This window comes from Prionailurus bengalensis, chromosome A1 (assembly GCF_016509475.1).
Source record: "Prionailurus bengalensis isolate Pbe53 chromosome A1, Fcat_Pben_1.1_paternal_pri, whole genome shotgun sequence".
NCBI lineage: Eukaryota > Metazoa > Chordata > Mammalia > Carnivora > Felidae > Prionailurus > Prionailurus bengalensis.
In genome coordinates, this window is record NC_057343.1 from 197,739,789 (window position 1) to 197,861,684 (window position 121,896).

At 45.8% G+C, this 121,896-nt stretch overlaps 4 protein-coding genes across 13 annotated transcripts; 2 read left to right on the top strand and 2 right to left on the bottom strand.

Moving 5' to 3' along the window:
• Positions 1-10,286: 10,286 nt before the first annotated feature.
• On the top strand, positions 10,287-39,938 carry CSF1R (colony stimulating factor 1 receptor). The gene is made up of 21 exons (XM_043598161.1): positions 10,287-10,504; positions 14,377-14,634; positions 15,073-15,357; positions 17,007-17,143; positions 17,793-17,952; positions 21,932-22,118; positions 24,448-24,563; positions 24,717-24,837; positions 24,931-25,118; positions 26,854-26,969; positions 31,943-32,069; positions 32,187-32,291; positions 32,780-32,890; positions 33,487-33,649; positions 35,729-35,820; positions 35,919-36,016; positions 36,937-37,059; positions 37,140-37,251; positions 37,794-37,893; positions 38,757-38,865; positions 38,964-39,938. Exons 1-21 carry the CDS (start codon positions 10,357-10,359, stop codon positions 39,153-39,155), a joined length of 3,048 nt encoding a protein of 1,015 aa, XP_043454096.1. The 5' UTR covers positions 10,287-10,356; the 3' UTR covers positions 39,156-39,938.
• Positions 39,939-40,099: 161 nt separating this feature from the next.
• HMGXB3 (HMG-box containing 3) lies at positions 40,100-87,662 on the bottom strand. 9 transcript variants are annotated; one of them, XM_043598142.1, is made up of 21 exons: positions 87,147-87,662; positions 84,968-85,095; positions 84,371-84,509; positions 83,321-83,495; positions 79,260-79,757; positions 78,117-78,215; positions 67,524-67,670; positions 67,252-67,427; positions 65,460-65,635; positions 65,222-65,319; positions 62,928-63,026; positions 60,379-60,528; positions 56,194-56,495; positions 55,550-55,677; positions 51,051-51,182; positions 49,980-50,164; positions 46,259-46,478; positions 45,286-45,419; positions 44,349-44,465; positions 42,525-42,734; positions 40,100-41,512 (listed from the first exon to the last, which is right to left on the bottom strand). In XM_043598142.1, exons 3-21 carry the CDS (start codon positions 84,505-84,507, stop codon positions 41,045-41,047), a joined length of 3,651 nt encoding a protein of 1,216 aa, XP_043454077.1. In that variant the 5' UTR covers positions 84,508-84,509; positions 84,968-85,095; positions 87,147-87,662; the 3' UTR covers positions 40,100-41,044. The 9 variants fall into 9 exon arrangements, with proteins under 9 accessions (XP_043454077.1, XP_043454029.1, XP_043454039.1 ...); XM_043598094.1 differs by adding an exon at positions 72,049-72,180 and having other exon boundaries at positions 67,252-67,670; XM_043598104.1 differs by lacking the exon at positions 84,968-85,095 and adding an exon at positions 72,049-72,180 and having other exon boundaries at positions 87,147-87,635.
• An 82-nt stretch (positions 87,663-87,744) lies between these two features.
• TIGD6 (tigger transposable element derived 6) lies at positions 87,745-92,577 on the top strand. The gene is made up of 2 exons (XM_043598163.1): positions 87,745-87,870; positions 90,734-92,577. Exon 2 carries the CDS (start codon positions 90,817-90,819, stop codon positions 92,389-92,391), a length of 1,575 nt encoding a protein of 524 aa, XP_043454098.1. The 5' UTR covers positions 87,745-87,870; positions 90,734-90,816; the 3' UTR covers positions 92,392-92,577.
• A 6,455-nt stretch (positions 92,578-99,032) lies between these two features.
• SLC26A2 (solute carrier family 26 member 2) lies at positions 99,033-119,077 on the bottom strand. Of its 2 annotated transcripts, XM_043598168.1 has the most exons (5): positions 118,798-119,077; positions 115,302-115,450; positions 109,362-109,539; positions 107,556-108,285; positions 99,033-106,065 (listed from the first exon to the last, which is right to left on the bottom strand). In XM_043598168.1, exons 4-5 carry the CDS (start codon positions 108,258-108,260, stop codon positions 104,545-104,547), a joined length of 2,226 nt encoding a protein of 741 aa, XP_043454103.1. In that variant the 5' UTR covers positions 108,261-108,285; positions 109,362-109,539; positions 115,302-115,450; positions 118,798-119,077; the 3' UTR covers positions 99,033-104,544. The 2 variants fall into 2 exon arrangements, with proteins under 2 accessions (XP_043454103.1, XP_043454102.1); XM_043598167.1 differs by lacking the exon at positions 115,302-115,450 and having other exon boundaries at positions 118,798-119,065.
• Positions 119,078-121,896: the final 2,819 nt, after the last annotated feature.

Genomic DNA, 121,896 nt, shown 5'->3' on the forward strand with positions numbered 1-121,896 from the left:
GGGAGCATATTTCCTGGGCAGGTTTGTACCTCTCGTCCCTAATTCAGCAGGCCTGGGATGGCCTCAGATTCTGCATTTCAACAGGCACCTCTACGATTCTGAGGCTGGAGTCCCCAGACTATACATACTTGGTGGTGCCCATCTAGAGGCTCCCATGAAGAGCCCATGGCCTACAGGATGAAGTCTGGGCTGGGTTGTCAGGGGCTCTTTTCACCTGGACCTCACCCCTTCCTACTTCCACCTCTGTTCCATCCCTTTGGCTCACCCTGAGTTTTTGTCCTCTCCGCCCCCACACCAGTCCTTCTCGTGGATTCTCTTTCTGTCTGGAGGACTCCTCCAAGGCCCATTCCCCCCATGATATCTGTAGCCCTTTGTACCCCTGTCACTACATGAAGGGACTCCCTCCAAACGTGTTGGACTTGAGAAAGTTAATGTCATATTGATAACCCCGCATATGTTGAAGATCTGACGAGGGTGAGGATCACTGGATGTGTTTGGAGACGAGGTCCAAGGAGGAGTGTGAAGGGACCGGAGTGCTCAGCCTGGAGGAGTGGTGCCTCCAGGGAGCACGGGGCTGCCTCCACATCATGGGAGGCCGATCGAGAGACAAGGAACAAAGTTGTCTGGGGGTCCAGAAAGCAGCACCAAAAGTGACAGGAGATGCCCCCAGGAGGCAGTCTGTTCCCTGATAGGGAAGCACGGGCTATACTTTCCAACAACAGGAGGCGTGCAGGTGACCTACCAGTGGGGGTGAGGGGAATGCTATTGAGCCAGTGGCCCCAGTAGCAGAAAATGGTGACCCTGGCTTCAGACCCTGAGAATCCCAAATCTGTCTCTGAGTCTTCCCAAAAGTAACTGTGTGATCAGAGATAAGTCACTTACCCTCTCTGACCTTCCCGCTTCTCATCTCTACAGTGGAGAACGTATGTCCTTTGCTGCATCCCCATGGCCCAGGCCTGTATGAGAAAATGGAAATGAAAGTGCCCTGTAAACAATAAATGGCCCACCCTGCCCAACCAAGACATGAAACCCAGAAGCCAGAAATGAAAAGACCAACAGATTTTACTACATATCAAGTAAACAGAGTGTACAGAGACACCAAAAAAGAAAGTTGAAACAGAAGTGGTAGACTAGTGGGAAATACTTTCAACATACACGAGAACAGGGTTAATAGACATCATACAGAATGAAAATAGTCCCAACAAGTCAATAAAAGACAAGGGCAAATAGAAACACGGACAAAGGATCTCTGTAGAACAAATACACTTCAAAAAATGTGAACGTAGCCAATTACCTCATCCGTGTCTTGGAAAGACTGTGTGTTTCCCCCGCCCCCAATCTTGCAGGGTCACCTCTATCATTTATCAAGTGCCTGTAGATAGAGATCTATTTCTAGGATCTTTACTTTGTACCATTTGTCCATCTGTGAGTCAATATCAACCTCAACATAGTGTCTTCATAGCATGTGTTGATACATAGTAGAACAAGACTTTCCATTTTTCTTTTTCATCTTCTTCGAGATTGTCTTGGCTATTCTCAGTCCTATACTTTTATTCCCCATTTGTTTTGTTAAGGTTTAAGTAACACAGAGTGGAATCCGTCCTTTCAAATCTACAGTTCCTTATAGTAGTCCATTTTATTTTGTTTTGTTTGTGTTATCTCTGCACCCATCGTAGGGCTCAAACTCGATTCCTGGAGATCAAGAGTTGCATTGCTCTTTGAACTGGGCCAGCGAGGCAGCCCTGTAGTGCTCCATTTGACAATGTATATAGTCATGTTACCACTACCACAATTAAGATATAGTTCCATCAGGGGTGTCTGGGTGGCTCAGATGGTTAAGTGATTGACTCTTGGTTTCCGCTTAGGTCATGATCCCAGGGTGGTGAATTCGAGCCCCAAGTCGGGTTCCTTAGCTGGCAGTTGTGGAGCCTACTTGGGATTCTCTCTCTCTCCCTTTCTCTCTGCGTGCCCACCCCTCCCCCCCCCCACTTATGCTGTCTCTCTCAAAATAAATAAACTTAAAAAAAAAGATATAGTTCCATCACCCCTTATCAGATATGTCATGTGCCAGTATCTTCTCCCATTCAGTAGGTTGTTTTTTCGTTTTGTTGATGGTTTCCTTCTCTGGCAAAAGCCTTTTATCTTGGTGTAGTCCCAATAGTTTACTTTTGCTTCCCTTGCCCGAGGAGATGTATCTAGAAAAATGTTTCTATGGCTGATGTCAAAGAAGTTACTGCTTGTGTTTTCTTCTAGGACTTCTATGGCTTCAGATCTCACATTTGAGGTCTTTAATCCATTTCAAGTTTATTTTTGTGTATGATGTAGGAAAGTGGTCCAGTTTCATTCTTTTGCATGTTGCTGTCCAGTTTTCCCAACACCATTTGTTGAAGGGACTGTCATTTCCCCATTGGATATTCTTGCCTACTTTGTCATAGATTAATTGACGATATAAGCATGGGTTTATTTTTGTGGCTCTCTATTCTGTTCCATTGTTCTGTGTGTCTGTTTAGTGCCAGTGCCATACTGTTTTGATAACTACAGCTTTCTCGTCTGTCTTGAATTCCGGGATTGTGATACCTCCAGCTTCATTCTTCTTTCTCACGATTGCTTTGCCTATTCAGGGTCTTTGTTGGTTCCATACAAGTTTCAATATTGTTTGCTTTAGTTCTGTTTTAAAAAAATGTTGTTGGTATTCTGATAAGGGTTGCATTAAATCTGTAGAATGCTTTGGGTAGTGTGGACATTTTAACAATATTGGTTCTTCGAGTCTATGAGCACGGAATGTCTTTCCATTTGTGTCATTTTCTATTTCTTTCATCAGTGCTTTATAGTTTTCAGAGTTCATGTCTTTTACCTTCTTGCTGAGGTTTATTCCTAGGTATTTTATTATTTTTGGTGCAATTATAAGTGGGAGCGTTTTCTTGACTTCCCCTTCTGCCACTTCATTGTTAGTGTACAGAAATGCTACAGATTTCTGTCCATTAATTTTGTATCCTGTGACTTCCTGGACTTCGTTTATCAGTTCTAATAATTTTTTGGTAGAGTCTTTAGGGTTTTCTATATATAATATCATGTCATCTGCAAATAGTGAAAGTTTACTTCTTGCTTACCAATCTGGATGTGTATTATTTCTCTTTCTACTCTGACTGCTGGGGCCAGGACTTGCACTACTGTGTTGAATAAAAGTAATGAGAGTGACATCCTTGTCTTGTTCCTGATCTTAGAGGAAAAGCTCTCACCATTGAATATGACGCTAGCTATGGGTTTTTCATATATGGCCTTTATTATGTTGAGGTATGTTCCCACTAAACCTACTGTGTTTTTTTTTTTTATCATGAACGGACATTGTACATTGTCAAATGCTTTTTCTGTATCTATTGAGAGGATCATACAGTTTTTGTCTTTTCTCTTGTTAATGTGACAGACATAGCACGTTTATTGATTTGCAAATACTGAACAGCTTGTATCCTGGGAATACATTCCACTTGATCATGGTGAATAATTTTTTTAATGTATTGTCGGATTTGGTTTGCTAATATTTTGTTGAGGATTTTTTGCATCTGTGTTCATTAAGGACATTGGCCTGTAGTTTTATTTTCTTGTAATGTCTTTGTATAGTTATGATATTAGGGTAGTGCTGGCATAATACAATGTGTTGGAAAGTGTTCTCTCCTTTGCTACATTGTGGAAAAGTTTGTATAGAATTGGTATTATCTCTTCCTTGTTTTGTAGAACTTGCCAGCAAAAACATCTGGTCCTAGAATTTGGTTTTTGTTTTCTAGGGGTTTGTTTTTTTCATTGGAAAGATTTAAATCAATACGGGGCCATTCATGTGAGATTTGGCACTTTGTGTCTCTCAAGGGATTAGTCTATTTTACCTATTTATCTATTTTATCTAACCTGATGAATCTATGGGCCTAGGGTTGTTTATGCGATTTTCTTGTAACCCTGTCCATAGGGTTAGTAGTAACGTCCCGCTTTCATTCTTGATATTAATAATTTGTGTCTTTCTTGTTTTGTTTTTTTCCCCTTGTATATTTTATTGATTTTTTTCAATGGTTTTACTGCTTTTTCTCCAACACTTTTGTTCTGGATATCACTGATTTCTGATGGTATCTTTAGTTTCTTCCTCACAGTTGCTTTGGGTTTAATTTGTTCTTCTCTCTCTAGTTTCTTAAGGTAGAAGTTCAGATCACTGATTATTTTTTCACTCAATTCAAAATATTTTCTAATTATCCTGGTGATTTCCTCTTTGATTCAAGGGTTGTTAATAAGTGTGTTACTCAATTTCCAATATTTGGGATTTCCCAGATATCTTTCTGTTAATAAATTCAAGTTAATTAATTATTTTATTTTAGAGAGAGCAAAAGAGAGTTGGAGAGAGAGAGAGAGAATTCAAGATGTGGGACTTGATCCCAGGACCCTGGGATCACGACCTGAAATGAAATCAAGAGTTGGACGCTCAACTGGCTGAGCCACCCATACGTCCCAAAGAATTCAAGTTTAATTCTGTTATAATGCAAGAAATAATTTGTAAAGTTTAGGTATTTGTGCTTTTTTATTATTTTCTTTTTATGGCCCAGAATATAGTAATCTTGGTGAATGTTTCATGTGCCTTGAATAAGAATGTGTATTCTGCACCTGTTTAAGTGGATTGTGCTATAAATATCAATTAGGTCAAATTGGTTTATAGTTTTGTTCAGGTCTATATTCTTACTATTTTATCTCTATTTGTACTATTTATTATTGAGAGAGAAGTGTTTACCAGAGATTTGTCTATCTGTTCTTTCAGCTCTATTGGTTTTGTTTCCTCTATTTTGAAGCTCTGTTCTAAGGTGCATATACATTTAGAATTGTTATGTCATTTTGGATAACTGACTCCTTTGTCATTATGTAATGCCCTTCATTATCCTTAGAAGTATTCCTTGGGGCGCCTGGGTGGCACAGTCGGTTAAGCGTCCGACTTCAGCTCAGGTCACGATCTCGCGGTCCGTGAGTTTGAGCCCCGCGTCGGGCTCTGGGCTGATGGCTCAGAGCCTGGAGCCTGCTTCTGATTCTGTGTCTCCCTCTCTCTCTGCCCCTCCCCCGTTCATGCTCTGTCTCTCTCTATCTCAAAAATAAATAAACGTTAAAAAAATTTTTTTTAAAAAAGAAGTATTCCTTGTTCTGAAGTCTACTTCATCTGATATCAATACAGCACCCCAGCACTTTTGATTATTGTTTGTATGGATATCTTTTTCCATTTACTTTTATCCTACCTGTGTCTTTATATTTAAAGTGGGTTTCTTATAGAAAGCAAATAGCTGCAGTTTGCTTTTTTATCCAATCAGACAACCTAAGTCTTTAGTTAAGTCTTTAGGCTGCTTACATATATGATAATAGCTTACACGTAAGATAATAAGACAAGTCTACCATCTTGTTAGATGTTTCTATTTGTTTCACCTGGTCTCTCCCTTGTACTCTTTTTCTTTCTTTGGATTAACTGAGTATGTTTTATGACTCTATTATGACCCTATTTTATCTCCATATTGGCTTATAACTCACACCTTTTAAAAAATGTTAGTGGTTATCCTAGGTTTTAAAATATATACCTTTAGGGGTGCGTGGGTGGCTTAGTCGGTTTAGCCTCTGACTCTTGATGTCGGCCCAGATCATGATCTCACGGTTTGTGAGTTTGAGCCCCGCCTCAGGTTCTGTGCTGACAGCGCAGAGCCTGCTTGGGATTCTCTCTCCCTCTCTCTGCCCTTCCCCTGCTCATGCTGTCTCTTTCCCTCTCAAAAATAAAATAAATAAACTTAAAAATATATATATATATCTTTAATTAATCACAATCTACTCTAAAATAATATTATACTGCTCCAAATATAGTATAAGCATCTTACAAGAGTACACAGCATATCCTTCCCATCCAGCTTTTTGTAATATTGTTGTCATACATTGCACTTTTACATATGCTATGAACATATAATACATGGCTGCTATTTTAGCCGTAAGTCAGGGGTTGGCAAACTACAGCCCAAACCTAGCCTGCCACTTGTTTTTGTAAATAAGGTATCATTGGAACACAGCTACACTCAACAGCGTAGTAGGTGTTGGCTGTGGCTGCTTCTGCGTGACAATGGCAGCCTTAAGCAGTTGTCACACAACCTTTATGGCCCACAGAACCTAAAATATAGGCCATCTGGTTCTTTACAAAAAATTTTGCCCACGTCTGCTTTAGACAGTCTGTTATCTTTCAAGCAATTAAAAGTAAGATTAAAGTATTCTTTATATTTACCTTCATTTTTTTCATCTCCAGCACTCTTTATTTTTGTGTGCATAGCTAAGCTCTGTTTGGTATCGTATTCTTGTGGCCTGAAGAGCTTCCCTCAACATTTTCTTCTTTTGCAGCGCGGTCTCCCGGCAATGAATTCCGTTTTTGCTTTTCTAAGAAAGTCTGCATTCTTTCTTCTTCTTCCTCTTTTGTTTTAAATTGAGGTAAAATTCACATAACTTAAACATCGACTATTTCAGGGTACAATCCAGTGACGTCTCATACCCTCATAATGTTGGGCAGGCATCTCCTCTATCTAGTTCTAAGACATTCTCATCACCCTGAAAGGAAATGCTGTGCCCATCGAGCAGTCACTCCCTGTTCCCCCTGCCTCCAGCTCCTGGCAACCACCAGTCAGCGTTCTGCCTCTGTGGATTTAGGTATTCTGGATGTTCCATCTGAATGTACTCATGCGATATGCGATTTTGCGTCTGGCTTTCTTCGCTGAGCATAGCGTTTGGAGATGCATTCGTGTTGTGACACGTATCAGCGCTTCATTGTCTTTTTATGGCTGAATAACCCTCCGTTGTATGGCTGTGCCTCATTTTTGTCTACCTATGAATCAACTGTTTCCACCTTTTAGTTATTACGAATAGTGCTGCATTAAACATTCGTGTGCAAGTATTTGTTCCAGTACCTGTTTTTCATTCTTCTGGATCCATCTAGGACTGGGGTTGCTGGCTCATATGGTAGGTAATTCTGTGGAACTCCTTGAGGAATCATCAAACCGTTGCCACAAGCAGCTGCACCATTTTGCATTCTCACTGGCAACGTGCAAGGGCTCACGTTTTTCCCCGTTGTCCATTTGTTATTTTCTGATTTTTAAATTATGGACAACCTGGTTGGTGTGAGGTGCTATCTCACTGCAGTTTTGATTTGCATTTCCCTCATGACTAATGACGTTGAGCATCTTTTCATGTGCTTGTTGGTCCTTTGTAGGTCTTTTTTGATGAAATATCTACTCAACGTTTTTGCTCACTTTTAATGGAGTTGTTTGCCTTTTTGTTGATGAGTTAGAAGACATACATATATATATTCTGGAAACCTAATTGTCATCATATATATAATTTGCAAATATTTTCTCCCAATCTGTGTGTTGCCTTTTTATTCTCTTAAATTTTTATTAGTTTTCTTTATTTTTTTGAGAGGCAGAGAGAGACAGAGTGTGAGTGGGGGAGGGGCAGAGAGAGAGGGAGACACAGAATCCGAAGCAGGCCCCAGGCTCTGAGCTGTCAGCCCAGAGCCCGATGCGGAGCCTGAACTCACCAGCCGTGAGATCATGACCTGAGCCGAAGTCGGACGCTCAACTGACTGAGCCGCCCAGGCGCCTCATTTGTTCTCTTGATAATGTCCTTTGATGACCAGAATGTTTCATTTCGCTGAAGCCCAACTTACTGAATTTTTCTTTGGTTGCTTGCACATGTGACATATCTAAGAAACCATTTCCATGCTCAGGTCATGCATATTTACCCCTAGGTTTTCTTCTAAGAGTTTCATAGCTTTAGCTTTTGTATTTAAATCTTTGATCCTTTATGATTTTTCTATATGGTGCGAAGGGTCTAACTCCATTCCTTTGTATGTGGATATCCAGTTCTCTTGACACAATCTGTTGAAAAGATTATCTTTTCCACATTAATGGCCTGGGCACCCTTGTTGAAAATCAATTAGCCATAGATGTAAAGGTTTGTTTCTGGACTTTCAACGTTATTCTGTTGACCTATATGCCTCCCCTTGTGTCGATACTTCACTGTTTTGACACCTGTAGCTTTGTAGTAAGTTTTGAAACTGGGAAGTGTGACTCCTCCAGCTTTGATCTTTTTTAATATTGTTTTATCTACTTGGAGTCCCTTGAAATTCCACATGAATTTGAGAATCAGCTTTTCCATTTCTGAAAAAATAGCCACTGGGCTTTCAATAGGGACTGCATTGAATTTACAGATCACCCAGGGGAGTGTTGCCACTGGAATATTAAATATTCCAATTCATGAACACGGGATGTCTTTCCATTTGTTTAGTCTTGTTTATTTCTTTCAGCAGTGTTTTGTGGTTTTCAGGGTATATGTCTTGCATCTTTTTGGTTAAAGTTATTCTCAAGTATTTTTATTCATTTTGGTGTTATTCCAGATACAATTGTTTTTTAAACTTCTTTTTTAGATTGCTCATGGTCAGTGTATAGAAATACGACTGAGTTTTGGGTGTTGATCTTGTACCCTGCAACTTTGCTGAATGTATTAGCTCTAAGAGGGTTTTTTTTCTTGTAGATTCTTTAGGATTTTTCTATGCATAGGATTATGTATTTTCTATACATAGGGTTTTTCTTATAGACTCATTAGGCTTTTTCAATACATAGGATTATGTCAAATACTTCTTCCTTTTTAATTTGGATATTTATTTTTCCTTGTGATTGCTCTGCCTTGAACGTCCAGTACAGTGTTAAATGGAAGCAGTGAAAGTGGTATCCTTGTCTTGTTCCTGATTTAAAGGGAGAAGTTTTCAATCTTTCACCTTTGAGTTAGCTGCGAGTTTTTCATCCTTGGTTTTAATTAATCATGTTAAAGATGTTGCCTCATGTTCCTAGTTTTGTGTGTGTGTGTGTGTGTGTGTGTGTGTTTAACATAAATTTTGTCAAAGGTTTTCTTCTGCATCAATTGGGATGATAATGTGGGTTGTGTTTACTCTATCAAGGTAGTGTATTAGATCGATTTTCACGTGTTGAACCATCTTTGTATTTCTGGGATCCCACTTTAACGTGCTATTATATTTGGTTTCCTAGTATTTTGCTGAAGATGTTTGCATCTGTATTCATCAGAGATATGGGTCTGTAGTTTTGTTTTTTTTTTCTTCTTGTGATGTCTTTGTCTGGCTTTAGTATAAAGGTCCTCAATGAATGAGTTGAGAAGTGTTCCTTCCTCTTCTATTTTGTGAATGAATTTGAGAAGAATTGGGGTTAATTCTTTACATATTTTGTAGAATTCACCAGTGAATCCATCTAATCGAGGGTTTTTCTTTGTTGGGGGGTTTTTGTTTACAGATTTACTCTCTTTGCTAGTTATAAGTCTATTCAGATTTTCTATTTCTTCTTGAGTCAGTTTTGTTTAGTATTCATGACTACTTGAGGTTCAGAACACTTTCCTGGAAAAAAAAAGTATATATGAAATATATTACATATACCGAGTACATGGAAAGAATGATCACTTTCCTGGATCAATGTTGTATTGGAATTTTTTTACTTTCAAGAATTAACTCTAGAACCTTGTTACTTAGAAATAAGAAGGAAAATACTACAGGAATCAATTAAAAGGAGTAAAAGCAATTGACTCCAGGAAAGAAAGGGGCAGAGGAATGCTATTTTTCTGAAGAAATATAGCAACACAATTTGACTCTTTGTAAAAATAAACAAATAAACAAATAAACAAACAAATAATTAAGCAACATAAAGGGAGTTCTACAACCAGGCTGCCTAGATCAAAATCCCACCTCTGCCATTCGGTAGCCATGTAACTATGGAGAAGTTTAAGATGCTTGATCTCTCCGAGCCTCAGTCTTTCCATTTGCAAAATGGGAATGGCAATAGTACCCATCACATAAAGGTTCTACAGGAACCAGAGGAATCAGTGAATGTAAAGGGCACAGCTGGGGAGTGTCCTGTAAATAGAAGTTTCTTGCTTCTATCATGAAGCTCTCCCAGACCAACCTAACTTTCCTTCTGGCTAAGCCAGAGCTGCCTGGCCACTCTGGAGACCCCTCCCTTTGTGCTACTGACTGTCTGCTTGACCTCGGGCATGTCTCTTCTGCCAGGATCCTTGGGAGGTGGTTTCAGAAGGGCCTTAAACTTAGCCAGCTCCCCCAGGCTCAGACTGGCCCTGTCCTAGACTCCAACCCCTCCCCCTGGGGGTCATGGCTTTGTTTTCTTCTAAAGACCCAAGATTTCCAAACTCTGTGGTTGCCTTGCCTAGCTAAAAGGGGAAGAAGGGGATCAGCCCAAGGAGGAGGAGGAGGAAGAGGAAAACAAGAGAAACAGCCAGTACAGCAGAGAGGAACGTATGCCCAGTGGTCCTGGTCACTACGGAGCTAGCGCTGAGACTCCAGGGCCTTGCCCACCCCTCTGCCCTGCATCATCCTGCTGCCTCCCCACTGAGGCCATGGGCCCAAGGGCTCTGCTGGTCCTGCTGGTGGCCACAGCTTGGCATGGTAAGACCAGGGACTCTGGGGGTTGGGGGGGGGCAGAAATGAGTGACACAGGCGGCCCCTGTGCAAGGACTCTGTAAACCCCTGCTCCTCACGGGTGTCCCCACTCTGTGCCTGCATCTCTCCCAGCCTGGACTACAGGTTTGCAGGTATCTGCTTTGGAAAGGCAGCGGAGGAAAAGAGGGTATGGGGGGGGGGGGGGTGGAACCAGCCCAGCTAGGGCTGTGGATCCATTCCAGCTAAGATGTTGGCTCACCATGTGTCCTGAACAAGCCCCTGATGCTCTCAGGGCTGCTGTGTCCTCATCTATCCAATGGCAGGTGTTCGGGGCAGTGGTGAACTAGACTAAAACAATGCTTTTCAAACTTTGCTATGCATACAGATTACCTGGGGATCTTGTCACAATGCACATCCTGACTCAGTGGGTCCCAGGTACAATGTGAGATTCTGCACTTCTAACAAGCTCCTAGGAGAGGCCAAAGCTGCTGGTCCAGACCAATGCCTAGTAGGGAGGCCCTAGAGAGCTCCTGAGGCTCTGCCAATTCTGCCAGCCCATGAGCCGTGGAGAGTAGGCAGGACCCAACTTGGAAAGACCAGAGAGGGGAGGGTCATTCCTCCAGAGGCTTGGGGAAGGGGCTGGAAGGAGAGATAAGAGGTTACCCTCTCTGGCCCAGGGCTCATGTGAGGTGAATTTAGGAGGAGATGAGAGGAGGGCCTGGGGGGGGGGGGAGGGCAGTGAGGGACTCCCTGGCCAGAACCCTCCCAGACATAGGCTGCTACCTTGCCTCCAACTCGCTGGTAGAGCCGCACTGGTAAGAATCTCCTTCCCAGGAGGGTGCCTAACTGGAGGTGAGGGACTGGCGGCCTGGCTTGTAGCTACAGTTCTATTTGATCACATGCTTATTTGGAGGTATCTTGGGCCAGGATAGGGCTGGAGTAGGGTGGGAAGGCAGCATCAGCTCTGGCCTCCTCACAGTTCTGGGGCTGCAGGATCCTGGGGAGGAGGTATGTCTAGTCCCTGATGAGGAGATGGCCCACCCCACTGAAGGTCTTTTTCTGGCCCAACGTCTCTGGGCTTGAGTGTGTCTGGTTGTTTTTGTTTTTTTAATTGAGATGTAATTTACTTGCAGTAGAATGTACAGATTCTTAAATATACAGCCTGATGAGGTTTGACAAACATATACGTTTCTGTACCCACCATCCCAATTAAGATAAAACTATTCCCCTCTCTCTAGAAAGTTCTATGGGTTTTATTTCACTGCCTGTCCTGTCTTCATGCCCAGAATTTTCCCGTGGAACCCTGTTGGGGGTGGGGAGGTTGTCCAGCCTCCAGACCCAGAAGAAGGAAAAGATGGGAGGCAGCAAGCTGGAAGCCTCAGCTTTTAGCCCAACAGACCAGTCATGAGTGAGTGGCGGGTGAGGGCTGCTGTGAGGGAGTCAAGGGCCAGGCTCTGAACACCCTAGAGATGGTTAGAGGCTCCTTAAGATCCCGGTCTGATGAGGGGGTTACGTCCCAGGTCTTGGAGTGCCATGTGTGTGTGGGTTGAGGGAGAGGAGTGGAGGTTGGGGGACACCCTAGGAGCTGAGATGAGAGACAGGCACAGAAGGGGACCTTGGTCAGTGTCTGCCAAGCCCCAGCCCCCAGCCCAAGGAGGACTGGCCTGAGCAGGCTCTCCCCACTGGCCAAGCCAGCAGGGGGAAGTTAGGGGCAGAAGTTGAGGGTGTCAGCCTTGCTCTGCATGAATATCCGGGACAACAGGACAAGACAAAACAGGACACATTTCTCTGACCACATTTCCAGGAAGCCGAGACAGCCACTAGAGAGACAGGGCAGGGGAGGGGAAGGGAGAAGGTGCTTGTGAGACCAAATGGGTGCAGAAGGGGACCACAGCAAGAATCACAGAATCCGAGATCACCGATGGTACGGTCACAGACTGTGACCTTTAAAGGTTCAAAACTTTAGATATTAGAGTGTCAGGACCAGAAGGGGGGTTAGAAATGTCTCCACTGAAGCAGTAGTCCAGGCCACCAGCAGTTGACTGAGACAAGGACTGCGTATTACCTCATCAAATCCTCCCAAGACCTCAGAGGTGGAAACGGACTAATCCCATTGGATGGAACAGTAGCTGAGGGTCAGAGAGGATAAGTAACCTACCCAGCATCAGGGAGAACCAAGTTTCAGACCAAGGGGGTGTGACCCCATAGTCCAAGCTCTCACCTGCAGTAAAACCCCGGGGTGGGGGTCGCCGCACTGCTGTGGCTGTAATGGGGCAGCACCAGCTCTGTTGGGATTTGGGGACAGCCTGCCAGAAATGGCACCTGCCCCTCTCTCTGGTGGTCACACGGCCCAGGAGGGATAAAAACCCCCAGGTGTCGAGCGGGCTTGGCAGAATTCACCAGTTCGCTCAATTCTTCATGCTGATCAGAGCCTCAGGCAGAGAGGCAACCTGCGCCTCTGATGGGTATAAAATCAAAACAGAACTTGAGTCATCCTGAAATAATTTGACAGGGAAGATCTTTCCAATTCTGAAGTCTGTGGTGGGGATGGGGTGGAAATAACCATTTGAGGGACTTTCGTGCAGGACAGTGAGACACCCTGAATTCAGCCAATTCCCTGGGGGGAGGAGTGTCCCTGTCCCTGTCCCTGTCACTAGAGTAGAGGGGTCAGATTCATCGGGAGCACCCAGCTGGTCAGTGGGAGAGCCAGGCCCTGCAACCCAGAATGTTCCAGTGTGCGGCAGGCGGCACTCCCTCTCTTGGGGGTCTCGCCCCTGGAGAGGGGACAGTAGCCAGGAGGGCCAGGAAACAGAAGTGAGAGCGTCCGTGGGGGGAAGGGCTGCAGGCTGAGCGGAAACCGGGGGCCGGGCTGGACGCCAGCAATGTGCTTCCGCCCACACAGGCTCAGGGGCGCCTGGCAGCCCCCCCAAGGCCTTGAATCAGCTCTCACTTCCCTCCTTTGCCCCTATTTTCAGCCCTGGAAAAATGCTGACACTGCAGAGGCAGCGGGCCTTCTTCCCGGAGGGCCTGATATGGGCTGCAAGTTCTCTTTTCTCCTTCAAGCAAATTTTCCTTAAAAGAGATTGGCTTCCTAGTAAACAGAGCAGTGCTGGGGTGCTGGGCTGGACTGCTGACCAATCCTTACTATTTATTTGGTGACAGGTGAGGTCCCAAAGGCTTTCCATGCATTTAAACCTCCCGGCATCCCAATAAATGGGTACAAATTATTGCCTCCATTTTATAGGTGAGGCAATTGAGGCACAGAGCCTCTGAACCATCCCCCTGTGCTGCAGACCAGATGTCCAATGGTGGGAGCGGGCATGACAGAAGACTCTCAGAACCCTTCTAACAACTGCTGGGCTGAGATCCTATGACCCTTTTCTTCTTTCCCATATAGATTAAGTCGGAGGACTTTGCCATGAACATTCCATCCATTTGTCTTTTCCTTTGCTTGTTTGAGTCCCCTGCTTGGGGCCAGGTCCTGGGCTTGGCACAAGGGACACGGCTCGCTTTGTCCATGGGGCTGAAGGGGTCAACCCCTGGGGAGGCTGGGAAGACTGAGGCAGGAGTCTGGGGGAGACCCCGTGGGACAGCAGGTGACTAGAAGCTGAGAAAGCTCCCAGTCTCCGTTTCTCAGAGGAGGGGGCTGCTGGACATCAAGCCATCCCCAAGCAGGTTTGAGGTGGGGGTGGGGGGGGGGTGCTGAGCACATGACAGAGGAGACAGGGACTTGTGTAAGGTGATTCCAAATCACAGCTGAATGCCAGCACTCGCACCACCCCTGCCAGGGCACTCCCCATCTCAGAGGCCAGGATCATCAGACCAGGAAGTGTCTCCTCAGGCCTCACTTCTGTCTATTTGCCACCCCCCAACCCCAGCTCAAGGGGTCCCAGTGATACAGCCCAGCGGCCCTGAGCTGGTCGTGGAGCCAGGCACAACAGTGACCCTGCGATGTGTGGGCAACGGCAGCGTGGAATGGGACGGCCCCATCTCCCCGCACTGGAACCTGGACCTCGATCCCCCCAGCAGCATCCTGACCACGAATAATGCCACCTTCCAAAACACGGGGACTTATCACTGCACTGAGCCTGGAAACCCCCAGGGGGGCAATGCCACCATCCACCTCTATGTCAAAGGTGAGGGCTCTGAGCCCACCCCCAAGAGGCCTGGCCCAACAGGTCCCACTGGGAATGGGTGGGAGGGCTGGGCCCTAATATTCACAGCTGTAAAAAGCCAGTTCCACATGTACTGAGTGCCTGCCATTAACAAAAACCTGTGCAGTCCTTCCAGTTTGATGTAGTCCTCATAATAACTCTGTGAGGTAGGCTCCATGATTACAGCCATTTTCCAGAGGCTGGTGGGGTTGAGTCATTTGCCCACAGTCGCACAGCATCAAGTAATAGGGCTGAACCTGGCTCCAGTGTCCCCACTCTAAAGCACCGGCTGAGCTTCTCTGGTATTGTATGACCTCAGGCAAACGATCAGCTTCTCTGAGCCTCCCTGTCCCCAGGGTTCAGGGACCACTGGGCCTGTGGAGGGAGGACAGTTGTAACCCTGTATCCCCTCTGCCCCAGACCCTGCTCGGCCTTGGAAGGTGCTGGCCCAGGAAGTGACGGTGTTGGAAGGTCAGGATGCGTTGCTGCCCTGCCTGCTTACTGACCCAGCGTTGGAGGCAGGCGTCTCGCTGGTGCGGGTGCGTGGCCGGCCCGTCTTGCGCCAAACCAACTATTCCTTCTCGCCCTGGCATGGCTTCACCATCCACAAGGCCAAGTTCATTGAGAATCACGTCTACCAATGCAGTGCGCGAGTAGACGGCAGGGCGGTGACATCGATGGGCATCTGGCTTAAAGTGCAGAAAGGTGCGTGGGGCCGGGAGGGCCAGAGAGCCGGCAGATGTACGAGCTGCGGCAGGGCCTGGGCCTGATGGAGAGTAACGGGGTGCCCCCTTCTTGGGCTTCTTCCTTCCAATTGTACCATGGTCGCCCATAGGGCACCTGCTGGGAAGTGACCTCAGCTCATGAGACATGCTATGCAGATGGTCTCACAAGGTGATGGAGGAGAGGGCGTGTGTGGGAGGGGAGGCTCTCTGAGAGGGTGCCATTTTATTCGAGCTGAACTATGAATGATGGGGAGCAGGTGGCTGTGCGAAGCTGTGCCTCGGCAGAGGAAACAGCAGGTACAAAGCCATGAAGTGGGAACAGGCCCTGAATGTTCCAGGAACAGAAGGAGGGCCCAAAGCGGCCCCACACCCTCAGACATGGATTTCCCACTCGGTGCCGGCCTGGTGCCAGGTGCTGGGCACACGCAGGAAGGGTGGGGAGCTGAGTGCTGGGGAGGTGGGCGTGGGCACACAGGAAGGCTCTGACTGTGGGGGTGACAGTGGTGTGGTGAAATTTCACTCCTTTCTCCCTTGCCCTGGCTAGGCTGATGGACTGGATTCTGGTTTCTGGAACGATTGGTGTGAGTAACAGGCTCGACACCTGGGCTTGAGACAGGAATCAGGTCCCTGCAATGAGGGCCAGGGTAAGAGTGGCATGGTTGGCCCAATGCCCTGGGGTTTTAAGGCCATGAAACCTGTTCAGTAAGTAGCAGGACCCCACTATGTGGACAGAGGAAGTCCTTAGGTCTCTTTCCCCGCACTCCATCTGGCAGGGCCCTGGAGCCCTGGTGACCTTGGATGAGTCCCTTAGTGTCTCTGGACCTTGCGAAACTGGATTAGATCTTCTTCCAATGACAGCAATGGCCATGAACTTTAATTCAACACCTGCTCTATATCAGGCACTGTCCTGGCCGCTGGGGATGTCGCCTTTGGGGATTTGACATCTTTCCAGGAGAAACAGACTAGAGAGCAAATAACGTTTCAACTGGGATGAACAAGAAACCAAGCTGGAGAAAGCTGGATGTGTGTGGGGTGGGGTGAAGCAAATTCAGCTGACTGGTCTCAGACGGCTTCTCTGAGCAAAAGATCTGAAGGAAGAGAGCAGCCACCCACTCGCAGCGTTGAAGGGAAAGCTCCGGGAGGGCGGGCGAGTGTACAGTGTGTGAGGTGGGAAGGCCGGTGCGGCTGCAGGGTGGTGAGCACCAGGTGGCAGGCGCTCAGCGGTCAGTAATGGGCCTGGGTTTGTATCCCGAGAGTAGTGGGAAGCCGCCCGATACTGGCCCAGGACACAGACGTGATGCAATCTACATTCTTAAGAGCTCACTTGGGCTGCCGTGAGGCATCTGGGTTGTACAGGGGTCAGAGGGGGAGTGGGGGCCTTCCAAGTGGCTGTTGCAGGAATTCAAAGCAGAAAATGGGGTGACACTGGGGAGAGGTGAGGTGATGAAGGGAAGTGGGCTTCAGAGAGTCTGTACAAAAGACAGGATTTGCTGTCTGGGTCCTCAAGTCTGACCCTCCACGCCCAGGATTTGGGATGGGAGCATGGTGGGGGCCCCAGCCGGTAGCCTGGCCCTGAGCAGAGCAACGGCTCAGGCCTGGGTGTTCATGGGTTGCTTCCCTTGGCCTCAGACATCTCCGGGCCTGCAACCTTGACGCTGGAGCCTACAGAGCTGGTGCGGATTCAAGGAGAGGCTGCCCAGATCGTGTGCTCAGCCAGCAACATTGATGTTAACTTTGACGTCTCCCTCCGTCATGGAGACACCAAGGTCAGTCCCTGGGGAGACAGCAGGTTGAAGTGTGCCCACCCTGCCAGCACACCAGGCCTAGCAGGACCCAGCCCAGCCTCGCTGGGAGCTGGCTCTCTAGCCTGAGGGCATGGGCCAGGCCCAGAGAGGGGAGTGCACCCGTTGCTCGTCAACAGCTGATTCAGGACCAGGATTCAGGCTCATGTCATTGAATCTTGTAGGTGAAGGGAGGTGGTACTCTACCCCCTTGACCCATGACCTTTGCCCCAGCCTGTTGACAAGAGTCAGAGGTCAGTTCATTTCTGACTTAGCAAGGGGTTCCTAGGCCACCTTGAAGCCCAGGAATATAAAGGTGAGAGGGAAGCAGAGGGAGTAAAAGGGAATGGTTTGGGGCTGCATCTAAGAGCCCCTTCCTGTCCCACTGTGCCTATGTTGTGCCAAGCACAACTCTACCCCCATTTACGTGTAATCGTTCATTGTTCTTCACTACAACCCTAGGAGCAGGGGCCAGTGTTAGTGCCATTTTACAGATGAAGAAACTGAGGCTCAGAGTTCAGTCCCTTGCCCAAGAAAAGGCAGATAGTAATCTTTAAAGGCTGAGGATTTGAACCTAGAGTTTTCTAATCCCTCAACAACCCTGGTATAGCATTTCCATTCCTTCTGGCTACAGCTCACAATCTCTCAACAATCCGACTTCCATGACAACCGTTACCAAAAAGTCCTGACCCTCAACCTCGATCACGTGAGCTTCCAAGATGCTGGCAACTACTCCTGCACGGCCACCAACGCCTGGGGCAACCACTCCGCCTCCATGGTCTTCCGGGTGGTAGGTGAGCATTAGGGTGATGGGGGAGGGTTGACGGGCATCCTGAGGTGAGGGGGTGTATAAGGGGATTGGGAAGGAGGGGACTGATGGTGGAGAATAAGGAGACGCTGTTAAGAACACCTGCGCTAGGGGCGCCTGGGTGGCGCAGTCGGTTAAGCGTCCGACTTCAGCCAGGTCACGATCTCGCGGTCCGTGAGTTCGAGCCCCGCAGTCGGGCTCTGGGCTGATGGCTCAGAGCCTGGAGCCTGTTTCCGATTCTGTGTCTCCCTCTCTCTCTGCCCCTCCCCCATTCATGCTCTGTCTCTCTCTGTCCCAAAAATAAATAAACGTTGAAAAAAAAAAAAAAGAACACCTGCGCTAGATTTCCCTTATCTTGGGCCTGGCTAAGAAGCCACACCTCTGGAATCCTTCCGAGATCCTCCCCCAGAATCCCTTGCTTCCTCCCTGGAGCTCCTACAGTGCATTACTGCATTTTGTTTTGTGATCAGTGTCCAGGAGGGACCTACTTCGCGGCTCACTCCCTCATTCATTCCTTCATGCCTGCAACACTCACGTCAGATGGACACAGGAGCAGACAATGCTCACCCAGTGTGATCAGGCAGGAAGTACGGGGTGTCCTGGGAACACCAAGGGGGTCCCCCAATCCTGGCTTGGACAGTGTGGCCTAAGCTAGGCCCAAAAGAATGGAGGTAGGTTAGCTAGGTAGAAGGGTGGGAAAGGAAGAGGAACCACACCGCGTATGTCAGGCCCAAAGGTAAAGGGAGCGGAGGGCATTTCAGGCATCAAAAGAAGTTGACAATGGCAGGGATGTGGAGGCGTGTGACAAGTGGCCAAGGAGGCGCAGAGATGGAGGCGGTATCCAGCCAGTAAAATGGGCGGGAAGTCATTGAGAGCTTTAGAGGAGAATGGCGGGATCAGGCTGCGTGATGGGGTGCTTCGTGGCGGCCGGGAGCCCACACTCCCAGGCAGCACTCCAAGCTGACCCTGCTAACGACCAGCAGCTTGCTCCACTGCAAAATGGGATACTAACGGTATGAGCAGGAACTGTCTCAGAGGTTTGTTGTGAGAATTAAGTGAATCTGTAGATATACCCTGGCACAGAGTAAATGCTGCCTAAGTGTGCACAGGAGATGTTATCTGAGAAGGCCAGTCTGACGCCTTTGCACTGGATGGGAGATCAGAGGCTGGAGAAGCAAAGGTCAAGACAGGCTGAGTCATTTGGGTCTGGCCATGACTCGTGTATTAAACGAGGGGTGGAAGGGAGAAAAGCATGACAGTCACCACCATGATGGCACCTGCACTAGGCTAGATGCACAGTAGACGCGACCTCTGCTGTGGGCCCCACTCTGTGCTGGGAGCTGTGGGGGGTAAAGGAGGAGAGGAGCACAAAGAATTGTTCCCCAGTTAAGAGTTCTAATCCTATGTGTTTTCTAGTGCATGTCTATAGTAGTCACTCAATAAACGTTTGTGTCCATGAACACTTCTGGTCAGACAGTGTTCTGGATGCTGAGGATATAGCTGCAAAGACACAGAGACCCCTGCCCACATGAAGTTTGTGCTTTAGTTGGGAAAAGACAGCAATGAGCAAAATAAATCCTGAAAACCAAATCAATTCTATAGGGTTGCTATTTAAAATCGGGTGGTCACCCCCTCTCTCTCTGCCCCCCCCCCCACTCGTGCTCTCTCAAAAATGAATAAACGTGAAAAATAATAATAAAAAAAGGGGCACCTGGGCAGCTCAGTCGGTTAAGTGTCTGGCTTCGGCTCAGGTCATGATCTCACAGTTTGTGGGTTTGAGCCCCGTGTCGGGCTCTGTGCTGACAGCTCGGAGCCTGGAGACTGCTTTGGATTCTGTGTCTCCCTCTGTCTCTTCCTCTCCCCCACTCATGCTCTATCTCTGTCTCTCAAAAATGAATAAACGTTAAAAAAGAATTTTAAATCGGGTAGTCATCAAGGAAGGTCTCACTGGGAAGCTGACACTTGAGCAATGACTTGAAGTTGGGGAAGGGGTAAGCCAGGCAGATATCCTGCAGAACAGAGCTCCGGGCAGATGGCAAGCACTGTCCTTAAGACAGGACTGTGCTCACCACGCGCAAGGCACAGTTCAGCCGGTGTGGCTGGCACAGAGTTCGGGAGGAAGAGTGGCACAAGGTGAAGTCAAAGAGGGAGGGGGCAAGGTGGCAGATTCCACAGGGCTCGGCTCGGTAAGCCAATGTAAGGACTTGGGCTTTTCCCCTTGAGAAAGATGGGGTGCCCATTGGTGGGTTTGAGTAAAGGAATGTGACACGTACTCTCACCCACTTTGTTGAGGGTGGAAATGGAGGGGGGTGGGCAGTTAGGAGGCTACTGCAGTCGCCGAAGCTAGAGGTTACGGTGGCTTGTTAAGGGTGGTGCTGAAGGAGGTGAGAGATTGGATGCTAGATGGATAGATAGACGTTCTCTGTCGGAGAGAGAAGACGAAAGCCTCACCCAGGAAGCTCACAGATTAGTTGGATAGAAAAGATGACCAGCCGAAGGGAGAAGCAGATGCGCAAAGTAGTGTTGATGTGGTACGTCATGAATGTGTCGTCTAGAAGGGTGGCAGGAGTCCAGAGGAGGGAGAGCTCCCTGTGGCCTGGAGTGGTGGGTGGAGACCCCCTGATGGGGAGGAGTCTTGAAGGATGAGAAGGATCTAAATAGAAAAAAGGAAGAGGACAGTGTTCCTGGTGGAGAAAGTGGCTTGAACAAAACCTCCAAGCTTGGCTGAAATGGCTGCGGTGTGGTGTGTTCATGGGATGTTAGGAGACCCAGATGGGTGGGGTGGAGCATTGTGTGTGTGTGTGTGTGTGTGTGTGTGTGTGTGTGTGTAGGAAGAGGGGAGACAGCTAGATGGGCCTGAGGAGGAGAATTGATTGAAGAGAGCCTTAAACGCATATCTGTATAGTGGAGGTGATGGGGACCCACAGGGGCTTTGGAACAGGTACATCACAGGGTAGAAGAGTGAATATTAGATTTCACGGAGCTGAGTAAGGAGAGGAGCCCCTGTATATCATCTAGTCCAGAGCTTTTTGCAAAGTCTTAAGAAAGCATTTCAGGGGCTTCCATTAGAGGCATGGAGAAGCTGAGTACATGGGGATTCTTGCCATAGCTCCTCTGCCTGAGATTCAACCACGGCAACTTGATTTTAATTCACACAAGATTTAATTAGAAGAAACTAGGCAGGACTCTTTCAGGCACAGGTAACAGAAACCAACTTAAGCTGGCCTAATCACAGGGGGATTTTCATCAGCCTTATAGCTAAAAAGCCCATGGATATGAGCTTCGGGTAAATTGGATCTAGTTGCTTCTAGTTGTTTCTCAACTCTCAGTTGTACATTTTTCTTGTGGGACCCCTAGCAGCATCAGGCTTGACAACCCGAGTGGAATTAGGGCTTCTCCTTTCTCAGAGCTCTAACAAAAATCATGGAAATAAGTGTCATGGACCCATGGGCACAAGTGCCTACCCCAAACCACTCACAGGTGTAAAGGGGGCATCACCTTGACTGGCTGGCCTGAGTCACATACTCGCTTAGAGCTGGATGTGGAAGCCTCGCTGCCTGAACTATTACCAGGAGAAGGGGAAATAGGTGAGGGCATCTGAAAAAAACAGCAGATTTTTATGTTTTTGCTACTGAAAAAGTTTCAAAAAGTTACAACAACACAAATATACTCAATTTCTTTGTTATACAGATAAGGAGGCAGAGGTAGCAAGGAGAATCAAAATTTGTCCAGGTTCTCCCAGGGACTCAGTGAAGAGAAGAGTTTGGGCTTCTATGGGGCAGTGGTAAGAAGGAAGATGTCAGAGGGAAAGTTTTGGTTAGAGGTGAGGGCTGTGTGCCTGGCACATAGTAGGCACTCAGGAAGGGTCCAGCTGAATGGCTGAATGAATGGGTAGATCACCAGTGAACAAACCAACTGAGACATCTTCCCACTAATGCCAGATCTTTATGTGTTACGCTTTCCAGAGAGTGCCTACTTGAACTTGACCTCTGAGCAGAGTCTCCTCCAGGAGGTGACTGTGGGTGAGAAGGTTGATCTCCAAGTCAAGGTGGAGGCCTACCCAGGCCTAGAAAGTTTTAACTGGACCTATCTGGGACCCTTCTCTGACTACCAGGACAAGCTCGATTTTGTCACCGTCAAGGACACATACAGGTACCACCTATCAGCTCCCATCTGGAGAGCCCCACATCCAGAAGGGGAGTGCTTCCACCAGGAGGCAGGACACTGACTGGGTCACGTCTCAACCTTGCTGGTGACCTTGAGTAAACCCCTTCCCCTTTCTCTGTCTCACTTTCCCTGATCTTAGAACCTCGATATCAATCATCTGTGTTTGAGATTGAAATCAAATTGGCTTGCCCCTCTGTCCCACATCCTTAGGAGATCCAATGCCCTCCTCAAGAGCTCTACCATTTCTTGGGGGTGTGCACTCTCCTGCTCACTCAAGAACTCTTAATCTCATTCTCTTCTTTTGCGGCCGATCCAAATACAGAAGACCACTGCTCCATGATTTCTACTAAACACACTCGTAATAAGGACTGCACAGGGACTCTGCCACATACATGGGTTTGGGGGGTAGAGAGAATTCACATCACATGATCACGTATACATCAAAAGTTCTTGAAAGGCCTGTGGTGGCCCGCTTCTGAGAATTTCTCACTAGCTATTCTTGTCCACAGGCTCAAAACTCTTCTCACAAAGTGCCATCTCACTGTATCTCCTCTTTTCTCCCATCTCTCCACTTCCAGACTCTTGCTTCTCCTGCAAACACAACATGTTAGAAGTCCCTTTTTCCTGTCTCCTTACGTCCTCAGGGTGTTACTTTCCCATCCAAAGTGGCCTCACCAGCGTAGACTTCTACACAAGAGAGTCTCCTCCACGGGAGAAACACCATGGCACGTGTTAAAACGATAGTTGCTTCACCCGCTTCTATTTGAACGAGAGTCCAGCATCCAAGGACAGCAAGCGTGCGCTGTGCATGCAATGCATGCAACCGCTTCCCCTCCCACACTCTTGATAGATATCTCTAATTCTAATCCATTTTTGAACTCTTTCCCTCAGGGTCCAAATGCAGCCTCGGAGTCCTTCTTGACACAGTCCCAAACAGTGTTTTCATTATAACTGACTCAGGCAAGGCAATGTTTTTACCATCCCCTGGGGCAGATAATCCTTCAGCCGTCTTCCAACTCCAGAACTCTCTGGGGTTCTCTTTCTAGCTGCTAAAGCCCAGACCTCATTAAATCCTGGACTCCTGCTTTCCAGTGGTCAGAATCAGCACAGAACGAAATGTTCAACAGAACAAAAATGTTTCCTTGTCCTCATTTTTCTCTTCTCAGTTTCCTTCTCACCCATTCTGGTCAGGATTTCGAGCCTCCCCTTGTCTGAAGCAGAAGTTCTGAATCTGGAACCTACAGACCCCTGGGAGGGGGACAGTCCAGGGACAGGTGAAACATTGGTCCATAAGCAGCAGGGACATTGTGGAAAGAAACCATGGAGCTCCCCCAAAATGCAGTAGCGTGGGGCCATCCAGCACAGGGCAGATAACCCGGGGCACCAAACAGCCACCAAACTTAGCTCATGTGATGGATGTGTTCATAACGGTGACTTTGAGTCCGGCAAAAAGAAGGTAAATTCTTTCAGCTTACCAAGCAGATGAGTGCAGGGGTTCTGGACACCAAAGTTCTGGCTGGAAGAGATTGCCCTTTGCATACCATGGGTTTTAGTCTAGTAGGATTTATAATTAGATGCTATAATGTATTTTTAAACAACTTATTTATTACCTAAATTATGCACGTCCGTTACGGACAAATGCCAAAATAGGGCTTAAGAAAAGAAAAAAACAAAAAATTACCTGGAATCAGCTGAGGATAACTGACATTTTTCCCATTTGCTTCCAGGTCTTTTCTGCAGCAAAAGGCACCATTAAACTGCGTACCTACAATGAGTCGGGCTCTGTGTCAAGCACCCTGAATATATGTCCCTTTAATCCTCAGGCCAAATCTGTGCATTAATTACCATCAGTGTTGCCCTCACAGAAAAGGAGACAGAAGGTCAGAGAGGGCGAGTACTTGTCTAAGATCACACAGCTAAGAAATGATAGCCCCAGGACTTGAGCCCTGGTTGCTGTAGCCCCATGGCTACATCCTGCCTCTCGTCCCTCTCACGGTCCCTCCTGGCAGGGCTGGTGCTTTAGAGATAGCAGCTAATGTGCCTTCCAGGGTCGGCACCTCACAGACATCATTTCTACTAAACCTCAGAACAAAACCACTTCATAAACGAGAGAAGAAATTAAGGGAATTGGATTGGTTTTCCCATGTCTCAATGGCACTCAGCCTGGGGACCTGGCTTAGCCAAGGCCTTTGTGCCCTGGACGCTTTACCAAAAATAAAACAAAGCCCTTTAGGGAAGTTGTCTGAGCCCACTGTCCTGCAGGGGCCATACCAGGACTGGGGTTCACGCCAGACGGCCTGCCCCTTTCGTGCAGGTACACCTCGACCCTCTCCCTGCCTCGCCTGAAGCGCTCAGAGGCCGGTCGCTACTCCTTCTTGGCCCGAAACGCTGGAGGCCAGAATGCCCTGACCTTTGAGCTCACCCTGCGATGTGAGTGATGGAGCGAGGGCTGGGCACTAAGGTCCCTGGGGCTTGCAGGTGGGGGTGATGGAGGGATAGCAGCTCAGTGCAGGGTGGTCACACAGGGGAGTTAGGGCCTCTGGGGCTGATCCCTCCCTCTACCGCTCCTCTCTTTCTCCTCAGACCCCCCGGAGGTAAGGGTCACGATGACCCTCATCAATGGCTCTGACACACTACTCTGTGAAGCCTCCGGGTACCCCCAGCCCAGTGTGACGTGGGTGCAGTGCAGGAGCCACACCGATAGGTAAGTGGCTCTGCTTACCTTCTTCACCCCGGGCTGCGGAGCCAAGGGGGGCTGGGCATCCCAAAGCTCTAAGCCACACTCTGCTCTTCCCAGGTGTGATGAGTCTGCAGGGCTGGTCCTAGAGGACTCACACTCTGAGGTCCTGAGCCAAGTGCCCTTCCACGAGGTGATCGTCCATAGCCTGCTGGCCATCGGGACCTTGGAACACAACAGGACATATGAGTGTAGAGCCTTCAACAGCGTGGGGAACAGCTCCCAGACCTTCTGGCCCATCTCTATAGGTGAGCCTTTGCCCCTCCCAGCCCATGGTGGGAGGCGGGCTCGGGAAACTGCCCCAGCCCCCTGGAGGCCACGGCCAGAGTGCCAGAGTGGAGCAGATCCCAGCCCCATCGTGTTCCACCTCTTGGGGTCTGATTCCAGGCGCCTCCTGACCAAAGGTCTCCTGAAGAGGCCAGGTGGAGGAGTCTGGACCACATGGGACTAGACACAGGGAGGAGAAGGGCAAAGGGCAGCAAGCCGTGAGGCCCAGAAAGAAAGCAGCCTGGAGCGTGGCCTCGTCTGGCCCCTCCGCTCATCTTCCTGCGCTTTAACTCACTCACTAATTCACAAGTGTGGATATTTGGCATCTGCTATGTGCCCAGCACTCACTCGGGTGAGCAGTGCCTCCATGGGGCTTAGAGCCTGGTGACAGAGACAGGCAACAAGTGAACACAGTCCATCCCCACCCCAGGGCCAGCCTTGACAGCCTTCTCCATCCCTCTTGGACTCTTCCCTCCAGAGACACAAGCCCAGTCCATTCAGGGCCACTGTCGGAGGGTGGGGCTGATGGCCAGCACTGGGCACTGACGCAGGCTGTGTCCATTTAGAGGAAGGGGTGCCTTTCTCTGTGTCGCACAAAGGCTCCAGGTCTGGGTCTGAGAGGCCCAGAGCTGTAGAGACCCACAGCACCTTCCGACTTCCAACAGCCAGGTTTCAGCACCACTGTGTGGCAAGCCCTGGCGAGACCCTCTGGGCAGACGGACAGATTGGGAGCCTCGGACTGGCTCAGAGGTGGCCCCTCAGGTGCCTTGGGGCAGCTGCAACCAGGGCCAGATTCCGCGTGCAGCTGCCCATGGCTGCTCTGTCTCACTGCTGGTGGTCATATATTAAAAAGACCATACTGACATTTCACTGCATGCTTACCCTGTGCCAGGCATTGTGCTAAGCACCTTACAGTCATTATCTCAGCGAGCTCACATGACTCCAGGAGGTTGGCACTATTTTCCTTCCCGTTTGGGAGATGATGAACCTGAGGCTTAGGGAGAAGTCGCACATGTTCAATGTCACACACCTCCTAAGTGGCAGAGGTGAGATCTGGCCTCAGAACCATGCTGGTGTTGATGTGGAAAATGGAAGTTACGTCCTTCAAATGCATTGAAAGAACTAAGGTTATTGGTCTGGGAAGAAGAGAGCCAGTGGCCATGAGCCAGGCTTTCAGACCCTTAGAAGGGCTGTGTGGTTCCAAAGGGCCCTTGAGGAAGCAGCAGGGAAATGCTGGGAAGGCAGAGTTCAGTCTAACCTCCAGGTCTGTCTGTCTGAGCTGCCCAAAGGCGTAGGAGCTGAACACCCATCACTAGTGTGTGTGTGTGTGTGTGTGTGTGTGTGCGCGCGCGCACGCGTGTGCGTGGAAGCCACAGCCGGTACTAAGCCAGCTTGTTGCAGAGGCTCCTTGCACTGGCAGGAGTGGGTACTGCACGACCTGAGGGGTTCCCCAGCCACAGATGCTGTGACTTCGGGCAGGGTTTGGGGCGAGGCATGAGCAGAACTGGAGAGGCCGTCCTCCCCGCCCCTGGCTGGGGCGGGTCTACAGGAAGGCTTTGCGAGGGTCTGGGGCTTCTGGGGGAGAAGACTGCTCAGTCAACAGGCATTTACTGAGCACCTACTGTGCTCCAGGCAGTGCAGTGGCCTGGTCTCAGTGGTGGCGGAGGGTCCTGAAGTCCCCCTCTGCCGGCTCCCTCCTCTGCTCTCCCTTTCCAGGAGCCCACACGCAGCTCCCCGACGAGCTGCTCTTCACGCCCGTGCTGCTCACTTGCATGTCCATCATGGCCTTGTTGCTGCTGCTGCTCTTGCTGCTTTTGTACAAGTATAAGCAGGTGAGCCTGGGCAGGGTGGCGGGGTGGGGAGCCAGGCGCCTGGTGACCTGGGGGAGTGTCACCGGGTTGCAAGGATCTAGCCTTTAGCCCCCGCACACCCAGTCGTTCTGTCACCCATTCAGCCAGCCGCTCTTCAGCGGGCGCCAACTGTATGCAAATGTGAGTGTCTGGGTGCCAAGTGAGCCCAAACTCAGAGCCTCTGAGGCTCTTGCCTCGTAGGGTTGACTGTCTAGAGCAGGAGATGGCTGCAAGTCAAATAACCGGAAAAGACAGGGTATGGATTACAGAGCTTAATGCCCTCAACAATGGCAGCATGTAGATAGCATCACTAACCCCATCTTACAGAGTTGGAAGCTGAAGTTCTGAGAGGTTTAGACAGTGCTCTAGTCTACAGCCAGTCAGTGACAGAGGCTGGGTTTTAAAAAAAAAACATGTTTTTTAACCATCACGTGAAACACTGAATCATCTTATCTTTCCCTCGCAACAACCTGGAAGCAGGGAGTGTAGCAGCCAGCATTTTACAGTAAGGAAACTGGGGGGTGGCAAGGTTGAAGAATCTGCCCGAGGGTCCCAGGTGCCTCCCACATGCCAGCCCGAGGCCTCTGCCACCTTGCCTAGCTGCCTTCCTACACAAAAGATGGTGGCCGCTGCAATAGATACTGAGGCCTGTGGGAGGTCAGAGGTAGAAGGATCTCTTCTGTTGGTGAGGAAGGGAGCCTGTTTGGAGGAGGTGGTTGGCATGGGTGGGACAGACCTTGGAGAATGGGGGTGGGGGGTGTGCAGCAGGGGGAGACAAGGCTCGGGGAAAGGGTATCTCCGGGGAAGGGTAATGTGTGCAAAGGGGAGGGAGGGGGAAAGACAGAGGCGAGTTCTGAAAATACTGGTCCCTGGAAGAGGGAGGAGGCAGGTGGGGCAGGTTGAGGGGTCCAAGAAGTTGGACCCCATCCTGCAGGCTCAGAGCCATCCGTGGGTTTGAACAAGGGAGCAATGTGATTTAGGGGTGAATAACCACCTGGTGGGCCTCCTCTGCTGCCTTCTCTTCCCCACCTCGGGGGTTTTAGTATGAGAAGAGGGCTTGGAGTAGGCAGTGTGGACAGGATATTTGGGCACCCTGGGGGCCATGGGGTCAGCTCTCATGCTCATGCCAGCACCCAGCAAACGAAGGCCTCAGACCGAGACTTCAGGGACCTGCGTCCAGCTCCAAAACTGTTTTGCCATGAGACCTTGGCTGACTCACTGCCCACTCTTGTCCTCAGTTTCCCCACCTGTACCATGGTAACGTCTTCTTCCTTTGACATTCCAAGAGCCTCCTGAGAGTCTGGGGTTGGGAGTTGGATAGATGTGGGTCCTGTCTCTGCCAGTCTCCAGCTATTAGAACTCTGGGGAAGTTGGGAGTGTCTCTGTCTCTGTTTCTCCAACTGTGAAATGGGGTTAATAATGGCAGCCAGCCTACCAGGCTGTCGTGAGGATTCAACAACGGAATGTAGGTAGGGGACTTAGCAGGGTGCTGGGCACAGACAGAGCTCAGGACGGAAGCGGACAGAAGCTGCCCGCCCTTGTCCCAGGAGGAAGCTGACTGGGGAACCTGAGTTAGCTCACGCATCTTGGGACTGGAGGGGTGTCTGAGGTTGGGCATCTCCTTGACTACACACACACAGCGGGCCCTGCTCGTCCACCTCTATGGACAGGACTTAACTCACTCTTGTGGCTGCCTGTTCCTTCTCTGAGCAGCTCTGATTATTGCCAACTTCTTCTTTATATGGAGCTGAAAACTGCTCCCAGTGCCCCACAGAGCTGCCTCCTCAGCCCATGACACCCCTGCTGAGATTCCAGAGAAGGGTCCAGTTCCCTCTTCAGCCCTTTCTACCTTGAGCTGTCCAGCCTTTGGCCAGTGTTGGTTTGAGGGCACCTTATCTTCTCTCCATGGGACCATTTTTGGAATGTGGAAACACCTCATTTCCCATCCAGGAAACTCAGCTGCCCCCTGAGCCCATCCAAGGCCAAGAAAAGGAGGGCATCCCATGAGACAAGACCTTGAGGGGTCAAGATGGCCTTGGCCTTGCCTCAGGGCCTTCCACCCAATTCCCCTCTGCTTTGCCCCCTGGGGTTCTGAGATTTGCCTCTGCACTGAGAATTCAGCCTGGACTAAGGGGTGGCTCTAGCTGGGGGTGGGGGGAAGGGCTGTTTCTGCCTCAGGGCTGAGTCATCGCCTTTCTGGCCCCAGCCAGACCACAGGGGGGCCAAAGGGGGAGGAGAAAAGGTCAGGAGTCAGCAGGCTGGTAGGAGGGACTCAAAGAGGAAAGGATGAGATAGGGAGGAGTGCAAGCTGGGATTCTGGAGTCAGAACCGACCTCTGGGGACTGGAGGCCTATTGGGGCCGGGCAGGAGGGTCTCCAAGGTTTCCAGTGGGACATGTTGAGGTCACTACCTTCCTAAGATAGAGACCATCCACCAGCCCAGAAACAGCAGGCCTAGACAGGGAGGGCCACAGGACTTTGATGTCTCCCTGCCCATCTCAGTCGCCGAGGGGCAGTGGGGGTGAGCCTGGGCCTGGGCCCGCCGCGAGGAATAAGAAACATGGAGCACACTGAGTGTTCAGCTTGGCTGAACGCAGCTCACAGGGGTGCTCAAGGAGCACTCCCTACTCTCTTTGGAACTACTCCTGTTAGCAAACCTGGTTGAGGTGGCCCATCCCACCTTCCCTGTAAGGGCTCTCCCTCCGAGGAGACCCTCTACATAGAAGCCCTGGGGAGCCAAGGTGGCACAGAAGAAGAGGAAGGGATAGGGATGCCTGAGTTGTGGCGGGGAGAGAGCTGTGTCTTCCTCCTGGTAGAGTCTGGGATTCAGAGATCTGTGAGATCCAGCCAGACAATCTCTTCCTCCTGTGATCCCCCTCCCTTTCCCCAATATCCCCTGCCTGGCTGGGGGTGGGGAAAGGAGAGCAGCTCTGGGGAGGGGGCTGACTCAGGCCCAGCTGCATGGGCCAGAAGAAGGAGAAGTGGTGAGGAGGAAAAACAGCTTTGGCCACAGAAGCCCCCTGGGGACGGAAGTGGCCAGGGGAGGTCAAAGAATCCCTTCCCAGCTTTCTCTCCATGTTTTGGTTTAGGGAGGCACCCACACGCAGGTCCTGAATCCTCTGTGCCTCAGGAGGTTCCTCCTTTTGTCCCGTTTCAGACTCTCCTCCCAAGTCACAGCATGGATGTTAAGTTTAGCTATAGTCTCTCTCCTGAATCAGAACCTGGAAGTTCTTCCTTATGTCTAACTGCAGTCTCGTCTCCCAAACTACCATCTGGAAGCTCTCCCCTACAGCTATCTGGAGTCTTTTCTCTTAACCTGACACAACTTACAGCCACAGGCTGCCTTCCTCCCCAACACCCACTCACATACCCTTTAGCTCCCCTGGGCTGGGTGACCCGAGAAGGAGCCCAGCGGCTAAGCACAGCCCAGCTGGTCCTTGTCCCCTAGGGCTGACCGGAAAGAGGTGGACTGCTGACCCAAGGCCTCAGTGTCCTCCACCGCCCAAGCCCAGCTTCCACTTTCCACCTAAAGCCCATCTTCCATCAGCACTTCTCCTGGGCACCACCCCCTGGCATGATGCCCCCAAGCAGCTGCCACCCTGGGCAGGAAAGAGAGAGGCAGTCCCTCCTCCTCCTAGATCTGGCTCTGCCCTCTCCCTCTCCCTCTAGCTTAAAACAAACGCAGTGCAAAGTCCGTGTAAAGACCGGCGTCAAGCCCTCGAGGGCTTCTCATTGCAGCTAGGAGGGAATCCGCTCATCCTAGCGCTCAAGACCTTCCTGTCTCTGGAACAGCCCTCACCTCCCTCCAGCCACACGGGCACCGGCCAGTCCCTCGGACTTGCCAGGACTTTGCCCACCTGCAGGCCAATGCATCTGCTATTGGCTTTACCTGCAAAGTGCTTCGTCTGCCAGTCACCTGGCTGGTTCCTCCTCAGGCCTTCCCTGCCCTACACCTTCAGTTGCACCTGGCTCTCTCTGTTCCATCACTTTGCTTTATTTTTTTCACGGCACTAGTTGAAAATGTCCTCTCTTTATTTATTTATGTATTTATGTATTTATTTATTTATTTATCTATTTATCTATTTAATTTGAGTTGAATGCCTGTCTTAGCCCCCTGAATGCAAACGCCACGGGGGCAGGGCTTTCTCTTCTTTAATTCTGAATCCGTGGCGTCTGGCACAAATAGGAGTTTGGTGAAATATTTGTCTGGAAATGTTATTCAGCCTTAGAAAGGCAGGAAATTCTGACACACGGAGGAGCCTTGAAGACATTATACTAAGTGAAATAAGCCAGTCACAAAAGGACACATACTGTGTGATTCCAACTAAATGAGGTACCTAGAGTAGGCAGATTCAAGGGATACGTGGCCCGGGGCTCAGGGGAGGTAGGAAAGGGGAGCTGCTTAATGAGTAAGGAGTTTTAGTCGTGCAAGGTGAAAAGAATTCTGGAGACTGGTTGCATAACAATGGGAATGAACATAATTGTACACTCAAATAATGAGACTGAGAAATTTGAGATGATAAATTTTCTGTTGTATGCATCTTGCCACAATTAAAAATAAACCCAGACACTATTTGGATGGGAGGATGGGGGGATGGATGCATGGACAGACGGACATACTTCAAGGTCCCCCCACCCTCCTGGCTCGAGAATTACCAAGTTATCAGAGCTGTCAAGGCTCTCAGAGGTGACCCTGCTCACATCTTTCAGTGCACAGGTGGGGAAAACCAAGGCTTAGAGAAGGGCAGGTCACATGGTGAGGCCAAACCAGTCAAGGACGGGGCTCTCAGTGCCTTGGACGTGGGATGACCCGGGCCCTCTCACCACATCTCAGGCCATCCCTGCCTCCTCCCACCATGCCTTGGGACTGCCCACACCCCCTGCTCTTGGGGGTTGGGGATGAGATCCCACATCTGCCTGCAGGCCTGGTTGACTTTCCCCCCACTTCCTCTGCAGAAGCCCAAGTACCAGGTGCGCTGGAAGATCATCGAGAGCTACGAGGGCAACAGCTACACCTTCATCGACCCCACCCAGCTGCCCTACAATGAGAAGTGGGAGTTCCCCCGAAACAACCTGCAGTTTGGTGAGATGAGGTCTTGCCACCCACCATGCATACATTGCAGGAGCCTATGGGCCCTTTGTCGGCGGGGACCTAAGGAGACTCTGTGTGTGTGTGTGTACATGTGTGTGTGTGTGGCAGGTAAGACTCTTGGAGCCGGTGCCTTCGGGAAGGTGGTAGAGGCCACAGCCTTTGGTCTGGGCAAGGAAGATGCCGTCCTGAAGGTGGCTGTGAAGATGCTGAAGTGTGAGTGAGGGGCAGGGGCTTCGGGAATCTGGGGGAGTGGGTAGGAGCCCAGGTACCTAGGGGAGGGGCTGCCCTGCCATGAGAGACACATTTTTGGCCCATCACAGCCTGGGGGACAGGGCCTGGGATTGGGGGCAAGGACTCTTGGCTTCTTGAGTGAGCCCCAGCCTCCCCTTAGCTCCTGGGTGTGGAGGGGCTCTTTGGAGCCCCAAAGAGGCTGGGGTGCACAGAGGCCACCCTGGGCCATGGCCTGCCCACAGCTTGACTGCCTGCCACTCGAGAGCAGCTCAGTGACAGGCCATCTCTCCTCTCTCCCTCCCTAACTCCTATCTGTGTGCCCGCATTTCTCCTCTTCCCTCTTTTGGTCCCTGGTCACTCTGGGGCCCTGGGTACGCCCTGCTTGCTCTCCTGGGTGTCTCCCATCTGTCCGTGTGGCTCTGTATGTCCTGCCCTTCCCCATTGATGGGACCTGTGGCTCCATCTCCCAGCCACTGCTCATGCAGATGAGAAGGAGGCCCTCATGTCAGAACTGAAGATCATGAGTCACCTGGGCCAACACGAGAACATAGTCAACCTTCTGGGAGCCTGTACCCACGGAGGTGAGGGGTCCTGGCAGGCATCGGGGCCCATGGCCACCCCACCCCATCTTCCCATCTCCCCCAAGTTCTGGAAGGATCCCTATCTATCTCAGCATTCCTCAAATTCCCACACCAGGTGCCTGGATGGGTCAGAAGCTGTTTATGAATGATAGATAGTTCTGGGAGCTCTGATCAGTGGCTCTCAGACTTTGGTGGGTATCAGAGTCAGCCAGAGAGGGGAATAAGAGTGCAGGTCCCCAGGCTCTGCTGCAGGGAGTCTGATTCCGGGGGTCCGGAGGGAAGATCCCACCCAAAGACACTTGGACATTCACCACAGGGTCCACAGAGGTACCCCAGGGCCTTGACCTCTACGGAACTGTCACAGATATCCTTTGAAGAAGGAATGCTACTACAGTTTTTTGAGGTTCCTCTGCTTTAGACAGATGGGGTTACTGAGGCACAGAAAGCAGAAAAAGCTGCTCACAGTCAGTCAGGATTAGAACTCAGGGCTCTTGAATCCCCATTCCAGGGTGTCCTGTTGCCCTACCCCATGTCTGTTCACACGGGGGTGGGGGGGGATAAGGAGTGCACTTACCCCACTCTCTTGGCTGCTCTAGGCCCTGTTCTGGTCATCACTGAGTACTGTTGCTACGGCGACCTGCTCAACTTCCTGCGAAGGCAGGCTGAGGCCATGCTGGGCCCCAGCCTGAGTGTGGGCCAGGACCCCGAGGCGGGCGCTGGCTACAAGAACATCCACCTGGAGAAGAAATATGTTCGCAGGTAGTACCCTGGCAAAGGACAGGAAAGAGGCTGGGACTGGGAGGAAGCCCCAGGGTCTGTCCCTAAAGTGAACTCAGGCTTCGGTGGCTGTGTGGCCCTCACGTTCCACGGGGAGTAGTCACCCCAGCTTCTGTGGGCTAACTCAGTTTTTCTACTACTTATTTCTGTCATCCAACAAATAATTGAGGACCTACTATGTTCTAGGAGCATGTTGGGCAAAGATGGGGGGCTCATGGTCTGGTGGAGACAGGCGTTAATGGTATCGCCACTTGAATGTACGTAAAAGGTCAGCCAAGATCCGTTCAGGGCTCTAGCAAGAGATGGGCAGATCTTGGGGGTAATGGCCCTGTTTTTCCCATGCCGTCAGGGGCTGCAGAGCACCTGGACAAAGTCTGTTGGTTGTTGGGTGAGAAGGGGCAAAACAGTCTGTGGCCAGGTCCCTGATCTACTTGGGCCTCGGTTTCCCCAGGCAAGCCATTGGGGGGTTGAGCCTCTCAGAGACTTTCCGTCTCTGTTATTCTGTACTGCTGTGATTCCTGGAAGCCACTCGGAGACAAATGGACAAAGCCACATGGGGAACCAGAGAGAGGAAGTGGCCAGTTTCATGTCACACATGAGTCAGGGGCAGGGGTGGAGCCTGGGCTCGGATTCTGCTCCCTTGACTCCTGGTCCAGTGCTCACCTGAGCCACAGTGGTGTCCTGGAAGTCTCAGTCTTGGGGGTTGTGGGGCCTCAGGGCCAGGCTGCTGAGACAGGATCAGAACAAGAAGGGTGTACAATGAACCCCTATTTTAGCCACTGTCAGCTGCCAAGCCCGGGGAGGCAAAAGGGGAAGGAGGCCATTTAACTCCATCCAGTATCCTCGAATAGGAGGGCTGGCAGGATCTGCTTCCTCTTCTGGTTCTCTGACACCCCTCTGAAAGGGCGGCTCACACTGGGCCTCTGCAGGCTGGAACCTCAGGCCAGGTCAAATCAAAATGAGAACTAAAGTGAAGTATTAACTTCTTATCTTCAAATGTGCAGATGGGGAAAGGTTTCATACAGTGGGGTCACTTCAAGGGCAAATGGCATGGGAACCAATCCTGCCAACGGGTTCCCAGGCTAGAAGTATAGTTTCTAGACCAGGGGAGGGGATGGTTTTGCCACGGTCAGAGCATAGATAAGACACTCCCTTCTCTTTCTGGGAACACTAGAGTATGGGCATGGTCAAGGTGTGCATCTCCATCGCAGAGGGGACAGGAAGGGGAGACGGCCAGAAATCACACCTGTTAGAATACTAGAAACAGTAGTGGCTATTCAATCTAGAGAAGTGTTTCTCCAACCTACCTACAACTGAAAGCCTATGCTCACAGCCATCACCTAAGAGCTGTTAGAGACACAGCTCGGGCCCGCCAGACCTGCTGAATCAGAATCAGCATTTAGATGAGACTGCCCAGGTGACTCCTACACTCATGAATTACAGTTTAGGAAGCCCTCCTCTAGACCAGAGGCCTCCACTCAGGCTGCACACAGGAACTGCCTGGAGAGGTTTCAAAGTGTGAATGACTGGGTTTCACCCCTAATTTCTGAGGTGTTCTGGGCATGGGGAGAGTTGACAACTCCCCAGGTGATTGAATGTGAAGCTGGCCAGTGGTGAGAGCCACTGTCCAGGTGGGGAAAGCTCAAAGAAGGGGCCCTAGAATATCCTCAAATCCCTGCAGGGCTGTTATGGGAAAAGGGAGCCTACTTCTGTGTGGCCCTTGAGGGCAGAGCAAGGACCAGCAGGAGGAAAACCCCAGGGGCAGACTGGCATTAGGAAAAGTGCAGAACTTTGTAATAGGCAGAGAGCTGCCCAACGACAGAACAAATTGTAAGCTTCCTCCCTGGGATGGCCAAGCAGGGATCAATGATCGCTTACACAGAATGTGGTGGCAGTTAGGGTTGGGGGGGTTCCTTGTCAGAAAGGGATGTTCAAGTTGACCTTGAGGTCCCTGCCCTTCCCTGCTGATTGGAGAGGACACGGGGAGCTGGAGGCCAAGGCCCGCGCTGGTTAGTATAGCAATGGGGACCTACCCGCCCCCACATCCTTTTTCCTATATAGAGACAGCGGTTTCTCCAGTCAGGGTGTAGACACCTATGTGGAGATGAGGCCTGTCTCCACTTCTTCTTCAAATGACTCCTTCTCTGAAGAAGGTGAGGAGGCGCTGGGTGGCAGGTGCGGAGGGCGGAGGACAGGGGCCGCTGGGGGCTGGGGTGTGGTGGGGCTGCCCTGACACCTCTCCCCACACCAGACCTGGGCAAGGAGGACGGGAGGCCACTGGAGCTACGGGACCTGCTCCACTTCTCGAGCCAGGTGGCCCAGGGGATGGCCTTCCTTGCCTCTAAGAACGTGAGTTGGAAACTGGGTCCAAATGTGGTCATCCAGGGAGGTGGGAGGTGGCTGAACCCCCACATCTCCCGTGAGGCTGGGTGATTAAGGATGAAGGGGAGGAAAGGGGAGCACGTGGTGAAGGCAAGGAGGAGCCAGGGTGCCAGAGAGCAAGTGGGCAGCAGCCACACAGCCTCTAGGGGTGAGTGGGAGAAACCCATGCCTGAAGAGTTCCTCAAACTCAGGACGGTGAGGGCCCCAGCCTGAGCAGACCTGTTTCCCTGGGGTGCAGCAGGCCACGGAGGACCCCGTTTCCAAGAACAGGCCTTGTTCCTTCAGTTTTGGTCAACAGCGTGAACAAGACGACTATGTCCTCTTGTGAAGCACACGGTCTCGTGGGGCCCATAAAGGAAGCTCCCTGAGTTGTCATGAGGGTAGGAGATGATGTGTACAATAGGCCCAACTCAGGAGGTTCCCAGCAGGTGGGGGCTGTGACCGCCCCCCTCACAGCAGATTTGGGAGGGCAAAACAGGGTTACGGTGTGTGCAGATGCTTAGGGAAAAGCCTGGCACGGTTGGGCCCTGAAGTGGCAGCTGCTATTATCAGCAGCCGGTGGGCTCAGAGGCTGTTTCCAGCACCAGGGCTCATAGCTGCTGAGCACAAGCGGGTCGCCTGGCTCTGAGTCAGCTCCCACTGCTCAGGCCCAGTGGGCCACAGTGATGGTGGTTTCTAAACACCCAACTTTCCAGCCATATGAAACTTCCTCAGACCTGGATCTTGGTAGCAGGTAGGGACGGGAGCCAGGGTACAGGACCAAAACTGATGCTCACTCCCTCGACGAGGAGCCCAAGGCATTCTGGGGGGACCCTGGCTGTTCCCCCTGCACCTCAGGCTCAAGTGGGGGACGGGCCGAGACTAACTCTGTAAGTACTTTCTGTCAGTGCATCCACCGGGACGTGGCAGCCCGAAACGTCCTGCTGACCAGTGGGCGTGTGGCCAAGATTGGGGACTTCGGGCTGGCTAGGGACATCATGAATGACTCCAACTACATCGTCAAGGGCAATGTGAGTGCTGGGGAGGGTGGGCTGGGCTGGGGAGGGGGCAGTGAGCCAGGGTCCGAGGTGACCGGGGTCTTCCGTGCCAGGCCCGCCTGCCTGTGAAGTGGATGGCTCCGGAGAGCATCTTCGACTGTGTCTACACGGTTCAGAGCGACGTCTGGTCCTATGGCATCTTGCTCTGGGAAATCTTCTCACTCGGTAAGCCACTGGGCCAGTGCAGGCTCAGGCTGGGGCTGACCCGTGTTTGGTTACCATGGTGTCCTATACCTCACGAAGGATGCCAGCCAAGGGTGTTTGCTGCCCAGGGCAGAGGAAAGGCTGGTGGGAGTGAAGTGACGGGCAAAGCGTCTGAAAACCAAGCAGTGCAGCTCCCGTGTGGGCCGGGCAGATGCTCCATGCTGCCAGGCATTCCCTCTGGGCTGTTCCTTCATCTGCCTGCCAGTGCAGTTGCTGCTTCCTCAGATGAAGTTTTCCCTCCTTGTCTGAAGTGTGCACATCTCACTTCTGGAGTGCTAGGCACAGAGACTTGGGCTAAGCCCTTCAGCGAGCTCCTGTAACCTCTTATTCCAAGCCTGTGCTGGAATTCTTTGTGTGGTGTGATGAGGCCGGGGTGAATTTCACTGAAATTCCCAAATTTCACTGAAGCCTATGCCTACTGTAACTCTTATGTAGGTGTGGGTGTGGGGGCAGGTGAACATGAGCCCCGAGCATGGGCTCCTACGTGCTCTTGGCCTTTGCAGGGCTGAACCCCTACCCTGGCATCCTGGTGAACAGCAAGTTCTACAAACTGGTGAAGGATGGATACCAAATGGCCCAGCCTGCATTCGCCCCAAAGAACATGTAAGTGAGGGACCCCAGGGAGGAGAGAGGACTCCCCAGGCTTTGGCTGAAGGGGATGGAAAGGTGTGTGGTCCTAGTCTCTCCCTGTCCACAGTGTTCCAGGGCCAGGCTTCATCTCCCCCACAGTGGGCCAAAACAAGCCCATTTTAGAGAGTGCGGGATTTCCGCTGGTTTCCAAGTAGCTGTTCTCAGAGGTCTCTGAAATGGGACTGGTGCTAACTCAAATGATAGACTTTGAAGTCAGACTCTATTATTATGTCGAGGCAGACTCTTCTCATTTCTTATCTTGGCTCTCTGTGGTGTCAGCCACTCCTTCACTGTGTAACCAGCCAGCCTGCAATGCAGCCTCCTAACCATCTCACTACAGCTGGCCCACCGAGAATTGCCGCCTCCCTACCCTCGCCATGGCCTTCCCGTGGGCTGGCAGGCCATGAACTCGCCCAGCACACCTTTCCCCAGCCACTCGACAGAGCCGCTCCCGTGTCTGGCCAGGCACTTGTGGCCGGCTCACTGCCATGTTCGTCTTTTGTAACAGTCATCTCAGCCCGCCTCTCAGACCTACCTGCAGGCAGTGGGAGTGCCCCTTCTCAGTTCTAGGAGCCTGGGCAAGATAGCATCTCTGAGCTTTTTCTCCCCTCAGCTGTCAAATGGGCGTGATGAAAATAGCTTCCAAGGGTTACTGGGGAGATTAAATGAGATAATGCATATCAAGAACTTAGCACAGGCCTTGTGTCAGGCACACTTTTCACTAGGTTTCAGGACCTCTGCTGGGCAAGACTTTAAGGGTGTGTGTGCATGTGCCCACGTGTGCATGTGTGCATATTGGATCCCCAGACCCACGGGCAGCTTCTGTCCTACCTTAGATATAGCATCATGCAGGCCTGCTGGGCCCTGGAGCCCACCCGCAGACCCACGTTCCAGCAGATCTGCTCCCTCCTCCAGAAGCAGGCTCAAGAGGACAGGAGAGTGCCGGTGAGTGGGGCTGGCCTCAGGGTGGGTGGCTGGCTCCAGCAGGGCCGGGCTGGGCCTGAGAGGTCAGGACTGACCACCCCCGACTCTCCCACCCTCAGAACTACACCAACTTGCCAAGCAGCAGCAGCAGCAGCAGCAGCAGCAGCAGCAGCAGCAGCTGCCGCACTGGCAGTGGCGGTGGCAGCAGTAGTGAGCCCGAGGAGGAGAGCTCTAGCGAGCACCTGGCCTGCTGTGAGCAGGGGGATATCGCCCAGCCCCTGCTGCAGCCCAACAACTACCAGTTCTGCTGAGGGGACAACAGGGAAGCGCCGCTTTCCCCTTCCTCCAAGCTTCAACTCCTCCGTGGATGGGGCACCACGGGGAGAACCTACAGACTCTGCCCTTGGTCATTTCACTCAACAGCCCAGCCCAGCTCTGAAACTCAGGAACGTGAGATCCACGGGGGTCTCGGGAGGACCCCGCTTCCAGGGCCTGGGCCATCACTGCCAATCAGGGGCTACGGCTGAGCCCCCCACCCCGCCCACTGTTCTCAATGCTATGGCCTCATGTTTGCTATGCCGACTGGGAGAACCCCCAGCTCACTCTTAACCTTGTTCTCACTTCCAGGAACCCCTTTCCCTAACTCCCTTGCCTCACTGGAAATGGACTGATTTTACGGCCATGAAGTGCCCTAACATTGAGAAGACAAGGCTCCTTAGGCCTTGGCAGAGGACCCCCCCTGTAGCCAAGTGAAACGGCAAGAGCAGACAGGTGCTCAGAGACTGTGCCTGGCCCAGTGCCTGAGAGCAGGGGGGGGCTCTTTTTTAAGAATGAACTGTACCTCCTAGTCCCTGCCCTTTGGCCTTCTCTCTACAGCCCCACCCTCCCTGGATCTGGTCCCTAGAACGAGCCAGGTGGCAGCTAAAAGTTCGGGGTTCTGCCCCCCCCCCACCCTGTCGTTCTGAGCTGGAAGGCAGGGGACCCGTGTGGCTGGCCACACCAAGCAAGCAGCACACACTCCGACAAGCTGACTCCTCTTAACTAACAGTCACACTGCAGGACGTCTCTGTCATTAAACTAACAGCATTAACACAGCTGGCCTCTGGTTCTTTGTGCCACACGAGGGCCTGCGGATTCCCTGGGACCTCCTTCCATCCTTCTTCATGTCCAGTGACCAGCTCAGCACCTTGGCCGTTCAACCACACTGTGCCCCACACAAGGAGCGTGGAATTGATTCTTGCTTCACCAAAACAGATAATTTAATAAATTTTATTCTTGGCAGGGGAAGGAGGGGAAAAAAGCCACCTACTCCACTCCTCTCAATAAATTAAATAACACACGGCCAATTCCCGTGCCCTAAGCAAACCTTAGGCACTTGAGCCAGTCCCGCTGTTTCCTCATGGCCCAGTCTGCTTCCCCTTCACAGAAGGGAGTTTTTCCTACTGCCGCCAGGTTATGTCATGCCAGTGGGCCACATCCCTTCTGTGGTGAGGATCCAGGGCCCAGAAAAGATGTGGGGTGCAGCAGCAGTGGCCAGGGAAAGGAGGAAGGGGGTCCTCTTCCTTAAAGCTCAGGGCAGAGAAGACAGTCCTGGAAGAGAGCGGTGGCTGTTTCTCCTTCCTCAGCTTCCCCCAAATCTGGGTGCAGGAAGAGTAGGAAGGAAATGCATCCCCCCTCTGGGAAAATCAAGAGCCCAAAGGGACCCCTAGAGCTAATGAGGCCCCAAAGGCCCCCAAGTCAAAGGCAACAGGCTAAAAGGAAGTTGTGTGGCCACAGGGGCTGGAAAGAGTGTTCCCTGGGGTGGGAAGAGCTACCTCAGTGGCCTTCCCCCCGGAAGGCCGGACTCCGCTTCAGCCCACCCCAGGACCTCGACCCGGACCCGCAGCAGGCCCCAGGGAAGCCATCCGCTACCAGCATTCCCTCAGCCTCCGTTCCCCTCTGTTGAACATCCTATATCCCCTAAGTGCTCTCTGGGGCTAGTAAGGAGTGTCCTGGTGCTTCTCCTGACCCCCAGGAGATTGAGAACCATGGCTCCCGTGCCCCACCATGCTCAGAAAGGGAAGCTCTTTGGTCAGTCCCAGCATCAGAGGCCTCCCCAAAGGTGAACATTCCCGCTGGTTCCCTGGATGGATCTGCCTCGGGCAAAGGCCTCACTATGGCTTGAGATGGTGCAGTCCCAGTCCCGGTGCAAGAGCCTGGCTTATACTGTCACTGCAGCCACCTCCTCTTCCTCACCCTCTTCCTCAGCCTCTGTCTTGATCTGAGCAACCCCAAGGCGGTAGAGGGTGTCGCGGATGACCACCTCGCCAGGCTGGCAGCTCTGCACGATGTCATGGATCTGCCGGTTGACGATTTCGCGGCTGGTGAGGAAGTCCATGAGGCGGTTGTAGAGGTAATAGTGGGTGGCATTGTCAAAGGCAATGGGCCGCTGGCGGACACTGTTTGGTTTGCTGTCTGCAATGGAGGCCAGGATGGCTGCGTAGGGTGCTAACTCAGGGCATAGGGCTGAAGAGTGGTGCCCGGTACTGGGGTCACCAAGACTGGACTGTGTGTCTATATGGACAATGTGCCGTGCGGCAGTCTTGGTGGCCGGGTGCTGGACGGAGTGCTCAGCCTCCATCACGTCCACAGTATAATGCTGGTCCAAGAGCTCTGGGCAGGATACGCTCTAGAGGAGAGAGAAGAAACCACTCTGACATGAGGGAATGACTGAGGCAGAAGCTGTGTGGTGGGGGAGAATGAAGGCTGTGGGGTCAGTCGGCCCAGTAAACCCTCACGTCTCCACATATGCCTACATCTCCTGGGGCAAGTCCCCTCTCTTCTTCCTCGGTGCCTCTGTCTCCTCGTGAGGACGGGGACAGCAACAGAGGCCACCTCCCAGAACAGATGTTGGATTACCTGAGCTGTTATCACTTACTACTGTGCCTAGTCAATTCAGGCTGGGGCTGCGGGGAGTGGGGAGAAGGGGGCCCTCGCTGAGGCTCACTCGCCTTTCGGCAGTGCCCAGCACAAGCTCGCAGAGCCAGTGAGTCCAGGGAATAAGGAAAAGATGAATGATGACAATGATGTCCCCCTTTTTCCTGTTGCCGGTCCTAACATGTCTTCCAGCAAAGGGCAAATGTGTCTGGTAAGAATCACTGCCTGGTTCAAAGCACCAAAAAGCAGAGACAAGGGCTCTGCCTCTAATCTCCTTTTGTGACACTGGATAAGTCCACCTCCCTTCTCTGGACCTTACTCTACCCTTTTAGTAAGAAGAGTAGATTGGATACGACCGGTGTTTTCTAAGCCTCTGTACCTCTAGATCATAACAGGTATGCCATGCGGTATATTCATGGTCAAATCCAACACCTGGCTGGTCTGGGTCTTTAGTACACCAACACGCATGATGTCTCCAAAAAGCGGCAATTTTCTAGGCTTATCTGGAGGGCAACTCCTTTGACTCCAAAATATCTGTGTTTGGGACATCCTGGGCACTCTTCAGTGACATGCTGTGGCCTCACACGTACAGGGATTGGTCAGTAAAAATTTGTGGAGTACATGCTGGTTCAGAGCATCAAGACAAAATAGTAGCGGAGACAAAGGATGCTGGAGATGGTTCCCGTAAGGCCTTCCCAAAGAACCAGGAGGTGAAACATGGTGAGTCTGTGGGATTTATTCCAGCTCCTCAGAAGGGAACTCACCACAGGTGGCTCCGCAGGACTAGAGAAGCAGCCCTGGTTCCTCCCCCACATCTGGTTGGTCAGCTCTGGGTAGCAGAGGTCAGCACACAGGGCCACTGGTGTGGCCATGTCTACCACGTAGACAGGTGGCCAATGGCGGGAAGAGACCAGCAGATCCACATGGTCGCGGGCACTTTCGCCCCGCACGAGATACTTGGAGCCACAGATCACCTGGGCAGGGAGATGGGAGGACACAGCACAGCCAATCAGCAGACAGACTGAGTTGAGTCTTCACTGCCTTCTTCCCAGGAATAATCAGGTTTTGTGACTAAAGCCATGGCCGTCCTGCCAGAGCCCGTCACATCCTGCTTCCTACTTCTGTCCCTAATTGAAGTTGTTAGTTCGTCCCCGACTTTCTGAGAGAATAGCTGGGACCGTTTGGTCTTCAACTGAGGCTGAGAGGCCCCAAGGGCATCTGCTCCAAACCCCACCCTCCACACTAACAAGCACTGTCGAGTCCAGTGGCTCCGATTCCCAGCCACACAGCACCGCCAGCTAACAGCTGGTTCAAGATGGAGGTTCCAGGGCCCCACTCTAAACCTAAGGAATTAACCTCTGGGGGTGGGGCCTGAGCATCTGTATTTTGAGCAGCTCTCCGGCAGACCCGGATATGTTGCCCAATGTTAACCAGGAAACACCTCCACCAACAGGGCCCCCCGCCCCCAGATGCCACTTCATTGCTGAGGAACTCTGTGTACAGTGGGGAATCCTGCATCTGCCTCCACCTCCCTACCTTCACCCCTACCAGTCCTGGCTATCACCTCCTAGTAACCCTGCTCGCCTATCACAGCCCTGAGCTCTGCAGCTCTCACAGCCCTGTGTGGTCAAATGCTTCCCACGAGACAGTCCCCAGTCACATGAGCACAGTCCTCTGAGCAGGCTCTGTTCTGCCAGGGAGAGACATCAAGTCTGTCCTTCAGACGCAGCTTTTGTCAAAGAAGCTGATAATCAGATTCTCTTTGGCTAGCCAGTCGCCATGTCCGCTCACACACCTGAATTAACGGAAGGCTGTGCTGGCAATCTCTGCCCTGTTTAAATACTCGTTCAAGGGGTTTTCAACCCCAGCGTCTTCCTTGGCCTGCTTTGTCATACGGCGCGCAACCTTCCCAGAGTCATCCCAGTGTCTACCCTGTTCAGGCTCTACTGACATAAGGCGTGCTCTTCTTAAACCAAAATCTGTACTACGGCCTCCCCAGTTCCCACTCAGAACTGTCCAGTGGGCCCTTCATCACTCTCAGAAGGAAACCCAGACTGCTACTGTGGCCTACAAAGCTCTACATGATCTGGCCTCTGGTGACCCTTCCAACCTTCCTCCTCTGGGCTCACTAGGCTTCTCCACTCAGGACTTAGTGGTCAACCCCTCCCTCTGCTGGAACATTACTTCCACAGCTTATCACTGGCTGCTCCAGACAGCAGGTCCCTCTCTGTTATCTTTTATCTCAGGTCTCATCTAGTTCCTTCAGAGTTAGCGCCATAAGCCATGGTGGCTTTATTTCCACTCTAGAATGAGATCATCTAGTGGAGGAATGACATCTTCAGCACTCACCTCTGAATCCTCAACGGCTATGCAGGGCCACCAGCATGTGGAAAGGGGATTAATCCTCATTGGTGACAATGCAGGCTCCCTTCCTAGTGCAAACGCTGGCAACTGACCCCTAAGGAGCTACTCCGCAGGCTGCCCAGTGACCTAAGTGCCAGCTCCCACAGGATGAGCTGGATCAACCAGATTCCCTGTGTGGACAATCTGGTGTGGACAAATTCACAGTATTTTTCTTATCCTCTTACCTGATGGGGGCACACCTTGTAGATTTTACCCCCCGTGAGATGAGGTGGGGGCTGTCTAACTCTGGTTCCATTCTGTACAGATTCATAGAGGGCCAACAAGGAGAAGCAGAGCTGTTCCTGGAGCAAGACAAGATTAAAAACAGAGCAGTAAATGCTAAGGGACCAGGCCTGGTGTGCAGCACCAAATGCTCACTTCAATATCCAAAGCAAAAGAATAAACTGTCAAGGCCAGAGTGGGCCTTGGAGCCTCACTAGCCCAAAGTCCTCTGAGGGCCGTGAAAGGACCAGGTCACAGAGCCAGCCAGAATGACCAAAGTGCCAGACTCTTGAAGCCTGGGGTCTTCCTACTTTTTACAGGGCAGGGAATGCTTCAAAAAAAGCTAACATGTGAGTCTGAACTTGAAGAAAGCGTAACATTTTCAACAGCATTATTAGTATAAAAAAAAGGAAATAATATATGCGTAAAACACACACATTCACATACACGTGTGCACGCACGCACAACATGCATACACACACTGTCTCTCTTCATGCATGTAACAGCATTCACTTTCTAAGAGCCAGGAGAGGTGATAACCACATACTGCAAAGTGCCTCCCTTACAACAATTTCATGGGTTGGTAGTTTGGTTATTGCCACTTTGTAAACCAGGAAAATGAGGCTGAGAAACGTAGGGGAGCTTATCCAAGATCATGCCCAGTAAGTGGGAGAGCCAGGATTCCTGACCCCAGAGTCTGGGCCCACAGAGGAACTGACTGGAGGCAAAGGCCTCCCATTCCTGTTATGCTCTGGCTGCGAACCACATCCCAGGCCTCCCTGACTGCCCGCACCTTCTGTCCGGTGAAGGCACTTGTCACGGGTGCTCGTATCCTTGCCCAGAAAAGGCAGCCAGCCTGCTCGCAAAGTCCCTATCTGCACTGCCACCCCCGACACTCACCTTGGAGTCTTCTGTCCCAAAGGGGATGCCACACTGCCTCAGCAAGTGCCGTAGCTCCTCCTCACTGTAGGAGCCAATCTCCTCAAGCTTGCAGGTGCCCTCGTGGAGTAGCCTCACCAAGGCACTGCCATGGCCTGCAAGAGACAGCCCTGTTGAAGTGGGGGTGGGGGGGCTGCTGCCAGCCAACAGACGTCACAGGTAGCCCCTCATGTGTGAGGATGAGAAGCGGGGGGGGACGAGGCCTAAGTACAGCAGGCGGTGGAAGCAGGCTCTGCCCCAAGCACTGCCCCGGGTGCTGGAGGAGGTAGACTCAAAGAAGGTCTTCTAACTTCTGCAGATATCTGAAGTCTCTCAGAACCGGCTTTCTACCCTTGAACATCTAGGGAAGAGATCCAGTAGAGTGTCCTCAAAGAACCCCAAAATGGGTATTTAAGAACCAAGATCTCAGATGCTTACCACAAGGGCAGCAGCAGCAGAGCAGTAGCGCTCATTTCAAGAACACTCTCTGTACATTGTGTTCCTGAACCTGCCTGGCCAACAGAGAACTATGTGGAGGTCTTAGAAAAGAAAACCAGTTTCTGGGTCTTGAAACAGTAAACATGAGGTGAGACCTCAGCAACTAATGTTAGGAAGCACTGTTTGAGAACCAGCCAATCACAACGTATTAAAATACTTTTAAGATCATCTGAGGTCACATCCAGAATTTAAAAAATGAAATAAAATAGGAAATGTATTCCACTTGGTAAGGAAAAGTACCGTTTTGTGAAAGTTGGCTGGCAGCTCTCCAAAATTCTGCACCATGACTTTAATCTCTAGGGAATTTTGTCACAGATTGTCACTATCTTTCTCCAAAGAGCCCTCTAGGCGAGCCTGCCCATCGCACCGCCCCCGCCCCCCACTTATGCGGTCTGGCCATGAAAATGTCCCAGACTCTGGACTGGGCCCTCCCCTGACCTGAGTCAGGTGATCTCACCAGGTACTGGCTGCACATCCAGGTTTTTGTCTTTCTCAGTGTTGACGACCACAGCTCCTCTCATGAGCGGTGGAAAGAAGGGGGCAATAACAGACGCATCAAACTTGGTGATAGGGATGCTGGCAGGGAAGGCCACCTGCTCAATCACCTCTGTCTCCATTGTGGCCCAAAAGTCCTCCACGTTTACCTCACTAGGGCCCAAGAACTCGGGCCAGGTGAACTAAAAGATAAGGATAAAAACGATCAAACTGTAGGAGCCACAGAGTATTAGCAACAGAACAGCCCCCCTTCTTGATACACTCCGGACAACAAAGGTGGGGGGCGGGGGGGGCATCTGACGGCCATGCACGGCCAGGGCACCCCCAGACCTGACATCTTAGTACCCAACTGCCTTTTGGCTGCATTCCTCTCTCCCATACTACAGCACTCCCCAACACCCGAACAATCCTATGTCCTTTCTGCATCCATCTATAGTCTAGTCCTCTCCGTGACTCGCAAGGAAAGGGGGACTACCACTGACTACCCGCTATGTGCTGGACACTGATTACTGCTCTGTAAGTCTGGGAGTCTGTCTGAGGTGACACTAGTGCAGTAAGGGAGAGAGTAAGAATGCGAACAAAGGTCCAGTTCCAAAGCCTAAGCCTTGTGTTCCTGCCACCCAGGGCGCTAGTGCACGCTGTGAGCAAAGAGCACAGATGTCCCACCACACTTTACAGCTACTGAGCACACCCTCTCCACAAAACAAGGGGGTGAGAAATGCCAGCTGACTGTGCTGCTGTGTGTGCAAACTGATGTGGTGACTGTCATCAGTCCAAACGGTCTTCCTCTATACAGTCCCTGAGGGGAGAGGCCACCAGACAGTCTCCTCAGGGACAAATGCAAATTTAAGTTCTGTTCAGAAACTTCTTGTTCCATTTCCCTGACATCAGAAGAGCCTCCACCTGCTTCCCTCACACATCCGTCACACCACCCTGCACACACAAAAGGGAGAGAATAAAGTAAGTCCTGGTCTCTAGAAAGTACCACAGAAGAGATGCCTATACTGAGAGTGAAGGGAATTCTACGCCATTCTCTGAGAAAAAGCCTTGATCTGACCAAGCAGGTACCAGGCAGGTCTACGAGACTGAAGCTCTGCAGGGAGGTGGACATCTGTTTACTTCTGGAAACCAAATGGTCTCCGAAGCCAGATGTGTTTAAAAACAAAAAACAAGAACAACAACAACAACAACAACAAAAATTGGAGCTCAGGGTCCCAGGAGTGAGCACAGCAGTACTTACAAACTCAGACTCTGGAGTCAGACAGCCAACACCAAGGTCCAGTTCTACCCCTCCTGGCAGGGTGAGCTTGGACAAAACCCCTGGGCTTCAGTCCCTTCATCTATAAAAATCTCACAGGCTTGGAGAAGTAAGTCCTATAATAAAGCACTGAGCAGAGCCAAAGAACTTGGCAAATGCAGTAACATGCTCAATAAACCCTAGCTGCATTACTATTAACACTACACTATAAAACCATGAGATGAACAGATCTGAAGAAGTTTGGCAATAGCCTCTTGATGACATAACACACAACAGCAAAAATTTTTTTATAGTTTACTTTATCTACAAACAACACTTACAAGACTCCAAAAAGCACTATGCTTACGTTCACATGTCTTGTTATGTACCACCATCCTTCAAAGGAATACGTTATCAAAATATATGTTGTTTTTGTTTTTTTTTTTTTAATTGGGAAGAAACAGAGGCATGTGCATTAAATCCCTAATAGGCTCAGCTGGCCATGCCAAAATGCACCCAAGCTTTTCTCTAGAGGGCCTGCACCCACCCCTGGTAGAGAACAGATGAGCGGAAGGTCCAGCGCCTCAAGAGACACTTCATGTTGCAAGTTCAGGGATGGGGAGCTCACACCCCACCACTACACTACTGCTAGCCTACTCACAGGCATGCAGACCAGACCTCTCAGCATGATCGTGGGAGAGAGTTCAGGAACCTATGGGATTTTTTGAAACACCATGTAACCAGGTTAAGAAAAATTCCTATTCTTCTGAGTTTACTTAGAGTTTTATCAGAAATTGGGGTTGGGGCGCCTGGGTGGCTCAGTTAAGCATCTGACTTTGGTTCAGGTCATGATCTCGCGGTGTGTGGGTTTGAGCCCCACATCAGGCTCTGTGCTGACAGCTCAGAGCCTGGAGCCTGCTTCAGATTCTGTATCACCCTCTCTCCCTGCCCCTCCCCCACTCATGCTCTGTCTCTATCTCAAAAATAAACAAACATTAAAAAATATAAAAATATAAAAAAAAAACTGGTGTTAAATAATAATGAAAGCCTTTTTTACATCTAATGAAATGATCATATGGGTTTCTACCTTTTACCTGTATGGCAGCAAATTACATTAGTATATTTTCTAACGTTGAAACAATCTTGGTTTCCCGGGATACGCTTAGTCATGATGTGTTACTCTACTCACTGTTATTATCCTATAGAGCCCTGTGTCATCTATATTCATGAATACAATCAGCTCCGATTTGTTCTTATAGTAAATGGCTGGTTTTATTTTCAAGGTTATTTGGTCTTATACAATGAGGTGGAGAAATACATCTGCTTTTACCATTCTTTGATCAGAATCATAGATTTCTTGGAGATGTTAGAATTGTATAAAACCCATCTGAGTTTGGTATTACCTCTGCGAACGCTTTTTATTTAAGGACCTAAGTCCCCGATCAGGTCACTCTTTTCCACACTTTCTTTCCATGGCTCTCATCTCACTTGGTGTAAGTCCTCACAGGGGCCCATGTGCCCCCATGGAGTCTGGCCTCCCAAAGCCTCTTGAACTCACACATCCCACCACTCTCTCCACCGCTCTCCACCAGCCTCCTTGCCATTCCTCAACCAGGCAGAGGAAGCCCACCTCAGACCATGTTTTGCTGCTCTCTCTGCCTGGAATATTCCTCCCCTGAGAGCTACGTGGGCTTCAGATCTCTCCTCAAATGCCACCATATCAGAGACGCCTCCCCCTACTACCCTCTAGAAAACAGGAATCCCGGGGGCGCCTGGGTGGCGCAGTCGGTTAAGCGTCCGACTTCAGCCAGGTCACGATCTCGCGGTCTGTGAGTTCGAGCCCCGCGTCAGGCTCTGGGCTGATGGCTCGGAGCCTGGAGCCTGTTTCCCATTCTGTGTCTCCCTCTCTCTCTGCCCCTCCCCTGTTCATGCTCTGTCTCTCTCTGTCCCCAAAATAAATAAACGTTGAGAAAAAAAAAAAAAAAATTTAAAAAAGAAAAAAGAAAACAGGAATCCCGCTCTCCACCAAACTGCTCTCTTCTCCTCACCTGCTTTACTGTCACTATGCTACTTTTAATTACTACTTACTACATATAATATAGACACTGACTGATATAACATACAATTATTAACAATGTTTGTTTCCTGTTAAATTCTCAAATTTGGGGATTTCCCACATTCCCAAAGCAGGATTTGAGCCCCATGAGCACAGGAACTTTATAGGTTTTTTACTGCCATGTCCCAAGTGTCTAAAAAGTGTACCTGGTTCATGTTTAATAAATTTGTTGGCAAGTAACAAATGCCGTAATTTCCATCCAGCCTTCCTTAGATAAAAATGCCACTCCCCTCTCTCAGGCAGGACTGGAGCCATCTGTGCCTGGGACAGCATGAAGAAGGTGGCTGCCGAAGTGTGAGGACAGTTCTAAAGGCGGCAGGAGATACTTACTTCCACACTCTTCAGTGCCAACACATTTTCTTCATTCCTCTGGGCCATTTCCACTTTGGGAGCCACACCACAGATGCCACAGATCATGTCATTGTAGTCTCGGACAGTGAGGCACTCGAAAGCCCAATAGCCATTGCACAGCAGCTCCTGCAGCTGGCTCAGCTCCTCCAAGGTCAGGGTCTTTTCTGCAAGGAGAGCAAGAGTTCTGAGAAGTCACAGCAAAAGACCGTGAGGCCACTGGGCACGAGCCAATGGCCAGCAAGAACAGCAACTCTGCAAGACTGCTTCTCCCCTAAGAACACCCCAGGGTCAAGCACCCTGGCCCTAAGGGCTCGGGTGGCAACCCCAAAGGGCAATTCCAATCAGAGTTGTAACCACCTCGCACTAAGTACCTACTAGGCACTAAACACAGTGCAAACAACTTCAAATACGTTACTCATTTAACTCTCACATCTTTATGAAATAGAAGCTATTCTCATCCTCATTTTACAACTGGAGAAACTGAGGCACAGAGAATAACTTGCTCAAAAATACACTGCCACTAAGTAGCAGTGCCAAGACTCAAACACAAGCCTGTTTGACCCCAGAACCTCTGCAGTACTCTATATGACCTCCTAGCAAGCAAGGTGCAAGGGAACGGAAACTACAGGGATAGGAAGGGAAAAGCACCAACAGAGAGAAGGAAAGCAAGGGAGAAAATAATTGCTAATAATAAGGAGGGTGGTCACCACCCTCAGGTCTCAACATGAGCCCTGGGACCGGTAGCAGACCTCCAGAAGCTATGTACTCAGAGTGAGTCTGATCAACATGCAGTGAGGCCTTGTCTACCCATATGATCAGAGGATGAACTTCTAAAGAGTCAGCTTAACCTCGTGCTGGGGGTCCCTGGCTGGATGGAAAGACTCATTCTTCCCAAAGTTAATTTGGCATTCGTAAAATTCAAAAGGAGGAGAGTACCAGGGAAGTCAAGAATGTCTCCTTTCCGAACTATCAGATTCTTCTGCAAGATGATTCTTTCAACCGAAGCCCAGCGCTGAAAATTCGCAGGGAACTCAGAACGACAACCTGTACCTGTCTGCTCCTGCACTGACTTCAGAACAGTGCTGATGGACACTCTGGGGTCCTCCCCCAACTTGATCTGGTTTCGGATTGCAAAGAGCAAGTCCAGGCTCACTAGTAGCTTGTTCCCCACATTAAAGAGACCTGCAGAGTTAAAAAGAAGCAACACAGAAACTCATGGTAAAACATCTACAATGGCAAAAAATTAGAAACAAACTAAATGTCCAGCAATAGCGTAAGAGCTAAATTAATTATGGTACATTTCTCAAATAGAAAATTATGCATTAGAAGGGAGTAAGGTAAACCTAAATGCTCTGACATGGGAGCCGTCCGTAATACACAGTTAAATGAAAAAAGCACGCAATTAAATGTGTAGAGAATGTTTTCATAAAAACAGAAACCCATCCCTGTGGCCCAGCTCAGTCTTCATTACCAGCGGGGCTGCCCTTCCTCTACTTCTCAACAGCCACACTGTGGGGGAAGGCCAGGAGTACCCTCTAGCCCAGGGATGTAACAAAAACTATAAAATCACCCCTAACAAAATCCGAAGATGAAAGAGTCAGAAAAATTTAAATACAATCAATTGAAGACAAGTAAAAGAGGGTGATTTTATATTTGCACAAAACATAAAGCATAAATTTGCACAAAAGCAAGTTCTAGAATATGTGTTCTCATTACAGAAGGGTATAAAGGAGTGGGGAAGGCTTTTCTGAGCATGATACCAAAGGCTGAATCCATAAAGGAGAATACCAAATCTGGTTACATAAAAATTAAAAAAAGAAAAAAAACCCACAAAAAACAAAAAAACACCTTTGTGTCCCAAAATAAAACAAAACCCAAAAAACCACAAATTTAACCACAATTAAAAGACAACTGATAAACTGGGGAACAACTCTGTCAACAACAAAATATTCAAATGAAGGATGGAAACAAAAGAAATTCACAAAAGAGATTTAAGAAAAAACCACATACAATCCTCTTAAGAATCAAAGAAGTGCAACAAATTAGGAAATGATACACCAGTTTTTACCTATCAAATTGGCAAAACTTTAAAAAATTATAATACCAATCTGCAAAAAGTTCCTAAAGCTGGTAAGGAAATTTAGCAAGGTCACTGGGTAAAAACTCAATAGACAAAACCCAACAGTATTTCTACACTAACACTGAACAGTCAGAAATTAAAACCATGTCATTTAGAATTGAACAAAATGAAATACTTAACAAAATATGTGCAGGATCTACACGCTGAAAACTACGAAACACTGATGAAAGAAATAAAAAAAACCCTAATAAGACAGATTGACATGTTTACGGATTGGAAGACTCAATATTTTTAACCGTGTTAAACTTTCAAATTGATCTATAGATTCAATGTAATGCCAATTAAAATTCCAGTAGGACTCTGCAGATACTGAGAAGCTGATTCTAAAATTTACATGGAAATGCAAAGGAGGGGCACCTGGGTGGCTCAGTCTGTTGAGTGTCCAACTCTTCATTTCGGCTCAGGTCATGATCTCATGGTAAGTGGGTTTGAGCCCAGAGCTCTGTGCTGACAGTGCGGAGCCTGCTTGGAATTCTCCCTCCCTCTGCCCCTCTCCAACTGGCACGCGCTCTCTCTCAAAATAAAAATTAAAAAAATAATTTAAAAAAAAAGAAAAAAAAGGAAATGCAAAGGAACTAAAATAGCCAAAACAACTAGGAAGAACAAGGTTGGAGGACTCACACTAACTGATTTTAAGACCTACTATCCAGCTGTAGTAATCAAGACCAGTGTGGTATTGGCAAAAGGACAGACAACATAAAACAACGTAAGAGAACAGAGAACAGAAATAAACCCGTACATATGATCAACTGTTTTTCAACAAAGAAGCAAAGGCAATTCAATGGAGAAAAGACTATCTTTCAACAAATGGTGGTACAACTGGATGTCCACAAGCAAAAAAAAAAAAAAAAAAGAAAGAAAGAAAGAACTCAATCTGGGCCTCACACGTTATACTCACACTTTATATAAAAATTAACTCAAAATGAATTACAAACTTAAATGTAATCCATAAACTTATAAAAATTAGAAGAAAACACAGAAAAATATATATGGTCTTCACCGACGTAGAGAGACCGTAGACTGCGAAAAGCATAATCCCTAAAAGAAACAACTGATGAAGTAGTCTTTGTCATAATTAAGAACTTCTGCTCTGTGGATGATTTCTTTAAAAGAATGAAAAATCAAGCCAAAAATCATGAGAAAACACTTGTAAATCACTTATCTGACAAAGGACTTATGGGTCCAGAATTATAAAGAATTTAACAGTAAGAAAACAATCTACTCCAACAGACCAAAGATGGAACAGATACTTCACCAAAGACGACATGTGGATAGCAAATAAACCCATGAAAAGATGCTCAACATCACTAGTCATTGAGGAGACACAAATTAAAACCACAAAGAAATACCACTACACACAGCCATCAGAATGGCTAAGAAAAACAAGAATAAAAAAAACCCTCCCATTCCCTGTTGGACATAATGCAAAATGGTACAAACATTTAAGTAAACAGTTTGGCAATTCCTTTACAAAAATAAAGATACACTTAGCATATGGCCCAGCAGTCTGACTCCTCGGTATTCATCCAAAAGATGGAAATTTGTGTTTACACAAAAGCCCGTACATGAGTGTTCATAGCAGCTCTCTTCAAAAGTGCCCAAAACTGGTAACAACACAAATGTCCTTCAAAAAGTGAACAGATAAACTAACTGTGGTACTTCACACAATGCAAAACTACTCAACAAGAAGGAGGAACAAACTGCTGATACATGCAACAACGTGGATGACTTTCAAAGGCATGATGTTTAACGAAAGAAGCCAGACTCACTTAAAATACTGCATACATTGTGTATCAACTACACTCAAAAGAATTTTAATCTTTAAAACATATTTTTAAAAAATACTACATACTATGATTGGATTAAATGACATTCTAGAAAGATGGAGCTATAGGAATGAAGAAGAGATCAGATGGCTGCTAGAGGTCAGGGGTGATTACACACAGGAGGAATGTTTTAGGCCATGGAACTGTCCTATATACGGATTGTGGTGGCAGGTACACAACTCGGTGCACCTGTCAGAACTCATGTGACTGTACGACAATGAAGTAAATGTTATTGTTGATGTAAATTTAAAATTAAAGCTAAAATCAAAAATATATATAATCCTAGGTACTACTGACCCAGATAGACTGCAGGGAAATGGCACTCTCATTACCTACTGGCAAAAGCATAAAATAATACAAACTCAGTTGGGCAATACAAGACATTGAGAGCGTGAATACGAAACAAGGCAGTGTAAGGCTCTGAAGACAAGAATAAATCACAAATACTCTAATCTTTGGCACTCAAGTGTACGTATGAAATTCAAATTCCAAATTCTTACAATGGTGGTACATGGTGAATGTTCCAGAAATGTCTGATGCTGATGAACATACAGGGAGAATGGGTGAACACGCAGCAATTCCGTTTTGAGCACTTGTCCAAAGGAAATAATTAAGGCTATACACAAAGAGTTAATTATAAAGAGAATTCTAAAATGGAGTCCCATACACTCTCTAATTATGGTCATGTATTTCCCCACTTGCTGGCACAGGAAGATGCCCATGGTACACTGCCAAACTTAAAAAGAATATTCCGGGGCATGTGGGTGGCTCAGTCGGTTAAGCATCTAACTCTTTTTTAAAAAATTTGTTTTTTAATGTTTTTAATTATTTTTGAGAGAGACAGAGACAGAATGCGAGTGGGTTAGGGGCAGAGAGAGGGAGATACAGAATCGGAAGCAGACTCCAGGCTCTGAGCTGTCAGCACAGAGCCCGACGCGGGGCTCGAAGTCACGAGCCATGAGATCATGACCCGAGCCGAAGTCAGACGCTCTACCGACTGAGCCACGCAGGCGCCCCAAGCATCTAACTCTTGATTTTGGTTCATGTCACAATCTCATGGTCATGAGATCAAGCCCCGTGTGAAGCTTGCTTGGGATTCTTTCACCCCCTCTGTTCCTCTCCCCCACTCAGGCTCACGCTTTCTCTCTCTGAAAATAAACATAAAAAAAATAAGAATATCCCAAAACAATATCTGGCATGACCCCACTTTTGCTGAAAGAAAAACCATAAACCCATAAATCCCATATTCCCTTTTATTTTCTTCCTTGTACCTGTCAGCATTTTCTATTTTTTTCCACAATGAAGATCTGTTATTTAAAAATTAACTTTGTCTAAAGATCCAAGATACAAGAGCCCTAATATAAGAGCCCAGAAGTAATCTTCTGGCACCAAGACATCCACGAGAAAAAATCCCCTCTTTCTCAGAAGCCACATCTGAGGGAAGGTGCAGTGCTCAAAGAGCCAGAGGTCTGACCAACAGAGGCTGTTCCCAAGTCTGTTTTGGGGCCCTTTGAAGGAAGAAAGGCTGATACCACCTACATAGATGTCCGTGAAGCTGTGCAGGGCCAGACAATGACACCCACCTGCATAGATGTCCGTGAAGCTGTGCAGGGCCAGACAATGAGGGTTCAGACACATCTTCACCTGGGCAGTCACCACCTGTAGCCGGCTGGCTGTCAGCAGCCAGCACTCCTGGGGCCCGGCCAGGGAGCTAGTACCAAAACATCACCGACAGAAAAACATAAAGGAAATCAACTTATGCAGTTCCAGGGCTCAGTGATCAACGGCAAAGTTCTCAAGATTTTAATGAAGTAGGCAAACAAAGATGCTGGAGCTCGTGTTCCAAGGTTTTCTAGGTGGGTGTCTGCTCTGGTGGCATGTGGTCTGTGGAATCACCCCTTAAGTTAATACTACTCTGGATTCATTACCTACTTTAACCAATCCCCCTGAACTCCCAAATCCAAGCACTGTGCCGGGCAGTCCAGATGTAAATGAAATCCTAACTTGGTGACAACAACTTTCAGGCATTTTCAATAGAAATAATGGATCATTACTAATCACTATGATTTTACTTTAGGCAATTGAAAAAGCAAAGGAAACCTAAGAGAAGCAGAGAATAATAACATCTTCAAAGGATATAGCTTTACAGAAGTTTGGAAAAAGGGGCAAGATGGGCCAAGTAAGATATGGCAGCTAGGGACAGGGTAAATCTGAAAGGGGTGCTTACTTTTGTCCCCCTTTGAATAACGGGCTGCTACAGAGTAGGCACTGCGTGGACGGAGACTCATAATAATTCGACCAAGAGGTCTGCTCGATGGTGACCGTCTCTTCACTCACGTTGGACAGAATGAGTCGAGAGCTGTTGAGTTCGTGAATCAAGGCGAAGACCTCAGCCAGCTCAGACTCGTTCTCAGGAATCTGCAGGACTTTGCGCAGCAGCTGCAGAGTGGACTGGCGCTGGACCTCCCTCTGGGCCAGGCTCAGGGGCTCTGTGGCACTCAGCACATCTGGGAGCGGTGAGCTGACCTCCTGGGAAAGGAGCAGATTGAATGATCAGCAAACAGCCAGGGCACCGCCAGCCTTGGTCTAAAATGCTGAGAGGCTGCAAGCGGCAGAGGGATGGGCCCATCCGTGGCTGAGGGTAGGAAACCTAGTTTCCAAACCACCTCAGTTAGTAACTCGCTGCGTGACTCGAGGCAGGTGTTCTCTCTCTGGCACAAAGTTCTCTACCAGTAAAAGGAGAGGATTATACACATCACTCAGAAATGGTTTCAGAGGTAAGCTCCCATTCACCAGGTTTGGAGAATAACAGACCCGGGTCTCAATCCTGGATATGCCACTTAATAGCCATACATTTGGGACCCAAAGCAATCTACTGAATCTTTCTGAGCCTCAATTTTCTTATCTATGAAATGAAGGATGAAGTACTAGTAATCTCCTAGAGTTATCATGCAGAGTAAACAAAATATTGCAAGTAAAGCACTTAGCCTAGTACCTGGTAGACAATGAAAGCTCTACAAATGGTAGTTTTGATATGTCACCAAATATCTGTACTACTTAAGGTATTTGTCTTTAACACTTTTATCTTCTGGGTACAAGGGAACTATTTCATATATCAATTAAAGGCTTTCAGGACTAAGGTCCTGAAATGCTCATTAAAAAATGGAGGTTCCTCCGAGATCCCTTACATAAATGCAACAGGAATCACTCCCTCCCTCGTGTTTCCAGAGTCCATCCTTTTACTGCAGAATTCACTGTCTCACAGCTGGTGAGACTGTTCCCCTATTTTCAGTGAGTATAAGGTTCCTGTTTATTTGCTGATTCCCAAAACCAGCATGAGAGCACACTAAAGATTCTAATTCCTATTTGCTGGACATATAATATGTTGCTTTGCAGAAGTTAATTGCCTAATAACAAGAAGGAACTTTCTATGAACTCTGCACACCTACAGCTCTCATCTCATTTATCTGTAGTTTGGCTACTTACTTTTCTCCCCCACGAGACTGTGTGTTCCTCAAGGGAAGGGACCATGTTCTATTTATCTTTGTATCTCCAAAGGCCTGACCTACAGTAGGCATTCAAATGCATGCTTGCTGGAAGAAAAAGAACAACTGCAGAGAGCTGACTGACACTAGAATGAGTTGCCCTGGGAGACAGTGTGTTCCCAGCCCTGTCTATGTTGAACTATGGGCTGGAAGAGTAGCTGGCAGGGATACTATCCTTCTACTCTGAGCCACAGTGAAAGACAGGAATGAAGACCATTCCAGCCCAGAGTTGCTGCAGTCTTAATTACAGCTACCAATGACAAACTGCGCAGGAAGCATATGGCCACCAGGGGGCTCCAGAGAGCATCACACACTAAGGTCCTTGGGTCTCAGACCATTGTTTTAGTTTACAGAAAAATAGTAATTACATTTTATTTCTCTAAAACTTAGGAAGTTGAAAGGTGACATAATGTCAGAAGGATACTGGAGGTAGGCAGCTGTCAACCAAAGACAAAAGAATATAAAATTCCAAGAGTAGGATTTGAAATCAATTGGCTAGAAGTCCCTGAACAATTCCTGTCTGACCTGGAAAGTTAGTTCACCTCATCATCCTCGATCCAGGGAACCAACATCCATTTCCACTCTGCAAACCACACCAATTGCTACAATCAAATAGGAGAAAGGAATGTTCATAGCATCTACTTATACAGGACTCAATTCCATTCCATGATCATGATCAATACATTGAGTATGCACACTCCAAGGTCAGAAGGCATGGGGGAACAGATACACCTGTCCTAAAAGAGATCACGGTGTCACAGGGAGCTAAGACAGAGTCAAGGCAGAATATGGTCAACACTAAGTGAAAACCTCCTCTTTCCTCCCATTAAAGGCATAGAAGATCCAGGAAGCTGACTGCCAGCAGAGAGCAGCCAATGGAACAGAATGTGATGGAAGCTATGGACCCATTTTACATGCTATTTCAGGGATTTACAGATTATTTGAAGCTCAATTCTGAGTCTTCTCTGGGGTTCACGGCCCTGAGAATAAAATGTCCAGATACAATCTACCTGGCCCGCTTTTGTCACTGGAGAAACTAAAACTCAGAAGAGGGATGGCATCCAGCTGAGGGTCCTCCCAGCTGTCTCTCTATTCCCAGTCCCCATGTGTTTTCCACTAAGCCATCAGTGCCCACATACTTTAGTTCTATTTCCCTTTCTCACAAGGATAACCTCAGAACACCACCTCAAGTATGGAAACAAACCTGGGACCAGGGGGTGAGATTTATCTGCCAGGAGCTCCCCTGCCCTGCCCGCCATATCCATAGAAAACTTAGCTTGAAATGGTTCTCACCACCTCGGTAGTCCTGTCCATTCCCAAACCCCCATATGCCTCCTTCCTGACACAACCTTCTAGCCCTCACAATGAATGAAGGACATTCAATGTGACCTCATCGCCTAAAATACAAATTGTCTGGTCTAATGTTAAAGATCTTCCACAATATGGCCACAATATGCCTTTCAAGCAGCTTATTTTGCATACTCCTCCCTATATATACATATATATATATACGTATATATATGTGTGTGTGTGTATATATATATATATATATATACACACACGTATATATATATACACCTTTCTCTTCTAGGTGATTAGAGCACTAGGCTCCCTAGCGTTTCGCTTGTACCCATGCTTATCCTGGAGTATGGCATGCCTTCCTCTTCCATCCAAATCGTATCCACCCTGCAAAGTCCAGCTTAGATCTGGAGTGGCCAGACTCCACCTTGGATCCTGACCTGTTCTGTACGCCATCCTCTTTCCTCCCAAGGCAGATCAGGGAGATCTATCTTCTTACCTTCAACCTAGTCATTCCATCTGCTGCCTGAGGTACTGTAACGTTCTATACACTTAAAGAAATTCACACGTGGAGGGGCGCCTGGATGGCTCAGTCGGTTAAGCGCCCGACTCTTGATTTCAACTCAGGTCATGATCTCACAGTTTGTGGGATTGAGCGTCATGCTGGGCTCTGCTTCATGCTGGGCTCTGCGCTGACAGTGTGGACCCTGCTTGGGATTCTCTCTCCCTTTCCCCGACTAGAACATGCATGTACACACTCTCAAAATAAACATTAAAAAAAAAAAAATTCACGTGTAAAGTCTGAGGACCTCTGAAAATACCGATTTTTTCCTGGTTCTAATAAATAAAAAATGAGCCCTAATGAGGCAAATGGAATGTGTTTTACACTCCAAACAGTTTGGTCCAACTTCAGAGATTTGCCAAAACTGCTAGAAGTGAAGCTTTGTATTGAGCCAAAAGCTCTATAAGGAACCTGAGAGGCAGTGATCTAATCTACAAAGTCTTAGGACTGGCATTCTCTGTTTACCAAAATACTATTTACCAGTGCTCCACCAGGTCTCAGAACTAAAAGAATGTAACTCTTCCGTCCCTCTCTTCAAAATCCTATTTAAAGAAAAAACTTTTTTAAGTTTATTTAGTTTTTAGAGACAGGAGAGGGAGAGAGGCAGAAAGAGAGGGAGCGAAAGAATCCCAAGCAGGCTCCGTGCAACCAGCCGGGGTCGAACTCATAAACTGTGAGATCATGACCTGACCTGAAATCAAGAGGGGATGCTTAACCAACTGAGCCACGAGGCACCCCTTAAGAATCCTCTGTAAAGCCTGTATTCCCATTCTCTTTGGTGAATGAACTCTTGATCCACTGGGCTAGAACGTTCTCCAATTCTCTCAACTTAATAATGAGGACAAGGAAGCCCAAAGAGAAGGGGAGGTCCAGAATTTAAAACTGGTTCCACTTGTGGTATTCTAATTATGATCATGTACCAAGAAATCATTTTATTTCTACTAAAACAGGTCCACTAACAAAGCCCAACACAAGGCTAGGGGATGTGTTTAGGGGAGGAACTCACAAGAGCCTTGGTGGTTTTCTCAGTCCGGTCTTTAGCAAGGTTAAAACCACAGCTGGGACAAATCCGCGGTTTATGTCGGTTGGTGTAGACGTAGTTACAAGAGGGATTCTTGCACTTTCCCCGGCCTCTTGAAGTAGCGAGGCCCAAATCCTAAAAAAGGAAAACCAATATTCAATTCCACAAAAGTTACACCTGGGCAGAGTCAAAAACCAGGATGACCAGCTATCAGTAAATCAGAGAAGAAAGTGACAATGGCAAAACCAGATTTAGACTAACTTCCAAAGGGCCTTGATGCAAGATCCTTACTCTGCGGTTACCTCCTTTCAATCTTAATACAGCCTGTATAATTTTGGCAAGTCCCTCCCCATCTGTGAAACAAGTGAGCTGACTCTTTAGTGTCAGAAATTCAAATGCCATGGAACACCTGGGTGGCTCAGTCAGCTAAGTGTCTGACTCCCGGTTTCAGTTCAAGTCATGATCTCATGGTTTGTGAGTTCAAGCCCCGGGTCCAGCTCTGTGCTGTCAGTGCCGAGCCTGCTTGGGACTGATTTCTCTTTCTCTCTCCCTCCCTTTCTCTCTCTCTCTCTCTCTCTCTCTGTCTCTGTCTCTCTCTCTCTCTCCCCCCGCCCCCCCCACCCACACAATTTCACACATGCTCCTATACGTTCACTCACTCTCTCAAAAAAATAAATAAATCAATATTTTTAAAAAATGTTAGAAATTCAAATGCCCTCAGGGTCCAGACTACTGGCAGAGAGAAGCAGGCCTATTCTAGCAGAAGGCTGAAGACTGTGGTGAACAAGCATCCACACCCTTCCTGAAGGCAATCAGGACCTCTGGACTACCTAAGCTCAAATCTCTGGCATCTAGGCTCCTGTGACATGCTGCTATCTAATCAAAAAAGAGAAGGTCCTGGGAAGCTCCCCCCAGATAGTAACTCTAGTGGCCTTCTGTAGTCAAAGGGACAGGGAGGTGATGGTATAGATGGCATGGAGAAGGTAGTAATTAGTCTCTGAGAAAAGAAACCTGAGCAGATATTCAGGATAAAGGAGATATTCTCCTTAAGGATCAGGCCAGTCTATGCACTAGTCCACCATACTGTCCTGTCTTGTTACTACAGAATCCCTAGCAGAGGGTCTGGCCAGAGCAGGCTCTCAGTAAATATTTTCTGAATGAAGGAATGAATGGTTCTGTACCTGTCTGCCTTTATCAGGTAAGAGTTCTTAAAAATCCAGCTGCTCTCTCAAAATCTGTGTATCTTACTCAATTCAGGCAGAGAACCTGCCAAAAGTTACCTGGTTAATCGGTATCTAAGGATCAATAAAATTAGAGAATGCTAGAAGCAAAAAAAGAGCCCCAACATGATATCTAAACTGATGCAGCATTTTACAGACGGTGAAAACTGAGGACCAGAGAAGCAAAGATGCCTACTTGCCCCAAGTCATGTGCATGCTGGCAGCAGAGCCAGAACCACTTTGGGACTAGGTCCTTTGAGTGCTTATTCCACTGCTCCATGTGGCTTCCCCTGTAAAAGGATGACTCCAGAGTCCCACTCTGTTTGTTTACTGGGATGTTTATTGGGATGTTAATATATGCTGTGTTAAAAATAAAAGGTGATGAGGTGCCTGGGTCGCTCAGACGGTTAGGTGTCCAACTTCGGCTCAGGTCATGATCTCGCAGTCCGTGAGTTCGAGCCCCTGCGGCGCTGTGCTGACAGCTCAGAGCCTGGAGCCTGCTTGGGATTCTCTATCCCTCCCTCTCTCTGCCCCTCCCCCACTCCTGCTCTGTCTCTGTCAAAAACAAACAAGCATTAAAAGATATATAAGGGGCACCTGGGTGGCTCAGTCGGTTAAGCAGCCGACTTCTGCTCGGGTCATGGTCTCGCGGTCCGTGAATTCAAGCCCCGTGTCGGGCTCTGTGCTGACAGCTCAGAGCCTGGAGCCTGTTTCGGATTCTGTGTCTCCCTCTCTCTGACCCTCCCCCGTTCATGCTTTGTCTCTCTGTCTCAAAAATAAATAAACGTTAAAAAAAAAATTTTTTTTTAAAAAGATATATAAAATAAGTAAATAAGGATAAAAATAAAAGGTGGGTGGGGAGGGAAAAGGTTTGTGGGAAATGCGAGGCTAAACAAAGATGCTTTACCAAAGCATTTCTCAAATCCTTTAAGAGGCCAGTACTGACTGTGACTCTATTTTGAGGAGGAAAAATAGACCTTTCTCACACTTACCAGTGGATAACAGACTTTTGAGGCTAAAAGGTCCAAAGACTGTTGAATGCTACAGCTGGACTGGATTCTCATGTCCAATTACTCCAAGAAACATCCAGGTCTCAGCTGGCCTACACACTATAGATCTCACCTGCAAAACACCTAGCTAATTCACCCAGCGGCTACCATCTGGATCAGTGAAGGGATCTTCAGAACCAATGATCTATCCCTGACCCTACTCTCACTCCTAACTACCACTCCCCACCTCCCTCAGACTTCTACTCGCCCTCCACCTAAAACCAAAACCCATGTCCCTGTCAACCCATCACCTGGCCACACTTACCAGCGTTACAGTGCAGCTGTACTTGTATGGAGGAAACAGATCAGGCTTGACTTCTACAACTTTTACTTGTGACGTCCGGCTGCCCGGGCCATTTGTTAGCTGTGGATCAGAACCAGTGATTTAGTGCTTTTCTATAAAACCTCACACTCCTGAGGGCCTGTGTCCTGAAAGAGCTTGAGGAAACAGTTTCCCAGGGACTTTGTAGAGCCACACTCCATGTGAGCTCTAGGATGCTAGTCAGCAGTCACCAGCCCGCCAAAAGTTTAAATGTCACTTTCAAGTCCAGGGTTGCCACATTCTTCTGTGCAGCTTCTAACACTGCATACTAGAAACACTGTGAATCAGATTTACAACTGCTACCAAGTGAGAAAAACTTATAATAGTCATATACCACACAAATATGTGGTTGAATAATGTTGGCATAGAAAGAACTCGAAAAGATTGTTCACTAAAATGTCACAGGTTGAGAGGAAGATCGTGACTTTTTCCCCTTTCACCACTATCTATGAACTTTTCAAATGTTCTATACTATTAAAGAAAAAAAAGATGAAGACAGCATTAGTAATTATTCTGTAATACCGAATTTAAGTTGATATTCAGAACATAAAATTTCATGTAACTTAACCGGCCTAAGACTAGCAAAAGGACTTGCAACTTTTAACAAATACCCAATGTTACCAGTCAAAAGGAAACTATTTACAGAGAAGACTGGGAGTTTACCCAAGTAAAGGGACTCTAAAGGCTGGAAATCTACAAAGCAGAAAAGCAGACTAGATCCTTCTAGATCTAAATCACACATGCATCCAGTGCTGACACCACATCTGGGTGACAGATCAGCCTTCAAAGTAAAAGCCAGTTGATACTCTATTTGGGGCAAATTTGGAACAAAGGGAGTTGCCTGGCAGAACACCCTGCAAGGGAGAAGGCAGCCCGAGTTTCCTATTCCATTTTGGTCTAACAGGGTTTTTGAACTACAGGCCACAAAATCCACTGACAGGTCATGAAATTAATTTAATGAGTTGAAACCATTTCCATTTGCAAAATGGAAAATACCAAAATAACCACATATAGTAAGGGCATAGCTTCCTTATTCTTTTCATGTATACAGGTATGGATGTTTACTGGGCTGTGATGTAAAAATGTGTTATTGAGGGTCATGGCCCAAAAAAAGAGGTCTAGTAAAAAAATGCTGATTTAGGGAATTTTGATAGTAACTATTCTGGTCACATATCGATAAAAAAACAAAAAAAAACCCTCTGTCATTAATATGAATGGACTGTACTGGCTACAAACTAGAACGTGAAGAGCCATGGTTTTTGGTTTTAAAAAATTATATTAAAAAAATGCCCACAAACCTAGGAAAAGCCTCAGAGGCTGAATGGGCACAGAACGCCAATAATAGTTCTGGGTGGCAGGATTACAAGAGACTGACTTTCTTTCTGCCTTACTGAATTCTCTGTATTTTCTACAACAACTGCGCGTTCATTTTCTCAAGAGGCTAAAAAAACAAGACAACTAAATGCAGTATCTAATCCTACAATGAACCCTGTACTGGAGTGCAAAAATGCTATAAAGAACATAACTGGGTAAAATTGTCAAAACTGGAATACAAATGACAGACTTAAGTATTGTATCAATGTTTCAGTAACAGAATATCCCTATTCTTAGAAAATGCACACTGAAGTATTAAGAAGCAAAAGGCCATGTAACTTTCCCTTAAATTACATGTACTTTTGAAACATACATGAGCACAAATGATGAAGCAAAATGGGTGATACCTTACCAATAAGCAACTATGAGTGAAAAGTACATGGGTACTTTCTTTGTACTGTCTTCACTCTTGCAATTATTTTCCTAAATTTTAAATTGTTTCTAAATTAAGGGACGCCTGGGTGGCTCAGTGGGTTAAGTATCCAACTTCAACTCAGGTCATGATCTCACAGTTCATGAGTTAGAGCCTTACATTGGACTCCTTGCTGAGGGTGCAGAGCCTCCTTGGGATTCTCTCTCCCCCTCTCTCTCTGTCCTTCTCTTTCTATCCCTTCTGCACACTCTCTCACAAAATAAACTTAAAAAAATTATTTCCAAGTCAAAAGTTTAAACGTGCATTCATTTTATAATAAGAAAAAAAGTAAGTAAAAATAAGTAACTCATTCATGCTCAACTTCATTCCAGAGGTCACTTTCCAATGTAATAGGCTTCTGCCTATGGCTCTGAGACACTAAATAGAAGCCCTGTTCTCGGAGCAGCAGGCCTGCCCCCAGGATGCCCTACCTCTGGAAAACGGGTCTTACCTTCACTTCGTTGCTGTGTGATGACTGTTGGATTGGCTGGCCCAGCTGCTTCAGCGTGCTTGGCTTCAGGCCACAAGTCCTCACAGAGGGCGTTTTATCTGAGACAATCAGAAGTCAAACTGGTGACTTAAATGCATTCAGAGTCCCCCTCATTCTCTCATCTCCATTCTCAACAACCCCACTGCTGTCCCCTTCCTATCTGACAGCTCCCCGCTCCCGGGTTTGTCCCAGCCCTTACCACTCAGGGGAAAGGCCTGCCTGGCCCTGGACAGTCCCATGCTGTTGCCTCGGCCCACATTAGATGGGGCTGGGAGAATTGCTCTCATGGGTCTTGCCGCAGCCAGTAATGAGGGCTTGCCCCGAGCTTTGCCCTTAAGCTCAGGGGCTCTGAGCCCAGGGGTGAGCGGGTCAACTCTGGAAAAAAAAAAAAAAAAAAAAAAAAAAAAAGAAGGGAAACCTAAAAATTCTGGACCAAGTGGAAGAAACCAAAGCACAATCTCCAAATAGCATTTTAGCAGAGGGATAGTGTAGTAAACTCAGGGTAGATTATTTCAGGGGTCATTACGAAGATAAATACAAAATAGCGCCCACTGTGAGGAATACAAACAGCTAGTGTAGTTATAATATCTCATCTGCCTCTAATTAGTATTTAAAGTATATCAGTCTCCCAGATGAGGGAGGCTAAAACACCCACAGAACAAAATCCACATTTTCTTGCAGCTCCAATGCTGAGCAGAGAGCCTACATCACAGAAGGCTCTTGTCAAGTGACACGCTTGCCTAAAACGAACAGTCGACACTACACAGCTTCATGCTCTAAAGATACAGAACCATCCCAAAGTATACTATAAATAAAAACAGGCAAGATGTAGAGATACATAAGTTATGCTACCATTTGTATAAAAAAAGGTAGGAAAAAATATATATACACATACACATATTTGTAGTATATGTCTAAAATTATCTCTGAAAACAGAAATTTGAGAAAACGGATTGTCTGGAAAATGGAAATGGATGACTTAAGGATAGGCTAGAAGAGATTTTTTTTCACTGTATATTCCTTACACCCTTTGAGTTTGAATCACGTGAATATATCTCCTATTCAACAATAAACAATTTTAAATCAAATAACAGAAACCAGAATTTCTAAGCCTTGGCACTATCGACATTTTGGGCTGGGTAATTCTTTGTAGGAGCCTGTCCTGTGAATGTTTAGCAGTATCTCTGGCCTCTACCAACTAGATGCCTGCAGCACCCTTCTCCCCCACAGTTGTTAACAACCAAAAATGTCTCTAAACATTGCCACAATGTCCCCTGGGGGCAAACTGCTCCCCATTGAGAACCACTAATATAAACAAATAAGGACCTTTAGTTACAAGACCACAACTGCCTCTGGGAAGGGGCCACATGAAAAATGCAGTCAAGCCTTTAGGGAGGGCATGGGGAGGAAAAATAGCCCATATTTATGGACCACCTCCTATCTGCAATGCACTGGGCTATGCATGCTTCACACACAATCTAAAGTCTATGAGGTCAGCCATTAAGGATTAGATTTTTCTAATATCCAACTCAAGATTTTTCAGAGGAAAGAACGGGCATGAGGTGACTATGCGCAAGGTCAAACAGAAGTCAGAGACAGATTACAACCAGAACTGAATTCTCTGATCACCAGGACAAGAATCTTTCTATACCTTGATAAGGCTTCTCTTTCCAAATCTACTATCCAGGATTGGATACTAGCTTCTAACACTGGCCTCAGCCTGTACCAACAGGATCCTAGCAAGTGCTTCTGGGAAAATGACAAGAAGGGATGCACAGGAATGTGCCAGCAACGCACAGACAGCAGAGTGTAAGAGGAAAGGCAAATCATTCTGTGGCTCTGGGCCTTAGTTTCCATATCTCTAAAATAGGAAACATTAATTGGGCTCTGCTGCCTCTCTCAGTAATGCTAATAACGACATAAAACAAAACAAGGAACATTTCCCAACCTGCTATTCTAAAAACAATCCTATAACATATAAACACATTTACCCTGCAGGCTTTTTGGGAGCAGGGAGAGGACTGGAGGTGCTGGTCCTCTCAGCTGGTGGTGGTATGTCTGGTCCTGGACTGTCATTCTCAGTTGTCCCCAGAGAGACCTCAGGCGGCACACCATTCTTGACCACCGGCGTCTTCGTGGCTGCCGTACCACGATTCCCAGGAGCTTCCTTGACCAAAACATGGGCATCTGAGATGATCACTTCCTCCCACTCATTCTCCTCACCCACTTCTCTCGGAGGAGCTACACTTAGGAGCTGGCTTACAGCTTCTGAGTTCTCCAGAGTCAGTTTGGAGGCATTTTCCTTAGAGGAGTTTTGCTCAGTGGTGACAGGCTGCTGATTTCTTTTAACCACCGAACCTTTGGAGGAGACACCAGGAGCCAATTCCACTTTGACTTTGGCTGGCTTTTCCTAAAAAAAATAAGAATGCCTGTAGGCATCTGGCATTTTACAGTGGACAACACATCACAAATCTTTTCTCGTTCGCTCCTCACAACAACAACGTATGGGCAACAGACTAGGAAACTGAGACCCAGAGGCAGGAACAGGCTAATGTCAGGTGTCAAGACAAAGCTGGCCAGAATCCAAGTCTTCAGACTTCAGGTCCCCTTCACTACAGTATTCAACACCCAGGTTAGCACACAGCTGTTCTAACAAATTTCTCATTGATAGCCTCTTTAGGTTTCAGCAAATGAAGTTGGCATTTTGAACCTGACCTTTGTTCAAAGCCTGCTTCTCTAGGTCTAGAAAGAAGCTGATATGTTGCCATATTTGGGCCCAGAAGTCCCAAGCTCTTTATCTTGGTGTTCCCTTTATCCCAATGCAGTCACATCTCACGTGATGAGACTCAAAAATTCCAATTCTGTTAGGGAAAACTCTATCTTTTGTCCCAGATTCTTTCAGGTGAGTCTTAAGGCAGGCTTACACACACGCCACAAACTTCTCACTCAGTCAAATTAACTCATACGTATATTAATTACTTACTAGAAAATATTCAAACTCACTATAAGTCCCAGCCACTATTTCAGGTCAGCCTACTTTAAAAATTCCTTGGTGCCTTAGCTTTTATGCTGTGGAAATATACTATTATTTATACACACACGTACGTACATACACATACATTTACCTACACACACAAGCAATTTTTTTAAAACCGCGGTTGTCTCAGGAAGGTTCTTTTAACTCCATGTGAATAGTGAAAAGTGCTATAAATGAAGAGATATAAACATAGAAGCTGGGTTCTATCTAGGTTGTGCTCCACATCTAATGACTTATGTCACCTCAGACAACCTTCACCTGAACTCTCACTTTGCTACCAAGAAACAAGAGGGTCGGCCTCTCACCATTCGTCAACAGCAGTACAACAGTCTTTCGGGGGGCTCAATTCATGGTGCAGGATTCCCCTGCATGCTGCAGAAGTCTAGCATCTGTGGCTGATGTTATTACCGTTTAGTATTCTCTCCCAGTCACAGACTACCAAAACGCCTTCACTTCCAAAGGGGCCTGGGCAGCACACTGCCTCTGGTTAAGAACCAACATAGATGACCTAAGAAATCTCCTGTAAAGCATTCTCCGATTCTAATACACAATAAGTGTGACTTTATTAGACTTATTAGACTTTAGTAAGTCCGTGAAGACAAGTTAAATACAGAGAAAAATTCCTAGTAAACTGCACTGAGCTTACTGACTGTTGGAGAGGGAAAAGTTGGTAGAAAAACAGGAGACAAGCTAAATCTCTGCAATGAAATCTCTGAGCAAAACACTGCCCACTAAGTAGGCTGTTGCAGATAAAAATTCTCTTCAGGGAGACTGAATAATTTAAGGAATCAGAGCAAAATAACTAGCTAATGAGCTCACATTTCCTTAACTCAGCCTACCCTTTTGAGATTTCACTTTCTTTCAAGATAGAAGGTAAATACCACCAGTTGCCTGCTCAGAGACCTCAATTACCACCATCAGAGAGCCAAAGGAGTGAGGCCTTGGGCTACAGAGCTTTATATACTATCTTTTGTTCCATCCAACTCATTGGGAACTGTGCCAAACGTTTCTTGGGCTAATTTTAGCCAGTATGAAACTCTGGAACAATACAAGAAAAGGTGAGTCATTTCCTGACAGGCATGAACACATTTGGAGCTTTTAGAAACTATTTATACTTGCAGCTTCAAAAATCAGAACTCCAGAAATCTTAAAATTCTGCAGCTAAACAGCATAGCAATGCCTGAGAAGTGTGATTTAGTGGAAAAGCACTGACATAATTAGCTACATGAACTTAACAAGTCACTTCTCTTGAATCTATCTTTCCTGAACTAGAGACTTGGAAATTGAACTGCCTGATAACCAAAGTCACTTTTTTCCCTAAAATTCCAAGTGCACTGATGCTAAAATGTTACCCTTTTTTTCTTACACTCACTCACTCTGATCCTATGAAATTCTGAAATCATAGTATTTACTCTTTACATGGCAATTCTATAAAAACCTCTGGAGAAAAGAATCTGACTTAACAAATCAAGATGGGGACAAGTACCTACGGGCGCCCGGGTGGCTCAATCGGTTAAGCGTCCAACTTCGACTCAGGTCATGATTTCACAGTTCGTGGGTTTGAGCCCTGCATCAGGCTCTGTACTGATGGTTCAGAGCCTGAAACCTGCTTCAGATTCTGAGTCTCCCTTTCTCTCTGCTCCTCCCCTGCTCACACTCTGTCTCTGTCTCTCTCTCTCAAAAATAACCATTAAAAAAAATTTTTTTTTTAAAGATGGGGGACAAGTAGCTAATAAAAAAAATTTGATTTCACAACGTGAATTTGCTCTCAGAAAGAGAACCATGGCTCAAGTTATTTCAATCAAAGGAGGGAAAAAGACATAAATGAAAAAGAAAAAAAGAAAGCCAAAGTAAAAAGAGAACCTGAAGGAGACAAGGCTACAGAATGAGTTAGACTCTTCCATAAAAAAGCATCAGAAATAAGGTCATGTGACAAACCTGCTGTGCATCTGTAAAGAAGGGTCAAGGAGGAGTCCAACTACCCTATTCAATCTCCCTACTGCAGATGAGGAAGTACATTTTGGGGAGGATAATTAGGATGGGAGGAAACTGAATGGCTGCACAGCAGCACAAGACAGATGGTGAGCACAAGAAACTCAACAAAATCTGAAACACACAAGCACTGGGCCCTTCCTGCCCTGAGAACTGGTAGTGTAAAAAGCAGTCATAGAGACTGTAATTCTATTACTGCCAATAATGATAGCAGTGACCTCTCGCTGAGGATTTAATCTATACTAGGAATGCACCATCCACTTTACAGGGATAATCTCATTTGATCCATCCAAAAGCCCTAATGAGGTAGGCACTATTGTTCATGTCCATTTACAAATGAAAGAAAAACCAAATCAAGAATAGACATAAAATGACTTGCCCAAGATTATATAGCTAAAATCCTTGAGAGACAGAAGTTCAAACGGAGAAAAGCAGACTCCAGAAGTGTACTTTTTTTTCTTATCCTCCCAAAGACACTCTTCTCTCTCCTAACACTCTGGAAATTTCTAGGGTTTTAGGAACTCAGTGCCAGGAATCCGGTACAGAGATCAAATACCTCTTTCTTTCTTTCCCTTTAGAAGTTTATGTATTTATGCGTTTACTTATGTATTTATGTATGTATGTACATACATACATAGTCTCCACACCCAATGTAGGGCTCAAACTCACGACCCCGAGATCAAGAGTCTCATGCTCTCCCAAATGAGCCAGCCAGGCACCCCCAGAAGTGTATTTTTAAGTATTAACTTATTCTGTCTCCTGGAATTAGTGATGCCCTGAACTCCCAACATTCAGCCAGAGGGCAAAAGTCACCATCCCAGTATTTTTCAGAGATGTTCTATGGAAACTGCCCCCTAGGAACTTAAAAGGTATGGCACTATAGAAGTTTTCTCTATACAGATAAACGTGGACCCTGCTGAGCTAGACACCTAACAAACACAAACCTAGCCTAAGTTATTGTCACAAAAACAATGATCTCTCTTTCCTTTTCTACCTACCCAAATTCCACTGATCCTTCAAGACCATCTCCTCTATATCCCATCCTGGACGATTCTAGTTCTTTTGACCCTAAACAATTTACAGTCTCATACAAAAATGTGACAAGTTATGTATGATTTATATAGTCAATGTGAAGTATAAAACAAGTAACAATGTGTTGAACTGAACTTCACAGGGGCATAGCTCTGATGCTCATTTATTTATCAAGCATCAATTACTTAGAAACAGAGACAGAAGTATACATTTGGAGAGTTAACTATGAAAGACCTAGATATCTGGTTAAGGACCTCTACTTTTAATAGCAGCTATAGGATACTGAAAGGACTTTGAGCTAAAAAGTGAGCAGATGTGAGCTACGCATCTGAGTAACTAAGCAGTCAGTGTGGAGGGTGGATTGTTAAAAATTTAACAGGAAATGAATAAACTGACATAGTGTAGTCATTCATAGGAAGTTATAAAGCAATTAAAGATAATGGTCTTGAATATTTAATGGCATGATATGTGAAGTAAAAAAAAAAAAAAGGTCAAGCTACAGAACTTGTGTATTCACAGAAAAAAGACTAGAAGAAGATACAACAAAATGTTAATAATGACTTTTCTTTGGATGGTGTAAGATTATGGATGACATTTTATGAAAATGACTTACTTGTATAGTCAGAAAGTAAAAACAAATATTTATTTTTTAAGTCCTTTGCTCTAAAGGGGAACAGGGAGCCTACTTTATGGGGTTTCCAAAGCAGCAATGGCCAATGGACCTTACCTTTGGGATCCACTTCCCTCCTAGGAAGTTACCACAGATAGGGCACTTGGGTGGTTTGTGCCTGGTGACATAGGTAAAGGAGCAACCTGGGCTGGTGCATGTCCCATGGCCCCGGCGGGTGTATGTAGTGGTCTGTAAGGAAAAGAGTGGGTCAGAATCAACACCACAGTGCAAGCCCTCTCAGATCCTGAAGACCATTATAAGCACAAAACTGCCAGGAGGATACCAGTTTGTAGAAGAATAGCCAATTCGTGGTATCTTAAAAGGTCAGAATTGGAAAGGCTCTAAGATACAATTAGTTCACTTTTGAGAAATGAAGAAACTGGGTTCAAATGAGGAAAGACAGCTGCCTAGGATTACACAGGTATCAGAAGAATAGACACAGCAATAACTGCTACTAATTAATGAAGCACCACACAGCGCTGAACACTTTACCAATATCTCATTTAACGCTTTCAGCAATTCTATGAAGTAGGTATTTGTAACTACTGAGGTTCAGAGCAGTTAAATGCTTTACCTCAAGTTGTATAGTGAATCTAGGGCACACCTAGACTTAGAACCCAGAGGTCTTTGATTCTTGGTCCTAGATTCCTTCCACGCACTTGGCTGCACACTACAGCCCTAAATACTTCGAAGAATTTGCTTCCTCTTCGTTCCTGTTAGTTAAAAATCAGAGAACCTAGGACTTAGGGTTCAGAGATATAAAAATAGAGTATGGCCACTTAAAAAAAAAAAAGGGAATTCCAACAGAAATCAAGTCCTTTGATATGCAACTGAATTTAATTATCGGCATACGAATATATTCAGCTACTGGCTCTCACCATCTCCAATGATTTCCCTTTGAACAGAATGATTACAATGGGTTTTTATTTTCGGCTACAAATAGAAATTAGCCAAGCTCCATTTCTTGATTAATGCCGCAAAGGAGACATTTTCCTGTCAGATTTGTTGTGTCTTACAGACGTTTACTCAAGATATTAATCCCATTTTTCCTAGCCTGGCCAAAAAGCAAAAACCTCCCTTGGAGAAACACCAAGCTGCCACTAGGCTACCTGTGCCAGAATGCCTAGGGAAAAGGTGATTCTAATAGTAGCAAGTCAAGGCTGAGGGTGAAGTAGTGTGGTAAGAGGGAAAGAGACCGGGTTTCAAGTTCCAACTCCACTACTGACACACGGGATGACCTGGGGGTAAGTCACCTTATCCCCTCTTCTGTAAAATCACCAGCCCTTCCTATTCTTCCTATTTCATGGATATCTCTTGAAAAACAAATGAGGTAAGAAATAAGGAAACATGTCGCTCAGTAAACTGTAGAAGATTCTATAGGTTTGTGAGAAATTATTATTACTGGGATATAAAACTTCTCTGATCTTCACTCCGACTGTGGCTCCATACAGAATATTCATTCTGAATACCACCAGAAAGCAGAGTAAAAATTTAAGTTAGGTCAGTTCTATAAATAAATTCCCATGAACTTGGAAAGACTCCTAAACAGCAGCTTATAGAAAGAACTTTAGGAAAAAAATGCTAGTTTTCAAGGCTGGTGTTTCATTCTTAAGTATTATCTATAAAAGCTTTTCTGGAAGAGTCTGGCTGACACTTATTAAATTATGAGAGAATAACAATTTCCAGGAAAGCAAAGGCTCAGGCCTTTGAATTGGGTTGCAGGGGTTGTTCCTGTTTAAGATACAACTTTCTCATCTAAAAATATATTGTTTATCCAAGGTTTTAGAAGATAGACCGTGATAAGTTACAATGTACAATATTAATCCTAAAAAGCCACCATAATAACTAATACAAAGTTAACGGCTAGTAAGCCAATAAAGGAGATAAAATGGATTCATCAAAAACATCCAATTCAAAATAAAGCAAAATTAAACAGAATAAAAAAACAGTAAAATGACAAATTTAAACTTAAACATATAATTAATCACATTAAATGTATATGGCCCAAATACCACAATTAAAAAAATAGAAGGTTGTCATAAAGTCTTGCTCTTAGAGCCAAACTATATACTGCTGCAAAAAAAAAAAAAGTACTTTAAATACAAAGATAAATAGGTTAAAAGTAAAATGCTGGAAAAAGGTAAAACTTGCTAATAACAACAATGCAAAGAAAGCTCAATATTCAAATTTCAGACTGACAAGGCATCTGGGTGGCTCAGTTAAGCATCTGACTCTTGATTTCAGCTCAGGTCATGACCCCATGGTTCCTGAGATCGAGCCCTCTGTCGGGCTTCACACTGACAGTGTGGGGCCTGCTTGGGATTCTCTCCCTCCCCCTCTTCCTCCCTACCCACCACTGCTCATGTGTGCGCACACACACACACACACACACTCTCTCTCTCTCTCTCTCTCTCAAAATAAACATTAAAAAAAAGTAAATTTCATAGCAGACAATATTGCCAGAGATAAAGAAGGTCATTTCATAATGATGAAGGGGTCAATTTACCAAGAAGACATAACAATCCTAAAAGTTTAAGTACTTAATAAAAGAGTCAACATATGACACAAAAATTAATAAAGATGGAAAAAGAAATAAATACTATTTATAGTGATAGGTGGATGTCTTTTCTTAATAACTGATGAAACAAGGCAACAGAAAATCATTAAGGATGTAAGAGTTGAATACTATCAATCAATGTGACCTAATCTGTGTATAATATTCCACTCAAAAGCAAAATACGCATTCTTTTCAAGTGCACACAGAACATTTATCAAGACAAACCATAACCTGGGCCATAAAATAAGTCTCAATAAATTTAAAAGGATTGTCTTACAAACTACAAAGTTCTGACTATAATGGAATTAAATCAGAAATCAATAAAAGACAAGATATCTGAAAACTCCCAAATATTTGGAAAGCAAATAATATACTTTTAAATAACTTCTGGGTCAGGGCACCTGGGTCGCTCAGTCGGTTGAGCGTCTGACTTCGGCTCAGGTCATGATCTCGCAGTTGGCGAGTTCGAGCCCCGCGTCGGGCTCTGTGTTGACAGCTCGGAGCCTGGAGCCTGCTTCAGATTCTGTGTCGCCCTTTCTCTGCCCCTCCCCCGCTCATGCTCTGTCTCTGTCTCAAAAATAAATAAACATTAAAAAAACTTTTAAGTAACTTCTGGGTCAAAGAATAAGTTAGAAGTATTTTGAACAAAATGAAAATGAAAGTATATCAAAATTTGTGGGATGCCACTAAAGTAGTGCTTAGAGGGAAACTTATAACACTAAGCACCTATATTAGAAAAAAAAGGTCTCAAATCAATGACCTCAGCTTCTATCTTAAGCAACTAGAAAAGAATAAATGAAACCCAAAGTAAGAAGAAAGATAATAAAGACCTGGGCAAAAATCAGTGAAACAGAACATAGAAAAAACAATAGAGAAAATCAATGAAACTAAAAGCTGGTTCTTCGAAGGTCAATAAAATTGATAACCTCTAGTCAGGCTTGTTGGGGGGGGGGGGGGGGCGGGGCGGAGAGAGAGAGACCCAAATTTCTGCTACCAGTGATGAGAGAAGTAAAAGCAGTAGAGTCTATAGATATTAGAAGGATAAGCATTCTTCAGCATTTTAAACACAGAATTACCACATGATCCAGCAATTCCACTCTTAGGTATATACCCAAAACAACTGAAATCAAGGACTCAAGCAGACACTTATCCACTAAAGTTCATAGGAGCAATATTCACAACAGCCGAAAGGTGAAAACACACTAGATGTCCATCAATGTTTAAGAATGGATAAATATAGCATATACACACAATGGAATATCATTCAGCCATAAAAAGGAATGAAATTCTGATACATGGTACAAGATAGGTGAACCTTGACAACATTTATGCTAAGTGAAAAAAGGAGAGACCATGAGGACAATATTTGCATGACTCCAATTATATGAGGTACCTAAACCATGCAAATTCAGAGACAGAAAATAAAATAGAGGTTACCAGGGGTCGCGGGAGGGAAGAAAGGAGAGTTATAGTTTAATAGGTACAAGGTTTCTGTTTGGGATGATGAAACTTCTGGAAATAGATACTGGTAATGACTCCACAACAATGTCAATATACTTAATGACACCGAATTATACCCTTAAAAATGGATAAAATGATAAATTTTATGTTATGCCTACTTTACCACAGTTTAAAAAAAAAATAAAGGAATGTTTCGAACAATTTTACATCAATAAATTTCACAACTTTTTGAGATGAACAAATTCCCTGAAAGACAAACTACCAAAGCTCACTCAAAAACAGATAATTTAGGGGTGCCTGGGTGGCTCAGTCGGGTGAGCATCCGACTCTTGATTTCCACTCAGGTCACGACCTCAGAGCCCAAATCAGACTCTGCACTGAGCATGGGGCCTGTCTGGGATTCTCTCTCTTCCTCTCTCTCTCTGCCCCTCTTCCCCACTCATGGACGCGCTATCAAAATAAACAAACATTTAAAAAAAATAATCGAAATAGTCCTATACATATTTTAAAAATTGGACTTGCAGTTAAAAATCTTCCCACAAAGAAGTCTCCAGGTCCAGAATGACTTCACCAGCAATTACCAAATGTTTAAAGAAGAAATAATGCCAATACTATACAAACTCTTCCAGAAAAATGAAGAGGAAAAAGTACTTCCTAGCTCTATTAGGTAAGCATTACCCTGATACTAAAGCCAGATAAGCAATATACAAGAAAATTAGAGACCAACATCCTTCATGAATATAGACACAAAATTTCTGCGCAAAACTTCAGCAAAACAAATCCAACGATATGCTGGAAGAATAACACCTCAATGCCAAGTGGGGTTTATTCCAGGAATGTAGGGTTGGTTTAACATTTGAAAAACAATGAAATTAACCACGTTAACAAACTAAAAAAGAAAATTCCTACAACCATCTCAACAAACATAGGAAAAACATTTGACACAATCCAACATCCATTCCCGATAAAAGCTCCCAGCAAATTAGGAATATAAGAGAACTTCTTAAATTTGATTAGGGTATCTTTGAAAAACCTATAACTAATATTACACCTAGTGGTGAAAGACTGAATGCTTTCCTCGTAAGACAAGGAACAAGACAAAGATATCTGCTCTCACCATTTCTATTCAATTATACTGGAGGTCCTAGACAGGGTGATAAGAAATAAGGAATCCAGATCAGAAAGGAGGAAATAAAACTGTCCTTATTCACAGACAACATGATCATCTATGTAGAAAATGCAACAGAAACTACAAAAAGGCTACCAGGAAACATGAGTTTAACAAAGTTGCAAAATACAAAAAAAATCAATTATATTATCATATACTAGTAGTGAACAATCAGATACTGAAAACAGTTTTGGGGTGCCTGGGTGGCTCAGTCAGTTAAGTGTCTGACTCTTGATTTTGGCTCAGGTCATGATCTTGCAGTTTTGTGAGCTTGAACCCCACATTGGGCTCTGTGCTGACAGCACAGAGCCTGCTTGGGATTCTCTCTCTCCTTCTCTCTGCTCCTCCCTCACTCTCGCTGTCTCTCTCAAAATAAATAGGTAAACTTAAAAAAAAAAAAGAAAAAAGCTTTGGAATAACATTACAATAGCATAAAAAAACATGAAATATTTAGGGATAAATCTCAGCCCATATGCTGCAGTATGTGATGGAAAATAACATTAACTGAGAATCAAAAGACTAGGGTCCTGGTTCTGGCTTGTTTTGCAGCCCAGTGGTTTTGAATACTTAGGAGAACAAGTCCTTTCTCTTCTCTGGCCCTTTTTTCTAATCGGTACAGTAATAAGATTGAATCAGATCAGTGGCCCCTCAATTTTTCTATATCATGTATGCTTCTGAGAATTTGGAAAGAGGTACTGAACCTATCCTAGGTAAATGCTCTTAAGAAGAAAAGTTCGTGTGTAACTTGAGGAGTTTAAGGGTCCTGCAGCACCCCATTCACAGACCCTCCCCATACCCCTCTGCCCAGTAAATACCTGGACCAGATAATTTGAGTTTGCCAGTGGTACTACTGTCTTAACGTTACTAGGACTTTTACAAAACTACCTGGAAGAGAATTCTTACGGAGCCCTAATCTCCATCAGCTCCCCACACACTGACCAGTTTGATGGAGGTGGGGTTCTCCACAACTGAGTAGGCAGGAAGAGGCAACATGATGAATTGCGTGGCTGGCGCAGAGGAGCTACTCTCACTGGGATCCTGTGGGCACACGGAGAGAAGGACGGTTTTACTGAGATGGAATAAAGAACAAACACCCAGGGCCACCCACAACACTGAAAGACTGATCAAGTCCAACAACAACAATGTGCTTGCCCAAAAAAACGAATCTATGATCATCTCAAAACTTTAATTTAGAATAAAGAGAAAACTGTTACTGCAGAGAATGTGCTATCCTCATTTCACAGATGAGAAAACTGAGGTTCTAACAGACTTAGGATTCCTAAAATCACATAAGCACTTAGTGAAAGAATCCAACTCTTCTGACCCTGTCACATGTTCTTAACACCCTATCAATCTGCCTTAAGCAGGCAGGTGGCATGCTTCATTATCATAAATAGCAGGGAGGCAACAAACAAAATGGACTTAGGCCTACCATAGATTCCTCCGCAAGGGGGTACCTGCTCTCCTCTCATACATGTAGGCCATCCTACATTCCTCTCAGCCTAAGCAGAACTCCTACTCTCTAAGGATGCAACACTACCCAGGGTAATAGAGGGGAGCCACGCAGTGGGATCACTGAAGCTGCTCTTTCCCCTCAGCTGGGCATGACACTTATGCCACTGGAGAGACTCCTCTTAACTGTAAGTCCCATCGATCTGGCCTTAAGTAGAGCTTCCTTTTCCCTACACACTCTATGCCCAGGAAGACCATCTGAAAACTCTCCTCAACAGTTCAAGGTACTGTTGTGTTTGCCAAAACAATCTGCAGGGAACATAAAATCCTAACAGCTTGACAGATCCTGGCTTCGATTCATGGATAGCCCATATCATTTAAATGCTGTTAATGTACCTCTGGACTATCTCATGTGAAGAAAACCCTAACTACATTGGGCAAGAGGAGTTGGTAAGAGTGCCTAAGAAACTGAAGAGAACTTTAGAGTAAGCCCGGGGGCAAAAAGGTTCAAGAGGACTGTAGTCCTACTAGAAGTCCACACCAGTACTCTTAATTACCACCGCATGGCACTTGCTGCCTTTGGAGGATTTCAGATAAAGCAATACAGACATCAATACCAAAGTCACTTACCCTCATGACAGTTACCACTGACATGCTCTCCCCAACCTGGGGGTGGGGCACAGCCAGGCTTCCGGTGGGGAGGTCTGGTGAGCCGTTCACTAAGGTCTCTTCAATCACCAGGCTTGTCTGGTACGGTTGGTGGCTCTCTCCTACCTCCAGGGAAGCCTCCTCCAGGAGCACATCCTGGCTGAGGATCTCTGAGGTAGCGATCTCTTGTACAGCACCTGGCTGGGCAAGGGCTCCCACCTCCTCAGCTAGGGCCTCCACAGCCAGGCACTGCTCTGCCATGCCTGCATGGCTGGGCACTGCCTCCGGGGCAGCACTGGACACAAGAGATGGCCCTTTAGGGGATATCTGGTTCTGGGCCACACAAAGCTCTAGCTGAGGGCAGTTCCGATCCTCCTGTAGGCTGCTCTTGGGGATGATGATGTAATCTGAGCGGGGGAGGATCTTGCGGAAACCTGGGATGTCCGGAACCACAGCAGTCAGTGCAGAGAGCTTAGAGTTCTGAGGATGAGTAAGCCAGGAAGGGGAAGACAAGCAGAGATAAATGGCATGAGACCGCATGGACATACATGTATGATGATTTTTTTTCCCCCCTGTAAAAGGGTACCAGAAAGACTCCTCTCTTGACCCCAAGACTTAGTTAGGGTCAGCCTCCGTCAACAGCAATGTCACCCTCATCTGAATCACAGATTCAGATGAAACCCTCATCTGAAGCTACCAATGTAGCTTACTTGCTCAGTCACACAGGAGACAGACAGATAAAATAGATCAGACTCTGAAAGGGCACTGATCTTGGCATTTGCAACTGTGAGCTGGAATCCCAGATCTGCATAGTTTTGAGCAAATACTTTCCACTTTTTAGGTCTTGCTGCCCCATCTATAAAATGAAGAAGCAGAATTTAGCTATTTATGAGTTCTTCCCAGCTCTGGTACTTTAGGATTCCAAAGTGGCAGAAGATTGAAACATGAGAATGTACAATGTTCAGTAAAATCCCAAAAAGCCTAAAATACAAGTCAACAGGTCAAACTGGAACTCAAGGCAGCAAGCAAGGATTCTGATAACACTGGTTTCTCCCAGACTTACAAAGATGAACCGATCACATCATGAGACAAAGTGTGTGTGGATGGGGATATCTGACAAGGACCTGAATATACTGGTGGGGGTGGGGGAGTGGGCCAGATAGAAATATGAACACTGACTAGGATCTTAAAGTTTAGAAAACACTTTCCCGACCTTAAAAACAACACTATCAAGTTGGGTACTATTATTATTCCTACCAAAACTTAGGGAGGTAAATTTTCTTAAAATACAAAATTAGAAAGTAATAAAGCTAGGACTCTAAGCCAGCTCTTCTAAGGAGCAAGGAAACCAGGTATTAAAAGCACAACCCTTCATGGCTAATTGGTACCCAAGAAAAAGGTGCTTTTGTTTTCTTTTTTCAAATTAAACTGAAAGTTACCCAATAAGTAAAACAGAAAAGTTCAAAGTCAACAGTTAAGTGAGAACTGAAATTAAATGGAAATAATTTCAGATGCATCTTTTAAAAGGAACACTAAGTCCATTACAAAAGGATCCTTAAATAAATCAAAAGCAAGAAGTCGATGAGACTACTTAAGGTACAAAGGAAGCACTCAGAGATGAAAGTTAAAAGAAGCACTCAGATGAAACATAAAAGCAGACAGGCCAAATCCTTTATGGAGCCTTTACTGGAGAGATAATGGAGAAATGACATTCTCAAGTCACCCTTTGAAGCAGACAGGTCAGGAGAACAAGATTAAGTGGTAGCAAATGCGAAGAATGATCTGGACTTAATCAACAAATCCGAGCACAGAGAAACCAGGCCGGCCTGAATGACGCTGGAACCACGGGTCTTGCCACTTGGCAAGACACTGGAAGGGCTGCCGAGACGACGAGCTGCCACAAAGTCTCTGACAGGCTTTCAAAGTATGCAGGCAGGAGGGTCTCACCTTCACACCAGGCAACATGGGAGAGTTCAAACACAGCACCTAAAGCCTTCCCCAGTCTTGGCATGTTGAGATGCTCATGAAATACCACCTTTTCTTATTATGTGGCCACTGGACACTTAACCTAGTAAAGAGTGATATTTATTGACCAAGGCAGTGTGTGCCAAGGACTCAGCTAGATGCTTTATGTTATCTATTTTAAACACTGTCAGCAGTTACTATTACTCCCCACTTTATAAATGAGGAAACTAAGACTCAAAGATTAAGTGATTCTTCCAAGGTCACAGCTAGTTAATATCAGAGATAATCTATTCATGTTCTTGGCAGTAGTGGCAGAGATGACGGTAAATATATAAAATCCCATGTGGATACTGCAGATGATTTACTTAAAAAAAAAAAATTTAAAGTCTTAATAAGGACAAGGGGTGCCTGGATGGCTCAGTCCAACTCGATTTCAGCTCAGGTCATGATCTCACAGTTCGTGAGTTTGAGCCCCACGTTGGGCTCTGCCCTGACAGTGCAGAACCTGCTTCGGATTCTCTGTCTCCTTCTCTCTGTGGCTCTGCCCTGCTCGCTCTCCATCTCTCTCTCTCAAAATAAATAAACAAACATTTAAAAACAAATTTTTTTTTAAAGTCTTAATAAGGACCTATATTACTGTCTACCTTTAAATGCTATTATCACTCTGGGAATAGGGAAAATTTTCTCGTATCAGGGCAAAAGGTTGCTGAATTTATAATGGGGAAACCACAGGGGTATATGCACTTAATTCCTAAATTCCACTTTCCATCTTCAACAGGAATTGTCTCCCAGATCATTTATAAACAAATCATCTAAAGGAGGGGATACAAAGTGGTATCTCCAAGACCGTAGACAGCACAAAACTCTTCCAGAAGAGGAATGCCAAGCCAATAAGGACAACATAATCTAAATGGCATTGGCAGACGGCTCCACTAAGGGAAAACACAACCTCTTCTGCTGTAACACAGTTGTTGCATTCCTGAAGAACCTTTGCTCTATATTACCGAAATAGAAAGCAGAGACAATGTTTCAACTGAAAAAAAGAGTTAAGGTTAAGGCTGCAGTAACAAGGATATTTTTCCTGCAGGAATTTGTTAAAAACAAACAAAACAGAACAAAAAACAGCCCTGGGGCACCCGGATGGCTCAGTTGGTTGAACATCCAGACTCTAATTTTGGCATAGGTCATGGGATCAAGCCCCACATTGGGCTCCACACTGAGCATGGAGCTTGCTTAAGATTTTCGCTTTTCTTTTCTTTTGAGCCTGCTTAAGATTTTCTCTTTCCTTTCTTTCTTTCTCCCTTTGCCCCTCTCACCTACTCGTGCTCTCTAGCTCTTTCTCTTAAAAAAGAGTAAAAACAAACAAAAATAAGCCAGCCCTATTAATAGTTGCCAGTGTGTTTTGTTACTATGAACTAGAAATACACAATGGCTGACAGGCACAAACTGGAAGGCACTCTAGAGTATTCTTTAATTCAAGCCTCAGTCTCCTCCATCATCTTCAGCTTTAACCTTGCATTTCTGCTTCTGGCACAGTGCACAACCACCAGCGGGTAACAGAAGAATGTGACATTATACAAAGCAGCTATATCTACTTCTAAACTCTGCAAGCCCAACTGCTGATTATGTTATAACTGATAGCAACCAGCACGACACATATTCATTACGTTCAATGAGTAACATGAACACTGTGCAGGAGAAATGCCTATATAAGCTACTACATGAAGACAAAACTTGGGGCACCCGGGTGGCTCAGTCGGTTAAGCATCCAACTCTTGGTTTCAGCTCAGGTCTTGATCTCACTGTTCGTGGGACTGAGCCCTGTGCTGAGCTCTGCACTGACAGCACAAAGTCTGCTTGGGATTCATTCCGCAACCACCCCCCCAGCCCCTCCCTTGCACGTGCATGCTCTCTCTCTCAAAATAAATGAATAGACCTTAAAAAAGAAAAACTAAAAAAAGCTAAAACAGACTCAAAGTTTTCCCAAGAAAAGGAAACAAGAGAATAGGAGGCTGGTCTTCCCAAGCCCTTCACCATTGCCCCAGTGGAGAAATTAGTTGGAAAACAAAATTACTTACAGGATCCAAACCTTCTTTCTCTAGTTTGGCTTTCTCCAGATAATAACTCCTCTCAGCCACACTCAGGAGCCTCCAACTTTCACTAATCTTCTTATTGATCTCGGATTGAGGGAGGTGGGGGAGCTCCTGCTGCACTTTCAAGTAGATGTCGTAATAGTAGAGAAGGTAAGCCGACCTAAAGGAAGCAGTGACTTCTTCAGATTTTCCCTCATTCAACCAGTAAATACTGCAGTGTTAGGGTTTGACAGTAAGGAGGCAAAAACCTAGCTTTTTATTTCAAAGGATTTAACCAAACAGGGACTGAAGCAAACAAACATTTAAATAATAGCCCCAGATGGTGTACAGGTTTCTCCCTCCAGAAAGCTGGAAGCAGAAGCTTGTCTGATTCACTTTTCAATGGACCGCATTTTCTACAGGAATGACTGGCTTTAAAGGCCAGTATGAGCAAAGATATACAAGTGCCCTGTCACTCCTCTCTCAGGGAAAGGTTACTTAGGGGGCTGATCGCAATCTGGTTATCACTCACATGCTTTACTCCTCTACACAGCCTCTGGCCATCTCACTGGTGAACAGCACCTCCCCAGAGTTGAGAAAGGGAAGTAAATGAACTACCAAAGTAACCTGAAACTGGTAACTTCAGCAAGAAGTTTGGAGTGTTTAGTTAAGAGGGAGATTAGAGCTACAGTATGGATAGTCTTTATAGACATCGCTGATACTGTTTATGATTCTGTATTTTTATTAATGCCCCATTTTAAATGCTTCAGTATCGACAATGACAATAATAAACAACACAGTTCATTTGTACATAGCTTCCACCATTTGTATAGTACAATTTCCAGTGACAGGAAAACATGATCATAATCTGGCCAGGAATGGCAATTGCTGGTATCACTTCCTACTTCCCATCCCCTTCTCCCCACAACACCACACCCGTTCAATAACAGACATGGCACTCTCAAAGAATCTGGACACAGCCCAAGGTCTTCCTCAACACAGTTTTCCAAGCAGCTTGTGTTTATAAATGTCAGCTACCTAAACGTGTTGGCTAACCTGGGTTTCTTGGCCTTTTCTCCATGTATTTTATACTTTTTCTTCTTCTTGGGTGGCCCAGGAGAGGTATAACAGTAGGCTTCCTCAATTTCCTCCATCACGACAGTTACCTCAGTACCATCATATGATGCATCCATGGCTAGAGCAAAGGCAAACACAAACAAGTTTCAAGAATCTATCCTAAAAAGGACAGCAGGCACTTGATCCAGTGATCCCCTATCTCTGCCAGGCCCTTAAGGTTCAGTCATTTCCCAAACTCAGCAGATCCTAGGAAGCACTGGGAGGAGGAGGGGGGGCGGGCGGAGTACTTAACAAACATACAGATTCCAGGGTTCCACCTCAGCTTTTCAGAATCCGAAATCTCCAAGAGGGTATGGAAATCTGCATGCTTAACAAGTGTCCCAGGTGATTCCTTTGACTAGGCAAATTTAGGATCACTAGCTTAGACAGCCCATTTGCTTATAATCATTCATGGGACGTAATAATTCTTCAACTCAAAGAATAGCCCCCACATTATAAGAATTCCATATGGTAACAGGTAAAAAGAATACTTAGCCAGGAGTCAGAAGTTCTGGACCCTCTCTCATGTTTCATTACCTTAAGCAAACTGCTTCAATGATTCATTCAGACACGCAGTAAGTGGCTGTATGTAATAGATTTCTTTACACTCTGCCAGCTTGTGTGACTTTGAGCAGGTAGGTCCTTCAGCTAGTTCAGGTTCGAGTCTTTCACATATAAAAAGAAAGATGTCTCATCCACCTTTGCTATAGATTTACAGTGATAAGGCTCAAAGGATACCATAGAAGTCTATTTGAGAATAGTCAAGTGCTACACAAAATAAAGGGTTCATTAGTAAAGATTAATAATCTGTGGTTTCATGACATGCCTAAGGCCACCACACCCAAATAGGGACTTAACAGATTTTTTTTTTTAATTGAAAAAGCCAACTCTCCGAGCCTTCTTTCATTATACTACACCGCTCCCCATCTCCACTGGCAATCCTCTAAACCAGCACTGTTCAGTACACTTTCTGCAAATGATGGGAATGTTCTGTATCTGTGCTCTCCAACACGGCTACTAAGCACCTGAAATATGACTAGTATGATTGAGGAACCAAATTAATTTGGTTTTGTTTAACTGTAATGAATTTAAATTAGCCACATATATGGCTAGAGTATTGGACAGCTTAGGTTTAAATGGCAATCTGACAGACCAACATTACTGTCCGGCCTAAGAAACAGAAAATCTACGAACAGATTTTGCTAGAAAAAGAAAGGCACAAAAAAACCTGAATGACGAGTTCAAGAAGAGCTAGTATATTTGTGGCCACAAGAGCTAGTATATCTGTGGCTACGTTCTTAGTAGGAGTTTTACCCAAAAGACTCCATCCTTAGAGGGAGAAAGGTTTCCAGAAACCACTTCAATTTTATGAGACAGAAATGATACACTGTTGTTGCTCCTGAAAATCTGTCAGAAGAGAACTTAGGTTTCTGGGAGGAGGGAGTCGGAGCAGAAAACACAGGAGACATCTGTGTATTACAAAGCCCACTCACATCTCATTTAAACCTCACTCAACAAATGACGAGGTTACCTGGTTAAGGTATAACGAGAAAAAGAGCACTGCATGTTGAGCAGCGCACGAAGACCTGGCTTCAAGGCTCAACTCTAACCATGTGATCTCAGACAAGTCGATACTCCACCCCGAATTTCAGTTGTTCCTTATGTGCGATGAAAAAGCTGAAACAGGTAAGCTGCTAAATTTGGGGAAGGCAAGAATACCTTTGAGAATGCTATGAAAGCTAAAAACCCTCCCCTAGAAAATGCAGACAATGTGTCACCTATAACTTTAAAGACACCCCCAGTCAAAAACACATTATTCCCAAGGTTCTTTCTCATTCTGTGTCACTTTAATGATTTCCCTTCCCATTAAAACAAATAAACCCTGCATTCTGTCACAGTGCAACCCAGGAAGAGAATATAACCCACAACTTGGTTGGGTAAGTTAACAGACCAGTGCCTTCACAGGGTAAGGGTAGCTAGAATTCAAATCAAGACTATGTAGGTACTGTCCTTTTTTTGCCCTTCATCAATTGACTTTTCAGCCCTTGAGAGTCTTGCAAAGAAAAGCAGTAACTGCAGGAAAGCATCTGTAAAGAATGCCATATAAGGTTTTAGCACCCAGAGCAAAAACAATTTAGGAAACAGAGTCATTACAACCACCTTGGGGTGGGGGCAGGAATAGATTGCCCTGGGTTTTTGCTTGTTTGACTACCCCATTTTAACCTGGGTCCAAGATGATTTTCAGACCCTAGGCCTCAATACACCAGTGCAAAAAAAGGCAGGATAATATAAAGGTTAAAACCAAGGGCTCTAGAAGGCAAAAGATCAGGATTCTAAGTTACCCATTTTAACGGCATCCACACAGAGCTCTATGACCTTGAGAAACCTACTTACTCTCTCAGCCTCACTGTTCTCATCTGTAAAACAGGATTAAGGGCAATACGTGAAATCTGAGACACTTTGTTCTTTCAGATGCTCCTCATAACCTCACGAGATGGCCTTTGACGGTTCGACTAGGGGCCATGGCTTGCCTTTGAGCTAGTTCTTTCCCCTCTCGGGGTCTCAGACGTCCCTTCCGAATGCGGAAGAACACTAAGGCTTACTGCACCTATTCTGTGGAAGTGGCAACAGGGCTCCGAGAGCCGCAGGACCCGACTCGAGGTGGCCCAGCGGGTCGGTGGCACAGTGCAGCGAGGTGCCCGAGGGCGGGACTTACCCGGAGGAGCGTGCACGCCGCGCGGCTCACATTCCCGGAGGCGTCCGGCCCGAGGGCTCGACGAGGGGGCTGGCCGGCGCACTCGCGCTCCCCGCTGTCGGCGAGAAGCGGCTCCAGTCGTGACAGCGGCAACAAGGAAGTGGAGGCGAGGGCTCGCGCGCGCATCCCGGGGGCTGGAGGAGCCCCGGCCCCGCGGCCCCGCCCGGCGACACACGGCGCGGAGTCGCGACAGCTCCTCTCGCTCCCCCTCCTCGGAGTCGCGATATGAGGTCGTGGAAGGCGGGTACGGGAGCACAGGTTCGCTCCGCAGGCTCTTCACCGACGCCTGCCGAGGGCCCCGGGGGTCAAGCCCCGGGGAACCCGAGGAAGACAGCAGGGACGCGGGCGTCGCCGCAGCACCGGTTCCGCGGCGGCGGCGGCGGCGGCGGCGGCAGCAGCGGCAGCAGCACACCTCGGATCGCCAGGGAGACCCTTCCCGGCGGCCCTCGCGGCGCGCCGGAAGCGGCCACCTGCGCGTGACTGCGTGCGATCCTTTGCGCAAGCGCAACAGTCCAGCCCTAGTCGAGAGGCGGGCCCATAGGAACTCCTTAGATGCTTAGAGGGGGCTTGGTAAGGCGGACGGACTGTTTCCGGCTAGAAGTTCCGGGAGGAGGAGGAAGCTGCGGCCGCCCGCGGTGGGACGCCGGGGCCGCTTAGCCCTCGGGCGTTGCCGTAGGGCGCTCAGGTAACTGGGGCGGGGCTGTGCCGAGCGTGAGAGGTCGAGGCCACGCCTCACCTCTCAAAGCCACGTCGGGCCCTCCGGAGCCCCAGCACCTCCCTTTCAGCACGGTGTTCAAGGCCTGACCCCAGCCTTGCCCAGTCTGTCCCTGCTTTTTCAGGATAGGATGCTTACTTGTTAGTGCCGCATCAAGCTGTCCTTCTCACCCGGGTGATCTGCCCCCAATCCGTCCTTCTGCCCCACACACAGTTATGATAGTGAATTCCTGAAGTGAAACCTAGCCGAATGACCCAATTGGAGACGGTCTGGAGTCAGACAAGAATGGTATACTACTTTCCCGCCAGTGTCACAGAATGTTCCACATTTGTACAAGTCCCTGCACGACCCTCACTGTCTTGCAAATGTATTTCCAATCTGCATACTTTTCTCCATGTACCACTGTCACCAACATCCTGGTCACCATTGTTTCCTCCTGGACTGATGCAGTCTCTTCCCACCTCCTCTCCTGTAGCTCTGCCATCTGCTCTCCACACAACAGGCGGAGTGATCTTTTTGCACTGTTAAGTCTGATTCGGTCACTTTCTGCTTAAGATCACTTAGTGTCTTTTCATTCACTTAGAATAAAATTCAAACTTAGCTTGACCTACGAGACTTTGACTTGGCTCTTGCCTCATTCTCTTTCCGTGTCTCCTCTCGATACTGGTAGTTCCCAGAACAGGGTATGTAGCACTCTGTAAGTGTTCAGAACACTGACTTCGTGCTGAGTCTCCCAGGAGTTGAATCCCAGTCCTGTCGTGTGTAAGCTGTGTAAAGCATGCAAAGTAACAAGTTACGTTTTTGAAGTAGATCGTCAGTAATTGGTTTCCATCTCCTCGGTAATCAGTTCTCATCTCAGTAAATGGTACCACCATCCATGGGATTGCTCAGTGCTCCAGCCAGAAATCTGGGAGTTACCTTTTGACTCCCCCTGCACCTCACATGCAGTCCATCAGCAAGATCTACAAAAACATAGACCCAAACTGACTATTTCTCACCATATCCACTATTCCTGTAATCCCAGTCACCATTCTCTCACTTTGGGACTCACACAGCAGCCTCCTAACTAGTCTCCCCTGCCTTTTCTCTGACCCCCTTCAGTTCCATTCTTTACCTAACAGTCATCTTTCTCCTCACTTAAAATCCTTCAGTAGCTTCCCTTTACATTCAAATTAACATATCCCAACCGTCTATGGCCTATTAGGCTAGCTTGCTTTCATCTTCAGAGTTAGGGCCACCTCTTGGGGAAATGATTTTAACCATCAGGTTCTCCACTTTGCAACCAAAGGACTCTCTAAAGCGCAAATCTGGGGCACCTGGGTGGCTCAGCCGGTTAAGGGTCTGACTCTTGATTTTGGCTCAGGTCATGATCTCACAGTTTGTGGGATCAAGCCTTGCGTAGGGCTCTGTGCTGACAGCATGGAGCCTGCTTGGGATTCTCTCTCTCTCTCTCTCTCTCTCTCTCTCTCTCTCTCTTTCTGCCATCCCCCGCTCACACTGGCTCTCTCTCTAAAAATAAATAAACATTTAAAAAATGCAAATATGATCATGTCATTCAAATAAACAGACCTCTCTGGCCTCTTATTGTCCCAGGATCAAGCTAGAATTTCTATGATTTGGCTCTTGCTTTCTTCTCCAGAGACTTTTTTTCCTGACCATGCCATCTTGTTTTATATAGTACTTTATTGCCTTTACACCCATTTCCTTCTATTTCATGAATTCCTAGTTGTTTATACTTTCAGACCCAACATCAGTGGTTTCCTCTTTGAAGTGCACTGCCCATGCCCCACCCAGTTGATCATCCCCACTTCTGTGTTCTAGCTCATAGTACTCTGTAACCTCTTTTATAGTTTTCCATACACTGTAGTGCTTGTCTTCTCTGAGTCCCTGATGCGCTCCTCAATGGTGAGCACTATGTTCCATCCATCTCTGTATGGCTGGCATCGAGCACAGTGCTTAGCACGTAGAGGATGCCAAGAATGAATAGATAAGTGTGGAGGTGGTGATAGAAGTCAGCGCTTGGAAAGTTGCAGTCACAGTAGAAGGTCACAGCCCCCTGTCTTGTGAGGCCTCTCATGATAAACTGTCTGCACAGGCAATTAGCAAAACTGCTACTGCCTGATCATGTTTATTTTTTCATAGCCATATCACACTCTATCACTCTCTTATTTATCTGTTCAGTTACTGTTGATCTTCCTCCACCATACTGTATATTCCATAAGGGCGGGGACCTTGACTGTGTTGTTCTTCCCGATATCCTTGCCACTTGGCACCGATAAATATTCACTAAATGAATGTGTGGCTACCACAAACATCCCCACAGTGAAAATCCTTCCAAGCCAAACAGGGGTAGAGCTTTGAAGATCTCATTTTGTTGGCATTTCAAGCAGGACTATGGAGTAGAAGAAATGCCACGAATTCAGAATCAAGAAATCTGAGCTGTATGAACTTTGGTAGGCCCTTCTCTTGGCCTTAGTTTCTGTTTTTAAAATGAGTCAGAAAATAATCCCTTGAATTTATACGGCACACTGCTATTTGCAAACCTCTTCACCGTCTATTATTTCAATCTACTCTCATATCAGAGCAGACATTATTATTTCTACAGAAGCTCGGAAAGTGTAAGTGAACTAGATCCTCTGTAAGATCTCTTCTATTTCAAACACGCTACGAGTCTAAATAAGTAATCCCTACCAAAAGCAGTAGTATGAATCCCGTTTTCTCTTGATTTGGGCCTTATGTTATCATTTCCTAGTAGGATTTTGAAAAATCTGACCCATCGTTTAGGGGGAATCTGTGATCTTTGGTTCCCAACAGGTCCTCCATTTTGTCTCAGCTTTCTACACTTGTGACAATACAAGCCAGGAGGAGGGACACACACGGCCCTGGTAATCGTGGCCCGGCCCTCATTCTGCGGACATGGCAAACAAGGGGAACAAGAAACGTCGGCAGTTCTCCCTGGAGGAGAAAATGAAAGTCGTGGAAGCTGTAGACTCGGGAAAGAGGAAAGGCGACGTGGCAAAAGAATTCGGTATCACTCCTTCCACCTTGTCTACATTCTTAAAGGACCGCGCCAAGTTTGAAGAGAAGGTCCGGGAGGCATCCGTAGGACCCCAGCGGAAAAGGATGAGAAACGCTCTCTATGACGACATCGATAAGGCTGTTTTTGCTTGGTTCCGAGAAATCCATGCCAAAAACATTCTTGTGACTGGTTCTGTCATTCGGAAAAAAGCACTAAACTTGGCCAACATGCTTGGCTATGACAACTTTCAAGCAAGTGTGGGCTGGCTGAACAGATTTAGGGATCGCCACGGAATTGCTTTGAAAGCAGTCTGTAGAGAGGATAGTGACAGATTAATGAATGGTCTAGGAATAGATAAGGTTAACGAGTGGCATGCAGGGGAAATTATAAAACTGATTGCTGACTACAGCCCAGATGATATCTTTAATGCTGACGAGACAGGAGTGTTTTTCCAGTTGCTTCCCCAGCACACGCTTGCTGCTAAAGGGGACCATTGTAGAGGGGGCAAGAAAGCAAAGCAGCGGTTGACAGCACTCTTTTGTTGCAATGCTTCGGGGACTGAAAAAATGAGACCATTGATTGTTGGTAGGTCAGCCAACCCACGCTGTCTCAAGAATGTCCATTCCCTCCCTTGTGATTACCGAGCCAACCGGTGGGCATGGATGACGCAGGACCTGTTTAACGAGTGGCTGATGCAAGTGGATGCCAGGATGAAGCGGGCAGAACGCCGCATCCTCCTGCTGATTGACAACTGCTCGGCTCACAATATGCTGCCACGCTTGGAAAGGATTCAGGTGGGGTACCTGCCCTCCAACTGTACTGCCGTTCTGCAGCCCCTGAATCTTGGCATAATTCACACCATGAAAGTGCTATATAGAAGCCACCTCCTGAAACAGATCCTCCTCAAGCGCCACAGCAGTGAGGATCAAGAAAAAGTGGACATGAGGCAGGCCATTGACATGATCGCTGCAGCATGGTGGTCAGTCAAGCAGTCCACGGTGGTGAGATGCTGGCAGAAGGCGGGCATCATCCCTATGGAACTGACAGATTCCGGCCCAGAAGCAGCAGCCAGTGAACCAGAGATAGCCACTGAAGAGTTGTGGCACTCCGTGGCTATTGCCACCTGTGTCCCAAATGAAATAAATTTCCAGGACTTTGTCACAGCAGACGATGACCTTATCATCTCTCAAGATCTGATGGACACAGAGGTCATCCAGGGCACGGAGGCTGGTGAAAATACAGATGAAGCTGGAAGTGAGGATGAGGGAGAGGCATCTTCACCACAGCAGCCAAAAATCACCATCACAGAGGCCATCTCAAGTGTACAGAAACTCAGACAGTTCCTTTCCACTTGTGCAGGTGTTCCTGATGCCGTTTTTGGACAACTAAATGGCATAGATGAATATTTAATGAGAAAAGTGACACAAACTCTTGTTGACTCCAAACTTACAGATTTTCTCCAAACAAAATAATGTAGGAATTAACTGTCCCTTTTAATTTAGAAAATGTAGTTTACAAGAATAAAGTGAGTTTTGGTTTTTTTTTTTAAAGATAGGATACGGAACTTAAATTTTAAGATTTTGATGACAACGTTCCAGTCCTCTGAAATAATCAGGAAACTTCCTTGAACGGTATTTGGAAATGAAATTGGACTACTATGTGTGTTATCTTTTGATTCATCAGATGGTTCCCCAAGTTGTCTGCACCTTAGGGTCTCTTGAGGATCTTCAAAGAAATTTGCAAAGCCCAGGCCTTATCCCAAACCAATTAAATCACAATCACTGGTGGTGGGTCACAGGCATTAGTTTGTGGAGCTCCCCAGGTAATTCCGATGTGCAGAAAAGATTATTGGATTGGCCACAGGAAAGTCAAACACGCTGTGGGGCTAGAGCCAACCTTTTCCCAGTAAGTCTAGCTCAGTGTTTTCCAAATGCTAGCTCCCTTTAGAATCACTTGGAAGGCTTGCTAAAACCCAGATTGCTGGGTTCCACCTCCATATTTTCTGATTCAGTGGGTCTTAGGTGGGGCCCCCAAATTTGCAATCCTAACAAGTTCCTAGGTTATGCTGATATTGATGTGGTCCAGGATCCATACTTTGAGAACCACTGGTTTAGCTGGATTCTAGTACTTCTCTTTTTGTCTGGCCATCTGAAAACTCCCACTCACGAACTAGCAAAAAAGAAAAAAAAGAAAAGCCTTAGCTGTTCTTATTCTAGATCTGTTGACTCCTTTCTGCTGATTTGGTAATCTACAACCTTCCTAGCTTTTCTCCTATATGCCCCACCAGTTAGCCAGGTATTCAGTAGAGGTACATCTGTCTGTGCCCAAAGAATTAACAGGAGTCACCTAGCATATTGACACATCTTGTAATACTTGAGGCTTATTGCTTATAGGGAGCTGGGGCACAGGGGAATACGAGGTGCATTAAAGAGGAGATACGATACAAAGCAGGAGGCATGGTATAATATCAGAAAATCCTGCTAATCAGGATCACGGGAGAGAACATACGGCCCAGTGTACCTCTCACTTTCCAGACAAAGTGAGAGGGAAGTTTGTGGGAGCGAGAACATGTGTGACAGGGTTTGGCTCATCCTCTATTTGGATCATTTGCACTGTTCTCCACACCTGTGGATAATCCAGCCTGGACTTTATGATTAAGATGAAGGCACACTATGTTTACTGAAATTACTTCACTTTTATGCCTTTATGTTTGTTCTTCAGAGATATCTGCTAGAGCTGAGTTGATTTTAAGTGATTTAGGACTGTATAAACTTATGACCACATTTATAATATTAAAGTTGATTTCCCATAAAGGAGGATATTATTAATATCCTTGATACCCTTTATAACCCTGGTATCTATTCCTAATATGTGAGACATCTGTTTCATTTTTAGAAGGTATGTACAATACCTGTCAGTGTTGTCGGGTAGATTCCCCCCGTGCCCACCCCCTCCCCCGGCCTACACACACAGCTTAATTTTGTGGTTACTTCAAAAACCCATGGCAATTCAGTAATTTTTATTTCTGTAGTCATTTTAATCGAAACACACATAAAGCAGATTAATTATAGAAAGTATTGCTTCCGTGTTGAACAAAACAACAACAATCACAAAAAAAATGCTTAAATGGATTTTTAAAACCTGGTTTTGGATATTTTTCTTCTCAACAAACTAGTATAATTAAAAGTACTATACGTAATTTAAAAATTTTTTTTAATGTTTATTTATTTTTGAGAAAGACAGAGAGTGTGAATGGGGAAGCGGCAGAAAGAAAGGGAGACAGAATCTGGAGCAGGCTCTAGGCTCCGAGCTGTCAGCACAGAGCCTGTTGCGGGGCTTGAACTCACAAACTGTGAAATCATGACCTGAGCCGAAGTTGGACGCTTAACCAACTGAACCACCCAGGTGCCCCGTTATTTAAAATTTTTTTAAAGTTTATTTATTTTTAGAGACAGAGGGAGGAGAATCCCATGCAGGTCCATGCTGTCAGAACAGAGCCTGACATGGGGCTCAGTCACATGAACCACGAGATCATGACCTGAGCCAAGACCAGGAGTTGGACGCTTAACCAACTGAACCATCCAGGCGCCCCAAAAGCACTATACATATTTTTAAATCCTTAATACTTAGGAGAGGAAAACAGTGCCCTCTGGCTGAGTCCTGGGGTTCCATCTCACTGTCAGCACCTTACCTGTGGTCACCATTTTGTGTCAGGGTTACTGACATGATTTTGAGTTTCTTCCCTCACCTTTCTTCTCCTGAAATCCACTTTGCACATGTCAGATCTATTGACATCATGCGATGGCCCCTGCCCACGTGTCTTTGGTGTCTCCTAAATGCCTTAAAAAAAAAAAAAAAGACTAGATCATTCAGTTGAGTTTTAGCACCCTCTAGAGTTAGCTACAACCTACGTTTCTAGCTTGCTTGTTCCCTACAATTCAGTGTATGTGCTGCTCCTGGATAGGCCGTTTTCTTCCACTCCAACCCCATGCCTGCTGGTGTGCCTTTACCTGAATGCCTTGCCCTGCTCCCTAGGTAGGCCCTGAACATAAGGCCCTTCAAGAACTAACTGGAGTCCTCTTTCTCCCAGCCTTTCTTGAGGAATTAAGCACCCTTCTGTCTCTCAGGTCCTTGGCACTTTTTGTCTCTACCACTCAAACACTTAAATGTTTATCAATGTTCTGTGGCTCTTTGACTAGACTGTAAGCTCCATGGGAGCAGGGACCCTTGTAACCTTAATGGTGCCTAGCACTGTGCTGGGCATTCATAGGCACTTCAATAAACATTTGTGTATAAATTGATATACACGTGTAATGTGTCAATGCCACCTTTAAAAAAAGCTGTTTGAAGCATTGATTCTACCAGAAAATGACTTGAAGATAGGGTGGGGCTGTCATCTATTTAAAAGAATTTGCAAAGGTTTTCCATGAGTATCTTTGCCTCAAATATATTATTCCAGGTTATCATCTGTTCTTTGATAATGAAGAATTTCAACTGTCTCCTTCCATACAAAGGTATTGCAGAATATACACACACAAGACTTTGGTATGAAAGGCTTTATTTAAGTGCCTTGCATATAGTAGTATTGAGTAAATATGTGCTTAAACTTGTTTTAAAAAATAAGAGAGAGAGAGGGCACCTGGGTGGCTCAACTGGTTAAGTGTCTGACTTCAGATCAGTCATGATCTCATGGTTTGTGGGTTCAAACACCACATCGGGCTTTCTGCTGTCAGTGTAGAGCCTGCTTTGGATCCTCTGTCTCCCTCTCTCTCTGCCTCTCCCCCACTCTCTCTCTCTCAAAAATAAACATTTTTTTTTAAATCTCACATTCTTGACTCTAATGTATCATATGAATTAGATCCTATTAGATAGAAATCATATCTAAAGCAGAACTTTTGCGGTCTGGTTTACACTGGATAAACCTTTGATCCTGTTGGACATTAGGGTTTTTGTTTGATGCTTTGCTTTTTAAACTAAAAGAATCTAATATTATCCCTTTTGAGTCTGCTGTCTTTATCAGGCCATGATTTCTCCCTGACCCTCCTGTCCCTCGTCCCCAACTTGAGGATTTATTTTACCCCAGTTGATCAATCCACTCTGTAGGCCAATATTCTGGAACTAGGCACCTACCTCAGCCGAGCTGTTAAGAGGATAAAGTATACCTGGCCCAGACTATGTATTTTATAAATGCTATCTATGGTCATTAGTTTCCATCCCTATTCGGAACTTTATAGGTACTTTTTAGAGGCAGGGACCTCCATTGCCAGACCTTTTTTTCACTAACAGATCTTGGGGTTTAGTGTTCTGGAACCACCCAGCCTAATCATTAGATAAAATTCAAGTTTTCTTTGTCCTGTTCTTAAGATGGGTTCTTTCATTAAAAAGGAAAGAAGCTAAGAATTATTGCCTATTATATGCCAAGAACCGTTTTACTCCTTATCATTTAATCTTTCCAGAAAATTGCAATGCAAAAGGACAAATAGGCTCAGATAATGTATTCCAAAGTTGCATACCTCTTAATTGTTCCTACTACCAGAGGCCATAGTTCTTTGAAGTGGAATGTTGTAGCATATTCTAGCCACCAGAGGGCAGAGGAAGACTACATAATGGAAAAATTTGGCCAATCGAAGAATCCTTAGAAGCGGCCATGTGTAATTTCTCTGACATGGCAGAGATTGAAAAGGACGACAAGGAGAGAAAAGACACAGGATGTGAGACTTGTTCGGGCAACTAAGAAATAACTGTGACTTGGACCACCTTGTGATCCACCCCATTGCACATCTACCCCTTCACCAGGGACTTTTTCCAACCATTGATAACCACAGGCCGTGTAATTGACCCTGGACAGATAGACATGCTTTGCAAATGAGGCAATGTTTGAGAATTGACTATCCACCAAACATATCCATGCTTGTAATAGTCATACATTGGACCTTATACCCACTGCTGGCCATGAAGTCTTTAAGGATGAAATACATGGCCCTATCTTCAAGGAGTCAAGTTAGGAGAGGAGAGAGGAAAAAACAACAGAATGGTAAACGCCATTTTAGAGAATATACAGAGATGAAGCCCAAAGGGAGACCCTGCATGAGAGAAGAGGAATTCAATGGGAAATTTTGCCAAGAGCAAGGGACATTTAGTAAGAAGTATTTGGAAAGACTAGTAAAAAGCTAGGCATATGGGGCTGGGAGGCAACTCCTGGTGGAAGGAACAGCATAACAAGAGCATATATAACAGTATTTTTAAACGGCCCATTTGGGATCACCTAAGGTCAGAGGTTATGTCAAGCAAAGGGATGTATGGCAGGACAAGAGGTTGAAGATGTAAGCAAGGGCAAAGTTTTTTTTTTTTAATGTTTATTTTTTAGAGAGAGAGAGACAGAGCATGAGTGGGGAAGGGGTAGAGAGAGAGGGAGACACAGAATCTGAAGCAGGCTCTAGGCTCTGAGCTGTCAGCACAGAGCACGACGTGGAGCTTGAACCCATGAGCCATGAGATCATGACCTGAGCGATAGATGCTTAACGGACTAACCACCCAGGTGCCCCAAGGGCAAAGTTTTTAGGCCTTGTTGGCTATAGCATTAGTTCTAAACTTATTCTGAAAACACTAGAGAACCACTTAGAAATAGCAAAGGTCCTTTCTTTCTTTCTTTTTTTTTTTTTAATTTTTTTTTTCAACGTTTATTTATTTTTGGGACAGAGAGAGACAGAGCATGAACGGGGGAGGGGCAGAGAGAGAGGGAGACACAGAATCGGAAACAGGCTCCAGGCTCTAAGCCATCAGCCCAGAGCCTGACGCGGGGCTCGAACTCCCGGACCGCGAGATCGTGACCTGGCTGAAGTCGGACGCTTAACCGACTGCGCCACCCAGGCGCCCCTCTTTCTTTTTAAGAAAATAATTGATAACTAGTGTGGAGGCTGAGTGGTGGAGAAACAGATTAGCTAGTCAGGCTGTGGCATAGTCCTGAAGATAAATGAACATTTAGGGCAAGAAAGAGATGTTGAAAGAGATGGATTTGGTGATTGAATTGAAGAAGAATATTCTAGGATTTCCCAGGTTTCTGGCTTGAGTTGCTGGGTCATGCCATGATCAAGCTAGGTCAACGGGAAAAGAGGAGTTTGAGGATGTGTTGCATGTGATGTGCCTCTGGGCACCCAGGCACAGTTGTCCAATAACAGCTCTGGAGATTTATATATAGACAGGCTGATTGGTGTTCTATCTAGAAAGGCTGGAAATCGTGTTTGGCTGCCACGAGCATGCAGATAATAAAGCAACGGAAGACATAGACATGCATGTAGTCATCTGGAGAGAGTTTATAATGTAAAATGGTCATGACGTGGGGTCTGTGAACCAACCTTTTTAATAATGTGGATATTTTTACATGCACATGTGGTATTTCTCCAAGAGTCATACTTTCATGGGTCTCAATCAGATCTGAAAATTAAAAACGAGCAATGATGCTAAATGAGGAGAGAAGAGACCAAGAACATGAGCACTGAAAGGACAGATGGGGAAGCAGAGCCCTCCAAGGCACCTGCAGAGATGCTACAGAGTGTGTGAGGCACTTCACAAGGCTCTGCATGCCAGGTGCTGCGTGCAGACAGGGTGAGTACACAGGACAGCAAGATTGGAAGGGCCCTTAGACGACCATTCAGTCCAACTCCTTCATTCTGTGTATAAGGTGTTAGCCTTCACTTACTGACGGGGAAAATGTGGTGCAAAATTCACTTACTGAAATTCAGAGTTAGGACTAGTGAGACATTAGCCAGTTTGGGATTTTTGGATTCCAACATGGTACAGAGTAGTAGTTGTCAGGCAACATGAGAACTGGAAGAAGGTTCCTCAAGCAATCCAGTGCTCCTCCCCTCTTCACTGATGAAAGAATTGAGTCCCCAAGGGGTTAATGTACTCACTCAGGATCACAAAGAAATGACAAAAGAACTGGGTTTCTTTATGCATTATGGCTTTCTGTAAGGACAGATCCTCTTGTCATAGTTGGGAAAAATTAATGACCGGATCCCTCTCCAAATGTAAAGAGATGGTATTTTAAATATCACTGGTGACCTAAATGTATTTCTTAGTGAAGCACTTAAATAATTTAGACACAGAGTAATATTTTATTAGCATTAACAATTTATTAGCAGAATGAAATGACACCTCTAGATCTCAACACGTACAGGATCTTACATAATAAACAACATGAACATATCCTTCCAGAAGAAAAACATCTGCTATTAACCAACTACCCACCCCCCCTCCTGCAATAGACTGCAATCCATCAACTCATTCTCATCCCATAGAGGGTTAAGCATGATTTATATAGAATGGCATCAAGGCACTTGCTTTAATTAAAAAAAGATATATGTGGTATAAAACATGTTCCCAAAAGTCATTAGCCTTGAACAATTGGGGAAAAAAAGGGCAGAATACTTTTTTAGGGGATAGACAAAACTGAGAATTTACGTTCATTCACCTGTCACCCTGATATTGTCTTGATTTGTATATAACATTGCAAAGGAGACAAAAAAAGGTAGCGTTGTATATAGATTGATTTGTTCCCACTAATTTTTGAGAAATCATGGTAGCATCAGAATTCAAATACTAATTCCCCAACTGATTTGAATGGAAAAGGCAAGAACTTTTTGATTCCCAGCATCTTATTATTTTAGGGGTGAGGGACGGGGGGATGGGAGATGGGAAAAAGGGGGTGTGAACTTCCCTAAAATAAGTTAATGTAAAAAAATTTTTTTCTAAGTTTATTTGAGAGACAGAAAGATTGTGAGTGGGGGGAGGGGTAGAGAGAGAGGAAGAGAGAGAGAGAATCCCAAGCAGGCTCTGTGCTGTCAGTGCAGAGCCCAATGCAGGGCTCGATCCCACAAACCATGAGATCATGACCTGAGCCGAAATCAAAAGTCAGAGCTTAACTGACTGAGCCACCCACGTGCCCCATAAAATAAGTCCATTAAAGCTGCAGTTAAAAATCCTTTCTGGCTAAGTCTGCTTGTCTATTTGCCAACTAAAAAACCTTCAGTTAGAAATTTTGCCGTCGGTGTTTTGTTTATATTGGATTAGATTATACTAATTACATTGTAAGTATTTGGCCTTTTTAAGAGCTATAATTCAAGTCCAAAAAAGGTACAATGCTCCAGTGCAGACTTGCAAACATCGTATCTCCAATGAACGCATTTGGTGTCCTTCATTATTCTAGTTTTCGTAATTCAGTATCTCCTTATCTTATGTCATTACGAGAAAAATAAAATTCATATCAAAAAAATTCACTATTTAGTATATTGCTTATTTAACTTTCCCAACTGTATTTAATATGTTCACTTAAGAATTTTAGGTGCAAAACACTTTTCAAAAATAGTCCTTGTCAGGATAAAAATTACCTTACAAAAATAAATCTTCTCCTACTCCCACATCTAAATTCTCCATCCCTAAAGTTACTAATGTTTGTTTTTTAAAAACTAAAATGTACCTTTAACTTACAATATTTCAATAGTGTTTTACTTTAATCATAGGCTGTGATAACAAACCAGTAGGCTTATTATTTGGGCCTGTTCCATTATAATTTTCATTCTTGTTATTAGCACCTGATGATTCCAATCATGATTATCTAATAAAATCTTAGTACAAAAGGAAAAAAAAGCCAAATTAGTTCAAAGGCTAAAAGCTTTCTAGATCTGATTTCCTCTTCTTTGCAGTTTTTTAAACCCAGCTTCAAATTAAGGCATCACTAAAATAGAGAAAGAAAACAGATGCAAAAAATGAAAAACATCAAAGAACAGAAAAACTAAACGAAGTCTAAATCCTATTCATGGGATTTTTGCCATGTCACTGGAATCATTCCCTGAATAGACCAGGAGTGTTAATGCCTCCTTGTTTGCCTCAGTTGCCGGTCTTCTGCTCAGACCTCAGTCCAGGCTCAGCTTAGCCCCTCCATAAACCCCTCCAAGTGTCCTGGGTGTTATCCTAGGAGGGTTACCATTATAGCCCATCTACGAGATTTAGTACCATAGTTCTAGTACTTGGTGCAGGACCCTAGACTCCAGCACGGATCCTCAGTAAGTACTGAGATATTATCTACATTGCTGAAAAAACAAAACAAAACCCTATAGCTCATCTGTAGCAATACACAAAGGAAAACAATCCTTAAGAACAATAACAAGCATCACAAAGCTCAAATTTATCACTGTAACTTCTAGACTAATTTAAGTTCCCAAGAAATTCATGGTGTTTTTCTCAGTTTCATATTAAGATCAGGGCTAAAAGCCAGACAATGCATTCTTCAGTGACCCACTGCTAAGAAAAATCCCCTTACAGAGAATTATTGTTGAGGTTAAAACATTTTCATTAGCATTAGACTAGTCTAATGAACTCATCTAACTTCTTGATACATGTTTAAAGATTACCATGTACCATACTGTAAATTTACCAACAAATTTTGGCTTCAATGACTACTACTGTTTGAAAGCTAAGTCAGACTATCAAAATTTGTTTTCCTTTGGTCCTATTAAACAAAACTTGTGAACTAGACATCTGTCACTTCTACCACCATCAGAGGCTATAGCCACTCAGTCTAGGGCTCTGGAGCAGGTCCACTGGGCCTTTGCCCCAGCCCCGGGGTACCACATGCTCCTCAGCTCTTTCTGCTTTGGTGAATCTACCCTCCCTTTCTCGTAACAGAACCCAGTTCCGACCTTGCTGTCAAAACTAAGGTGTGGCTCCTAATCCTGATCTCCCAAAGTCAGGACCAACCAGGGATTGGACTCCATTCAACTGAGTCCTTCTCCTTTCTCCCCCATTTGGTCAGAGATAGTCTTTTTTCGATGGTGTATTCCCTTCACTCCTCTTGACAGTTACCCTCACTCTTTCTGTTTTTGGCATACTCTCCCCTTCCAGTTTTTACCATCAAGAATGTACACATTACGTTTCAATTAAATGACCATTTTAAGATATTTAGAATTTTATACATTTGTCAATAAGCAATGAGAAAACACTTCATTTAGACTCTAAAGTTTAAGGTATGCAAGATATTTTTGTATCAATAAAGTATGTAAAGTATCAGTTATTGAACTCAAGGTCTAAGCCCTTGAGCAAGAAAGAAAATGAAAACAATAGTTTTGTTGGTGAACTAGATTTTGGTTTCGGATTTGATTTTTTTAAACACTAGCCATCAACAATGTGTAAGTATAGGTGGACCTCAACCAAAGCAGAGGATGGAGCTATAAATTCTAGTGAAATCTGAAGTGTTTTTGTAAGTAGCTACCAAAAGCAGAATCTCTTTGTTTGTTTGTTTGTTTGTTTGGGTAGGAGAGGAACAAACCAGAACACAATTCGAGAATTTGCTAATTGCATACAGCTCCATTAATTGCTTATATCCACATGTGGACAGAAATGCCAGGTAAAAATCAGACCCTGTTACTCCTAAGGGATTCTCCAAATTCTGTGGACACTTTTCTTTGCCGTGCTAGTGTCTGCTAAATTACAGACAGGGTCGTCTTGAACATGTACTTATTTACTCTCTCACATGACAGTAGACATCTATAATGGTCGGGATTCAAACCTGCCTTGCGGGAGGGAGAACAGGGATTAAAAACAAATAACCAACGAAGACACTGGAATTTTACTATTTCTATCCCTAAAACTGGGTAGAAAGGGCAAATATTGGCTGAAAGCAAACCAAAAAACCCCACGAATACAAACGGTAGTTAACATTTCTGAAATTCTAGACTTAAGTTCTAAAAGGATGTCAAAATTTAGTACTATTATATTTAATCATGAAATCAATCACCTCAAAGACAGAAATCCAACTTTTTTACTGAGAAACTGCTTTGTTTTAACAACTGAAAGGCATTTTCCATGTAAATAGATGGACAGAGCTCCACCAATAGAAAAGCAATACTTGAAATTTATGGAGCCCAAAAGAAAGCTAAATATGTTTTAAAGTGTCCCACTCTAATAGATGCCCTACCCATAGGGTTTGGGTCTCACATTTAAATTGTTTAGAATGTGAGAGTGCAGGTTAAAAAATGATTTGTGGTTTTGCAATTATTTTTCTTGCTTTAAATACTGTAGCTAAATGTTTTAACATCCTCTACATTAGTCTCCTCGTCCTAACTTTGGAAAACCTGTATTTTTCCTTGTCTATCAAGGTCCACATACAGGACAATAAGCTTTCAATGCCAGACATTCTTGCTTTTCAAAAGGAACTATTCCTGGAGCCACAACCTGTGGCCAGCTGTCATAAATAATATACCCACAGAATTTGGGATGTTTCTAAATCCTCTTGCATAACAGCTTTAGGTGGCCCAAAGAGTTAAAAGCTGTCACTGTCATCCATATTTACTGGACATCAATAGGGTGCCTGACAGTAAGCATTAGCTTTGTTTTCACTAAAACATCCACCAATTAATTATTGATGTTCTTCTGGAAGCACGCTATCACTTCCATGCATTCTTTTCCATTGGTTACAATAAAATATTCTTGCAGAGTAAAGATGAACAGTACCTCCTACTTGAGAAAGACTGTCAATCCGCAGTGGACCGTCACTAAAATGCCAAGGGAAGGGGAAAAAAATTCACTGCTAAGTATACAAATTCTTAAGGGAAACTGTCAATCATTCCTTTTTGCAGTCCATCCAACAGTTTGCTTCGAGCTCATTAAAAATGCCGTCTAGACTTGTGGAGTTGGCATTCTGCCTTCCACCTGGCAAGCTAGTTGCTGGTAATCCACAACAGTGTAAGACAGATTTCATGGGAAACAATGGATGAATGAAAGCTACACCAGAGCTTAATGGTACTCAGAAACAGGGATTGATTGAGGTCACAGAAAAGACAGGGCAGATTCCCATTATTTTGGCTGATTATGAGCAAGAGCCCTTTGCTTATCTACTTACCCTAAACAAAAAGGCATGAATAAAAACATCAAGTGTATTGCAGAGAATGCTGTAAGTAATATGAGGCTGGCTGGTAGGATTTCACAAGCCTGCCCAGCCATCCAGCTCCTAATAAGATAGTGCCCGTGGTTCCTTGCCTTAAGGCAAGGAATGGTGCTCTCGTATTAAAAGCCAGAGATCTTACTGCTGTCTAGGGAGTAAAGACTGGGAATGGAGAAACACAAGTAAGAACGAACCTGGTGCTCCAGAAGTCTCCCGACCTGCTGGTGTAAGAGCAGGCACAGCACTGTTTCCCTGCCTCCTTTCTACTCCCTCTCCAAAGAGCCATTATCAAGCAGGCTCCAGCACCTCTCAGAATGTCAACGACTGCTTTACTTCCTGGAGAAGGAAGAATCCAAATGCGAATCTTCTAAAACACACGATGGTAATTAAGTTTGGGGGTCACTTTACAGTTCAATTCAATAGACATTTAACTCCAAGAATACCTCATATCTGCAAGAAAGCTTGAAACCATGGTATTTTCTTCTTTTTGATTCTGGTTGACTATAAGCTCTAATCTGCTGCATATGTGTAGATATCTACAAAGGCCATCAGCTTCAAAGGAATAATACCTAATCATCAGGTTAAAATTTCAAGTGTGCAACATTTTCTGCTGTGGAACTGGAAAGTGTTACAGACTTCAAACTAACCTACTGGCTAGACATAAGTATTCTTTCCATCTACTTTCTCAATCACTGGAAGGACTTAGACCATTGGGAATACATAGTCCTTTCTGATTCTGATATTCTTCTGCAAAAGCCATTGCTTCATACACACTATAAAAGAGAAGGTTTTCTTCTTCCTTTTTGCAATACTCTCCGCAGGCCAGGGAATCCCTCACAGAGGGATTGCACTGAGCCAGCAGAACCTGGATGCCAATGGCTTCATAATCTCTACGAACTTCTTTCAGGGTGTGGATCCCTGCTGTATCTAAAAACTGTATTGCACTGCAGTCAATTACTATGGTATGGAGATCCAAAGGATCATGGGAAAGTTGCAGTGAAACTTCATCCTGGATTCCACTGAAAATCACTGTCTCTTTTGTGATCTTTGTCTTGGCAGCCTTCTTCTGAGCTGCCTTTACTAAGACTGGGTTGAGAGTTTTTTTGTATAAAGCAGATTTAAAACATTCTTTGTTTACGTAGTAGAGAGGGGCTACAAAACGGAATATCTTGACGCCCGGCTTTGTCTGAAGATTCTTATAAGCAGACATGGATTCAAAGATTTCGGACTCTTCCACCCAGCCAAGCAATGAAATCTTTGGCTTCTGTGTGCGGAGAATGACACAAAACATAGAAAAACAAACCCCAATAAGCAGGCCTATTTCAGTACTTATCAGTGCAGAGGACAGCATAGTGACAAACCAGATAACTGTATCCATTCTGCTAACCTTCCACATTTTGGGTAGATCCTTAAATTTACGTAGGGCTCCCCGGAGATTTACAATAGTGATCACACCAAGGACACTTTTCTGAAGAGAATAGAATAAAGGAGCAATTACCAGGAGGACCAACAAAAGAACCAAAGCTGTCACCACAGCAGAGAGCTGAGTTTGGCAGCCTGTTGATTCTTTAACCAAAGTCTTCGCAAGAGCCGCGCTAGTAGTAAAGCAGTGGAAGAAGGAAGGGATGATATTGCAAAAGCCAATGGCATACATTTCCTGATTAGCTCTGACTGTGTAGCCATGTTTCTTGGCAAACATCTCAGAAAGTGATACAGTGATAGCAAAACCAATGATAGAAATAGCTATTGCGTCTACAGCCAAACTGGGAATTAAGTTCCAGTCCGGTGCTTTGGGTGGCATAAACCCCGTGGGAATATGTCCAGCAATACTGCTGTTGTATTTCTCGTGGAGTTTCCCAAAATGAGAAGCTAATGTGGCTGCCACGACGACAATGAGTTCAGTAGGAATTGGTGCCTTAAGCTTGGACTTGAAGTGCTCATTGAGTTCTTTGGTTGGCAAAAGAACCAAAAGGCACAAAAGGCTGGTGATGAGATCACAGATATTGGTCCTATGGATGTTTCTGAAGATATGTATCCAAGTAGTGATGAGCGAGCCCACACCATTACTCCGAGGAAGGCTGAGCCCAAGGAGGTACTTGGCCTGAGATGTAAGAATAGTGAAGGAGGCACCAGTGACAAATCCACTCAGCAAGGCATCTGAGAGGTAGACAGAAACAAAGCCCACTTGAAAGAAGCCCATCGCTACCTGGAAGGAAGGATATACAAGTGTTAAATATAAATGGAAAAGAGCTTCTAAATCCTCTAATATCCCGGCACTGCCTTGCATGGAGACATACATCAGAGCATCACAAAATGTCAGAGGTAGAAAAAAACACAATCATACATCAGCCCTCTCATTTTACAAAGAGAGGGTTCATTTTACTGACACTCAGAGGGTTAAGCAACTGGTCCAAAGTCCCACTGTTCCTCAGTCTGGATAAGACAAGAACTTAGGATTCCTACCTTCTTGTACAATGTTTCTGATATGTGAATAAAGTTCAGACCTCAAGAAAACAATTTCCAAGGATCCACAAAAAATTACAAAAACTCAAATTGGAAAAATTCTTCTAACGACAAGGGCATGTATTTCCATTAAATTATAAATCATTACCATAAAAGTAAAGTTTTAATTAATAAAAAAATTTTGATTCACATCAAAATAGAATCACATTTAAATTATAGAACAGTCTTTAACCTCACGCTGAGAAACTATTCTCATTCAGTGTGTATGTGCTTATGCCAAACTGCTTCCCATATTAATTCTGCATCGTCAAAGATACAATATTTTTACTTCTTTATTTTTTTCCTCTTCCCAATAATTCCTCAGAATTTCCCTGAGCCCTTCCTCATTCTTGGTGAGACATAATAACAAAAAAGCAAAACTGGACCCTGAAGAGCACCACTCTGCACAGCAGCCCCTTCTCTTCCTCTTTCCCAGGCACCAAACTAAGTGAGCTACTCTTCCCTTTCCCATATTGGAACCAGATGCCTATAATGGAGAAAAGGTTTAATGCTGGCATCGACTCCCAGATGCTAAAAGACAGGGGTGTGATGATAATGGTAGGTTTGCGGATTCTATGGGACACCTAAGGAGAATTTAATTTGTAATCCTTTCTTCTGGCTAATCATATGAAATAGTGGTTCTCAACTTGTTCCCTAGCAGTCCACGGGAAGTGCTGTCTTTAGTGAGAGTCACTTACTAGAGCAACAATTCTAAAGTGGGGTTGGTGGCGGTGGGGGGGGGGGGGCATCTATAGTTTGAAACATCCTGCACTCCTCCCTCTGCCAACCCTCATCCTGTTACCCTCTTCCTGCTTGTTAGTGCTGACTCTGCCAGTAAGGAACCACACACAATCTCAAGAAAACCCAGTGTTTCTCAACATGTAAAATTAAGGAGTTGTACTAGGTGATGTGAGGTCCCTTTCTGGTCTACATTTTGCAACCAAATAATTACAATCTGGCTGACTGAAATTCACTGGTTCAGAGGCAGCCTAAGGTTGAGAAAAGAGAAGCAGCCTTATCTTCCATGTGGAGTCAAACTATGGTCTGAATTTTGGCTCTATCCCTCACATATCCTAAGCATTCAGTAAATGACAGCTTTAACTACTATGATCTCTGAGATCCCTTACAGATCTGCGATTTCACGTACGGTGATTTCTTTTGGTAGAAGCAACCACCCGTTCCATTGTTTCTTACCTGATAAACTCCAGCCATAAAGGTCACAGTGCTGCCAACTGCAATTGCATAGCAACTTCTGTCACATATCCAGTCTGATGTCTGGTTTAATAATGTGCTCCCATTTGAAACCATCCCTAAAGAAGGAGGAGTATGGGCAGTGTCATAGCCGGCTTTGTGTAGTTCTCGGTCAACTACCTCACCAATCATAAGGCACAATATTCCAAAAATGCCCACAGAGATGTGACGGGAGGTACCCAATAGGAAATAAATGATGCTGGCAAAAAAAGAGGTGTACAGACCATAGATAGGTTCTTGGCCAGCCAAGAGGGAATAAGCAATGGATTGGGGTACTAATAAGATGCCCACAATCAAGCCAGACATCACATCCCCTAAAATGTTTTTCTTCAGATCATACTTTGGGAGCCATCGCAAAACGGGAAGGAAACCAAAAATCACATTTTTGGCTTTGGTTGGACTGCACTGGCAAGTCCTCCGCAATTTTTTAATGACAAATTTCTTGAAGTTAGTATTTGATTTCTCTTGAGGCTCCATATGGATCCTACGATAAGGTGTGCATTGATCATTGGCTTCAAACTGCTTGAAGTCGGTACTTGATTCATTTGCAGACTCCGGAGGGATGTTACACAGAGGGCTGTGTTGGTCATTTCCTTCAGATGAGTCAGTGAGTGACAGATCATGTTGCTCTTTACTTTCCAAAGACATTTCTGGAGATAGATGCTTCAGCCTCCTACCCCAAAGAAAAAACCGGGATTAACTGGTTAAGTAATTCTCAGTGCTCACACATTTTAACAGTCCTACTTGTCATCCATGAGAGTGAAGACGAGTTCAGTTCGGGGGTAGGTGTCTTATATTCACTTTCTTTAGTTAGTTGAGCCTCATATGCCTTGATCAGGGTAAACAAAAACAAACACCAAATATAGACCAAAAATAGCCAAGTCAGAGCAAATAATTGATTGGGTATAGGACTTCCCCAAAGTAAAAACCATCAAGGATTCTTCCCCATCTCTGCCTGGCTTCCTCTGCAGTTTTTCCCTCCAGAAAAGGTATCAGGGTGGCCTGTCTCCTACTATCACTATCTTCTTTCCAGGTTTTTCACCCCCAGGTATACTGCAAAACAGGATCTAGTCTCAAAACTTTGCTGCTACCTGCAAGTCCCTGAAGCAAAGAAGATGGTCTTTTTTTTTTTCTTTTTGAATACATCATAAACTGTTTACCAGATACTTCACAAATCAGTGTCTTTGTGTTAGCTGTTTGCTTAGCTTAGAATGGCCATCAACCTCTCTGCCCATCAAGATTCTAATCATTTTTATACCAGTTAAACAACACTACCCTTTCTACAAAGCACCGACCAATCCCCTAGCCCAAGTGAATCACTATACTTCTATATCCCATAGTATTTTTCACTTTCATTATAGTACTAATAATACTCTTGTGTTAGTTAAGTAAGAGTCTCTCCAGCTCTTGGAGGAAAGGATATCTCGCTCATCATTGTAATCACCAACAGGTGTATAGTAATTCCGAGATAGTAGGCTTACAAAATGTTTGAATGGATCAAAGAACAAATGAATACACACTTTATGACTGTGGCCAAACAGAGACAAAATATACTAGACAGAAGACTCAGAAAGTTTCCTGTTTTGGAACTGACAGAAAAATACACCCTTGCAAAGTAATCCACATTAATTTTGTTTGGATGAAGGGGCTATAGCTGATCCTCCCAATGAACAAGAGTAAAATAATAGTTACTTGATGGTCTCATTAAGTAGAAAAAGAAGAAAAGAACAGATTTCGATCACAACTTACCCTGAGCAAGTCAATCAGATTGGTGGATACACACAGCAGGTCTTCATTCCTCAATGCAACTGGTCTGTAACTCTCTTCTTACTTCCTACTCAGGTCAACCTAGTTGGAGTACATTTCTTAGGTCCTTTTATTTTGGAACAGCTCTTGGTGATTCCTGGGTCAAAGGGCTTTTCCAAACCTAAGATATGCAAAAGAGGCATAAGAAAAAAAACTAAGAAAATCCAAATCTTGCCCTACACGGCTGCTATCCGGGAAGGAAAAAGATAAAAATTAATACTAGAAAGTACAAGAGTGATGGAAACTATAAGAAATAATTGAATTGAAATACTAAAAGTGAAAAAACACAGTAATAGAGATGAAGAATGCCTCTGACAGGATCATCAACAGACTCGACAGAGCCAAAGAAAGAATCCATGAAATTGAGGATAGGTCAATAGAAATTACCCAAATTTAAAAAGAAAGAGAAAAACAGATTTTTTTTTTTTAAATCAGTAACAACAATGTAAGAGAACATCCAAGAGCTATGGAAGATAGTAAACAATCTAACTCATGTGTACTTGGAATCCCAAAAGGAGAGGACAAAGAATGGACAGAAGAAATATTTGAAGACATAATGGCCAAGAATTTTCCCAAATTAAAGGCAGACACCAAAGTATAGATCCAAGAATCTCAGAGAATACCAAAAACGACAAATATAGAAAGAAAAACCAAACAAAATCCCACACCTACACATATCATATTCAAGCTGCTGAAAACAAAGATAACAGCCTAAAAACGGCCAAATTAAAAACATACATTACATACAGAGGAATAAAGACAAAAATTACAGTGGACTTATTAGAAACATCAGATGGTGACTGCGTAATACCTTTATCACAGAAAAATAGCTGTCAACCCAGAATTCTATACCTAGAGAAAATATCTTTTAGAAGATGAAGGAGAAACAAAGACTTTCTCAAACACTAAGAATATCCAGCAGACCAGCACTACCATGTATACATATACCAGACAGAAACTAGGGCTACACAAAACACAACAAAGAAATAAAGTCAAGGAATGGAACAAATGAAAATCAAGTCAAATCCATGTTTTAATTTAAAATATCTTAAACTGCTCTAAAAGGTAAACATCTAAGCAACGGTAGAAATGTATTTTGTTTATAGCATACGAAAATAAAATGTATAAAAATAGCACAAAAAAATGGGTAATTGGGAATTGTAAAGTCTTAAACTAGATGTGAAGTGTTTCATTATTATTTGAAGGTAGGCTCTGATTAACGATGTATTTGTAAATCCAAGAGGAACCACTAAATTTTTTGAAAGGCATAAATGGTAAGTTAATTGTGGAGATAAAATGAGATCGTAAAAAATTCTCAATCCAAAAGAAAACAAAAAAAAGAGGGGGGAAAAAGAGACCAAAAGTAGATGGAACACACTGAAAATAGCTGGCAGGATGGTAGAGTTTAAAACAAACATAAAAATAATCACATCAAATGTGAATGTTCTAAACATGCCAGTGAAAAGGTAGCAAGTGTCAGATTAGATTAAAAATTAAGACCCAACTATATGCTATCTATAAGAAACCCACTGTAAATATAGATAGATTATAAAAATGAAAGGACTTGTCCAATGCAGTAATTTATTTAGCTTGCAAGTGACTGAGTCAGCTAATAAAATCCAGATTTTAGGACTCTAAGTATAGCTCTTTTTGAGCAAGGCACTATTCCTATCACCTATCTAATTAGCTTTCTCTAACCTCAGATAATTCCAAATACTTTAGAATTCAGCTGCTCTACACATCCCAGTTTCACCTACCTGCTACCCCAAATGACCTGGACTGATACCTACAAATGTGTACCCAACTCTCCTTTTACTATACTCTTGGCCGTGGCCCTTTTCCACCTCTAACTCTCAAAAACTTAGGTATTCATTCACAAACAGTCCTAGAAGTAGAACTGATATAGCCATCAGTCTGAATCCAAAAGCCACGTATAGTCTCCTTTATCTATTCTACTCACCTCCTAAAACTCTCAACACTATTTTTTTTCCTTTTTCACACAGATTTTAAAACACAAAGCAACATAAAACTACATTACAAATTATTTTACACTAAATGGTAGGTGTGACCTTCACACACAGTAAGCTCCTTGAGAGCAAGCTCCAGTCTAATTCATCTTTGTATCCCCCAACATGTCCAGGTATATGCTTTCCAAAATAGGAGCTAAAATATTTGCTAAGCAAATAACTCAAGTACAGGAAAAGTAGAATGCAAAGCAATATTTATTTTCAAGTGGAAATATCTCCTTTGGAACATATTTTTCAAATACCCCTTTTTGCACAAAAATCCTCTCACTTCCTTAAGCCAGTTACAGCTTTCAATTATAGTATTCATCAATTGCTTCATGGAAATTAAGACATGACAGTGTTTATCCTTGGAATAGAGCCTACAGCCAGACTTCCATTTTAAGGAGGCTGGAATACAAACTATACTTTCCATGAAGTTCAATAAAACACAAGTCTACCGTATCATCTGGGCCAGTTTCTCCCTTTATTAACATTGATAATCGAGAGTGAGAAAAGGAAAGGTTCAAGAGGAAAATACTTGAATCTTCCACATTACCTTGCAGGAATCACAGGGGAAGAAAAAAACAAAACGTCTGAACAGTGCATTTACCTATGCATACATTAAAGTACAATGGTAGTCTGAGTAACACAAAAAGGAACGACATTTCTTCACTTTATTCTTTAGCTGCACACATGCAGCTGTGACACCTAGAAAGCGGTGTGATCCAGGTGGCAGACAGGCAGCATTGACACAATTCCCGTGTGAATTACTGACAGGCTAGAGCACTGGACTAGAAGAGAGGTTACATCCTTTCTGTATGAGCCTGATAGCAGTCAGCCAACTTCTTTTTGAAGATTTGGATAGAAGCAAACCAATGTCTGCTGTTGGTAATTACAGCACATACTTTTAACTAACAATGCATGTATAACAGTTCTGTAATTTGTGAAACTGAAGTGCCTTTTCAGAGGACAATCTTTTTCTTTTTAATTTTTATTGTTTTTAATGCTTATTTTTGAGAGAGAGAGAGAGAGAGAGAGAGAGAGAGAGAGAGAGAGAAGCAGAGAGAGAAGGAGACACAGAATCCGAAGCAGGCTCCAGGCTCCAAGCTGTCAGCACAGAGCCCAACACAGGGCTCGAACCCACAAACCGTGAAATCATGACCTGAGCCGAAGTCGGACACTTCACCGACTGAGCCACCCAGGCGCCCCTTCTAAGCATCATAAGCTAACCACTGTGCTAGACACACTGCCTCAGAATCTAGACCCGAAACCAAGGGGTCAATCTTTCTTTCCTCTAACCTACTAATCGTATATATCATCCGTCAGTAAGTCCTGTCTGTGCTACCTCAAATATGATATCCACCTGCTCCCTACTGTCCAAAGTACCTGAACCTAATCACTTTTCACTCCCCTCTACCATCACATCTTATCTGGGCTACTCTAATGGCCTACAATACCCGAACCCTGCCTACCTCTCTACCCTCATTTCCTACTGGCCTTCTTGCCGTTCTGGAACACGCCAAGTTGATTCCCTTTCTAAGGTCTTTGCACTTGCTCAAGTTCTCTTTGCCTGTAATAATCACTCCCAGACCTTTGCAGGCTTTTTCTCATCCTTCAGGGCTCAGCCGGTGTATCATCCCCTTAGAGAGATATTCCTTGGCCATTTCAAATAAAATAATACTCCACTCCATCATTCTCTAAATCCTTACCTGGCTTTATTTCTTCATAGCACTTTCACAGGGACTTTTGAAATTATATAATGTATTTATACATAAAAAATACTATTATTTATAGTCTTTCTCGTATCCACAGTACCAAGAACAATACTTAGCACATAATAGATCAGTAAGTTCTTGCTAAAATGAATAAGAAACCCAGTTTCTACCAACAATCAAAGGACTAAGACAATTATAAACAGATAAGCTATAACACTCTACGTGCCATTAATAGAGGTTTGGCGTATTCTGAGAGTGGAGGATGAGCTGTGGGCCAATGTGAACAAGTTGTAAACAAGAAAGGAAAGGAAACTCAGGCAAGTAAAAGGTCACAGTTTAATCCAAGACCCAGGAAAAAGTCACCTAGAATGCCAATTCCTAGGGTGAAGCTGCAGGAGGTTAAGACTAGAGTGAAAGACTGGTTTCCTATTTGATCCCAAGAAGCCTAGATTTCATCCTGTAAGCTACGGCTGACAAAGGCATAAACTCCAAGGCAGGGCAGGGATGGGAGAGGCTTGACACTTCAGTGGTAGAACAAGACCGGAGACACTAAAGGAGATGGACAAATCCAAGACGGATCGTGAGGTGCGACACGCACAAGGAAGAATGATGTATAGGAACACGGAGGAGGAAACGAAAAGATAGGAGACAACAAAAGTTTGACTTTAGGTCTCACAGGTTTGGAATTTCTATCAGATGTCCACATGAGGACTGGAGCAACTGGAAATGGGGGTATCAGGCCCAAGAGAGAAGCCAAAACTGGAAAAGTAAATGGGGAGAGGAGGAACATATTGCACATAAAGGAACATATTAGCACATAAATGGTACCTCATTTTTTTCTCTGAACTCCCATTGTTTAGATGTTCAATAAACATTTGTTGGGGAGATGCTTTATCTTCCCAACTAGATTAAGAATTGTTCAAGGAGATGTTTTCTACTTTTCGTGTATTCTCACAATACCTAGCATAAAATCTGGCACACAGAAGGCACTTAATAAGTTGTTAATGGGTGGATTGGTTTTTATTATTATCATTTTAATGTTTATTTATTTTTGAGAGAGCAAGCAAGAGCACGTGCACAAGTGGGGGAGGGGCAGAGAGAGAGGGAGACACAGAATCGGAAACAGGCTCCAGGCTCTGAGCTGTCAGCACAGAGCCCGATGCGGGGCTCGAACTCACGGACCGCGAGATCGTGACCTGAGCCGAAGTCAGCTGCTCAACCAACTGAGCCACCCAGGTGCCCCCATTCATTTATTTTAAAAAAGAGAGCACAAGCGGGGGAGGGGCAGAGAGAGAGGGAGAGAGAATCCCAAGCAGGCTCCGCACTGTCGGTGTGCAGTTGAATGCGGGGCTCGAACTCACGAACCATGAAATCATGACCTGAGCTGAAGAACACCTACTGAGCCACCCAGGTGTCCCGAGTTTTTTTTTTTTTTAAGTTTATTTTAAGAGAGAGAGAAAGTGCACAGGCAGAGAGAGAGAGAGGGAGAGAGAGAGAATCCTGAGCAGGCTCCGCACCATCAGCACAGAGCCTGGCAAGGCGCTCGAACTCACAAATCGGGAGATAATGACTTGAGCCGAAATCAAGAATTGGACACTCAACTGACTGAGCCTCCCAGGCGCTCCTTAAGTTTTAAAAATAAAAGTCGTGACAGTTGCACAACACAGTGAATCGTACCTAATGCACTGAACTGCAAATTGAAAACGGTTCAAGTGGTCTATTTTACATTTTTAATATATATTTGAACATAAAACCAGGAGGAGAGGAAGCAGAGTATTAAAAGGCTCTTATACACAAAATGGTATAATAACGGCGAAGGTAGAGTGTGATAAATTAAGGATGCATACTATAAACCCTAATACAACTCCATTAATCACAGAGCTACGGCTAATAAACCAACAGAGGAGATAAAATGGAATCACAGAAAATAATACTAAACAATCCAAAAGAAAACAGAGAAGGGAAAATAAATCGCGACTCCATAAAGTAACCGAGATCTAAAGTTTGTGGGGAACTTGAAGTCTTAACATTAACCTCATACGAATGTGAACAAGTCACCTACCAAAAGACTCTCTCTCTTCACTTACGTGGAAAAATCTCAGGTACAACTAGGCTGTAACAGGTGTGGACTGTGCGGTTGGGAATAATTTTCCTGTACTCACACTGCTGGCAAGTAGTGGAACTGTGACGGGAAGCAAAGCCTGTGTGATTCACACGCACTCTGTCTCTCGACTGATTCTTTTGAAACTTCTCAAATCTTCAGAAAAGTGGAAAGAATGATACATGCAGCACTGGTATATTCACAGTTCACCTATTAAACAATTTCACAACTCACCAATTGTCAATGTTTTGCTACGTCTGCACTTTTGCACCTCTCCATCCACACCGGTTGGTTGGTTTGGAGTTTTGTCCCCAGACGTACTTCAGCCTTAAACACCTAACTGAACCCGTCGTTTTTTTTTAACCACCATGCTGTGTTGCCTCTTTTTCAAAAGAAGCATTCATTAACAAGAGATCAAACCATTTGGATCACTCTTCGAAAATCTGCAATGGCACCCCACCTCCTCCTGCATACGGTCTACAAAGTTTAGCACAGGCTTCTCTCTCTGAACGAGCTGAACCTGCCTTACTTTTGCTTCCTTCCATGCTCTGGTGTTCTAGTCACCAATCTAGGAAAATATTAAGCATCCCTGGTTCCTCTGGGCCTTTGCTCATGTTGTTCACTCAGTCTGGAATGCCTTTCCTTTCTACCTCCATCTATCTTGGTCCTTTTCCTAATCCTTGAAGGCCCACCTCAAACGCCACTATGACATATTGTTTCTGGTAAAAAACCCAATCAATGTAAGACGAAAAACTAAAATACCAAAGAGGAAAATAACTTCATGTAAAACCACGATCAAATAATAGTTCCTTGAAGAGTAAGCCACAGCTTTCAAAAAGATTTCATATACACCTCCCACTTGCCTCCTCAACAGATCTGAGAACAGATTATGAGTCCTCTCCTCCAACATGAGAAAAACCAAAGTTGTAGTCACTGCCTCAACTAGGAGGACCAAAGTCTCAACCCTCGTTTTCCAATTTCCAAGGTCCCCTCTCTTTCCAAAATACCACCTGACCCCCCAGATTTGTTTCCTTGCTAAGAAGTCTTCGGGGCTGGTTCAAATTGCCATTTTGTGGCCAAGTGCTCAACTCACAGTTCTGAGTCTTATTAATGTTAATCAGTGAAGGTGGCAAAACTCTTGCAAGCTGTTGGCACAACATTATTGAAGCGGGTTTGGTAGAGGATGAAGAATGAAATCAATTTTATCTTTCACATTACACACGTGCGCTGGTAACGTTTTCATTTTCTTTTTTCTGTCAGCGGCAACAATGTAAAATTTATCTCTGTAACTCTACTTTGGCCAGAATAATAATTCAGATCCCAGCGAAGAGTCAAACAGGCCAAGCAGGTTGTTCCTACCTCCGTCTCCTTTTGCTGGCCCTCTAACTAGAATGGTGCTCGGGGCTGTGTTCATAGCTTTCCCTCTTGCTTCTTTTAGGTTTCGCTCAAATACTACCCTAGGCAGTTCCTTCCCAGACACAACACGTAAAACAGCATCACTGCCGCCACCACGCCTCCCTCCCTCATCCCTGCCCTGTACTCCTGTCCCCCTTACTTTGCTTTATTTTTCTCCATGGCCCTTCTTACCACCTCATACTTTATTTATTTATTTATTTATTTATTTATTTATTTATTTATTTAACTTTCGGTTAATTGTCTTTCTCATCAGTGCAGTAATTTGCTCTTTGGTTCACAGCTGTTATCTCCAGGGTCTTGAACCATGCTAGCACCTAATAAGTGCTTAACAAATATTTGTTGAGTGAATGGAGAAATGACAGTTGAACAGCCATGTAGTAAAGAAAAAGGAGTGACCTCTCTCTCTCTCTGCCTCCATGCGCCATAACTAAGTTTATGTCATGAAATTTCAGTGTGGCAAGCATCTGCGTGGGGGGGGGGGTCTATGCTCACTAAAAGTGAAGTCAGGGGCGCCTGGGTGGCGCAGTCGGTTGAGCGTCCGACTTCAGCCAGGTCACGATCTCGCGGTCTGGGAGTTCGAGCCCCGCGTTGGGCTCTGGGCTGATGGCTCAGAGCCTGGAGCCTGCTTCCGATTCTGTGTCTCCCTCTCTCTCTGCCCCTCCCCCATTCATGCTCTGTCTCTCTCTGTCCCAAAAATAAATAAACGTTGAAAAAAAAATTAAAAAAAAAAAAAAAGTGAAGTCAATGATCAAAATCCTCACCCCTCGTGAATCCAATGTGGACCTCTCCCCAGCCCTGAATGTGCTATCTCTAGATCTACCCCTGGGAGGCAGCATATTATAGTACAGTGATATTCAAGTGCGGTTTCTCAGGCAAATCCAGGGATGAGAGCCAAGACTGAATCCCTGGAGACTCGGAGCCAGTGAGGTAAGGGCCCTACTAGGAGAATCACTGGATATGTCCTGGAGTTGAACAGATCTCTATTCAGATCCCAGCCACACTATTCAACAACTGTATGGCACGGGTGAAAAACTTCCTTTTACTCAGCATCATTTTCTCACCTGTAAAATGGGGATAACATTATCTAACTTGCAGGGCTGTTGTAAAGCTAGCACAAGTACCCAGCACAGTGCCTGGCACATAGCATTTGTTCAATAAACGACAGTTACTAGTCCGTCCTTCGAGATTCTTGATGGGGAAAAAAAAATGGGCTCCTGTCTTCCAGTAGGTTTGGCTTTCCTTTTCTCTCTTGATTTTCAAAAACAAAGAACTTCTGCTCAACCCAATACTGGATATCACACTGGTTCCAGATTTGACATAAAGAGCCCTAGAGAAAAGGAGGGGGGCGGAGAAAAAGGTACTAGAATGGGTGCCAGAAAGTTTAAGTCCTGAATGCTCCCAACTCATGTGGTCCCCAATCCGTGCAAAAAAAAAAAAAAAAAAAAAGGGGGGGGGGACTCAGTCTTATATTCTATGAGTTTGGGAGAGGTGGGTACAAGTCCCAGCTCTGCAAATGACATGCTGTATAATTTCAGGAGAGGACCTGGCCCTCCCTCTCTGTGTCCTTTCAGTGTTCCCAACTATCCAGTGAAAGATTACAACTTAGTCTATGAGTCTCGAAGTACAGTCCCTGATTTGTACTTAACCAGATGTGTGGTTTTAAAAACCAAGAGAAAGAGGTCCTCTCGCGTGTCCAAGCCTGGTTCCCCATCTGTCCGAGGGTGGGACGGTGGGTGGTGGCGGCGGCTCCTATCTCCCAGGTCTTTCTCCCAGTTTTCCGAGTTTGAGACGCCTAGACGAGGGCTCCAACACCAGAGCAGCACCGCTATCTACGAGGTGCGGGGCATCTGCGTGATGTGGGGTGGAAGGTGGGTAGCCCTGAGGCCGAGGAGTGGGGTCGGAATCGCCGCAGCGAGAGACGGGGGCTTTCACCCTGCTCCGGGTCTGCGGACCGAGGGTACAACCCTGACGCACACCCACCTACAACGGCCTGGCCACGACGCCCACGTCGACCGTTGGTCCGGGCTTCCTGCCACCACGTCTCCGGCACAGGCCAGAACGACCCTAAGAGGGGCCCGCCGACCGCATGGAGGCCGGCACCGCTCGGTTCCCCCTTCTCGCGTCCCCTCCCCTCTTCTCACCTCTAGGTCCCTGGCCTCCCCGTGCGACGAGGCCCCGCGGCACGTCCTGCGCCGTGGCGAGGCTGAGGGGACACAGCAGCGCCGGCAGAGGTAGCCCGGTCCCGGGCCGGCCTCCCTTTAACCGGCCCGTCCCCTTCCCCGCCCATCGCCCGGCCCCCGAGGAAGGCGGGGCCCCACCGGGCGGGACCGCGGAGAGCGGCCTGGAAGCACCGGCGGAGAGGTGCGGAAGCCCCAGCCAGTACGACGGCCCGGACGGTGGCAGTCACGTGGCCCCGCGGGCGAGCGACGCGGCCGCCAGCCAATGACGCGGCCCGGACCGCGGGGGTGCCGCCCCCTGGCTGTTTTCCTCCTCACGATTGGCTGCCCGGCAGGGCCGCGAGTCCCTGGTTCTTCGGGAGGTTCCTTCTCCGCTGGGGGCTGTGAGGAATTATCGGCGCTTTTGCACCTGAACCCTGAAAGCGTAGCAAGGAAAAGGTGTCCGGAGAGACCCGGAAGCTTTCGGTCTAGAGCGGCTAAGTGTTCTGCCTTTTCGAGCTGGAAGGTCTTTATCACTGATCCCTTGGGACCCTGTCCCCTCCCACTCTCCCTTTGTAGATGTGGAATGAAGATCCTAAATGGGGAAAGGTCAGCTGGAAAGTTAGGGGCTTTACCATTAGTGTAACCTACTCTCCACTGAAGGCCCCAATTAGCCAGAGACGCCTTTTAAGATGTGAATAAAAATGTAAAAATAAATATGAGACGTAATTCCAACTTCGCTTAAAATCCTCAGTGGCTTTTCTTGACGTTTATAGATAAAATTAAATTCCTCCCAATGCTTTCGAGGATCTGAATGTTCTGGACCGGCGCCTTTCTTACCTGGCATCCGTCCCTCTCTCTCTGCTCTCCACCCATCCTGGCCTCCTTTGCCAGCCAAGCTTGTTCTCTTTCGGGACCGACCACTGGTTTCTGCTGCCTGGTTTCTTTCTTGTCTCAGGTCTCAGTTTAAATTCCCACCCTCTCTCCCCTACCCTTCCAGTCACATCTGAACGTGTCATCCTGATTTAATTATCTGCCCCGTAACTGGGCGCTATCTGACGTCACATATATGTTTATTCATTCTCTCTTGTTTATAGCCTGCGGGGGTTCGCTGGACAGGAGTGGAAGGTCAAGAGCACCTGTGAAAGAAGCAAAAACGGTTAACTTCCTTTCCTTCCCTTTCCAATGAACCTCTTCACACTAATTTTAAGGAACTCCCTTTCTTGCCTAGAGATGATCCTCAAGTTTCTGTCAACCATCAGATTCAGAGCTTCCAGAAGTCACAAGTCATAATGGGGAATCAGAACACCTGGGTTTACTCCTGATGCTGTCCCTTGTGACTGGAGATAAGTCAATGGGCATCAAAGGTAGTTAATGCCTGCCCCCTTCCTGCCAGACGCACCTGATGTGTCCTTCCTTCCCAGTCGTGGAGAGGGTCAAGTAAGACAGTGGGTGTAAGGTACTTTGTCACTCCCTATAGGCTGCAGAACATACGATGGCAAGAGATGCTGATTTCTGGATGTATATTTCTGGATGCACAAAACTCTTCACATTCATTACTTAATCCTTAGAGCAGCTTTCAAGGAGGTGCTATATTATGATTCTCCCTTTATAGGTAAGGAAACTAGACTCAGAGATGTTAGGTGACTAGCCCAAGGTCCCAGTTAATAAGTGACAGTAATATGATTTTGTCCCGGTTACACCTGACTGCAAAGCCCACTCTTAACCCCTACATCCACCGTATTGTCAAACGTAAGAGTACACCTTGCATCCTTGCATGTAACAGACACCAGGAAAACCTGGTTTCATATAACAACAGCTATCATTTTCTTTCTCTTATTCCATACATTTTAGTTTTTAAATAGTATACATTTTTTTTCTTTTTTTTTTTAAATGTTTATTTATTTTTGAGAGAGACAGAGCATGCAAGCCGGGGAGGGGCAGAGAGAGAGGGGACAGAGGATCTGAATCGGACTCTGGGCTGACAGCTGAGAGCCGGATGCAGGGCTCAAAGTCATGAACCGTGAGATCATGATCTGAGCTGAAGTCAGATGCTCAACCGACTGAGCCACCCAGGTGCCCCTAAAACAGTATATGTTTCTTTTTTAAGTTTATTTATTTGTTTTGGGGGGGAGGAGGGGCACAGAAGGAGAGAGAGAGAGAGAATCCAAGCAAGATCCGAGCTGTCAGTACAGAGCCCAGTGCAGGGCTTAATCTCATGTTACATGAGATCGTGACCTGAGCTGAAATCAAGAGTCAACACTCAACCAGCTAAACCACCCAGGCACCCCACATTCCATCCATTTTAATCTACATTACAGGTGAGGAAACTGAGGATCGCAGTATTAGGTTACTCAGCAAGGTCACGCAACTGACAAGTAGTGGATTTTGAGGTGGAACGGTGGGGGATTTCCGAACCGAGAGCTGCCTGATGCCAAAACCCAAGAACATATGGCTATGACCCAGTGCAAGGAGAAGATGCTAGAGAGGAAGCTTTAGGACAGTCATTGGTGCCTCTCTCCCTTCCAGTTCAGCATCTCAGACTGCTATTTAATGTTGTGGCCCTCTCTGCCTCCCCACATACACATCCCCAGGGGCTCCATGGAACTAGACTTTGGTCTGCTACTCCTACCATAGTTCATCAGTGCTCTACTTCTCTGCAGCAGGAGTCTAAGAAGTGAAACAGATCACCAAATCCCTACTAATCTGCTTTTCCTCAGTAACAGCAGTTCAGCCGCCCAGGCAGCCAGAACCCAGGTCTCTTTACCCCTCCCATGTGAGTCTGGGCATTTCCCCTCCTGTTGGTCTCAGGGTTCACAGAGGTGCTAGCAGCTGGAAGGTCACGTGTAATAGCCATTATTCTATCCCAAACTGCTTTCCAAAGAGTAACTAAAGTGGGGGTTGTTGTGGGCCAGCAAATAAGTCATTTCCGGTGAGCGGCCACTTGAGGATTTGCCTCCTCAGTGCTTTCTGACCAGCCACACTTCCCAGGTGGGACAGGTCACTTGCTCTGAGGCCTTGCCCTAGTGGGCCCCAAACTGACTCCCATCATTGGAGAGGCTATTCCCGATTTGCTATTCTGAT

Excerpts from the sequence above, each read along its gene's own strand:
- TIGD6 (XM_043598163.1), top strand. The coding sequence starts at position 90,817 with ATGGCAAACAAGGGGAACAAGAAACGTCGGCAGTTCTCCCTGGAGGAG.
- CSF1R (XM_043598161.1), top strand. The coding sequence starts at position 10,357 with ATGCCCAGTGGTCCTGGTCACTACGGAGCTAGCGCTGAGACTCCAGGG. Across the intron at positions 15,358-17,006 it reads CTGGCTTAAAGTGCAGAAAG|ACATCTCCGGGCCTGCAACC; the intron begins GTGCGTGGGGCC and ends CCTTGGCCTCAG. Across the intron at positions 24,838-24,930 it reads TGCAGGAGCCACACCGATAG|GTGTGATGAGTCTGCAGGGC; the intron begins GTAAGTGGCTCT and ends TGCTCTTCCCAG.
- SLC26A2 (XM_043598168.1), bottom strand. The coding sequence starts at position 108,260 with ATGTCTTTGGAAAGTAAAGAGCAACATGATCTGTCACTCACTGACTCA. Across the intron at positions 106,066-107,555 it reads TTATGGCTGGAGTTTATCAG|GTAGCGATGGGCTTCTTTCA; the intron begins GTAAGAAACAAT and ends CCTTCCTTCCAG.
- HMGXB3 (XM_043598094.1), bottom strand. The coding sequence starts at position 84,507 with ATGGATGCATCATATGATGGTACTGAGGTAACTGTCGTGATGGAGGAA. Across the intron at positions 67,671-72,048 it reads GAGGGAAGTGGATCCCAAAG|GAAAAGCCAGCCAAAGTCAA; the intron begins GTAAGGTCCATT and ends TATTTTTTTTAG. Across the intron at positions 63,027-65,221 it reads CACACAGCAACGAAGTGAAG|CTAACAAATGGCCCGGGCAG; the intron begins GTAAGACCCGTT and ends TCTGATCCACAG.